General features: G+C 41.1%; 13 protein-coding genes across 16 annotated transcripts in view; 8 read left to right on the top strand and 5 right to left on the bottom strand.

The window, feature by feature from the left end:
• Positions 1-274, top strand: part of ube2v1 (ubiquitin-conjugating enzyme E2 variant 1) — a 3,960-nt gene extending 3,686 nt beyond the window's left edge. Inside the window, exon 4 of the mRNA XM_062454794.1 lies at positions 1-274. This exon is cut by the window's left edge and continues 1,332 nt beyond it. The gene's annotated coding sequence lies outside the window, so the exon portion shown is untranslated.
• Positions 275-9,666: 9,392 nt separating this feature from the next.
• LOC134022049 (transcriptional repressor scratch 2-like) lies at positions 9,667-13,287 on the top strand. The gene is made up of 2 exons (XM_062463270.1): positions 9,667-10,193; positions 11,972-13,287. Exons 1-2 carry the CDS (start codon positions 10,037-10,039, stop codon positions 12,811-12,813), a joined length of 999 nt encoding a protein of 332 aa, XP_062319254.1. The 5' UTR covers positions 9,667-10,036; the 3' UTR covers positions 12,814-13,287.
• Positions 13,288-24,131: 10,844 nt separating this feature from the next.
• Positions 24,132-25,786, top strand: LOC134021973 (transcription factor 15-like). Its single transcript, XM_062463145.1, has 2 exons — positions 24,132-24,811; positions 25,383-25,786. Exons 1-2 carry the CDS (start codon positions 24,320-24,322, stop codon positions 25,464-25,466), a joined length of 576 nt encoding a protein of 191 aa, XP_062319129.1. The 5' UTR covers positions 24,132-24,319; the 3' UTR covers positions 25,467-25,786.
• Positions 25,787-30,036: 4,250 nt separating this feature from the next.
• Positions 30,037-40,875, top strand: csnk2a4 (casein kinase 2, alpha 4 polypeptide). Its single transcript, XM_062454672.1, has 13 exons — positions 30,037-30,361; positions 31,854-32,154; positions 32,314-32,425; positions 32,557-32,658; positions 32,761-32,811; positions 33,123-33,182; positions 33,411-33,494; positions 33,808-33,918; positions 34,619-34,720; positions 34,898-34,998; positions 36,995-37,143; positions 37,308-37,397; positions 39,418-40,875. Exons 2-13 carry the CDS (start codon positions 32,054-32,056, stop codon positions 39,534-39,536), a joined length of 1,182 nt encoding a protein of 393 aa, XP_062310656.1. The 5' UTR covers positions 30,037-30,361; positions 31,854-32,053; the 3' UTR covers positions 39,537-40,875.
• On the bottom strand, positions 40,279-45,932 carry slc2a10 (solute carrier family 2 member 10). The gene is made up of 6 exons (XM_062454549.1): positions 45,690-45,932; positions 44,694-44,752; positions 42,656-43,909; positions 42,216-42,338; positions 41,416-41,551; positions 40,279-41,303 (listed from the first exon to the last, which is right to left on the bottom strand). The coding sequence occupies exons 2-6, from the start codon at positions 44,695-44,697 to the stop codon at positions 41,210-41,212; spliced, it is 1,611 nt and encodes a 536-aa protein (XP_062310533.1). The 5' UTR covers positions 44,698-44,752; positions 45,690-45,932; the 3' UTR covers positions 40,279-41,209.
• A 6,805-nt stretch (positions 45,933-52,737) lies between these two features.
• On the top strand, positions 52,738-53,766 carry tp53rk (TP53 regulating kinase). The gene is made up of 2 exons (XM_062454435.1): positions 52,738-53,002; positions 53,170-53,766. Exons 1-2 carry the CDS (start codon positions 52,789-52,791, stop codon positions 53,655-53,657), a joined length of 702 nt encoding a protein of 233 aa, XP_062310419.1. The 5' UTR covers positions 52,738-52,788; the 3' UTR covers positions 53,658-53,766.
• Positions 53,767-55,308: 1,542 nt separating this feature from the next.
• Positions 55,309-62,790, bottom strand: si:ch73-267c23.10 (serine incorporator 3). Its single transcript, XM_062454310.1, has 10 exons — positions 62,461-62,790; positions 60,866-61,027; positions 59,111-59,304; positions 58,547-58,626; positions 58,153-58,290; positions 57,781-57,950; positions 57,488-57,578; positions 57,087-57,288; positions 56,065-56,301; positions 55,309-55,844 (listed from the first exon to the last, which is right to left on the bottom strand). Exons 1-10 carry the CDS (start codon positions 62,497-62,499, stop codon positions 55,706-55,708), a joined length of 1,452 nt encoding a protein of 483 aa, XP_062310294.1. The 5' UTR covers positions 62,500-62,790; the 3' UTR covers positions 55,309-55,705.
• Positions 62,791-67,894: 5,104 nt separating this feature from the next.
• Positions 67,895-71,998, top strand: LOC134021699 (CCN family member 5-like). Its single transcript, XM_062462828.1, has 5 exons — positions 67,895-68,042; positions 69,234-69,450; positions 69,820-70,068; positions 70,552-70,838; positions 71,182-71,998. Exons 1-5 carry the CDS (start codon positions 67,986-67,988, stop codon positions 71,470-71,472), a joined length of 1,101 nt encoding a protein of 366 aa, XP_062318812.1. The 5' UTR covers positions 67,895-67,985; the 3' UTR covers positions 71,473-71,998.
• A 966-nt stretch (positions 71,999-72,964) lies between these two features.
• LOC134021635 (P2Y purinoceptor 1-like) lies at positions 72,965-74,445 on the top strand. Its single transcript, XM_062462704.1, has one exon. It carries the CDS (start codon positions 73,119-73,121, stop codon positions 74,157-74,159), a length of 1,041 nt encoding a protein of 346 aa, XP_062318688.1. The 5' UTR covers positions 72,965-73,118; the 3' UTR covers positions 74,160-74,445.
• Positions 74,446-76,442: 1,997 nt separating this feature from the next.
• LOC134021559 (fibronectin type III domain-containing protein 11-like) lies at positions 76,443-78,832 on the bottom strand. The gene is made up of 2 exons (XM_062462581.1): positions 78,261-78,832; positions 76,443-77,547 (listed from the first exon to the last, which is right to left on the bottom strand). The coding sequence occupies exons 1-2, from the start codon at positions 78,334-78,336 to the stop codon at positions 76,538-76,540; spliced, it is 1,086 nt and encodes a 361-aa protein (XP_062318565.1). The 5' UTR covers positions 78,337-78,832; the 3' UTR covers positions 76,443-76,537.
• A 17,349-nt stretch (positions 78,833-96,181) lies between these two features.
• On the bottom strand, positions 96,182-104,225 carry LOC134014941 (serine/threonine-protein kinase 35-like). Its single transcript, XM_062454183.1, has 3 exons — positions 103,543-104,225; positions 101,609-102,364; positions 96,182-98,327 (listed from the first exon to the last, which is right to left on the bottom strand). The coding sequence occupies exons 1-2, from the start codon at positions 104,054-104,056 to the stop codon at positions 101,640-101,642; spliced, it is 1,239 nt and encodes a 412-aa protein (XP_062310167.1). The 5' UTR covers positions 104,057-104,225; the 3' UTR covers positions 96,182-98,327; positions 101,609-101,639.
• A 2,816-nt stretch (positions 104,226-107,041) lies between these two features.
• LOC134014848 (proenkephalin-B-like) lies at positions 107,042-108,148 on the top strand. Its single transcript, XM_062454063.1, has 2 exons — positions 107,042-107,192; positions 107,401-108,148. The coding sequence occupies exons 1-2, from the start codon at positions 107,058-107,060 to the stop codon at positions 108,013-108,015; spliced, it is 750 nt and encodes a 249-aa protein (XP_062310047.1). The 5' UTR covers positions 107,042-107,057; the 3' UTR covers positions 108,016-108,148.
• A 185-nt stretch (positions 108,149-108,333) lies between these two features.
• On the bottom strand, positions 108,334-123,420 carry helz2a (helicase with zinc finger 2a). 4 transcript variants are annotated; one of them, XM_062454011.1, is made up of 20 exons: positions 122,156-123,420; positions 120,073-121,084; positions 119,588-119,771; positions 119,362-119,469; positions 118,531-119,048; positions 117,794-118,438; positions 116,686-117,478; positions 116,473-116,548; positions 112,814-116,306; positions 112,630-112,712; positions 112,285-112,428; positions 112,015-112,176; positions 111,667-111,811; positions 111,376-111,492; positions 111,072-111,261; positions 110,030-110,164; positions 109,595-109,807; positions 109,352-109,508; positions 108,888-109,055; positions 108,334-108,651 (listed from the first exon to the last, which is right to left on the bottom strand). In XM_062454011.1, the coding sequence occupies exons 2-20, from the start codon at positions 121,068-121,070 to the stop codon at positions 108,506-108,508; spliced, it is 8,475 nt and encodes a 2,824-aa protein (XP_062309995.1). In that variant the 5' UTR covers positions 121,071-121,084; positions 122,156-123,420; the 3' UTR covers positions 108,334-108,505. The 4 variants fall into 4 exon arrangements, with proteins under 4 accessions (XP_062309995.1, XP_062309987.1, XP_062309980.1 ...); XM_062454003.1 differs by having other exon boundaries at positions 122,160-123,420; XM_062453996.1 differs by lacking the exon at positions 122,156-123,420 and having other exon boundaries at positions 120,073-121,214.
• Positions 123,421-142,462: the final 19,042 nt, after the last annotated feature.

Raw genomic sequence — 142,462 nt, 5'->3', positions numbered from 1 at the left:
ATAAGTACATGGGATTTCAGATTCTGAGCTTCAGTGCTTGGCCTCTTATCGGATTCACCACAGTCATGTTTCCTGAGAGAGTGGTGTGAGGAGTATATGGGAGGATTCTCCATTTGAGATTGACTTGTGAACTCTGTTTCAGCCTCCTCAGTGAAAGCCCATGGAATGAAATGTATGGCTATAGATGTTTTATTTTATAACGGGTGGGAATCTAGTCTGGGTGACCTGTGCATGGTTTTATTTGAATTAAACATTACTTTTGCATGTGTTGGTGTCCTGATTGTTGAGACCTGTTTGTTCTCTACCAGAAAACTCCCATCAGTCTTGCCAGCATCCAGTTGGCCTACACGTGGACATCATAAGTGTACCATATGTACAATAAATATAACTTTTGTATCCTGTTTTGTTAGAAAAACAAATCCATTTCTGAGGTCAACAGACAGAATTCACCCATTCTACTATGAACCTGAGGCCACGACACATTTTGTACTAATATAGTGTTTGACAACCTTGAAGAAATCATGCAAGAGAAACCGGCCCCTTTCCAAGAGAATTAGACATACAACAGAGTTGACTTGTTTATTAACCACGCTATCAGGCAAGCAGGAAGTAAAGTCTACTCAGCATTCAGTATTTGTTCTTGTCCACCTTGCTGGATTGACAGCAACCTGCAGCCCATCTCTGGGATGCTTTGCAGTGCTCCCTGTTCGACAGCTGTTGCTTGTCTGGATGGTGTGACGGTCCACCACTGTGAGGATGGAGACTGGCGTCAAAGGGCAGGCTGGTGGAAGGGACAAAGAAAGGCACGTGACAAGGGACTGAGGAGAAAGCAAAACAAATTTATCACAATGAGAGACAGCTGGGTGTGCCAGACTGCTCTCAGCTCATCATACAGGAGTCCTCTGTGACCCCAAAGAAAGAGTGACAGAGATGAACCACAGAGCCTATATATGAACAGTCATTCAGTACGATAGATTAAATTTCTCCATGCACCTGGCACTATACTTTATCTGATTTTTTTTCCCTCTGAATATTGGAGTCACATTAAGTTACTAAGCAAATACTTATTTTCAGTTTTAGCAGAAATACACCCAAAATGTATTCGGATGGATTGCACTTCTCTTCCCTAACAGTTCTTTTTTGTTGTTTTACATATTTCTCTTGTCGCCTGAACAACCTCTTACCTACCACTGTTCTCAAATGTCAAATAAACTACTTTTAGGGAAGTACATCTATGCAACCACAATACTAACGTTTTATGTTAACTTCTTTGTGTTGCATTTATGTGTCGGTGTGTGTACCATGTGTGTTTTGCAAGGGCAAAACTAAATAGACAAAATTCAATCAGCCTAATTGTATTTGCTTGGATGGACAAGCACTCCATCATGCCTACTGTATCCCTGGTGAAAGGGATGGCAACATACAGACAATTCATCAGTCACCATAACTGCATGTGTATGAACAACATTCCGACCATCCCTAGACCTACCTGTCTAGCAGGGATGTGGGTGTGTTTGAGAGGGGGGTAGGGGGTAGAATATTTATAAAGCACAGGATCACACGTGTTTACCAGATAAGATAGCAGAAACGACAACAATCAGGAAGATTGCATTAACACAAACTTTAAAAGTTTTAGTCCACTCAAACTGGTGTTTTTTTTAATTTATGCTGATGCTATCCTTGATCTACTTTTAAAATAAAAACATGAATGCAAGAATTTACAAAATATACACATTTAAAAATGTGTATATCCATTTTTACAAGAAATGTCACAGAGGGCTTCACATACGCCATAGAACTGCCCCTCTGCCGACTTAAACCTTCAGTGATGGCACACATTGCAGTTTTATCTTGATTGCTACAGCGCTTATTTTCGTAAAGTTCTTAAACCCCTTATATCAAAAGTCATAGATTTGTTTAATTTCAGTTTTCCTTTTTCTTAAGTAAGTTGATGTACTGTATGGATTTTATAGTGAACTATCTTCCTTTATACACTTGATATGTTCGTTATTCACAGGGCTGCACAGACTGGCTGATTATCATATGAAATATCTCTAGTTGCACGGCATCTCGATAATTAACTCATTTCCACAACGTACTCCATTTGTTGTATTCAGATGTAAAACACAGGCGGAGTGTAGACCTGTTGTGGGAGGTGTCAGATGGTCGTTGACACACACTCCCCACACCATTCTACCAAGCGACCTTGTGTGTGTATGGAGGCTGCACAGAGCAGTCTGGAGAGCCCCATCTGCTCAGAGGGTCAATACCACTCACACACACTCCCACACACACTTTTTTTTTGTGTGTGAGAGTGTGAGGGACCCACAGTTAGAGTGCCAATTAGCTAAATGGACAGATTTGGGCTTTGTGAATGATTATCATTTTGTTCTAGTGAGAGCATACCCTTAAAATCTCTGATTCAAATACTTTTTTGAGAAGTTAAATAAGTCACACTTATTTAGCTATTTTTCAGTCTCTCATGGTTAATTATACAAGGCATTGTTACAGTATGGTATGTAAACTTGTGGAAAAGTGTGCTTCTTTACTCTACTCGAGCCATGAAAAAAAGTGTTTACAAGGTATTTGATATACCAGATATTTCATAGAGGTCATGCTAAGTTAGCCAAAGTAACTCGTTGAACAAGCCAAATAAACCAATTGGGAGATGGAAAGTCATTTCAGACACAGTCAACAGGGGCTTGTAACCCCCCCCAACCCCATGTCAGAGCTCTTCCAAACCTCTGGTTCCATGGCCTTGGTCCTGGTGTAGTGTAGCCCCAGTCTGGTCATGGTCCGGTCTAGCCCTTGTGCATGACTAGGAGGTGACGGAATGTAGCCCTCTCACTCATTCTCAGACCCCCTTCAACCCCCCCCCCCAACACACACCCATACTCGGCACACACAACCCTTTACGCTCCCCTCACACACATTATGAAAGCCCAGCAGATGGCCCAGAGACAAAGAGTGTAGGGTGTGAGAGACCCCCCCCCACCAACACACACACTCTCACTTATAAGCACGCAGTCTATGGTCTTAGTCGTGCAGCTGGCCCCTATCACACTCTCTCCCTCCAGCCTGCTTTTTTGTGAAGCCACGTGCCTCTCAATTAAGCTGAATTTACGATACTTTCCACCCCACCCCCTTCCTCATCCACTCTACACAGATACGGCCATCACTCTCTTACACTATTTCATTTGGTGAAATGAGCTGTTTTTATGCGAACATTAGACCAAACGATATGCAATGTCCTTTTCATAGAGACCTCCCCATCCTTTCCGCTTCCATTTGGGTCCTCTTGCAGGTCATTTCCCCTTTTGACAACGTAGTAGAACCAGACCAGCGTTGAAGGGCTATTTGGCGGAGAGCCATTTAGTGTAAGTGCTCTCAAGGCCACCGAATGACACTTGTAGAGACAATGTCACCCCTGGTGACACCATCAGTTGATTGTGTATTGAATGGGGGATAGAGAAGTGATATATGCACCTCAGGGCCAAAAATATGCAGCATTATCATCAGAGAAAGAAGTCGGAGCCAATCTTTCCCTGGGAAAGTTAATTTACTCACTGGTGCAGCATCAAAGGCCTTTTGTCAGAACCAGGTGCCAAGGACATCGAGGCAGTGGACTTTCAGCAGATAAACATGGTTATTTCAGTAATGGAAGAGTGACAATGGTACATAGTTCTTTTTTTTTTAATGGAGGCCCATGTCGTGACGTAATGTATGGTAATGTAATGGACACTTTCTTTTATCAAAAATGTTTAGAACACACACTCAGTATTCATCAGTCTGTATTGCGCAGTGTTGTTTGAAAGTATTTCCAAAATATGTAATTTCTTTGTGTGATTATTCAATTTATTCAATGGAGAATACTTCCAAAACCTTTCCATTTTAGAATGTTGCACCAAAATCCATTGCTCCTTGGCCCCTCATGAAAATCAATGTAGCTGTACCATGCATCTGTTTCTACTATTGTCACTTTTCCTGGCTCCATCTACCATACGGCATGTTTTTGCTAGCCCTCCTATCATCCTAATCATGCACCGGGTCTCCCCTCCTGCCCTTTCCTCAGAAAGCGCTTCCATTTCCAGCAGCATCTGCAGCTCGGGAGTGTTCCCCGGAGACCACGCCACGCACCGTCGAACCGGCAAGCTCGGAAGCCATGAGGCGAGTGTGACAGCGTTGATTGATGAGTCCCAAAATAGAACGGAGAGAGACAGAGTCCTTTTTATCAGGACTGAGGGCTGACTAGATTGAAATGTAGTTGTACATCCTCCTCCTGTGCATCAACGTGGCCCCACCCATCCACAACAGCAATCACCGCCCTGACTGGCTCCCTGTTACTCACCACCCCTGATGGGGTCTCAAAGATCCACGTCTCTTTGGTCAACCATTACTCTGATACTCCTGGATCTCCAGGACAAGATGGGAATACATGGTTGACCTTCCCCTGGAAGTGTAAACTGCCACTTCCCACTGAAGGTGAGATGAGGTTTTGCAATGTGTGTGTATGCTGCTGTGTGTCAAATCTCTGTAGATCTTCCATGATTTGGTCTCAAAGCTTGACTGCAAAATGTAGCCAAAAGCTGGGATAAGAAATCTGAGGAGGAAGGTGTGGCCAAAAATAAAAATCCTTTAAAGAATTTTGCAGGGGCAAAGAAACTTGCAGGGGCAAGTGCCCTCTCCAGCTATTCACACATGTCCTACAAGAGGGTGAACAGGAAATATGGGAATTTCTCCTTCTATATTGAATTCAATAGAGCCACTAACTGCTGATTAAAAGGAAAAGACAATCAGTGTCATTCATTGGCTTGCAGCTGCCTCATTGTCAGGTACCCAAAGAGAAAAGGAATTTAGTCAGGCGCTGAAAAGATGTCTTAGTGAAAAGGACCTACGTTTGTTTTTCCGAGGGCCCTCCACTGATGACTGGATGTGATTAGCACAAATTATCTCACTTATCGCTGTTAAAACAGACCTCAAAAGCCCCCTCTCCGAGCTCTATGCCCTTCTCACCATACAGTTGGTAGAATAGAGACTAAATTATGTTTTTGGCTGGAATCACAATCTCCACACTCTCACCGTAATTGTGAAATCTGAATTTGAATCACCTATGAAAACAAGTACTGACATGACAAGAATATATATAGGCGTATATACATTTTGTAAGTAAATCTATGACAAAGAAGTTAACACTCCTTAGTTTAATTGATTGAAAGAGAACCTAAGTGAACAAACGTTAAATATTGATGCTTTTTCCTTCATTTTTTGGTAAATTCTTTAAATAATAATCACCTAGTCAATACTAAACTCAACATGTTATGTTCTTGAACTTTCCTATGTGCTTATGTTAAGTAATCAGTAGATAAGCTGTTGCTTTATAATATTCTCATATTCTATCTTATTTTATCATTCATTCCTACATATTGTCACGGCGTGAGGTGGGGTTGGACCCAAATGCAGGGGAGTCAGCAGGCATGGCAGAAACAAGGGTTTTATTCACAAAAACGGGAACAGATAGGGTACTCACACAGACAGGTATGGTAAGGACAAGACAAAGACTGGACACAAAACAGAAACCTCAATACACAGAACCAAACGACACACAGGTGGACACAATAACGCTAACGAGAACAGATGAAGACAATGACAGGGAAACACTAGGGCAGGGCAAAAAAACGAAACCGGGGGGGGCACGGCTGTGGCCGTGACAGTAGCCCCCTCTCAAGGGACGTCACACAAGGCCGGAGCAGGTCCGGAGGTCGGCCCGGAGGCAAGGCAGAGGGCCAGGGCAGGTCCGGGGGTCGACCCGGAGGCAGGGCAGAGGGCCGGCGCAGGTCCGGGGGCCGACCCGGAGGCAGGGCAGAAGGCCTGTGGCCCGGAGGCCGGAGCAGGTCCAGGGAACCACCCGGGGGCAGGACAGGCACAGGGGACAGGGGGCGCCTGGGAGCGCGGACGAGGGGGCGCCTGGGAGCGCGGACGAGGGGGCGCCTGGGAGCGCGGACGAGGGGGCGCCTGGGAGCGCGGACGAGGGGGCGCCTGGGAGCGCGGACGAGGGGGCGCCTGGGAGCGCGGACGAGGGGGCGCCTGGGAGCGCGGACGAGGGGGCGCCTGGGAGCGCGGACGAGGGGGCGCGGACGAGGGGGCGCGGACGAGGGGGCGCGGACGAGGGGGCGCCTGGGAGCACGGACGAGGGGGCGCCTGGGAGCGCGGACGAGGGGGCGCCTGGGAGCGCGGACGAGGGGGCGCCTGGGAGCGCGGACGAGGGGGCGCCTGGGAGCGCGGGCACGGCGGCAGGCTGCGGCCAGGAGTCCTCGGGCGGAGGAGGTGGCCAGCAGTACTCGGGCGGAGGGGGTGGCGGCCAGGAGTCCTCGGGCAGAGGGGGCGGCGGCCAGGAGTCCTCGGGCAGAGGGGGCGGCGGCCAGCAGTCCTCGGGCGGAGGAGGAGGTGGCCAGCAGTCCTCGGGCGGAGGAGGAGGTGGCCGGGGCACAGGGCAGGACCGGGGCACAGGGCAGGACCGGGGCTGGGGTACAGGGCAGGACCGAGGCTGGGGTACAGGGCAAGAACGAGGCTGGGGCACAGGGCAAGAACGAGGCTGGGGCACAGGGCAAGAACGAGGCTGGGGTACAGGGCAAGAACGAGGCTGGGGTACAGGGCAAGAACGAGGCTGGTGTACAGGGCAAGAACGAGGCAGGGGCACAGGGCAGGAACGAGGCAGGGGCACAGGGCAGGACCGAGGCAGGGGCACAGGGCAGGAACGAGGCTGGGGCACAGGGCAGGAACGAGGCTGGGGTACAGGGCAGGACCGAGGCTGGGGTACAGGGCAGGAACGGGGCTGGGTACCGGCGGCAGGCGGCCAAGACTCCCCGGCAGGAACAGCCTCGGTGCTCTGGGTGCTGGGCGGCACAACCTTGTTCGTCCGGGCGCAGGGCGGCACAACCTCAGAATGAGGCAGGGGCACAAGGCAGGATCGAGGCAGGGGCCCAGGGCAGGACCGAGGCTGGAGTACAGGGCAGGAACGGGGCTGGGTACCGGCGGCAGGCGGCCAAGACTCCCCGGCAGGAACAACCTCGGTGGTCTGGGTGCTGGGCGGCACAACCTCGTTCGTCCGGGCGCAGGGCGGCACAACCTCAGGACGAGGCAGGGGCACAGGGCAGGATCGAGGCAGGGGCCCAGGGCAGGACCGAGGCTGGAGTCGGGGTTCAGGCTGGGGCTGGAGCCGGGGTAGGAACCCGGACTTTGGGTGGGCCCTCCGCTGCAGGCTTCGGGGTCCACCAAAGGCAAGTCGGGTCCCTAGGAAAGGGTTCAGGGAACTCTCTGCTGGGTCCATTTGTGGTCTTGTCCTTCTGTCACGGCGTGAGGTGGGGTTGGACCCAAATGCAGGGGAGTCGGCAGGCATGGCAGAAACAAGGGTTTTATTCACAAAAACGGGAACAGATAGGGTACTCACACAGACAGGTATGGTAAGGACAAGACAAAGACTGGACACAAAACAGAAACCTAAATACACAGAACCAAACGACACACAGGTGGACACAATAATGCTAACAAGGACAGGTGAAGACAATGACAGGGAAACACTATGGCAGGGCAAAAAACCGGAACCGGGGGGGGGGCACGGCTGTGGCCGTGACACATATACGTGTTCTTGCTGTGCCCTTTATTGTGTACTGATGAGTTATGCATAGACCAGTTAGACCAGGCCTAAAAATTCATCCTGTAGTTTGAAAGAAAGTGTTCTGTGGGCTGTTTGGAGACTGCCCCAGGGGTCTAGGGCACAAGCAGACCTCACTATAGCGTTCCAGGAAACGTAAGAGTCCTGATAAGGTCAGGACTAAGATACTGTGGTTGTTGTCTCTATGATTCAGGGCCGTAGACATAATATATATTGGGGGGGGGATGTGCCCCCCCCCCAATATTCAAATCTGGTCAAAATGTCCCCCCCAATATATTGATATAACAATATAAATAAAATATAAATGTGCTACGCTACGACAGGCAACCACGCACGCTGTCCCCTAATAAAAATAATAATCCCATGTGTAAATTAATAAAAAAAATACAGTTTTCAGGGGGTGACCCTCAGACTCCCTAGCAGATTTCGTCCCCCCCAATGTTGACTCCATGGCGACAGCCTTGCTATGATTATACAACAAACAATACTGCCTGATTGTATATTAAACACCTGTTGGCTGTATGTCATCTTTGTTTTTCTCTATTCACTCTCAATTCTGTCCTCTGATCTTTATGCCTCCAGGTGACGTTGCTACTACCACCGTAATACTAGGGGTTGGGTGGTGTTAATGGGTCACAGACTTCAGGGAGTTATGGCATGCAAAGGATGTGCAATAAATGAATGCATGTGAATATGCTCAAATTAAGCACTTTAACCGTCACTGTTTCATTCAAAATGTGTTGTACTGTAAAGCCAAAACAACAAAAATGTATGTCACTGTTCAAATACTTACTTGAAAGCTGGTGTGGTGTATGTGACATGTCAAATTCTAAGAAGTAATAAAATGGGGTTTGTGTGGATGTTTGGATTTGTTTGTTTTTTCTTCGTTTTTTTTGCCAATAATAAATACACGACACACAATATTAAGTAATCAAAGTAATATCTAAAGAGGATATTTAATGGGGCACATTCAATTGGTGAAGTTAGTTTTGCTTGTGACCAAAAGGTATTTCTCCATGAATACTGGATGGCAGTCAGTCTGTGATGCCATATTGTGAAGCTTCCAGGCAAACTGTACACACCTTGTGGAGCCATCTGGATGTGAGAACCGTCCAGGCTTTGTTAAAGCTGTGTGTGTGTATGTGGCCCCTGCAGAGATTGACCCTGTCTCCCCCATTGACTCTTAGGGGTCACCTCGCCACAGTGTACGGGCTAGAAGTCACACAGCTATTGTGATTTGAGGAGGCTGAGCTGGCATGACGGTGAACAGAAACTTAGAAGAGGTGTGTAAAAATTCCATAAAATTGGAAATGAAAGAAATATTACAGTAGACATAGTCCTATACTACAGTATACTACAGCAATATGTAATATTATAGGAATTTTCAGAATGGCCAGATGTCTACATAATTTAAATAGAAAGAAAGGCAAATCTTTATTAATTATATAAAATCAAAATTACTTTGGTTTCGTGTGAAATGGCTGTGTGTAAAAAGAACATTACCTAGATATTTGTCATACTTTCTTGGCTTTGCAGTGAAATCTATATCCCTATCTTACACAGTTCAAATTCAATTCTGTGAACATGAGGCATTGCCGATGCAATTTTCAGAGAACGTAGAAGAGAGGGAGAGAGAGAGGGAGAGTCAGAGCTTTTCAGGGCAGCATAAACTGTATTAGCGACTTCATTTCAAGACAATGGGGGGACAAGATGCTGTCTGTAGTGTCACCCACGTGCTCCCATCATGCTATTGTCTGCTCTCCTTTCTTTGCTAGGGAAAGGGATGAAGGGGTGAAAGCGAGGAGGGGGAAGGGGCAAGTTTGGCTGCAGTGGGAGTGTGTATGAGAAAGGGAGTGTGTGTGTATAAGCCTGTGTGCACCCTCACGCATGTGGTTGTGTGTGTGCGGGGATGCACAGACGGCTCGTGGTAATTTGATGTGTGTCCCTGGGGATGTTTGATGGATTAATGCTAAGAAGCTCCCTTTTCCAAAGCACCACCTGATCTTTGGGGGCTCGTGCCCCATATAAAAGGCTGCGTTAGTGCTGAGCTCAGCTAGTAGTCATCTCTCTCCTCTCTGTATCTCTCCCTCTGTACGTAATTTCTCTCTCCTCTCACCAGCCTTCTGTCCCTTTCCAACCTTTTCTATCTCTCTTCTCTGGGCAAAGAGGATATTCAGGCCAAAAAGAGTTGTCTGTTGTTTTTTTTTTTTTTTTTTTTTTAAGAGGAACATTTCCAGAGCATCAGTATTTGCGTCATCAGCCTCCATTTTGGTTTCTTAGACTTTACCTTTTTTCTTCAAGTGTTTTTGTATTTTTTTTCCGTAATATTTCCATGTGGCTCTAGCGCTTTTGACTGTTGTGACAATGCCACGTTCCTTTTTGGTTAAACAACTGAAAGTCCATGACTTCACTACCTCCGGTCATCATCATCCTCACCACCATCACTCGGCTGGATCTTATTCTGTGACACGTGCCATCACCGAGTCTGCAACCAACTTGGCGGTCCGTTTAAGTGAAAATGGTGAGTGAGTCTATGGAACAACAAAACATGTTTTCATCTGCTGGAATGTCATGTGCTCTTAGTTTTTTCTGTCAATTAGATGTATTTTCATTAGTCAAGTTGAGGTTATTTTATGTGTGAGATTTGTTGTTGGTGTTCATTTGTACCGCACTTAAAGAAAAGAAAATGCTGAAACAAAACAAAATAACAGATCAACATATTTATTCCTGTTGCACCCCCCGATGTGAGGGCTGTGATGTTGTTTGCTTCCTAATTCCCCACAACACCCTACTCCCTTAATGCACACACACACGCACACATACACACACACCGCCTCCAGACTTTTGTTGTCTCATTTCAGCAACGCTAAATAGTATTCAGGTCATGCCAGAACAATCAGCTTAATACTAGACCACATCACACAGTAGGCTTTGGGGGAGCTTTAAGACTATTGTGTACATGCATAATGAACGTACGTGGATGCAAGCATCGGCGCCTGGCCGTAGCCTTTATGAATTCTGCAACCTCAGTAGAAAGCAGATCCCCACATGGGACCCATTTGTCCTTCGTTGGTGTTGTTGCCCTTGAGTCTTTCTCTTATCATCCACCAACCCCCCTGTGCTTCATCCCTCCATCCCTTCATCCTTCCATCCCTCCAGCCCCCGCTCTATCTGATCTTACAGGACGTTACACATCCACAGGGGTTAGGATTGCGGCAACCCAATCTGTCTCTGGTATAGAGAGAAGTAGGCTCTGTGAAGGAAGTGCATCGATTGGACATATAGAATGTCAGACGTTTGAGAATAAGCTTCTTTTGTTCATTGTATGCAATTAGAGAGTACTGTAAACTTCACATATACATTACTTCTACAAGTGCATTTCAATGAAGGTCTATGGAAATGTTTTTTTTTTTTAGTGTGGAATGTCACTGAGCATCACCGAAGCTTGGGCTCACCAGATCATTTGTTCCCCCAGATTTAGGATGCCAGCTGTCTAGTTCCCTTTGTGTTGCAGGGGGGAGTGCAGTATACTGCGCACTGCTGTCAAGATCAGACTATGAACCCCCACCCACCACCCCACTCCTTCATCCCCCAACACACACACACATGCACACACCCTAAGTCCTTCCTTCCCCATTTTGCCCAAATAACACTCCACCTGTCACTCAATATCCCCATTACCGTCCTCCCAGCACTTTCAAAACACCCCAGATGGGGCAATGATCTGATTAAAATGATTTAGCGGTTTAGGGATTTCTCTACTCAGACATTCTGTGTGTCTGCTGCTACAATCACAGATTTAGATACGCTGGCGTGGGCCAATGACAGGTGGATCAGTGGCCTGTTGAGGCGAGCCAAGTGTTTTTTGCATTCTCAATGTGTGGCAAATTTTATTTTTTCATTGTGCATTGGACTTCTGTATCTGCCTGCACTTTCCATTCAGATATTTATGATAGCACTTGTTTGAGCCTGATGACTTATTGATCCGCTGTAAAATGTGAGCACTGAAGGGTCATTAATATTTCATTCACAGAGCTTGCTGAACCAAGCACTTGCAAACGGTTTCCTGTATGCAATTTCATATTGATCTGCAAAGCCTCGGGATACAGTCAATGGTCTTTCACTAGTTTAGCTGACAATCTGAATAAAGAACCAATGAGTCATACATAAATGTGTCTATACAAAATATTATAATTCTTCAAAATGATCATTTTTATTTCTTTACTTTTAGAGTTATGAAGTGTTTACCAAAATCTCTTCGTGAATATATTTTCACGCTAAGTCTGTCTCTTTATGCAGGATACATCCAGGATTACCTCATTCCCTCTGTGTGCCAGAACACAAAGGAGGCAGGGTTGCCGAGAGGGGTCCTCAACGTCCTCTCCTCAGGACCCCTGTACTCCCCGAGGAATGCAGGGGGGGGGAGCGGGGGGGAGGAGTTCTCCGACCACGACATGGAGCATCCCGACAGCCCCCGCTCCAGCGCTGCCGAGTCGGAAAGCAGCAGCTGTCTGGAGTCCGAGAGCTCCGAGGGCTTCTCCCCCGCCTTCCTCATCTCCGATGGCCGCTCCCGGAGAGCGACCAGTCAGAGGTGCCCCCGCAAGGGAAGCAACCCTGACAGCAGCGACGAGGTGACCTCTACAGAGTCAACACCAACCAAGGGCAAGTCAAAGGGGCCAGGACGTTACACGTGCGGCGAGTGCGGCAAAACCTATGCCACCTCCTCCAACCTGAGTCGCCACAAGCAGACGCACCGCAGTCTGGACAGCCAGCAGGCCAGGAAGTGCCCCACCTGCCATAAGGCGTACGTATCCATGCCTGCACTCGCCATGCACATGCTCACTCACGACTTGCGCCACGAGTGCAACGTATGCGGCAAGGCATTCAGCCGACCCTGGCTCCTTCAGGGTCACATGAGGTCACACACGGGGGAGAAGCCCTTTGCCTGCGCCCACTGTGGCAAAGCCTTCGCTGACCGATCCAACCTGCGCGCCCACATGCAGACACACTCGGCCTTCAAGCACTACACCTGCAAGCGGTGTGACAAGAGCTTCGCGCTGAAGTCTTACCTGAACAAGCACTATGAGTCAGCCTGTTTCAAAGGGTCTGGGGACGAGGATGACTGCAGCTCCGAAGACTGAGCAAGTCACATCCACAACAACAACAACAACAACATTTTGGAACTTTGTCCCATCCAAGTTAAGAGACATTCAGTTAGCACTTCAGAAAATAAATTTAATATCAAGAGGTGATTCAAATAACTGAAATCTCTCTTGCACGTCTTCCTGCTCCCGCCTTTAATGAAAGCAATAACGCCACTTACCTTTCCTCTTACAACTGGAAGATAATATTAATAACTGATAATAACTGATAAATGACTCAAAGCGCAAAGGTGGATGTTTGGACTCAATTTCTAAATGATGGACTGTTTATTTGGCTGCAATATTTCCAGTAATATTATGTTAACCAGAGAGCTCTTAATGACCATCAATTTCTTTATTATTATGTATTTGTGTATTTATTCATTTATTTATGTAGTATTGACTATTTATTGATCAGATGATATGATTGATTATTTATTGATCAGATGATATGATTATTTATTTCTTAATGAATTGTGCAATTGTGCACTGTGCATCTATTTATTTAATTTATTAATTGAACTTCTAATTAATAAAACTCTGTATTATATTTCAACAAAAAGTCCATGCTGTAAATGGTCTCAACCATGTTAGTTATTGATATATAAATCTATGCACTATAAAGGAGAAAGGTCTTTTAAACCTACGTTTGAACCTATGGACACAATATCCGCACACAAAATGTGGTTATACTTCCAATGTGAAAAGTATTATTATTGTGTAATATTATGTTTATGGGCTACTGTAACTGACTCTATGTAGCCATAAAACATTGAATGTTTAATTAACTTCAATTAATCTTTTAAAATTTACATTGCTACAAGGTCCTCACTAAATATAATATCAACATCAGCCAGCCATTTAATGGCTGGAAACGTTATCAGGATCGGGTCTTAATCAGGATATCATTATTCTAGAAATCCACATTCTTTCAGAATCTTCCAAACAGAAAACATCTGACAGTAAAACATCTGACATTTCAGTGTCTCAAATAAATTGAGCATATACTTCCCAAAACATTTTTGGGAGACTCCTTGAAGAATGTAGAATGTCATGATCTCTCTCATGTTTCAATATGTATGGAAGCAAATCGTTACCAAAATTCAAATGCATTTCCAGAAATGCATTTGCATTTTAAGAATGTGGCTGCATTATTTGACTCATAAATGAAATTAGTAATCAATCATCCTATTTGCATTTTAATTTTCTTCTTCAAGAGTGCTCAATCTTTCACTTAATTAAAATGAAAAAGAAATAGACATTTGAGATTTAATTTTCAAAACATGCCCCAGCAAATAGATACCAAAATTCAATTTGAAATGTAAAATGTGAAAATTAAAATGCATTTCCAGAAATGCATTTTCATTTTAAGAACGTGGCTGCAAAATCGTGACCACAATTCAAATTCAAATGCATTTCCAGAAATGCATTTTCATTTTAAGAACGTGGCTGCAAAATCGTGACCACAATTCAAATTCAAATGCATTTCCAGAAATGCATTTTCATTTTAAGAACGTGGCTGCAAAATCGTGACCACAATTCAAATTCAAATGCATTTCCAGAAATGCATTTTCATTTTAAGAACGTGGCTGTAAAATCGTGACCACAATTCGAATTCAAATGCATTTGCAGAAATGCAAAATGAACGAAAAAGCATTCTGAGCGGCGCAGCAGAGTGACGTCAGTAGCCGCTCTTCTTCAACTCCCTGCTGACCGAGCTATCCATCTTGTTCGGTAGGGGGCGGTGTGCACATCTGCATTGCATTACATTGCAACCGGTGCCCACCGGTACCGGTCCGTGGGTCATTTCGTACCGGGCCGCACAAAAAAGAATTAATAACATTATTTCCTTTTAATTGATTATCAGAGTCTGAAAGACGTTTTATTCTGAAAAATGACCTGATTCTCTCATTCTCCGCGGGCCTTTTCCCCTGAGCAAAAAAAGCTCTGCAAAGACGTGTGTTTACTCATTTTTTAGCAAGTTTGTGGGCTTTATTGAACGGTATCATGCGCGTCTCTTCCTCTTGACATGACAAGTGATAGTTACCACTCAATGAAGCCTGTTTGAGACAACAACTCTATCGGTGTTTTGGATGAAGGCTATCCTGAGATCGCCACTAAAGCACTGAAAACCCTGCTTCCATTTCCAACATCAAGCGGGATTTTCTGCCGTGACAGCAATCAAACAAAATTATGGAATAGGCCTGAACTGGATATAAGGAACGCACTTCGGGTGTCACTGTCGTAGCTTATAGTCACACACAACAGTGGGACTGACACATCGAAAGCTAGCTAGTAACAATATAACGATGGAAAACCAGGCTAAGAAACTTAAAGATGGGTCAATTGAAAAAACGGCTGTTTATTTTACATAACACTTGAAGGATTCAAAGTCTTTGTGTCTATTCCAATATGTAATGATGGTATCCAATGACACAAATCTGTGTTCTAGAAAGAGTGGTCTGGAGTCGCAGAGGTCCGATAATATCAGCTTTAATGCAGCAGTTGGAAATCAACAAGTACAGAGCTCTGGGGTTGTCTAAGTTTCCCTACCCGCAACAGAGTTTGGGCTGGTTCACGAAGTCCAACTGGCTATCTGTCCCTCCCCAGCATATATTTATACAGTGCAATTGAAACACACAAGTATTAAAAAAGGGTTGAGCTTGTTCTCTCGTGCATCAGGGAGTTGTTCTTGCCTACGCGTCCCACCTGCTCGGGTGCTGTCTCAACCCGGTTTCAAGGTTGTTTCTGAAAATGAAGAGATAGAGACACAAAGAACAGCCTGCTTCCCACACCCAGTGTGAGACCCAATGTTTAAGCCTGAGCACACTTTTAAGTTCATAACTTTAATAAGCACAATGCATAACTTTAATAAGCACAACATATTCTTTAATCCCTCTTTTGATCTCTGAAAACACCAGAGATCAATCAACATAGCCCGGACCAACCACCGCCTCCTCGTCCTGGTCAGCCAGCCCCAGCAACGGCATTTGGAACCCCTTCGTCGGGTTCTCCTCAGCCGAGACAATGATCCTGTTACACAGGGACCTGATACATGGGATACAGCAACAATCATGTTGATATAGCACACTCTTAAGTAAAATAGCGGAAACCTTCTTAGTCCAGTACAATTCTAGTGTGGTCAAGCAGTATCACTCTTGGCCTAGTCGTAACCCTCTTTTCTGGACTCTCACATTCGTAGCAATAGCAAAAGGTTCACTGGCCCTTCTCCACCAACTCCTGCAACGTACGACTGGATTCTGGAGCAGCACAACACATGCTCCAGTGGTACCACGTACTTCCTTTCCCCAGCACCCTTAGGGCGTGCGAGGTTCTCTCGATGACCTTGAATGGTCCTGTCCATAAATGTACAACAGGCTTCCCCGAACATCTGATGATGTATTGGGGCAGGTGGGACAGGGTCTTCAAGGGGAAGGGGGGGGCCAGACCACTCCTAGGTCTGATGGGGCATAGGGGCAGATGGGGCAGGGTCTCCAGGGGAATGGGGCCTTAGAACAGGGGTTAGGTAGTCAGACCCGCCGGTCTGACTCGTCCTGAAGCAGAAAAGAGTTACAGTCCCAGCATCACCTTATCTCCCATGATCAAGCAGTAACTGAGTCAAATGAGATGCGAACAGTCGAACACCAATGATTAAACACAGATATTGAAATCAAGAACCCATTTCAGTATTTAAAGTGGATATTTTTAAAGTTCAAATAAATCCCTCCTTTCACACCCTTATAGGGTGTGACAACAAACCCAAATTCAAAAAATATCCCATTACCGATTACACAATGTTGACATACAATAATGATGAGACTATGCAGCGTTATAGCCAAGTGGTGTGGACACACTGGACACAGTGGGAAAACCCTAATGATGTTATAGGGGAAAACCCACCGTCACTCCAGAGTGGACATTCGACATCCATGTATCCACGGCAGACCTGGACATGCTCACAGGCCCCCTTCACCACATACATACAACTTTAGCCAAGCTTTTAGAATTGTAATAAAATAAACTAAATTCGAAACAAATAGAAAAACCAGAAATTAGACAGGATATTTTAAAGTTCTCATAAGATCCCTCCTTTCATTGATAACTTTAATCAATACCCAATCTCCTCGTTTGACTCCTCCACTCTTTGGTTTACTGCTTCACCTGGAACAGAATTTAGCAGAAGACATCTCTTTTCTAGTTAGCATTTTTTTAATAAAATTGGTTAACCATTTGATTCGCCTCTTTATCATGCTATGTGAAAGGTTTAAGTTGTGGTATTACATATGATCTCCAATAAATCAATTCAAATGGTGTTATGCACCTGGTATAGGACTGGGAAAGACTTCAATTCACATAGTAAACATACTGTATCTATAATTACCAGGCAGTATTTTCCCTTCAGTTTTCTTATTGTTGAGCAAACACATGTAACAGCATCTAATAACGAGCCCCCATATTCAACTCCTATTAGTCATGCCTAGAAATGACAATCTGTTTCTTTGTTCCCTTCTTTAGAAAATCAACTGTTAGTCTAATTTCTTTCACTCCAAAAAACCTTTTCTGTCTTTTAAAACAGTTAAGTTTAAGACCAATATTGTTTTAGATTCTCTATTTTACCAAATCACACCTATTTTTATCAAAGATATGATAAAAGCAATTTTAATTATGCCAAACCAGAATCTGTATGCTTCTTAAATGAAATATAGACCAAATAATGTTCTTAATGCAGCTATTAACCAAACATTTTTCCCAAATATATTTTCTATAAAGGTCAGATAGGTAGAACTTCATAACTCGTTTTGCTGCAGTTCAAAACGAGCCAATTAGCTCAAACCATCATAACCACAATTTATCAGACTTGATGAGTGTTCCCAAATTATTTCAGAACTGAATGTTATAATAATCCTCTTCATGCACTAATACCATTTATTAATACAACATTATCACAGCCTGTTTATCCCAAACAGTATGCCAGGCTCTGATAAAACTCTCAAATAAAACTTAAAACCAAATTACAATTAAACTCCAAATAAAAGTACATTTAGTTATGTTCTCTTTCTCATTTTTAACCAAATTATATCTAATACCTTTATCAAAACTCTTAAAAACCCTAGATTTTACTATTTTGACTTAAAATGTTATCCCATATACCATCAAAGTATATTCATAGTTTCCTCTTCAAAACATAAGTGTTTAAACCAATCATCTCTTCACATCCACAAAACGTTCTTGTTTTATTTCATAACCTTCCATGATCCTCTCCAAACCAATCCTTTATGTAACTTTCCAATTGCTTCCTCATAATTTTTCACATACATTTCCTCAAACCATTCTTTGACCAACACAGCTGGTTTGCTCTAGTATAACTCTTCCAATTGTATTAGAACCAATTTATAAACCAGGGGTATATCCTCTGGGATAACCTTTGTAAGATCTCAACGTAACAGACTCTTTTAGCCCCCACCTTTCTCCATCTCTCCTCGGGATTTCTTTAACTTCTTGGTCAAAGGAAAAAACACACCACACTCCTCTCTATTTTTATTCAACTCAATCTGACTCAACACAAATAGACAGTGTTCAGGGACTCTAACCCTTGGAGAGGACTCTAACCTCCCTCTAGACAAAGACAACAAGTTCAGGGACTCTAACCCCTGGAGAGGACTCTAACCTCCCCTTGGACAAAGACAACGAGTTTAGGGACTCTAACCCCTGGAGAGGACTCTAACCTCCCCTTGGACAAAAAGACAACGAGTTTAGGGACTCTAACCCCTGGAGAGGACTCTAACCTCCCCTTGGACAAAGACAACGAGTTTAGGGACTCTAACCCCTGGAGAGGACTCTAACCTCCCCTTGGACAAGGACAATACACAAAAACGGTTGATTTCCCACCACTGTTGGTTTGACTAGGTACGATGAAACATAGTAATCGTCTAAATTTGGTTCTCAGTTCCGAATAGCAGTACTTTGAATTAACAGGTGTCTGCTTACCTTTTTTTTATGTTGAGGCGCCTCTGACGATTACGTCTGCCTCCTCGTACCGGTGTATGGGTCTCTCTCCCGATCTGTCGATCGGCCTCTGGACTCTCTTTTCAGCGTTGGGGTCACCATTTGAAGGATTCAAAGTCTTTGTGTCTATTCCAATATGTAATGATGGTATCCAATGACACAAATCTGTGTTCTAGAAAGAGTGGTCTGGAGTCGCAGAGGTCCGATAATATCAGCTTTAATGCAGCAGTTGGAAATCAACAAGTACAGAGCTCTGGGGTTGTCTAAGTTTCCCTACCCGCAACAGTTTGGGCTGGTTCACGAAGTCCAACTGGCTATCTGTCCCTCCCCAGCATATATTTATACAGTGCAATTGAAACACACAAGTATTAAAAAAGGGTTGAGCTTGTTCTCTCGTGCATCAGGGAGTTGTTCTTGCCTACGCGTCCCACCTGCTCGGGTGCCGTCTCCACCCGGTTTTAAGGTTGTTTCTGAAAATGAAGAGATAGAGACAAAAAGAACAGCCTGCTTCCCACACCCAGTGTGAGACCCAATGTTTAAGCCTGAGCACACTTTTAAGTTCATAACTTTAATAAGCACAATGCATAACTTTAATAAGCACAACATATTCTTTACACTCCAAAAACTATTTTTCGCTCAAATCAGCTAAACTATTTTTCTTGCACGCTCCGCGCGCTCGCATTAGGTGTGGAAGTCACTAACTAGGATCAAACCCAGAATGTACATGCATTAGCAGCGCAGCTGTCCAGGGCCTATCTTTCCTCCCAGTCCGTTCTGCCGTGAAAATATGTCTTACATGAAAGCGGTCCGTGGCGCAAAAAAGGTTGGGGACCGCTGCTTTAGAGGACGCATCACAACCATGGCGCTCCCTCAAATTGTGCAAACACTGTTAGAATTAGCTGAACAGGTAGAATCTAATAATATATCTGAGTCTGATGCCCGTGACCGAGTAGAACAAGTCATAGAGAGCTTGGCTGCATACTCTGCCGTCACAGATTTACACATTAATAGTAGCTCTGCCACTGTTTTAGTCATTGTTTGACATCAAGTTGCTGAGTCTGTGATGCGTCCTCTAAAGACCCGGCAATTCAATCAATTTCCCGGCACATTTGCAATGTAATGCGATGCAGATGTGCACACCGCTCCCTACCGAACAAGATGGGTAGCTCGGTCAGCAGGGAGCTGAAGAAGAGCGGCTACTGACGTCACTCTGCTGCGCCGCTCAGAATGCTTTTTCGTTCATTTTGCATTTCTGCAAATGCATTTGAATTTGAATTGTGGTCACGATTTTACAGCCACGTTCTTAAAATGAAAATGCATTTCTGGAAATGCATTTGAATTTGAATTGTGGTCACGATTTTGCAGCCACGTTCTTAAAATGAAAATGCATTTCTGGAAATGCATTTGAATTTGAATTGTGGTCACGATTTTGCAGCCACGTTCTTAAAATGAAAATGCATTTCTGGAAATGCATTTGAATTTGGATTGTGGTCACGATTTTGCAGCCACGTTCTTAAAATGAAAATGCATTTCTGGAAATGCATTTGAATTTGGATTGTGGTCACGATTTTGCAGCCACGTTCTTAAAATGAAAATGCATTTCTGGAAATGCATTTTAATTTTCAAATTTTACATTTCAAATTGAATTTTGGTATCTATTTGCTGGGGCATGTTTTGAAAATTAAATCTCAAATGTCTATTTCTTTTTCATTTTAATTAAGTGAAAGATTGAGCACTCTTGAAGAAGAAAATTAAAATGCAAATAGGATGATTGATTACTAATTTCATTTATGAGTCAAATAATGCAGCCACATTCTTAAAATGCAATACATTTCTGGAAATTCATTTGCATTTGAATTTTGGTAACGATTTGCTTCCATAAATATGGTCATCCTGTTCTGAACTGTAGTATCTCTGCTGCCCAGCAGAGGGTGAAATCACATTCACTGAACATAACGTATAGTAAGTACATCAAAACAAACTATCTACTGTGCATTGGCCAAATAACAAAACAAGTCACTCTACTTGAAATTATGTCTACTCTGGAAGAAGAACCCATCACTGGGTTACATGAATTGATTTTGTGTCAATGTACACAAATTAAGCATACATTTCTTGCATGTTACCAACCACAAATACTAACAAGAAAGGTGAGTGACATCTCACACACATGAAAGTGGAAACTCACTCACGTAGCATTCAGAGTGCATTGTACAGGTTTCCTCTTTGTGTGTTTAGACACCCCAGCTTAACCTGTGGTCCAGAGAACCGCCTGGCCTTCTTTTGGGTCAAAGACTTCTCCTGGCTCCGTTTTATCCCCCTCACAGCACCATGCTAGAGGGCTGGGGACAGGATATGTACTGGGTCAGTACATATCCCCCCCCCCCCCCGGCTCCTCTTAGAACCCTGGTCCCCAGAGAAGAATCAGCTATGCAGTCCAATGTGCTGTCAAGACTATTTGGAGACACAATACTGCTCATGAAAACACACACAATTGCATGTATACTCAATCATATGCATTTCTGTGTAAGAATGCACACAAACACTATCCCAATAACAGCTTTACCCTACTGTACGTGTAGCTACACGGTTAAGGTAGGGGCGCCAGCCTCTCTCTTGTCTTTGGTCTATAAAGGAGGAAGACAAACACAGACCTCCAGCCATCCCCCATATCCAGAGCAGGTAGGGTCACTGGAAGGCTAGAGTGGATGGCCTTTTTAATAGTCTCCTTTATCAAATATCTGTCTTTAGAAGTTGGAACAGGAGAAAGGAGCTTTTATGGCTGTCTTGTCGATATGTCTGGCCTGATAAACTCACTGACCGGAGAAAAGACAAGGGGCCCGCGGTCCCCAGCGACCCAGGAGGAAGTCGTCTAACATGGACCAGAAGAAAAGACGGCCCGCAGTTGACGTCGCGTGTGAGGAGACTTCCTGTTACAAGGAGGTTTGACAGTCGGGTTGTATGGTAAGGAGCGCAGACTCTAAGAAGTGGGGAGGGTGGGTTGGGGGGGTGGTCGCTGGAGTGACAACAAGTTAGTTTATCTGCCCTGGGGTCCAAAGGGACGTCACCTGCTTTTGGATATCCGTCCCAAAATATATATATTTTTTTTTTCCTGGACAATATTGTTTTTAGCGCAAAATAAATAATTCCACTATAAAACTACACTGTAAAATGTCATTCTCCTGGGTTCTGTACACAGTGAATCATGCTGATGTCATAACTTACCCATGGTAACATATGTTTTTTGTGAAAAAATACAAAGTAAATCTCAAATCCCTTACTGAAAACCCATTTTGTCTTGTGCGTGGGATATAGTTTTTGTCTGCTGGTCAGGATGGCCATTTGTTTGTTTTACTGGCAGGGAATCCCCACCTGTCCTGATTCTTCAAGATGGCAACTGCTGTGCAAGAAGATCTGTATCTTGAGGTGAGAGGGAAAGAGGGAAAGAGAAGGAGACAGACAGAGAGAGAGACTGAAGGCAGGAGCCAGGGAGGGGGGCAGGGAGGGGGGTTGAGGGGTAAAGGCAGAACATTATCTAAAGGGAACGTTTTGGGGTCACATGAAAGCCTATACTGTTGCTCCTGTCCTCTCAATTCTCTCAAGGAGGATGAATGAAACATAAAGATCCCTTTTGGATGTATCTAGTCACGCTGCCTTCACCCACCACTCTAAAAGAAAACAAATGTTCAAGGATCTAAATGATCAAAACCATGCCCATTTGAAGATGTGTCCGTCAAAATAAGGTCATAAGCCATCTTACACGTGTTAAGCATATTATGCAAATGAGATGTACAGTATATTCCCTTTTTCATATTTAATTTCATGTTTACCTCAAACGACTCGCTTTAGCTACTGTCAACATTAAATTGATTACAAATACAGTATAGTCTTTTAAAATGATACATCCTATTGTTGGAATACTTGTAAGTTAAGGTGAACTTCAAAAACAAACTTAACAGGACTTATGTCAGGCATGACATAAGCCGGTTTTAAACTACAAGCACTCTAAGTGATGAGATAACGACCAAGTCAGCCACAATATTGTGTTAGCTCTAGCAGACTAGTGCTGTGGAGACATGCTGAGCAAAGACTCTGTGGTCAGACATGTTGATTTACCTACTCCATCAAGAACAGCTGGACGTACGGACGGGGGAGTAAGTCAGTCAGTCAGTCCAGAGAAGCTGCTCTGAGCTCCAGATTGCTCCAGTTACCTCATGCATACTCTATGGAAATCCAAGGATTTAATAGGCTTCAAATTGTCTGTAATATTTTTCCGTCCTCTCAACACAATTTTTTGGTGTTGGTTTGATTAATTTTGATATCCCCCATCTCTTTATTTAGCTGTAACAATTAATTTCCAACATCGCACCTCACCCACCACACACACACACACTTCATTAACCCCTAATCACCTCAACAGGTTTTAAATGACATTCCTTAGAGGGGGTCAAAGAATGTACACTTCCAAACTGTGAGATGGAGAAGAGAAAGTGTGTGTATGTGTGTAGGGGTCGTGTTGCTGCTCGGGGCAAGAGCAGTAAAAATCTACAGTGTCCTGGTTTATGAGTGGAACTGGGTCTTCTGCAGGTCACTGTTGTTGGTGCAGCTGAGCCCAAACCAGAGGCCTGTCAAGAGGTTGTGTTTGTGAAAACAGGCCCCTTTGATGACACTCTCTACTGTTCAATCTGGAAGCCATTTGCTTTTCCACAGAGAAAGTCTAATGGGGTCTTGGTCAGCTCCAGCCAGCATCTGCTTAGTGTTTATTTACCCACACCGCACTTAACCCATTAGACAAACTTAGTGGGGCACACTGTTGAGCCACTGGTAGATCAGCCTCTGACGATGGACAGTGAGTGCTTATTGTGCTGTTTAATTGCACGTGTCATGAACTATTTCTAACTTTGTACCATCTTGCCAATGTCTACTGTGCAAAGTTTAATCACACACATTCTCTCTCACTTTCAACAAACACTGCAATACTTTCCAACTGGCTCCTTTTTCAAAGCTTTTTTGACTATGGGAAACATTGATCAAACATTATATTAAATAATGTGTATTTACGTAATAATGAGATATTCGTAAAGAATGTTATTTTGAAAGAATGTTATTTTTATAACATAAAACATATAAGAGACCACATGGAATGTCTGTAAACCAACACCTTGTCTAGTTGTATAGTGTTGTACAATCTACAGTTTTTTGGGATAGAGGTCCCAAACAACACTATTGGCTCACAGCATGACTTGTAGAACCCCTCCCCTTGTGTTGCGGAGCTACGGCAGTCTAAGCTATAAGAGCACACTGACCATCCGGCGGACCATCCTATGGGGACATGTCAATCTTTATTTTTTAAAAGTTGAATTCTTTCCCTTTTCAATTGCAAACGGCATAGTTGTCAGTCTACATAAATTAATTCTGGTGATAGGCAAACTATTTTGCTGTTAAAGCGGGAATATTTGAGATAGTATTACTGGCTTCGGTTTTAATAATTTTGTTTTTCATGGCTTTTACAATGTTGAGGCCAATATCAACTCACCCGTTTTCCTACCCACCTCCTGACCTCAACATGATGTCCGACGACGACGAAAACAGGAGCGAGAGTGACGGTAGCTCGGATCAGAGCTACGGATGCTGTGCCAGCTCAGGGAAATACCGAAAGATTTCTCGCGTCGTTGGGGTTGGTGGGGTGGTTGTTGTCAAACAACGAAACGCAGCAAACGCCAGGGAACGAGACCGTACACAGAGTGTCAACACCGCCTTCACTGCGCTCAGAACACTAATACCCACCGAGCCGATGGACAGAAAGCTTTCCAAAATTGAAACTCTCCGACTGGCCTCCAGCTATATCTCGCATCTGGCCAACGTTCTCGTGCTTGGAGATGGGCGCGAGGATGGGCAGCCTTGTCTGAGCGCAGTGTACCGCGCGCGTGATGGAGAGGCCAAGCAACCGAAAACGATATGCACATTTTGCTTGAGCAGTCAGCGAAAAGGGGTATGTAATGGTGTCAAATGTGAAATATGTGTACATTTGACACAGATGTGTAATTTATATATAATATATTTATATATACTTTACAAAGGCGCATGGTGACGACGTGTGTCGGTGCCTTTTGATTAAGTCTATACTTGCAAGGCTAGGCTATATATACCGCTAATACTCAAATTATAACTTTTCACATTTGTTTTAACATTTTCAAATTGAAATCCCAACTAATAAATTTACTTGAATCCCTGGCCAAGCTGTGTTCCGGGAATTAACTTAAGGATGTTGGATGTGATCCATCCATGTTGGGATTTCCCTGTTGGGACATTAGTTATAAATATCATTTTGCATGCAAAACTATCCTTTAAAGGCAGTAACAAGGTCTGACATGCAATTACTCATGTGCAAGTGCAGTAAACTATTTAAAGTCTCTTTACTGACCTTGAGGCAAATATCAGAGAATTCAAACTTGGGAATTCCGTTTTGATCCAAGAAGTTGTTTCAGACTATTGGTGGTTAAAGTAATGTGTTGAGCAATGGTAAATGCAAGTCCTTGTTTTAACATACATTTTGTTCATAGGTGAAAGATGGAAGAGACTGTGCCAAAATGAATGGCCCCCTGAAATTGCATGGAGCCAGTACACTGCGGATGAATCGGCGTTAAAACCCAAATCGTCTGCCTCTGAGGAATGTTGAACCCAAGCCCAGGCCAGACATCATGGGAGAAAAACGATTACTCACCAATGTAAAGGACAGAGTATCAATCTATGGAAAAAGGCTTTGCCACAAAGACCATTTTCAGGAATATCTGTGAGAGAAAAGACTGTTCCACCCAAACAACTGTCTCTACAATCATTCACAGGGGCATCTGGCAAAAATAGAAAGAAAATATGTTGATTGAACACTGTTCGAGAGACAGCTTTTTATGTTGTCTTTTTAACACATTTTGTATACTTTGAAATTAAATATATTTTTGATATAGTTGTATTTGTCGCTACTCTGACATTTATCCTACTTGTCTGGCCATTTTGTGTTGTGTGGTCATGTTTTCATAGAAACATCCATTTTAGCAATTTCATCAGCCAATCGCCTCTTAACACAGGTTTACTTTCTCTATGTGAGATAAGCCCAAAAAAACATTGGCCCCAAAGACCTGACGGACACCACCCTCCATTAAGTGGCTTGTGGGAAATTCCAATATACTTTTACCTTTTGCTTTTGACCCATGCCAAGCAATCTCAAAAGAGGAAGCAATCAGTCTTGTCTAGGGCCTTTCCCTGTACTTATACTTGACCCATGCGTAAATGGCTAACTGGAAGCCTGTATGTGTGGTGTAGGAATGGGCAAATACCAGCGTGTGAGGAAGACATGAATCACACTGAATCATCATAATATCTGTACAAAGGTCACGCAAAAACAGGAAAGGCAACACAGGAGTATATACATTTCTGAGAATGATCATTCTCCACATAAATAATGGGAAATGGGGAAGACTATCCAGATCGTATACGGTCTTAATTCAAAGGTGGGTTAAAAGTGTGTAATAAATGGAATATATGGCCATAAACCTCAAATTTACAGAAAATGTTGCCCACTGCACTTGACACATTATCTGAGTGTCTATGAAGTGTGTAGGGCTACTAGGGCGTACAAGACAAAGGGTCTGTAGTTCTTTGACACTGCTGAGTCCAAGTGAATCTCAAGGGTGTTTAATGCACATGTGTTGTTGGTTAGTCACAGCCAATATCACCTAGCAGCCTGTGTCGAGCTAAACACAGCTGCTGATAAATTAATGGTGTAAATCATAAGGAAGTCTCCGGTGGAGAGGTACGATACGAGGTCAAAGTTGGTGTGAGTAAGTGTGTTGATTCATGCCTGTGTCTTCCCTTGTTGGTTGTGAAGTGTGAATTTGTGTGTGGTTGTGTTTGGGAGTCGATTGGTTGCTTTTAAACTTGAAGAATAGATGACTTTCTGATGATCCCAAACTTACAGACAACTAACCTAAGCACTATGTCATTTTTGGTTTTTTTTAATACTGTGAGTCTGTTTGTTTATACCAATCCAAGCAGTAATATGATTTTTTGTTATATGAAGAATGAGGAATCTTCATGTAAGACACAACAAACATAAACGCGCTTATGACGTGTGGAACTGACAATTCGTAGAGAAAGTCTAGAAAAATCACGTATCTGCAACCTCCTTGGCCCGTCCAAATAACTACACTCTTGCATAAAACTCTCCTGACAACCCTCCCGCCTCTCCACCTGCTGTCAGAGCCAGGCTAATTAGAAGCTGCTGCGTGAGCTTATCCTGCTACCCCTGTCAAATGGCTCCCAGAGGCCCCCAGGGCAGGAAGATGTCACAGAAGGAAGGAAGAAGCTGAGCGGCCGGCCCCGTAGAGGCCCTCCCTGTGGGGCCCGGCTCCTGGGTCAGCGCCAGTCTTGACATCAGCTGCATGGGACCCAGATGTCCAGCTTCTAATTTTAATTCCTGGGTGGGAATGGGTGGTATTCCCCATTCTATGTTTTAGGTCTGTACGTCAAAAGGTAAAGGATACATGGCTGATAGAGTTACTGGTGAAAATGCTAAGAGTGTTGCTGTGCAATATAGTTGAAGTATGGGGGCATATACAACATTACTATTGTTATGTGTTTGTTTGACTTTAATTAAACAAGAGTATGGCAACACAAGGCATTTGCATGAAATGATATAATTCTCATCATTCGTGGTTCAGAACTAGTTTCTGCACACAATAAAATAAACATTAAGACTAAAATTACGTTGTCAAAGTCCTCACCAGAACTTTCTAAATCTCCCCATCTGGTAGTCATTTTCAGGAGATACCATGGGACAGATAGGAGGAAGGGGTACGATTGTGATACAGTTCTTGTCCACCAACACCATCATGCTCTGACCAAAACAAACCCTTATGCTACTGTATCTCAAACACTTGATAGAATTTTCTTCCTACTGCTCAACCTATACCTTCCTGTCCAACTTATGTGTCAGGGGCGATCAACGGCATCAGACACGCACGGAGGCCCCCCTCTCCCGCTTTCATGAGACAACAAGTTGGATACGCTGCTTCCGACTTTTTATGATTCTTTTCCACTCATGGGTGTGGAGTGGGAGTGTGGGGAGCAACCCAATCCTAGACAGCCAAGCAACCCTAACCAGAGCCAGACAGAGGGAGGGGGACAGTATTGTGTGTGTGTGTGCTTGCCAGGAGAAATACTGAATTTTGTATGTAAGTCAGGACCAGCTAACTCAGTTACCTTGCACTGCTGTGGCATGTCCATGCTTCAAAAGCATCACTAGCTTCACTAACTTCACTACTCGTCTACTTATAAAGCTCTCTATCAGGCCGATCCTGGCATCTGACTAGTTCTCTGATTCTTACATAACATAAAGAAAACACTAGGGGGTGGGGGGCACCTAGGTCAACTCATAGGCATACGCCCCTGTGTGTATGTGTGTGTGTGTACCAAACAACATCGCTGTTGATACACTTTCCACCCGATGGACACTTTGGGAGCTATTGTTTCCCTACAGTGTGCAGGAGGAAGTGTAGGAAATCCCTGAGACATTAACACAGACAATATCAGTCTACCGGGGCTGGGCCCTGATTACTGTGTGTCGCTGGCTCCTGCTCCTGCTTCTGGGCCTCAGACACAGGGAGGGTTACTTCACACTGCGGCCAAAAGGCGACTTATTCTGAGATTTCTTGTTGTTTTCTAAATTCTGAAACAATATGAGTGCACAAGTATCTTCTTGGAATGAAAGAGACTGCCTAATCTACATCATCACAGTAATTGCTGCTCTGTGTATTCACAATTACATGAGCACAGATTCATATGGGTTATGGGGAGCTGTCAAAGCTAGCAGTGACAGATCAGCCTGTGTAGTTGAGAATTTCTTTCAAATGTGCAAGCTGGTTATATCTCAATGTGTGCATTGTGTGCATGTCCTGACACTCCTCAAGTATTTAAGTATAAGTATTTTGTGCCAGTTTCCTTGTGTTCTAACTAAGGTCTTTGTTGAGTGAACTGTGTGTAAGAAAGACACAAGGAGCAATTATTGAAAGGATATCCTCAATCAAGGATCCTATGGAGCACAATACATAGCCTCACAGACAGAAAATGTAACCCTAACAACCTCTGGAACAATGTTTGACTGAGTGCTGTCCATGTTTAAAAAACATGATGTGATTACTGTGACAAAGTGTGGTTACGCTAGTTAAATTACAACCAATCATTTTTATAGCCTTTTAAGTCCGCTAATATTGTCAGCTTCATTGAAAAAATACCTAATATGCAGTTTATATTTATATTAAGTCGATCATAAATTTCTTCAGGGTGTATCATTGTGGGTGATCATGTTGATTATTAGGGGTGAGCGGATCGATCTAAAGTATCGATAGTATTGATACCAACATTGGTATCAGTATTGATCGATACTCGCGTGAAAAGATCGATACTTAAGTTTAAATTTCTCTTCTCTACATTCAGTAGGCTACACAACTCCCTTTACATCATAGTGATTGTGCAAACACCGCTCCTCTTACTTCGTTATCGGTATCGGCAATACTGGCCCTGTATTTACTTGGTATCGGATCGATACCAAATTTTGCAGTATCACCCACCCGTATTGATTATACGTTTACATTTTAATTTATTCATTTAGTATACGCTTTTATCCAAAGCGACTTCCAAGAGAGAGCTTTACAAAAGTGCATAGGTAACTGATCATAACAACGAGATAGCCCCAAAACATTGCGGGTAGCCAAACATAAAGCACACATTGTGAAAAGCAAATAAGTGCCAATGGGAAGAACCATAAGAGCATATAGGCCTAGTTAAACAATTTACAAATTAAACAACATGAACCTCAAAAGTGCAAGTGTACCTGCAGAAAAAAGCACGTTGTGCCAGTTTCACCATCTCTTAAGTAGATATGCCGTGTAAAATTTCACCCCCTTGTGGTATAAAAGTATGGGGCGAAATTAGTCCTCGTGCTTGAATCATTGTTATTTATTTAAATCGCATATCGTTCATTTTGGCTGTCGGCCGGTTGTTGAATACAGTACAGTATTAGTCAAATTTCATATACAGACAACAAGTCAAAATAAATGCCGAAATATTTCACTTCCTTTCTCTGGTAATATTTACTTCCTGTAATTACGATGATGGTAGATCCCATAGGCGGGCGGTACAGCTCACGACCAACTTGTCAAAGTTCGTTATTGTCGACCATATCAAGATATATATGAAATAGTCAAAATCCTACAATCGATTGGTTTAAAGCAAAAATAATTCAGTTAAAACTAGTTTAAGATATTTTTCTAACAAAATATAGTTAAAATTATTTTTCGGCTGATTAGAGGTACCTCGACCGTATACGGTCCAGTAAGTAGTTTATGTGGCGGTATTGTCAGCCATATTGTCTCTGAGACAGCAGAAATCACACTCAAGAGACGAGTACACAGCAGAGGGAAAGGAAGGAACTTTGTTAAAAGTCAGATTTGTTGATAAGATTTGGGATCACGACTTACTCCACAAGGTAGGTGTGGATTTGGGCATTGGGTCCGTTGTCAAATGTATGTATTCATAAAAATGTTGGAGTTGGTGTGAACAAGTGTAGCCTAGCTTTCTATATTTCAGATCGCTCGTTTAGCGAGGGTTGGCGTGCTAGCTAGCGTTAGTACCAAGCTAGCTAGCTGGTTTATGTGTTAGCTAGCTCAGACTGCTACAGTAGCCTACTAGTGAGACTCGTTCTTTAGCTACCCATTGCTACTATCTTAGCTTTAGCTAGCTCGTAGTGTGCCTCACGTTCATTAAACTAAGCATAGCCACTCGTAGTTTAGTGTAGCTAACAAACTATCATGCATTAGCATTACCATTAGCCTAAGATAGCGCTTGAAAATGTGTCTTGAGTAGCAGCAGATCTGTACAGTAAACCGCCTGTGAATTGGAACTTTATTAATCTATCTAGATAGCTATCCTAGGTAGCTAGTCTAATTTGTGGTGGGCTAGCTACAGTAGCGGACGTTAATGCGCATCGGTCCGGCCAGCTAGATTATTTCTGTAGCTACAGTACACTAATCACTTCTGTATATTTTCCAAATTAGTAAATGTACTGTCCTTCCTTGCTTGCTTGAAATCGTTTCATACATTACAGCAGATATGTAGGACCAGCTTCTGTTGTTAAATCGAGGAACATATGCCTATGATGGTTGACTCGACAATAGGCAATCAGAGTTTATTGTACAGGGGAAGCAAGCCTTTAACGATATTAGCTATATTATGACTAGCTAGAGAATATAAATCAGCCACAAAGCAAGCCTGTAAGGTAGCAGTTAAACCTACTATAAGATGGAGAACGGTGTCTAACGATTAGACTTCCATGTAAGGTTGAAATGCCAGGATTGAAAGAAGGACTTGTTAAAGTTAGCTTAGCTAATGTACGTTGACACAACTAGTCACCTAACTTGCTGTGTCTGCTGGATTTTCTACCACCTTTCAGTGCATTGTACATATGCAATGTCAACACCCAAGTTGTAGGTATGTAGCTCACGTAGCTCATGGTACGTTTTCACAACCATTACTGGTATGGCGTTGGCTACGAGGGCATGACGCTGTTGTGTTGGTTTCTTTAAAAATGTTTTGTACATTTTGTTATACGTTTCTATATTTAGCCTGATGGGTTACTATCTATGACATTGAGAGAATTGATTCAGCCCAATAATCACATTGCTGATCTCCATCCAGCTTCAGTAATTGTGTGTCAATACTTCATGGGTGGTGAAAGATACTATTTGTTGAATTTCAAATGTAGAGCTGTTGAACTTGTTTTAGCCTCGCAAGATTGTCAGTCTAAACTGCAAGCATAGGTGACAATATATTGCTGACTGCTGTGAAACCAGTCTTTGGAAATCTTTGAGTACTTTGAGTTAGCCTCACCATCTGGGGGAGAAATTGAATACTAATTAGATTATAGATGCTGGATGAGTGCCTCATATCTAACTCATGCCCGTTTTCCCTCCCTGTTTTAGCTGTCCCAAGGCACCTCCAGTGGCCCCTTGCCCACAGCCGAGGCCCCCCTTAAACCCCTTGCCCTGTCAGGAAGAGATCTTACCCCCCCTCCTTCCCCTCCCTCCCTACCTCCCTCCCTCCCTCCCTTCCTCCTTCCTCATCCATCCTTTTCTGGTGTGGTAACAGCCTCCCCTTCCTCACCTCTGCCAAGCTGTGGGACATGTCAGGACCCGTGCCTAGCCGGGCCCGCGTGTACACAGAGGTCAACACACACCGCCCCAGGGAGTACTGGGACTACGAGTCTCATGTGGTGGAATGGGGGTGCGTAGAACACACACATGGCTGACATGATAACCAGAGGCTTTCGTGATATATTCAAACCAAAAGTCTAACGTTTCTACCTTTTGACATCAAAGTTTTGTTGGAGGTTTTGTTTAGTCTTTAGTTGGGGGGGGCTAATGTTTTATTTCCTGTTTGCAGAAACCAAGACGACTTCCAGTTGGTGAGAAAACTGGGACGTGGGAAGTACAGTGAGGTCTTTGAAGCCATCAACATCACAAACAACGAGAAGGTGGTGGTGAAAATACTCAAGGTGGGGCCATGCAGGCGGCACTTCACACACACACACACACACCCACAGCCCGTACTGTGGGTGTGTGTGTGTTTATTAGACAAATACCCTAGAGTAAAATGTATCCTAATGGTGTTTATCCCCCGGTACAGCCTGTGAAGAAAAAGAAGATCAAGCGTGAAATCAAGATACTGGAGAACCTGAGAGGAGGGCCCAACATTATCTCCCTCATAGATATCGTTAAAGACCCAGTGGTGTGTAGAAACCAGGCTCCATACAATTGCTCCATAGTGAAAAATAAAAATGTCTATTCAGATGGCCTGAAATAACATGTACCCCCCCCGTCCTTTTTCCAGTCCCGTACACCTGCCTTGGTCTTTGAACATGTCAACAATACTGACTTTAAGGTAAGGTCACACATCTTTTTTGTAAGTTCCCCAAGGAGATCTTCCGACATGGTGTCGCTGTATTCATATGAGAAACCTCCTTTCTTGACATGCTTTTTGCCTCCCCTGTATGTGTGGAAGGAGATACACGTCCAGCATTGCGTCTCTTTCTTTCAGTTCATCACGGGCACATTGTGATGAGGCCACAAAGTGTTGATTATATTCTTTACTGACAGAAGATACTGTACCCAAAGAAAGTGTGCAGTTAGCTTAATTCCGCCACACAGACAACCATGTAATAAACGTATACACTTTTGTGTTTGCACTGCCAGCAATTGTACCAGACTCTAACGGACTACGACATTCGATTCTACATGTACGAAATCCTCAAGGTGGGTGCCATACCGTTCATCCCTGTGGACTTCTTGAAAGAATCCTTGTTGGATTTGGGCTGAAGGGTAGGGCCTGTGATTTCCCTACCAAAGTGTGAGTGTGCACGTGGACACACAGCTGGGTAGAAAACAACCTCTGTTTTTTGTTGCCTCTGGCCATTATTGGTTTACCATGGAGAAAACACAGCCTAATCGCTGACTGATAGTGTTTTGGCTCTTGCTCTGTAGGCCCTCGATTACTGCCACAGCATGGGGATTATGCACAGGGACGTGAAACCGCACAACGTGATGATTGATCACGAACACCGCAAGGTGAGTGTCGACACGCAATGGGGTGGATGCCTGCGTCTGTTTTCCCAAACACTTTCCCAGGACACCACCAATAAAGGGCCTTGTTTAATAAATGCATTTAACTTGACTGTAAGTGGAACATATTGTACTTCTTGTGGACAGAAGGATAATTGCTGTTTGATTACGGTAGTGTCGTTGGTCAGGTGGTTTTCAATTTCAAGATATGCTATACATTGTCTTTATCCTTCAGTGCATACCTTCACTTGAATAACACTATGGGCCATAACAATAATCATATTTTTAAATTATATACAGCAATATTCTCTGTTCTCAGCTGCGCCTTATTGACTGGGGTCTGGCTGAGTTTTACCATCCAGGACAGGAGTACAATGTCAGGGTGGCATCCCGCTACTTCAAAGGACCCGAGCTGCTAGTCGACTACCAGGTGCGTTGTCTGGTGGAACTCTTCTAGTACTCATCTAGTTTATGCAACTATCGTCTTGTCTTAAATATTGTTTTCCCTTGCCGGTGCCTGGTATTAAGTAACTCATTATTACTGCCAGAAGGTGGTGGTAATGGACCTCAAAGCTGGTTGCTGTCGCTGATATTGGGTGTTGCTGTAAACGGTAGAAACACACAAAGCCAAAGACTCCTACAGCTCTCAGATAGTTCTGTGAGGATCTCCTTCAAAATAATAATGAATATAAGGTGCAGTGCAAGCTCTCCAGGTAATGCAAGCATATTAGTCTGCCAACATGTGCAGTAATTTGTGAGCGATCACCCAGAAGAAGGACCATCCATAGATCAACAATCACTGACTAGCTTTGTCACCAGACGAAGGAAGAAGATTCTGTTTTGGATTCTGCCTAATTTAGATGAGCATTGCATCAAATCAACCAACAAGACAGTTGTGAAAAGCCTGAATCGGTCTCCAAAGAACCATGGAATAGTACCGAATACACAGTTCAAATATCGAATTGTGTTTGTTCTTGAAGGGCATATCCCTAGTGTATTTGTTGTTGAAAAGTTGGGTTGAGTTATTCCTGTACAGATATGATGCTTGACTCGCATCAATAATCATCGTACATTGTTCTCATAGCCAGCACATGAACCCCCTGTCTCTCTCTGTTTCTTCTGTCCTCCAGATGTATGACTACAGTCTGGATATGTGGAGTCTGGGCTGCATGCTGGCCAGCATGATTTTCAGGAAAGAGCCTTTTTTCCACGGCCATGATAACTATGACCAGGTAATCTCACACACACACACACTGTCTTTTTCACTGTCTCTTGCTCCTTGTTTCTGTCTGTCTCTCTCACCTTGTCTGTCTTTTCTTTCTCTGCTGTGGTGTTTCTGGTCCGAATGGTAACAATACCTACAGATGAAGTGACCCATTCGTTGACCCCCACCCGTTATCTTTCCCTAGTTGGTGAGGATAGCCAAGGTGCTGGGGACTGAAGACCTGTATGACTACATTGACAAGTACAACATTGAGCTGGAACCCCGCTTCAATGACATCCTGGGAAGGTATGCGCTTGCTGTTTTAATGTTTTCTTTCTACACATGCAGTCTCTGTTTTAAAATGGTGTTAACATCAAATGGAATTTAAAACAATGTTACAGGTGGTGTTAAACCTATTTTCATGGCTTTAAAGGGGTGATTGACTGGGTTTTTGGGGTATTTCACACTGTTCCTTAAGGTCTCCGAATAGGGTATGTGTAACATTGGTTGGGCTGAAAATGGCCCGGGTGCTGTTATATGCCCCCTGATACATTTTCCCTGGAAAAAACGCTAGGTTTTCTCATTTTATGGTATGCTCATGAATATATAGATGAGCTGCGCGCTGATTGGTTGGTTTACAACGAGTGAAGCTGTGGAGCAAAGATGCAACACGGCCAACAGCACTCACTGAAACAACGAAGGTGGAGACTTGAAACAAAAACGTACAAATAAATCTATTGTGTCTACACAACACTGTTTTCAACAGATTGACTAGATATCATTTGAAATGATTACGTTAGTTGTTTCCACTTCTGTTGTCGAAGCAAACTGGATTGACTTAGGTGGGTAGAACATTACAGCTTAGCAACCAAACTATATCGTGATTCAACTCAGCTTCAATTAGCTAGATAAAAAATAACCTGCCAAAGATCTGGACAAACATGCATCATGAATTGTAGATTTACATGTACGGGTTATTTATTCAAATGAAACACAGTCAGGAACATGAAATACCACATTAGCCCCATTGCCAATAAACTAAATCATCACACATTAGCTTGCTAACGCAAGAGCATAGGTAAACTAGTTTACATGCCTACTCTAGGCGTTTTCGCTATCTAGCTGTTCTTGCATTCCTTGCAAATCAGCGTTAATAAAAAGCAGATGAGCTAGAGTCTAGCTAACATTGACTCGATGGGCATGGTAGATGTTTGTCTATAATGTAGCTCTAGCGTAGAAGATCCCTGTGCAAGCAAACAGGATTGACTTAGATGGGTAACGTTAGCACTAGCTACAGCTTACCAAACAAACTATCGTGATTCAACTCAGTTTCGGTTAGCTCTAGCTATCTTGCTGAAAAATAGATCTGGACAAACATGCATCTTGAATTGTAGATTTACATGACAACACAGGTTATTTATTTGAATGAAACACAGTCAGGAACAAGAAATAACGTTAGCCCCATTGCCAATAAACTAAATCATCACACATTCTACCAATGCTAGATACAGGCAGGATACGTTAGCATTGCTAGTAACTGTTAGCGACAACATCATACAGCTTGCGGTTGTGATCAACCTAAGGTCGGAACAGCACCTCTTTTCAGCAACAGCTTCATAGCAAATCCTGCTTTACATTGTCCCAGGCTTTTGAAAGTGTCCTCGGTGACATGGTCCGAGCAAATTAATACTTTAGGGTCGTACTTAATAGGGATATTCCCATAGATAAACATCAGCCATGCCTGTCTAGTGTCTTGTACTTTGGGAAGATAGTGAAAAGTGTCAGGATTCCCGGTACAGCCTGGAACACTGCATTTACGGCGCTCCATTTTCATATCTTAAACTTATGAACTTTCTTATTTGTAATTCCTGTGGAAGTACCGAGCAGTGCGCAGTTAGCTAAAAAAGTGTCGGAGATCTACGCGAGCTCCGTTTGTTCCTGGACCAGAAAACCAGAGGGCAGGTAAATGTAAATTTTGGGGCGTGACAGTTGATGCTGCAAGTTGTGACGTCACAACTTGCACTGTTTCAAAAGCTAGCGTTTGCAAGTTGCAGTTTCAAAAAGTGAAATTTTGATAGGAAAGAGGTTTCAATGGACTTTGAGATTCACTGTATGTCTATTTTACACACCAAACTGTCATTTTTCAACTATGACAAGGTAAAATCGGTTTTGCAAACAATCGCCCCTTTAACATGACTTTTTTGGGCTGGAGGTTTCCTGGTATGAGGTAACCTCAACCCTAGTATAACCCTAGCCCCAACTGTTTTGGTTAGCCTGTCTCTGTGACTCATTCTCCCCGCAGGCACTCTCGTAAGCGGTGGGAGAGGTTTGTCCACAGCGAGAACCAGCACCTGGTGAGCCCCGAGGCGCTGGACTTCCTGGACAAACTGCTGCGCTACGACCACCAGGCCCGTCTGACAGCCCGCGAGGCCATGGAGCACACCTACTTCTGTGAGTAGGGAGCGCTCCCACTTATCCCTCTAGGACACGGATGGTTCAGTTTGTAGGACCAGGAACCGTGGAACCCTTTCCCGATACACTACAACACAAGGGATTTGCAGTTGTTTTAGGCTGTCATTTTTTTTAAATGACAGCCTTGTTTTTTGCCCACACAGATCCTATTGTGAAAGACCAGTCTCGAATGGCGGGTTCAACTAACCTGCCCAGTGGGAATACAGCTGTGAGCACAGCCGGCATGATCACTGGTGAGTACACACGCACAGGAAAGAATCACTGTGTTGTTAGGAATGGGATGAAATCAAATCTAGCAGCTGACGTGTGTGGATTGAATTAAACCCGTTTGCTCGACTGAGATCTCTGAATCAGTGAATATCCACGTCTCATAGTGAAAATAAGCATTTAAACTAGGGCTGTCGAAGTTAACGCGTTAACGTAATCTCACTTAAACGCAATTTAAAAAAATAGTGACGTTAACGCAGGTTTCTTTTTGACCCTGGGAATCGACGGCTTGGTTGACAAAACCAAGGCTGTGTGTACTGATTGTCAGGCTGAGTTTAGTTATCACCGGAGTACTGAAATATAGCAAAATATCACATGCAAACAAAGCACACAGCTAGCAGCAACAGCGTTCGCTTGGGTAATATACGGCAGACAACACTCGACAATTTGAGATTACATTTCCTAAATATATAACAATGTGTTAGGGGTGTAACGGTACATGTATTCGTACCGAACCGTACGGTACGGGCGTCACGGGTTCGGTGCATGAAATTACACGGAGAATACACGCTATAAAAATAAATAAAACTTGCGTGCAAATTAATTAATGTAATGCAGAACTACTGTTAGATACCCGTGTTCTTTAGGGACATCTAATCTGAAGCTCTGATTGGCGCCACCGTGAGATAGGCTAGCTAGCAGCACTAAAGACGAATATGTCGAGTGGTGGCGACCCACGAGAGATAGAGGTCCCACCGGCCTTTTTGAGATTGCAAGTTTGGGAAAACTTCGGTTTCCCATTCAGTTACAGTAGTACAGGCGAGATAGTGGTGGATAAGACAAGCACTGTTTGTCGGCGTTGTTCAGCAGTTGTGGACAGTGACGTGCAGTCTGGGTAGGCAAGGTAGGCACTGCCTACCCTGCCAAAATTCAAACGTAAACATTTTTATTAAATCATTTTATTTAATAAACTTGTATTTGTATTTTTACTGTTTATTCTTGTGATTTGTATATGCAATATGTGTGTTATTCCAATTATTTAGACGTTACGATGACGCATAATCAAATATATATATATGTTTTTTGAATAAGCAGTGCTTTTACTGTCTGTTCACTGCAGACGACAAGCGAAAAACTCACTTGCGCACTTCGATCCTGTATTCTTCAACATGTACAGTACCAGTCAAAAGTTTGGACACATTTTCCCATTCAAGTGTCTAGCCTCTTACTGATATCACTGCACGTCACTGGTTGTGGGGTATGTGAGTGGAAATACAACATGCTAACGCATATAACGCATCTGGCATGTGCTAAATGACAAATATCCAATGCCATCACCCAGGTGTGCCAATCACTGGAACGAGACAAAAAAAAAAGTTCAACTTCTCTTAACCAGCCATTAGATACACATACAAATAGGGCAAAAAAAATTACTGAAGCAATCGGAATTTACATGTCATCTTCAATGCGCCGTATTCACTCGTAGAGGAACCTGGTTCGTTTTGCTTTTCCCTCCGTTGTACCGAACTCGTACCGAACTGTGATGTCTGAACCGCGGTATGAACCGAACCGTGACTTCAGTGTACCGTTCCACCCCTACAATGTGTTGCATGTTCAATATTGTACAGCCTATGTGTAAGTGAATAAAACACACACAAAACAATTCCTCTTGTTAATTGAAGTTCAAGTACACCCTTTTAATGTTATTTCACAAAAATATTGTATTGGGGTCAAATTTGAACAGATTAAATCAATTGAATAAATTTGCGATTAACCATATGAAATAATGCGATTAATCGCAATTAAATGTTTTACTCGCTTAACAGCCCTAATTTAAACATATTAACCTTATATTAAACAATCATTTTTGGCCTTATTGAATTCTTCAACTGTTTCTAAACCCAGCTGTTTACCTCAGACTTTCTTCCTATTTGATAGGATCTAACATGTAATGTATGTAATGCGCATAGAACAAACAGCCACTGCCTTCATCCAAGTGCTACCAGAAAGAGGATGTATCACTCCATAGTGTTGTCTTCTACCCAGGAATCTCTGCCCTGCCGGCGTCTACTGCCCTGGGCGCCCTGACTGGCTCACCTGTCCTCTCTGCTGCCACCACTGCCATGAGCACCCCCATGCCCGCCGCTGCTAGTGTACCCCAGTAATGGATGGCTCCTCCTACTTCCTGGGGGGAGGGGGGAACCGACGGGTGCCATTCTGCCAGTCCAAGTCACCTGAACGTATTCACCGTCTGACTGTTCCTCTTCTCTGTACCCAGAATGAACGTGTTCAACCTGACATTTGAAATGAATGTTCTGTCTGTGTAGTGAAAACATACAGGTATTCCTTTCATTTTGACAACATGATAGTAGCAAGCTAACTAATGTGTGTGTGTGTGTGTGTGCATATGTTCACTGTCTAAAAATTAGTGATGGACATTTGTCTGTACAATATATTCCAAATACACTGGTTACACAGAACAGTTAGCAGAAAGCAAAAGGAAGGGGGTGAGTAGGACCAAACGGAGCACATTGTGTCATTTGCTAATTGACAAAAGCTAAATACTTGGCAAGAACACCTGTAAGCAATTCTCAAACTCAGTCTAAAACTGTAACCACCCCACCACCTCACAAAGCTTTCTTATGTGGTACACAGAAGGGTTTTGGTGCTGTTCCCTGCTCCAGGTGAGTACTCTGAAGCCTCCACACTGCATATTCTAAAGGACACTTTTTGCCTGAATAATTTTGACTTGCCTTTCTCTTAGACTAGATACCAGGCCTTCCCCTCATCGTTTTTTTTTTTGTACTGAAATGCTGTAGAGTGCTGAAAGAGGTTTAGTTTCGTGTTGAAATGGTCCTGATGATGCATTGTCCTTTTGATTACAAATGTATCCATTCAGGGTTATTATCTTTTTTCCTTCATACTTGCTGCTTTCCAGTTTCTTGAATTACTTCAAGTCATAACCAAAGCTTACTCAATCTTGTAAAGAGGAGACTTACCAAACATACAAAGTTCTGTGAGGGGAGAAAGAGTTACTCTTGAAAATGCATAATGTGAGCTGAATACTGATTTGTGGAGAAAAAAAATAGGTTGTGTAAAATATAAACAGATTATAATTGCACCGGAGTTGATTGAAATGTTTCTGTACTTGCGTTTGAGGAAAGTAAGATGTTTTTCCTTTTTTTGTGTTTAGTTTGTTTCAGGATGTAGGGCTTGTGCTTGATCGCCTATGCTTAGAGGTGGAAAAAAGTGTTAGAAGGGTTGAATTTTCCCAGTGTTTTAGTGCCAGAGATGGAAGGCTTGTGAGTGAAGACTGCTGTACATATGCATCTTTTTTCCATTGGAAATTTCTCAACATGCAATGAGTACAATACATGCAAAACCAACTTGATTATAAAGTATGAGTCCTTACATCACTGTATATATTTTTATGTCCCCATGTAGAAGACTAGTATTTGAAAAGTTGTGTAAATAAACATGTTTTATTTATCAAATGTCTCAAAACTGTGTTCCAGACTTCTTGTGTATTCTGAAATTGGGTGTTCCAATGTTAACCCTCAACTAATTATTAGGAATATAATATTATAGGATCCTACAAATTCTGATTGAAAGTAATTTGCAACATGACTTTAAAAAAAAGTTTCTTTATTAATGACAAACTAATTGTACTTTATTACAAACTGAAATATTGACTCACCAAATAAATATAGAACACCAGTGCAACAAATTCACAATGGTTAACTGGCAGAGTAACCTGACAAAATTGGCAATCATGCCTGGTTTCAGATAAAATAGTATTTCATGATGATCATGAGGTTTGTATAATCCACTTACTGAATTAGGTTGCTGAGCTAACTACCTGCACTCTTTGGTACTCTGGGGAAGTGACTCTCCAACTAATGATGCTGCAGCACTTGGCCCTCTTCTGCACCCTGCGAAAAACAAGTAGGAGATCCCGCTGAGCTCACAGTTTGAAAGATCAACTTTGATCAAAACCTATTTTAAGTTGGTTACCAACTTGTTACATTGGTTACCACCTGTTACCTTTTCAGACGGAGCTCCTTGTCTATCTCCTCCAAAGACTTCCCCTTGGTTTCTGGTAGCAGGAAGTAGAAGAACACCACAGCTGCCACTCCAATCAGTCCGTAGAGAAGGAACGTTCCAGACAGACCAATCACATCTGTGAACAAACACTTGACTTTACATCTTGATAACCTTCCGTTTGTTTTCCTCAAATTTTTCAATCGGTTTGAAGACCATAAAAATGGTTAACCCGATTAGAGCCTTGGAAAAAAAAATATCCCAAGATCACAGACATTGCTAATGATACAAATGTTAATAAATTTTAACTTTTCCCTAAAAATTATATTTTTCACAGTTTATTCAATAAACTGATGTACAGTTAATAACTTTTTGGCTTTTACTACTAAAAGCCAACTTCTACTTTAAACTTATGCTGTGCAAGATACAATGCACCCTATGTTACTAAAACATAAAATAGACTACAAAACGTTTAAATTAAAAACATGGTTGCAAATATGTGTACAGGACTGTGTATAGCACAAAACAAGACTGTCGTAATTTTTAAATCAATTATTTAAGCCGAAAATATTACATTTCTCGGACTCTGGATGATCTGGCCGCCATTGTTGCCGGTCGCGCAGGATTCACGTACCCCTAGGTTTCAAGTAAGCTCCCGTTTTCACTTGGTTTTAAGGGGTGTATACCCCTTTGTCTTAGCCCTACCCCTAGCTCAAAAAGAGTTTTGTGACACCACTTGCTCTCACGTGAACGCACAAAACTTAAGGGTAAGGGGTAGTATTGGGATTCGGCCTTAGACTTACCAATGACATTCAAGAAAGAGAAAGTAACCAGTAGGTTGGCAGCCCAGTTGAAACAGTTGGTGAATGCAAACGCCCTCCCTCTAACACCAGAAGGGAATATTTCACTCAGAATGAGCCACGTCACTGTTCAATGCAAGCAACATGTAGGATTATTATTATAGGAGGTATATTAAGGGCCAGAGAAAGTGAGTGAAGACAGATTTGTAAAATAATTTCAAGTTATACTATCAATTTCAGAAATCACATGATCACAGAGCATTCCAAATTTATTTTGATAAATGCACACCAAGGTGCATGTGCAAGAAATCATCAAAACTGTCAACATAGGCAGGAGTTAACATGCATTCTTATCTGTCTTTTTTGGGGAGTTTAAGATTTTTTAGAATTATTGGGAAAAATGTTTATAAAGATATGTTTTCCTGAACTAGAAAGATACTTACTTGGTCCAAATCCAACTGAATAGGCAATAACCACTGCCATTAGGCAGATTAAGACAATCCAGTTAACCCATCCATCATGAACATCTTGAGATGGTTCTGGAATCGAAGAGCTTGGGAAAATGTCACGCAAGTCATAGTTAACCTCCCTGGTATTTGTCGTATTCAGGTGTCTAAGAGAACTACCAATGGAGATGTCCAACACTGGCTGATTATCAGTGCTGTTGATGTCCCCAGTGCTACAGAGTCTCTTTGCGCTCAGCACAGAACGTCCGCTCAAAAGTCCGATGGTCATTAAGCACACCGCCATCACTGCACACCCGCCGATAAGGAGAGGCCTTCGGCCCACCCTGTCAGCAAACACCATGGACACTAACGTGGCGATGACCTTCACCACCCCCAGCCCCACAGATGCCAGAATGGCCGAGGAGTCACTCTGGAACCCTACCGAATGAAAGATAGTGGAGGCGTAGAGAAGGACGTTGGGCTGACCTGTGAACTGCTGGAAGAGGACCAAGCCCAGCCCAATAATAGTCCTGCTCCTCATATTGTCCTTACGCTGAAAAAGGCCTAGTGTACTGTATTTTGTGGCATGATCAAGTCTGTTGGACATGATGTCCATTTCCCTTTCTTCAGGATTTTCAATAGATTTAATAAGGCTTCTTTCACTGTGCCTTCCTGCTCTTCGGCTCACAGAGGCTCTTGCACTGCACGGAAGAAACCCAAGGGAGACTAACTGACCCAGAGTGGGTGGGATGGCTAAACCAAACATATATTTCCACCCTTCCTTGGTGTCAGCCAGGATATAATTCATTCCATAAGCTGCCAGGATGCCCACAGTGATGCCAGCTTCGTAAAGGGTCACCAGCAAGCCCCTGTGTTTGGGGGAGACCATCTCTGACACAAAGATACAGCAGGACATGGAGGAGATGCACATGGCGAAGCCAACTGTCATCCGGCCGACCACCAATGCTAAGAAGGAGCTGCAGAGCAGGACCAGGCTTCCACCCAGGATCAGGACGTTGCTGAAGAGAATCGAGTTCTTGCGTCCATGGCGGTCAATGAGACAACCACCCACCAGGGAGGCCAGCAAGGCACCCACCAGGAGGGCACTGACCACAGCCTCCTGTTGGAAGCAGGTGAGCCTGAACTCTGTCTGGAGCTGAAGCAGAGCCCCTGAGATAATACCCAGTTCATAGCCAAACACTAGGCCACCCAGTATGGATACTACACTGGAGAGGACCAGGATAGAACAACCTAGAGAGAAAATTTGTGTGTGAGTAGCAGTTTTGTTGTAAAGCCATTGCCAACTTTCAAGAAATAATGGTTCATAAAATTAAAGAACATAATGTTTTACATAGAGGGGCTTAATTGTTATTAATAATTTTACATTCAAAATTAAGATATGTGTGTGCTTTAATCAAATCAATTATACTGTTCAAAACCATCATCTATATCAGTAAAGGGAAGCATGTTTTCACTGAAATCTAACAGCAGAACAGTGTATCTCAGATCCAGGTGTGTGTGTCTTTCATGTGCAAAATATGTTAACAGATATGTAAATCAATCTGGAATAATTCCATGCCTGTCATTGACACAAGCTAAGGAAGCTCTGCCATTCTCTGGTCAAGGTTTTATGCGTCTAGGACTGGACTCGAACTAGAACTGAATTTTGCTCTTTGCGAGAAACGATTTGCAAAGTTGTAATACAATGGCCTAGCGAGCTAGGAATACAAAATTGCGAGCTTGTAACTTGACATTTGTCAATATTTTTGTGGTAACAATACATTTGAATATTTTCTCTTATTGACAAACTTGAATATTTCATTTTCACAGATTTTCCAGACAGACAACAACATGGTTGATGATGATAAGCAGAATGCAGTCGTTATCTTTCATTCTAAATATTGCATTAATTCACAGTTGAGTGCTGATCTTTATCAACATAGGGCCTAATAAAAATATTAACTTAATTAAAACAATTTAGTACTTACATAGAATTAGGCTACTTTTAAACAAAATCGTTATATAGGCTACTTACCCATTATTCATTTCCCTTTCCACACATCTGCACCTTGCGATTGGAATTTCACGTAGGCTCTGCAAAGGGTTTCCAAAATGTAATCAACCATAAAAAAGAAGAAAAAAAAGTAACATGAATCTAATTTGAGAGTTACAAAATAAGAATCGCTTGCGCCTTGCACAGGTGTCCTGTGGCTCGCAACAGAAGGGAGCACACAAGAGCCAATCCAGCTCTGTAGTCATGACAACCCCCTTGTTGTTGCACATAATTTTATTGAAGGGCACTTTGCCTCAACAACGTGTCCTGTTTATTTGATTCAATCATTTCTCAACTTGAATGTGATAAAGGGTTAAGACGTTCACATGGTTAAGAGCATGTCACATAGGCAGGTCATATGCTATCCAATGCATAGAAGAGAGGATAACATCGGGGAATTTAACGCGTAGGCCTACTGCATCAATTCTTACTAGGCTCCACTGTGGCCGGGGCCTACATATTGTGCGGAGTCAACTTGAATTAGCTTATATTGCCATAGGAGTATGCTAACCTACGTAGGCAGACTGAAAATGCTTGTGTCTGTAGGCCTACAATGCACTTTAACAAATAGGCTCTAAGCCCAAGCCTGCCTATTGTTAGCCTAACAATTGTAGCCTGTTGCACCCTGAATACCAGAAACATCCAGCAATATCCCTTACACATTAACGATGTGTCCAGCCTACATCGATAGATGACAACCATTTAAACAATTCCATTAAATTATCTTCATTTTAGAGTAGAAATTGTTACACAACCCAATAGGCTACAAACATAATTCAAAGTTGCATGCATGACACTTTTACAAACAGTCGATAAGCCTACAACTGATTTTTTTTATTTTGTACGAAAAATAAAAAGTACGGTATCAGCCGTTAACATTCTATTGCTTTGTAGCCTAGTTAGTATTCCGTTAAACGACTGATAGTATATAGTGCGACTAGCTATGCACGCTTGCACAACTGAGGTCAATTAACTTACCACAATGAACATTTTGCAATGTTAAAAAAATGTCGGGGCACAAGATGCATCTTCCCATCGAGAAGTTCAAGCTACGTGGCAAAACAGGAGTCTCAAATTGCAGCACACTTCTTAGACGCTGCTTTTCCAAGTTTGACGCCAGGGGCCGACAACTTTCCCAACAACATGCCAAACTTTCCAAATACGTGGACCATTTAAAAATAATTCCTCTGACTGTTTTCATTCACGTGGTCTGTCTACGGTTTTCAGGAGAATGAGAACATTGTAAACTTCTATATTATGTGGAGTCAGTCAATCGAGACAGATATGGAGCGAGAGTCCCTGCGAAATTCCATTAACAATACTAGAATGTGACACTGTCCAGTAGTATTTTGCTAAATGAGAGACAACATGCTTTTCTGCTGTGAAGTGCTCTCCACAATAACATTCACCAAAAGAAAGCTGACAACATAAATACACTTACCCATTCACAACAAAAAAGAGATATATTCCTACATGTACAATATAGGCCTACACACCACTGAGTGACCAAAGCATTAATCCACAACAGAACAACAATAACCCATAGTGCAGCATTAACAAAAATGTAGCATTTTAAGTCATTCACAATGGAAGAGCTCCCGACCACTAGGATCAGTGCCTAGCCCTAGTGGGTTTGGTTCTATCTAAGTAAAATTGGCTATACTAGTGCACAGTAGTGATGGGGAGTTCGGATCATTTTACTGACTCGGTTCTTTGAATCTCGTTCAGTAAAATTGGTTGGCTCAAGATTTTATAGCCAATTCCCTGGCCTGAATACGTCCACTGCAAACATTTATCATATTCTCATGTATGCATGTAAACCAGCAGATACTATTTCAAAAGAAAAATTCCTGCATTCAAATAATGCATCATGACAGTTTGTATGAATTGAAATGGACATTTATTATCACACTAACATTTAATTATCACGGCGAACAATTACACTGTTCGCCGACATGGACTGACTTCATGCAGCGATGCAGCCGGCTGCAGGCGGCTGACTTGAAACAGTGAATTCTGGTTAGACTTTTTGTCCGACTTGAGACGGCGCCGAGGCTAGGTCACTGTGACGTAGCCATCAAAGTACCGTGAGATCGATTCGAGAACTGCCGGCTGTGTAGCCGAGCGCATTTTCTCAAGAGCAACTGCAGGGGTTCTAATGACGACACAGCTATTTCATGATTGGCCAGACTCACACACGACAACTTTGACGCGTGTTTTGTAATTATTCTGACACCTCAGTTTCGCCAACGCTCAAATCCAGACCAAACTGTTTAATTGAATTAAAAATGTGTTGAAGAAAGGGTTTTAGTCCGCATCTTCACTAACGGAAAGACTAAGTTTAATTGCCGTTATGCCACGGTGAGCTGACGTACTTCCCGCTTAAAATCTCAGCCACCACGTTTACTTCCGCTGCAATGGCGTCCATCGTCCATATTGATTGTCCAAAGCTAGTCAAGAGAAGAGAATCGACGAAAAAGTTCAAATATCAGCGAACATCTGGTACAACTGCTGAACACTGTTGTGTGCCTTTATGCCAGAACTCAAGTAAGTACAACGGTGTGCTTAGTTTTTTTACCTTTCCTGTGGATGAGGAGCTCAGACGTAAATGGGTAGTCGCCATCCGCAGGGATCACTTCGTTATTACACCTCACGCCAGGGTGTGTAGTCGGCATTTTAAAGAGGACATACGAGAGCCTACATCCGAGAACGGGCGGCGATTACTTAAAAAGGGAGCTGTTCCAGCATTATTTGAGTGGAACAACTTCTCCCTTCCCCTTCCAAGACCGGGGTCTGGGAGAGAAGACCGAGACCGCCACCCAAGGAGAGCCTTCCAGAAAGCGCAGACGCATCAGGCCAAGATGACCATGACTACGCCGTGGGTCCTGATCCCGCATTTGTGGACCTGGTGCTTGAGGAAAATGCAGCTCTTCAAGAGGAAACCCGCCAGCTGAGACAGCAGGTCGAGAGCCTTACGTTGACGCAGAGGTTCGGCATCCACCGTTTTGCTTCCTCGGACAAAGACATCCGTTTCTTCACCAGGTAAGGCAACTTCAGCCAATTAACTCAGGCCTATTACTAGTAGCTCAGTGCCAAGGAAATGTCTCTAATGTTCCCTAGATTGTAGAGGACAGTGTATTGGGTACGTGGCTACGTGTAGCCTAAAATTAACAGTGTTGGGTAAGCTACTTGGAAGATGTAGTGAACTAAGCTACCAGTAAATGTAGCAAGCTAAGTCTCCATTTGATGTCGATTCAACCTGTAGCTTCTCATGTAGAGAGCTACTATTGTTGTGCTTGTTAGCTTAGAAGTAGCTCGCTACAGGTTGAATCGACGTCACATGGAGACAGTCGACATGCCAACACGCTTGTTTTATTTTTAAAACGTCATGCCAGGTGAATTCTTCTGTGGTTAATATCAGGATAATGTCTACCGGTACCTGCAATGTTAGTGAATTTCATGACAAAAGATAGTTGGGAATGCATCACATTTGTTTACAACTTAATAAAGGTGTATAACTTTAAAATGGGAATATCTACAAGCTGAGATGCACACATCTCTATTCTGTTTCCCTAGGTTTGCATCACATGACCTGCTCATGCGTTTCTGGGCCTTGATCGAACCTTCTCTGCCATCAATGACGAGTGTAAGGCAAGCTCAGAGAGGCACACTCACTGAGGCAAATGCTGCCATCCACTCCCTTCAGCCCATCGATGAGCTGTTCCTATTTCTCAATTACCTGGCCCTTGGCTCCAAGCAGCGGGATCTTGCTGACCGGTACGGAGTCCATCAGTCCACAGTCAGTCGGATTATCACATCATGGAGCAACTTCTTATATGCAGTGCTTGGCTCAGTGAGGATTTGGATACCCCAGGAGCAGATCCAGGAATATTTGCCAGCAGATTTCAAGGACTACCCTGACACTACTGTCATCCTTGACTGCACAGAGTTGAGGTGTCAGTGCCCATCATCCCCGCTCCTCCAGAGTGAGGTATTTTCCAGTTACAAGTCCCACTGCACTCTAAAAGGACTCATAGGGATTGCCCCACATGGGGAAATAACATTCATATCTGGACTGTACGCCGGGTCAATCAGCGACAAGCAGATCACACGTGAATGTGGTGTGCTTAAACTCCTGAAACCTGGGATGGCCGCCATGGTAGACAGAGGTTTTCTCATTGATGACATTGCACCGTGCAAAGTTTACAGGCCAGCATTCCTGTCCGGCAGGTCTCAGATGTCAGCTTGTGATGTTAGGGAGACCCAGGCCATTGCACGTCTCAGGGTCCATGTTGAGCGTTTAATTCGGTGGGTAAAGGAGCACAAATTCTTTGACTCAGTAATCCCCCTCCGGCTTTTTGGAAGCATTAATCAAATTTACACTGTGGCCTGTCTCCTCACAAATTGAGAACGGGCCTCTTGTAAAAGCATGGGCTAAGTAAGTGCTTATATTGGCTTTTATTGTAAATATCTTTGTATAGTGTGCTGATATGTACCAAGGAGTTAATTTAATTTCATGCATACATGCATGCATACATACATACACATTTCAAAACTAATCAGACAAATAAATACTGAGAAAGACATTAAAAAAGAAAGTCAACCTTCTCCTTAATGATGTTTGTTGTTTCATTATCACGGGTAATCCTTTGTATAAACATGTCCTCTTGTGTGTACACAACAGTCACACCAATGACATCCAGAAATTAACATTTGGCCCTGGACTTGCCAAAAGTAAGGATGTGTTTTCCTGAGTTTGTGTTTTCCCCCGCTGCTCATAATATATGGGCAGTCCACATAGCTAGCTACATTCGGGCATTTTACCTCAACAAGTCCAAACACAGGTTCTCCATTCGGATCGAAGACAATCCCATCAGGGGATGCACCCATCCATGGGGCATCAGGGTGGATAAGGAACCCACATGGGTAATGGTTGACTTCTCTTACCCTACAGTATTCCTCAATGGCTGTGGGTTCGCGGTCCAATCCCCTCCTCATGTCTGCTGGGTAGGTCTAAGTAATCTCCTGGCCAGATTTTCAGCAGAGCTATGTGCCCTGGTGTGGCAGACCTCACGGAACTTGGTTGAAGTGATGCGGGACCGCCTAAGCTGGTGCCACTCTGCACATGAACTCTGTTCTTTCGTAGCTTCTTCAATTTTGTGGGCTGTCTCCATAGATGTTTCAAGGGATGCCATGTGATGGTGTTGTTGTAGTGTGCATATGAAAGAACAGGTAGAGGGCCCAAGCCTGTAATCACAGAGTGGCAGCTGTGGGGGAGATGGGGCATCTGAGTGTGGGCAGGTTCTGGGCACTGCCTTGGTTGGCATTTGATAAGACAGTACGCTGCCCTCTTGAACAGGCCTTAACAGTCGACCAGTGGCACGTCATGGGAGATGGCCATAGTTGTGATCATGGGCGCCAGATAAGCAGGGAGGTCCTGGTATATAACGCCAACATTCAAACAAGAGGGTTCAGGCAGAGGTGATGTTACTCCTCTATACAGGTTACTCCTGTGAAAAAAGGGCAAAACAACACAAAGGTGAGTTATTATTGTTATTATTATTTAAATTCTTATAAAACCAAAGAGATATTGTGATTCAAGTTTGATACAGTAAGTAACAATACAAACCTTATGCCTTCCATCAGTCTTCTTTCCCTTGGTCGGGCTGACAGGATCACCATGTCGTTGACCGGACCTGGTTTAATACCCTGCAGAGAAAATATATATATATATTTTTTTTTATTATTAGGTAAACAAAGTATACACACCAGCACACAAATAAAACTGTATTGTGAAGTTTAACAAGTTACCGTGCTTCTTGGCTTGTGCCACCTCTGTTCTGTCTCTGTGCAGCTGTGCACTGGTGGGACAGAGGTGAGCTTTTGCTGCGAGTACTGAGCAGTCTGATATAGGACAGCTGCTACATGGTTGCATAGGACAGTACCGGCCACACAAGAACACTGGCAGCTGTGGAGCTCTACAGGGCGTGAATCCCTCAGCACAATCTGTTACAATACACATGTGTTAAGACAAAAAATAATACTGCATTTGCAACACATTACAGCATTATAGGTGCAGTGAGCATAAAGAGATGTGTAAGCAAATAAAGTGGAGCATTCAGCTGACAGACCCCTATAATTCTCAAACCCCTGGTTCTATAAATACCATAAACTGTTTAAAAAAAACATCTTGGATAAATCTGACTATCAACAAACATATACATGCTTATGTGTGTCTTTGTTGAGAGTACTCAGCCTTACACATCATCTAGCATTACTGACTGCACCATGTATACAATCTTTAAAACAGTTTGAGAACTTTAAAGTTTAAGAACAGAACTTATGTTGAGATGAGAAGTGAGATGTTAAGCATAAGTCAATTTAGCCTGTAATGGGTCATATCCTAACACTGTCCATATTTCAAGATTACCCTCACTTTACTCATTCAAGATAAGAGAAAGGTAAGTAAGACAGGGTACAGAACTCTGAACGCAATCTAGTTTCCCGTGGCAGCTGGTGGTTATCAGGGAGTAGTATAGGTGGTGGGCCGAAGCCTCGTATCTGTTCAACTTTGCAATTTAATTTGGGGATGACATGGATAGTGTAAAAGTTTGTTAAACTCGTAGGCAAACACAGTTGCCTACAATATCAATCGAAAAGCAACATTGTAAGAAGGTATGTGAATTTATTAGAAATCACAAAGAAATAAGGACATTGTTTGACAGATGAATTAAGACAATAATTATGACAGTGGATGTCACTTCCACCAGCTCCAGAGGTGGTCCTTGAGCTGGTTCACTGCCCCTGTAAAAACAGTTTGCCTGCGAGTTTAACCAACTTTGACACTATGGTTTTGACAAAATGGGCAAAAACTTGGTGGCAACAACTGGCTTATAGTTAGAAATACAATAATCATCCCAACTTTAGAAATCCAGGTCACTCCCAAATTTAATTGCAAAGTTGAACAGATACGAGGCTTCGACCCACCACCTAGTAAGTACGAACACGTCAATACTACTTAAATACAATACTTGAGTAACTTCCTCAGGAACCTGAACTGAACCTGTGTGATGACTTTCCCTTACACTCAGACTGTGAGGAGGTTGACTTTTCCTCATTGATCGGTAGCACTGACACCTAATTGTTAGCCCTGTCAGACCCTGGTTTGAAACTGTGATTAACATTGAATTAGGGTTAAATACATTATACCAATAAGACACTGGACAAAATACAACAGTAATAAGGATGATTAGTGCAACAGATGTCCATGATGATGTGAACGTTAACGTCGTTAGCTACTCGCTAGCGTGTACACTAGGCTAACATAAAACACTTAATTTTAACATTACCTTCATAATTATGGACATAATTCGAAACGTAGAGTTTAAATCCTTTGTCCTTTCTTGCGGTGGCTGTGGCTGAATTAGCCTGGATAATTCTGCTCACATCTGTCAGTGACATTGTTGGGAGATCCAGGAGTGAGCGGGTAAAAAAATGCAGCCATTGTTGTTGCGTTGACAGAGACCGGAAGTGAACCTGGTGGCTGAGACCGTGGAGCGGAAGTATGTGGCATATAGCCAATTATAAATAAAGTGAAGTAAGCAAACAGCGCTTGATCGGCCATGACTGACGTCAACGCAGCAAACCACTAGAAGCTGGAATGTCCGACTTCACAGAGTCGTTTTCAACTCCTCCCCGACTGCAAGCGGCTACTCTCGCCGGTCGTTTCATGCAGCCGCAGCCCATGTCGAACGCACCTAAAAGCTTGTTTCAAAGGGGGTTCTTAATGAATTATGCAATATGAGTAGGCTAAATGCTTGAAAATATCACTAGAAGGGAAAAGCTTAAGGGGACGGACCCATCTGCAACCGCAAGCAAGCACACCCTACAATTTCCCCAGAAATGGTACCTTCTCTAGTTATGTATTTATTGTTTAGATTTTGGGGGTTTGATGCTGAACATAGGTTTCCAGGCGCACACTCCCGAACAGTAGGTGGCGGTAATGCACCTCAATATCTGCCATTATAAAGGGAAAGAACAAGAATCCCAGAAAGTAGAAAAAATTAAAAACAGAAGCATGGCACTTCAAATGAGCATGGAATTGCCTCAGAAAGGAGAATTGGTGAAGCAAGGAGCCGAAGCTCGTATATACCGGAGAACGTTTTTGGGCAAACCGACTATTGTGAAAGAAAGGTTCCCGAAATTGTACAGGCATCCTATTTTAGACGAAAAGCTCACACACCGCAGAACTGTTCAAGAGGTACGCTCAATACTCCGTTGCAGAAAAGCAGGTATGTAGCTGACAAAATGTCCTTGTAATGAAGCAATACTTTATGCTCTGACATTGACTTTGCCAGAAACTAATATTTTCTTTTCATACCAGAAGTGAATTAGCCTTAAAATGTGTTAGGCGTGCGCTCAAATACTAGTTAAACCAGCCGATTTTGTCTCACTTCAGGCATATTGGCACCAGTGGTTTACTTCGTGGACTATGCCTCCCACTGCATCTTCCTTGAGGACATAGTGGGCTCCATCACCGTCGGAGACCACATTGCTGCCATCCACCTTGCCCGGGAAAACCGGGAAGCACATCTGGGCCAACTTGCCCAGAAGATGGGTCAGATCCTGGCAAGGATGCATGACGAGGACGTAGTCCACGGAGATCTTACTACATCCAATATGCTACTGAAGTCCAGTGCAGAGAGTGGGGAAATTGATCTGGTTCTTATCGACTTTGGATTGAGCTACATCTCTGCCTTACCTGAGGATAAAGGAGTAGACATGTATGTGCTGGAGAAAGCCTTTCTGAGCACCCACCCCAACACAGAAGCCATGTTTGAGAAGCTGCTGAAGAGCTATGCAGCCTCATCCAAGAAATCCTTAGCAGTCATTAAAAAGCTTGACGAAGTTAGGTTGAGAGGAAGGAAGAGGTCAATGGTTGGTTGAAATTAACTAAATTGATTAAAAAACACTCGCTTGACAGAGTAAGATGTGGTTGAAAAGTAACCACTGCTGTCTGCAAATACCTTTTTGTAATAAATTATTTGGTTCTGTTGATCAGAATCAGATTTAGCTGTGTGTTTCCAAATGGGTAACCTAATGACATAACATGGTAAGAAAAATAGTGCTGATTATTTCATTCAGCTTGTTGATTTAATTTATTCATTGACAAATTTACACAATTAAGTTCCAATGATTTTACGGTGATATAATCCACTTATGCCACTAAAAAGTGAACTTTGTGTGTGAAAACTGTCGAATGATCTCAAACCATTAGTTTTATTTGACATTTACAAAGTGTATTTAGTTTTTGTGTATGATACATTAGTTATGTATGTTTATAATTTGTAGCAAAGCCTTTATCAAGGTTAGTTTATTGTGGTTGGTGAAATCTAGGCTTTATGGGCACAGCTGAGCACTCTTTACATGGCTCTCGGGCAATAGGTGCAACAGGGCAGATCACGCATGGGTGATGGGAAGGTCATGTTTTTATTGCTTGCATGCTCTCATCATAGCCTACAGGGTGCTTTCTATTAAATTTCTTCCAGTAGATTCCAACTGCTACATGTAAAAACAATACCGTAATAAAAAACTCAAGATCTACAACGGAATCGATTCAAATTTGAGTATTAATACAGCATGTGGTGTAGGAACATCCTTTTTTCTTATTGTGTACACCTTTTTTGACATTTTTATGCTTGAGTTCCTTGGAGATAGACCTTTATAGCTTTGCTATAGGCCAGACACTATCACAGCTAGATTGTGGAATCATAATTTAGATGGCATTGAACTGTTGCAAAACTTGTTCTTTATTTCTTCACACATCCTGAACAGTTCAATGGATTGAAGCACTGTTGACACCCACATCACATCACAATTACAGTATTTAATGGCTTAATAGGTTGTTTTGGTCTCAAATTGATAAAAAAAAAAAAAAATGTAAACTGTAAGCCATGTCATATATTGTCATGCTTAAATTATGTCCTACAACATACCTGTTTTATCATAAATTTGACAATTAAGACATTTTATAATACTTCAAAGTGCTAATATCAAGTAATATTTTATTATTTATTTTATTGTGCATTTAAGTGTCAAGCTAACAAAATGTTTTTGACTTGACGACTGTTAATCGGTTTAGCAATTTTAGAAAGTCATAGCCCGCAGTTGTATTATAAGAAAGTAAAATATGATTCTGTTCCTTCAGTAAGCAGGACATTAGTCTTCCGATCCACTCATAAACATTAAATAACATTTAGGACAAGAGTACACAAATGTTTTGCAGAAGCACACACATTTTAAGTTAAGTGTATATCCATTCAAAAACTTTTGAAAACTCTAATTGCTGTAACCCTAACCCATATATAGCTTTGTTCAAAGATTCATAAATATATGTAAGGCAATGTAGGCTTAGCAGCACACTATGGTCATAACCACAATCCAAAGAAAAATCACTCAATTACAAAGCTAATAGCAACAATTAAGTAAGCGTAATACAAAAAAAACTTAAATAAGTGCTATTTCCAGAAAACAAACGCTATTAAATGAACACTTTCAGGCCTGCACAGTGTAAACTACATGGTCCAATACAACACCACATATCAAGCAGTGATTGTGACATGCAAGTTGGTTAAGTGCTATTTAGCATAGCATCCAATCCACTGTAATTGGTCCCCCTATGTATGGCAATTCAAATCAATCTCTCCTTGTTGGGTCTACATTTCCCATAATGCATCTAACAAACATTTGGTATCAAGTTCAGGCTTTATGGCACTTTTAATACACAGAACAAATGATTTAGTGGTGTTGTCCAAATCTAAGTGTGCATCAGTCTAATGGAATTAACCCTCCTAAAAGTGAAGGCTAACTTAATTGAAAACATATTTATAGATTATATGGTGTAGTGTACTGTATGTTTTGACAGAAATCACATAATACATTACAAAAGTTTGCCTGAAAAGGGAGAAAAAAGGAAGAGCGAAGCTGGAGCGTGTTCAACTGAAATCCCGATTTGTGAGAATCATGGGGACGACCAGGGTCCACACATAGAGGGACAAACACACCCAGCTGGAGGTGATCTTCACCCACACGGCTGGCCATTTGCTGGTCATGGCGTTGTAGTCTGCGTCAGGGCTAATAAAAACAATCAACAATTTGTAATCCTCCCTGTGTATAGTGACGTACAGACTTCCCCATGTAATAGAGTAGAGTAGCTTATTATACTTTTAGCAGTGCTGTCTACAATTTCTTGACATGAACTGAGGAAAGCATTTCCGTAAAAAGAATTGTTCTACTCTCATATGTAATCTCATATTATGAGCAATGTTTGTTGCAGTTGGAGGCGTCTACTGACCTGTACCAGTTGGTAAGAGTCATCATGATGTAGAGGGAGGCCAGAAAGAGCATGAAGTGGAAGAAAGAGTAGCTGTACTGGACCACGTCTCTCTCGTTGTCCTCCACACGCCTGGGCCCACTGACCACCCCACCCTCTGACTCGTCCGGAGTGCCGGCATTGCTCTCGGCCAGGATGATGGCATCTTTAGAGGCCATGGTCAGCTTATTCACCTGGCTGGTGTTGGAGGAGCGGATACTGCCCAGGAGGAGAAAAAGGACCTTACAGAAGTGCTTGTAAAAACCCCAGGCAATAGTGTTTTTATCTGATCTGACAGTTGTACTGCTTTATAGTTATACTTTAGTTAGGGTTAGTTTACATTTACATTTATGCATTTAGCAGACGCTTTTATCCAAAGCGACTTCCAAGAGAGAGTTTTACAAAAGTGCATAGGTCACTGATCATAACAACGAGATAGCCCCAAACATTGCGGGTAGCCAAACATGAAGCATACATTTTGAAACCAAATAAGTCCCAGAGGGAAGAACAATAAGAGCATGTAGTTATAGACAAGTTACAATTAAACAGCAAGAACCTCAAAAGTGCAAGAGTGTACCTGTGGAAAAAGTAAGCAACAATAATATATTTCACAGCGAATACAATAATTGTAAGACAGTTACAACAAACCAACAAGAGCAACAAGTCTCTCAATAAGAGTCATTGTGATCCTGGGGGAAACTAACATCAGGTCCAGCCAATCATTCCTAAGTGCCGTTGTACTCCCGGTTATGGTAGTTATGGTTGAAGTTAGTTTTCTAAGTCGGGCGTGCTGTATGCACATATGGTAAGCAGCAACCAATACAGTCCATTTACTAATATTCTCAAAATAGCATCACACGCGGCCTTTTAAGCAACATAATTTGCATCAACCTCAATACACAGCCTCTGCATGCTAGCGGTTACATTTCTCACACATAAGCAGGAGCTTGTGCATTTGTTCAAACCATCCCTCCATTTCTTATGTCACTCCCATGCTATAATACCTTGAGTAGAGGATACAGAGGATGAAGATGGCCAGGCCCACGATGCTCTGGGCATCCCACCACTGCAGGTAGGGCGAGGACGGAGTGGGCACCTCCATGCCGATGATCACCACTGCCGTCTGGTTCTCGATCTCCAGAGGGGCCAGCGTTGGGACGGCGATCTGCTGGAAGATGCTCAGCAGGCTGGGGTTGCATGCCCGGTCTGAGGGGGGTGGTTCGGACGAGGCCATCATCCATAAGGGAAAATAAAAGGGATAGGTGTGTGTGTGGGGGGGGACATATTCAGTATAATACGTTTAGTTTGTTACTACTACAAGTTCCCTGTTTCAAAAGTTGTATGGTTATTAGAGATGGCTTCATCTCAATAAAATGGGTGTTTTTATTTAAAACAAATCTCTCACCAGGCTCGTTGGTCATAGCAGACCAGGTCAGATACATGGTGTACAAGGTCATGATGGATGACTGAAGTAAACCAGACTTTGGCTGGGACTCCTACACACACAGTTATCATTTAGTTATCAGCAACAGTACTATAACTAAAGGCCTCCAGCTTTCAAGTGTATGAAATTCCATCAACATTGGGATTGTACAGTACATATAATTTTAAGTATATTGATTTAAATCGGTTCACTTATCACTTCAACAAATTGATAAGTAGAAAGGTAATGTAGCTGAATGGTTCAGTGTGCCTGACCTGTACTTTGGGCAGGACAGACACAACAGAAGCCACGATGCAGAGGAGCATGTTGAAGCTGATGAAGAACTTGTTGATGAGACATCCCTCTGGCTGGGTGTAGAAGACGAAGAAGAGGATGATGGCGATGAAGGACAGGATGTAGTTTAGGATTGTCACAGTCAGTAAGGCTAGAATATCCAAGACAGAATCAGATTGGATTAGGTTTCAAAACATGTCTGTGGAGCCAATCTCAACCAGCAGTAAATTGTCTGACTAAACAGTAGAAAATGCACACTAAACAATAAATATTGGGATATTGTAAAATAATTACGATAAGACAACAAAAAGATTGTAAGCTAATTCTAAATACATTTTATAATTTCTCCTTACCTGCATACCAGCCTTTGGCATTTCTTGTCTCCATTTTGTCCACCCAGGACTCATTCCAAGAATGGGCAAAGTCTACCAGAAGAACCAACTGGATCAGGATGAAACAAAAAGCCCCGCATGTTCCCACCACGAACCATGCTGCAACCACAGTCACAAGTAGAGCACAGGTTCAACATTCAGGTCAACAATGCATTTCATCACAAGGCAAACAATGCACAAAAATAGTTATAAGTTCAAATATGATTTCATATAATATGGCAACAATGACAAATATTTCTGTAAATGGTGAGACATAACCTTATAAATAATTGAAGCTGCATGCTCAATTACCACAAGTGCGATTGGTCAAATTCTAAACCATTACTGCTTGAAAAAAGGAAGACACAGTTCTTACTGCGGGTGAAAGGCCCCTCTGGGATGTAAAAGGCACCAGTGGTCACTGCCACCATGGCAGCAATCTTGAAGAACCAGAACCTTAGAGAAGGAGGAATTTCTCTGTCAGTGGGCAAAGTACTTTTTACCATAACATTTAACATTCATGTGTTCTGATTATGGATCTTTATAATCAGTAAATGATAAATTCAAATAAAGATTAATAAGTAATACAGATTTGCTGTTTGTATGTAAGTAAATTAGTGGGAATTAAATGAAAGATATTACAAAGGTATATTTTTCCAGGTATATAATGTGACATTGGAAAATAGGTTAAGGCCCTTTCAGAAAACTGAATGTGTCGTGATCCAAGTTGCAACCCAGCACACCTCTCTAACATCTGTAATTTCCTGAATTATGCCGGAATCTCATCTCTGCAAAATGGTTCCTTTTCATCCATAGTCCATCTTTTCCTGTTAACTTCCAGGTACTGAATTTAATTTAAGACTATTGTATTTAATCTTTATAGAACCTTCCCTTCCACCAGCCTTTATCCGCAGAGGATCTTTTTTACATTCATATTTACCCGTTGTGGATGGCAGCACGGGGGTCCTTGGTGTTCTTAACGTGGATCATGGTCAAAGCAAATGCCAGGAAGCACATGCTCATACCAAAGCACACTCGGTAGACAGCCTTGTAGCCAACAAAGATCTCACAGTTCACGTTGGCATGGACACCCGGGATGGAAGAGCCAGCTCCATCTTCACAGAACCCTGGGATCTGTCACACAAGGAGAAACAACGGAAACACAACAACATGTAGAGGTTGAACAAGTATTTCAGGGATGACAGAGAATTTTAATTGTGATCTGAGAAATATAGGTACTAAAACTGAGAAGAACTGTCATCACAAGCTGCACCATGGGTACTTCACTATATACCTATAATTCCAGGAATGTGTGTGTGTCACCGCCATCATCGCGGGCACTGTGCCCTATGATTTCAGGAATCTGTATGTGTGTGCCACCAATTTTAACACGAGCACTATGCATTATCTATAGGAATCTGTATTTGTGTGTTTCACTGACATCTTAATCACCGACTTCATCACTGGCACTGTGCACTAGTACATAAAATTGCAGATAAAAACATATCTTAACATAACGCACCCAGGGGCTTCATCACGGGGCCCTCTGCTACGAAGTCATTTTAAAATTAAAACCGTAAAAAAAACTGTCAAATATCTGATGAATGCATGTGTTATAATGTGTCACTTGTTGAGTCAAGTAAGCCTATATGTCAAATAAAATACAAAGAACATTTTTTGACAAGTTAGTATTGACGAACAAAGAAAACAGTTTGCCAGTCAAGTCAAAATGTTTCAACACCACAGACAGCGACAGCTGACCCTGCGTGTCCACTACAGCGGAACGGGAGGCGCGTTGGCTTCCAATTAATTTTCAATGAAACCGGGCGTTGACGCTCCCACAATGCCCTACGCGAGCGTCAACGCCCGGTTTCGTTGAAAATGAATTGGACACCGACGCGCCTCCCGTTCCGCTGTCGTGGACACGCAGACTGATTGACAGCGATGGTGCTGAACAGGCCAAGTGCGCTCAATCAGATGATGAGAAGTACGATGTGAGAGGAGCACACGATGCTACACTTCTCTTACTATCTCGTTCTTTTCTTTTTAATGCGCACGATTGATATATTTCAATTATTTTTACTATTCGCTTATAAGTGCTATATCTATGGCGCTGCCACTGTCTAAATGTACTCCCTGGATAAATATTGTCTAATTTTTGTAAAAAACTAAAAAGCTATTTCAGAAAGAAGCAGACAGAAGGGTTGCATATGCATTTGCCGTTTGTTCGAAATACAAATGCAGAAAAACTTCATGAATTTCGTTTTTTAATGTGTCTACTTAGAATGTAGCGTTTTGTTGCCAGGTAATTGTTATTATTGTGCTGGTTTACCATTGTAACCATGAGTTAAGTGACTGTTACGTTTAATAAGAAGAGCTGGATTCACAAAATGTGGTAGCGTGAGATCAGTAGCAGCAGTTACTTTCTTTCAGCTAATTATCTGCATTGTGTCGCTTAGAGAGGGCCCCTTTCTCTTAAAGTGACGCAAGATCGGTTGCATTTGGGGGCCCCCTGACTGGCAAAGGGCCCTGGGGCGGCCGCACCCATGCACCCACGCTATCTCCGCTACTGGTCCCACCACTCAATCTTGCTACCAAAGCAAATCTCACAGTACACACATCTCTCATTCAAAGGTGGTCCGTCTTTTTGAACAAACTTCTGTCACACAGAGGGAAGCCATTGATTGGTCCATACCCTTTTCAGCTGTTGATCAACCCCCGGTGACAGCATGATGCAGGCTATAATGGTCCCTAGCAACAGAATGAAGGCATAGATGACTCGCGTCACTGTGGAGTTCTTGCTGTTGGGACAGTATCTGCACATCAGGCATGTTGCACTGCTACAAAGACATGGCACCTAAGGAAAAGAGAGCAGAGAATAAAACAAGCAACGTTGTGAGTCACTCTTATAAAGAAGTCCAGTGAATTGAAGTGTATAGACATTGTACATTGCCACCAGCGGGAAACTATGTAACAATTCCTTCTTCTTTTTTTTTAAGTGTACAATATGAAAGGTTATGCGATTCTCAAACTGTCAGTCAGCTCCTCTGAAAACAGAAAAACATTTAATCAGATCCATTATAATTATCCTCTCTTTCTATAGCAGTGTAGCCCTGTCTCCTAGAACCATTTAGACTCAGATGTCATCTAACTTGTTTGATGAGACAACAATACTGTTACATTTATTCTGACACACTCCAAGCTTGCGTTTGCATTGTCCCTTTAAGGCACTCGACTGAGCTTGAAGATTGTAAACGTTAATACTCCATGTAGACAGGCAAGGTCGGCTTAGTGTAGGCCAGGCCATGGGCACGTGTCAAGACACCTATCCTAGTTAACGCATGATTAAGGAGGCAACCAGTGTGCCAGCCTCTGACCTCCATCCAATCATAGATTGGTCTGGGAGGCAAACAAATCTCAATCGGAGTATGATAACCATATAATGTAATACCTTAATGGTATTTGAGTAAAGTTAGTAGTTTCCATCTGAGTATCTCTATCTCTGTCGTCCCCATACATGAAGGCTTTGTGGGTTAGTGGACTTGACCGTAGTGGTCGCATGTTCTTACTACAGGGTTTGACATTCTTTTATCAACTGGGGCATACTCAAAATACCACTATCTTATCTGTGGGGCGCACCCACTGGCAACAAGAGGGCAGATTACACTTTGTCCTCTTTTTGTTGCTCTCATTGCATAAATTACTTACAGCATTTTTGTTTTACAAGAACAAGATTCAGCAATATTATGTGCCTTCATTGCTGTGAATTAACAGGCTTAAATATGGCCTTTTGTTTTCGTATTTGGCATGGAAGCAAAATTAATCCAGTTCATCACGTGTAGAGCAGATGACTAGTGTGCTTTGATTAACCCTTTCATATTTAGTGTAGTTATTTGTCTCCACTCTATCCACTGACAGTTATAAACACGTTATCCTATAATAATCATACAAGGCTATAGCTTTAGTTATAAAAACGTATCTTTCTCTATAAAAAGGTACCTACAAACACTGTCTACGTGACACCGTAGCCTACATTAATAACTTCAATTATTATTCAACTACCTCAAATATAGCCTTCACCGTTACGACATGTAGGTTTCCTGCTGTATTTCCTCTGGAAGTAGATGATTGACAATTCACACTAGTGTAGCCTACCATATCTGACCTGTTGCTTGGGGTACTCGCTGTGACATCAATCTAGTCATCATCAACCACGCAAATTAAATTCAAAATAAGCTTAAGAAGCAGAAAGACCGATAATAAATGGCCTGATGTCGGTATATAACTTACCCAGCTTGCAAAAGAAAAGGCCCCCAGTAAAGCTCCCATGGTCGTCCTGTTTCAGTGCCTGAGCACTATGTAAATCCGTTTTCTTTCTCGAAATGAAACCCGCTAATTTCCTGCCCCTCCAGGTTGGATTTCAAGCGCAAACACAACTGTAACCTATCGTCGATTTTCAAACAAATACATTCTTACATTTTATCATTATCAAGAAGTGGTTAATCTTTGCTATCGGCCACTTAATTTTTTAAACTGTCAGTGCGGTAACTTCAGTTCTTCTTCCTCTGTTTGAGACAGTAGACGCTACAGCAATCTACAGTAGTCTACTCTACTGTATTAATTAGGTCTGTTTTTTTCATGCGTCAATCGATGATGTCATTACGTTCAAGCTTGTTTCTAAAGCGCAACACAAAATGCAAAGATTATGAATGAAACGTTGTAGAAAGCAGTTGTTTAATGATGCAATTCGTATATAATCAGAAATCCCGTGTCCATTAATGATTTAAAAGCAAGATTAGATACTTGAAAAGAGCACTTTAAGGATTTTTCAGATCTACTGTGTTTGTATAACAGTCAAATGCAATATACTGTAGCCTACACATTTTTCAGTTCTATATTTGGATAGGGGATAGGAAATAAGAGACTGATTTGCTTGTTGCACGTCCAAGTAAAAAAACAGTTGACTTCATCTGAATCCACAAGTAATAGTATAGTAAACAGACACCCCCTTGTGGCCAGTATTATGAGGAACGCCACTGCAGAAAGATGTGGCAGCTTAGTCTTTCTATGCTTTGAGTGTCCTTATTTACAACATTGCTGACCAGTGAATGCCCCATACTCACATGATCCTACATCAAAGAAAAGGAGGAAATAATACTATAAACATATCTAGCATGCCATCCATAAGGCAGCTGGTGGGTAGGTCAGAAGATAGAGTGTCTATTTAGAATATTCTTAAGATATTTATTTATTTGATCCACCCCCTTCCTCTAAAGATCTGATATGACTGGATGTGTAAATTGTTATTCCAGAGACTGACTCACATAAGGAAGAATGCAATGATTAAGTCAGATCTGCAACCTTGCCCACTCACAGTTACATTTACATTTAGTCATTTAGCAGACGCTCTTATCCAGAGCGACTTACAGTAAGTAGAGGGACATTCCCCCGAGGCAAGTAGGGTGAAGTGCCTTGCCCAAGGACACAACGTCATTTGGCACGGCTGGGAATCAAACCGGCAACCTTCTGATTACTAGCCCGATTCCCTAACTGCTCAGCCACCTGAGTCCCGGTTGTGCTCTCCCTGTCTTGTCTCCCTGTTGTCCTCCCAATACTCATTCAGTCCTCTAGTTGAAAAGTTGGAGGATGTCTCAACCTTGAACTTGGTTTCTCTGCTGTTGGCACCCTTGACGCTGCCAAGGGTATCACTGCCCGTGGTGTGGGTGGCAAGGGCAGCAGGGGCGGACTGAGGCCCTCTCAGTGGGAGGGCAGAGAAGGCTGAGGTGGTGGTGGAGTAGGAAGGGGCAGTTTGAGGCCTGGCACCCCTCTGACCAAGTCTCTTGGTCATGATGAAGGCAAACGTTCTCTGTTCCTCGCTGAGTTGGCGCCTGCAGGTGAGCTGTTGCTGCTCCAGCCTCTGCAGGGTCTGGACAGACGGTAGATGAGCATGGATGAGAACAAAGGAAATGGCTGTCATAATGTTTTAATGGCTGTCCAGAACATAACAAGTAGTCCTCTTGAACTATCTCGATATAGTTAGTACTACTGAGATAGTTCAAGATTGAGATCACAATACTGAGATTATTGAGATAGTACAAGGACCTTTATCTTCTCGTCTTTCATAAGGCACCATACTGAATATAGCCCTTGAGATAAGAGAAATAAAATGAACATTTTGGTAGCCTACAATTGAGAGAAAGTCTACCATAGTATTACATTGTTTATGCAAGGGAGAGCAAGACATTACAAAGTTTGTTAGATAATTAAACATCTTAAGACATTACATGGTGTCTTTTCATCCTTTTTGGCACAGCCTGGCAAGGTCAATTGTAATCCTAGGGCCAATTTCTTTCTCTTTTAATCTGGAAGACGGGATGTTTCCGAAGATGTTTTAATTCTGTGAAGAATTGGACAAGGGTATCTACTGTTCTTTAGGCATAAGAACTCCCAAATAAATCAAAGGCGACCTGAGTGACACTATTGAGGCTGTAAATGCGTGACTACGTTTCCCAGTTGCCATGGTTGTCATTTGAGTCCCCACTGGGGGACATGACATTTTCACTGACATTATAGAAATCCCTTCATTCTCAGCCATTGTAATGCCAAGTGTGCATACTTATTCTTTGAGCTGAACAGCTGAAAAAACCCTGCTAGTAAAATTGGTGGGAAATTAGTTCAATTTATAAGAGTTTTCACAGAAATTTGAGTGCTTAAAGTAACCATGATAAATAAAACAATGCATGTGTTGTACAATAAGACAATTAGACAATACATACGATCTATACATGATTCAAATAGATATGTTGCCCCACATCAGATGATTCTCAGTTAGGCAATCAGAACATGCTAAGTCTGGTTTAACTCTGAAAGAATGTCACAGCCTAGGCAATTATTCACATAGTTGAATCACAACTTCCTTTACTGGCATGGTTAATTACCACGCAATACTTATTTTCAATTTAAAGAGAATAAGTTGACATAGGCCTACATTAAAACACATTTTGATCAATGATTTAAATGAGGATAACAATCAATAAAGGATCACAATGACTCTTGCTTAGAGACTTGTTGCTCTTGTGGTTAGTGGTAACTGATTTAAAAATGTTGTACTCGCTGTGATATGTTGTTTTTATTATTGTTGCTTGTTTTTTCCACAGGTACACTTGCACTTATAGCGGTTCATGTTGTTTAATTGTAACTTGTTTAACTATATGCTCTTATGGTTCTTCCCTTTGGCACTTACTTTGGTTGTTCACAATGTGTGCTTCATGTTTTGGCTACTCGCAATGTTTTTGTGGCTATTTTGTTGTTATGATCAGTGACCTATGCACTTGTAAAGCTCTCTCTTGGAAGTCGCTTTGGATAAAAGCGTCTGCTAAATGAATAAATGTAAATGAATTCTTCTTGAAGTAGCCTATTACAGTAGGCATAAACAGAACACACCAATCCAAACGGTAACGTGGTCAAATAGCCTAGTTTAAAATAATTTGTTATGTGGACTGATAATACATTTTTTGTAGCCTAGCATGTTCATGAAACATTAAAACATATAGGCTAATCCAAACATTTACCTTCAGAAGTTGCTTCTGTTCCTTTATGAAATGATTGTTAACTGTTTTAGAGGCAGTCATCAAATCCGAGGCACACAGTGAGTAAATAGGGTCACTTTGGTATAGAAATGACAGCGAGAACGAAGGACTGGAATCCATGCCGCACAAACAATGAATGCAACACAAGTTATCTGACTAACAGCCTACATCGAATGCAAGATGACAAGCGAAAGCTGTATCGAAAATGACCAAAAAAGGGAGAGAGGCGGGATACTTTCGTGGCCACATCAGTTATCTTCCCAACACCCCCGGCCACCTAGCCTGGTCCAAAACCCTGTACATTTAATTTGTACAGAGGGTCTGGGATCGCTCCATTGACAAGCGTTAACTTCCTTGAAGGCGGGTACTCTGATGAAGTTTAAAACTATTGGATCTGCCCAGAGCCACTCTGATCTGCCATAACCAATCGCTAGCGTTCGCCTTAGCCAAGTCCTTCACCACTACTGTAACGGAGCTATAGCTGCCGTAGCTGGAAAATCAAACTTTTCCCGAACCCCGTGGGGAGGAGGGCCACAACATCATGGCCACCAACAAAACTTAGCAAAGATTGTTCTTGCTCCGGCTTTAACTTTTGGATATTCGGCAGCGACTCCGCCGCCATTCTACAACTCAAACTAGCGAACAACATAAACGTCATCGTTCTCAGCCACTCCCTCTGTTCGCTGATTGGACCTACAAAAATGTTGTTTGCAAAAACCGACTAATACAGCGAAATCCCAGACCTAGTACAGAACAAAATCAAAATTGAGCGTAAGTACGTAGGCGGGCAGAGCCAGGCTACCGCCCCCCTTCTCTAAAATGCAAATTGAGCCTCTGCTTGATTGTTACGAACCTGCAACCCCTCCTATGTGTAGCCGTAATACACTGTGTGGGAATTAAGTGAATCACACAACAAAACACACGGAACGTAACAATGATGATCAAGGAAACCAAACAAAAAGAAACAAAAGCCTTTATTTCGGCCTCTCTTGCCGTGGACCGGCAAAATTTGGACAATTGTCTAATTGTATATTATGGAATTACAATAACATACTGTTTTAATACCTTTGTCAATATATTTAGCTTGATTATATATTAGGATTGGGTTTAAACCTGTGAGAGGTTTTCTTGATTTATTGCATTTTCACACCTAACTGAAGGTTGAGATCTGAGACAGGCGGACACCTGTTTGAGATCTGAGGCTATATTATCCTGCTTGGATCTTTATTGACAGTTAAAGGTGGGTTTTTACCACACCACAACGTCAAGTAAGTGAGATTTGTTGTCAAAACAATACCCCTAACTATATAGTCTAAAATCTAAATATCCACTGTACATAATGGTTTCTCTTTACTCCTCAGGTCTGAAAAATGGGTGGAGTCATGGGAGGATAGAGGTGGTCTGTTTTAGCAAACAGATGTGGCCAAGGTGTTGAGTAGTGATTTCTAAGTTGTAAACCAACATTAAAGAACTAAGACCCCTCTAGTAACATTCCCCTATGAATAAAATAACTTACATTCATGGATTGGTATCTCATTTTAACATACAGTAAGTGCTGTAGCTTACTGTGCTGAACATGTAGGTACTTGTCACAACCACACTTGCAAAATCTTGCAAGTTTGGTGGACTTTTTATTTAGATGTGTAGGGATAGGGATCTGGGATAAAGAACCGGCCTACTATTCTTTGATTACAACCGACTGCTATAAAAAGCCCAAAACATTTTGATGGTGTCAATAAAGTAATAATACCCCAAAACAGGTACAAATCTTAACATGGAATGCTAGTGAGTCATTCCAACAACATCCCAGACCTGCAGCACAACATATTTGACAGTGGTATACCTCTGTTCACTGCTAACAAACACTGTTTTCATGAAATATCCTTGTGGTTGAACAAACAAACACAAGAGACGGTCAACCACACTTCACAGTAATATGAACCTGTCTAAAAGTGCCAAAAAACTATAAAGACTTGAGAAAAGGCACTATTTGGAGTCCTGAGGGAGGTAGCTAGAGGAAACAGCTGGCAGGAATGTGGAATTAGAAACATTTTTGATTCCAGTCCAGTAACTATTTACATTGCAGTCCTTCGTCTGTGACATCAGGAGCTAGACTTTATAAGTGAACGGCCCAAGGCAGACGATTTGTGAACACCAGCATTAATGGCATCGCAGATTTCCTGAGGAGATAGACGTCTAGAGAGAGAAAGAGAACTACAGCTAGAGATGGACAGAAGAGAGATTATGCACATTGGTTCCTTGATGTTGTGCATCATTGCTCAGGTGAGGGCTGAAACCTCTCAATTCCCTAAAGAAAGAAATATATTTTCTCTCACAGTTACTATTTTGATCTAGTTAGATTGAGCTATCTGGGTGAGAAACGGTCTGGCATCTAATAGGGTTATGCTTAGCTGTCATGTTTTGTCAAGCAGGTATTGTTGAATAAGACCATAGAGCATGTACTTCATGTTCAAAGCACACAAAGCCTTATGCAAAAAGGTGGAGCTTTTGCTTTTCAGGCAGATACAGCGTGGAGGTCTGAGATCAGAGCCAAGGCCTCTTTCAGTGTTTGCACTTGCCACAGAGATGCTGGGGTTAGACTGTTCTAGTGCTGATCCTGTACAAGGGGTTCCGTATGGCATTGTTACATAACGTGATGATAAATTGTCTTTCATTTCTGGAGGTAAAGGCAACCTATAGACTGCAGGCCACCTGCAGACTCCGGTAGTATAGTAATGATGTCAAGGAAATAACTGAGACAACAAAAAGGAAGTGACACCTGCAGCCAACGGTTTTTAACGTGTAAATGATTTACCAAGAAGTCTGATGTTTGTATCCTGTACCCCAGAATACACAGGGTTTATAAAGGGTAAAAACTGAATACATTTAGTTTTCAACAAACAATACACAATATTGACAGAGAGAAAACATTCTTTGCAGATGGTTGGCACTGAAAATAAAATATCTAATTTGAATAAATATGTACATAATCAAGTACAGGAATTAAGTGTATTCAAGAAATGTTCTGAGCAACCTGATTTTTGACTGCTTAGTACATTAACTTAAAATATCTGTCTCAATGTCTCAAAGTATAGCCATTGTCAATTTTGTTTCTTTTGTATTTCCATTCTTTCCTTCAGATAGTGTTTGTATACGTGACTACACGCTTGTCTCTACAGTACCTTGTGTGTAGGGCTCTTGCATACCACATACTCCTTTCTGTTTATCTCATACCTCCACTTCCTGTCATTTCCTGCCTAAGATATTATTATAAAAAACTGTCGACTTGCTTCTGCACTTCTGTGACAAACTTCTGAGAAAGTCTACATAGGCCTCTTTTACTTATACCTCAGTAGATGTATACAGTATGCAGGAAAAAAACCTGTAGAAACAACAGTATAGATAGATAGAAAGAAAGAAAGGGACAGTACACAAAACCATTCTTCATTCTGCTGTGACTGCCCCCCTTCCTAGGTGTGGTGCCAGTTGTGTGGAGGCCCTTGCCTCTGTCCTCAGACTGTACCCCGTTGTCCTACGGGAGTTTCCCTTGTCCTGGATGGGTGCCGCTGCTGCCAGGTGTGTGCCAGACAGGAGGGTGAGGCCTGTACAGAGAGGAATGTGTGTGACAGCCAGAAAGGCCTGCAGTGCGACCACAGCGCCAGCCTCCCTGGAGGTCCAGGGGAGTGTGTCAGTGAGTATGCAAGCCAGCAGTACTCAACTTTACTATAGAAATATTTGAAAGATTTAAAAGTGTACACATGGTAGCCCAAATCCTGATTACACAAATGCAAGTATACTAATTTAGGTTGTGGCGAAGATATATTAGTTATCATATCATATAGAGAGTATAATACTATCAAAGACCAAAAGTCTTTGTTTGGGCCAATAACTGACCACAATATGGACTAAATGGTGTTAATTGTCAAATAAATACAGGGAGACGTGTGAGCTGGGCATTGGTGGAGAATAATATTTGACTGTCAAGACTGCACTACGCTTTTCATTTGTTTATCTCACCTGCTAACAGTTGGAAGCTCTTCCCTTCTTTCCCTGCGGTCAGGTCAGAATGCACTGGGCTGTGAGGTCAACGGTAGGCGCCTTGAGGAGGGTCAAACATTCCAGCCATCGTGTGCACAGCTGTGTCATTGCTTGGGTGGCGGTGTGACCTGTGTGCCACTGTGCTCCGACGACCTCCAGATGCCTGCAGCCAACTGCCCCACCCCCCAGCTGGTGCGTCTGCCCGGGAGGTGCTGCAAGGAGTGGGTCTGTAACATTCTGGATAACAGCATCTACCCAGAAACACTGGCAGGTATGGTGAGGGGGCGGGAGTTCTGTCTGTCTGTTCGTTTGTCTGCCTGTCTGTCTGTCCCAGTCATCCTAGGCAGACAGAAAGACAGACAGACAGACCGGTGTGCTTACAGTTTTAGGTATCTAGAAGTTTTACCTCAATCTATTTTCACAATTCTTAGTAGGCTCAAAAAGTGGTATGTACTGAATGTGATTGCCCTGAAAAAAACATCAAGTGCACAACACAGGGATTTGAGTAAATTTCTGCTATTTCCATAGTCAAGTTCAATCAAATTATTTTAGCAATATTTACACACCGGCGGCAACCTATGGTGATTTTTTTTTTAAACACTCAAACAACAACTGACAAGAATAGCCACACCCCTTTCATATTTTAGATTGAGTATGATGAGAATTTAGTTATGTGAGATGAAAATATTCTACTAATTTACTGTTTCCTCACAAACAGTAAATTCCTCACTGTCTGCATGTTCCCATGTTCCAGTGGAGAGACCAGTGGAGAGACCAGTAGAGAGGTCATGGCAGGACTTTGGTCCATCTGTGATGGGCCTGAACTCCAACTGCATTGAGCAGATGAGCGACTGGAGCCCGTGCTCCCGCAGCTGTGGCCCAGGTGTCTCTACCCGCACCTCAAACAAAAACTGGGCCTGCCTCCCACTGTCCCAGACCAGACTGTCCCAGACCAGACTGTCCCAGACCAGACTGTCCCAGACCAGACTGTGCCAGGTCAGGCTGTGCCAGGCCACCAACACGGCTCAGAGGCTGTCAGCGGTGAGTGACAGAGGCCCCTCCCTCAACTTTTCTTTACTTTCTCAATAACATCCTCGCTACTCAAACACAGACCTTTGCTCTTTGGTTTTGTTCTTCAGTTTGTTCTAGTTGAGAGAGGCTAGGGTGGTGCTACAGTACCAAGGTTGAGCTACAGCTACTTTTTTCTGTCGTTCCAGTACTGTGGCTATGTTTTGTTTTTTTATTAACAAGAATGATAGATAAAGATTTGATATAATCAGACATACATTGTTAAACAAATGTATTCTGGTGATATGCACAACCTAGCCCCTTAAACGTTAACATCTGATATTGCTCTCTCTAAGGCCAGTGTTGTGTATTCCAGGGGGCAGGTGCTTGTGAGAGCAGCTACAGGTCTCCAGTGCCTGTTCGTTTGGAGCACCTAGGCTGCCTGAGCACGCGAACCTACCGCCCCAGGTACTGTGGCCTCTCATGCCCAGACAAACGCTGCTGTATCCCCTACCGCACCAGAACAGCCCAGATGGCCTTCCGCTGCCCCCGGGGCAAGCTGACGAAGCAGCAGGTCATGATGATTGAGTCCTGCTCCTGCCACCATTACAACTGCCCCCAGCCAGTACTGCTCCCCACCCCCAGGAGAGGCCTGCCCTGGTTCTAGAAAATTAGGGCAGTGGTGGATACCGTTGCATGAGCGATGGGCAGGTCCTGTCAGGTGAGATGATGAACAGTCTTCGAAGGGTATCCTAATTTCATAACTTTTATAGTACAGGTTTGATTGAATTCCAGTCCATGTTTTCCTTGTTCATTAAGTTAAGACACCCATGTTCCAGGATATTATAGAATGTTTGTTGACATCTTATCCTGACATTTTTGTTTCAAATAATATATACAGTACCGGTCAAAAGTTTGAACACATTTTCCCATGGGAAATATATACACACATACAGTATATGGACTGCTAACTGACAATGACATGTTCCCAACCAAACATGTCTTGTTCTTGTGTGTACCTGTGTAGCCTATCTATGGCTGGAAAATAGGCATACAATTCAATGAATAAGTATAAGCACCATGTCTGAATGTATACATATGCAGATTAAATATAAATATTATTGCTTTTAGTTGTTGCTTGCATTCAAGCTGTATTTTATGCCCATTTTCATCATTTGGAAACCGCAAAATACACTGATTACCTTAACGCAAAATATGAGAATTGACTACCATTTAATGCAGGGGTCCCCAAACTACTAGCCTGGTCCTAACCAGACCCTCTTACATTTCATTTGTACAGAGGGTCTGGGATTGCTCCATTGACAAGCGTTAACTTCCTTGAAGGCGGGTATTCTGTTGAAGTTTAAAACTATTGGATCTGCTCAGAGCCACTCTGATCTGCCATAACCAATCGCTAGCATTTGCCTTAGCCAACTCCTTCACCACTACTGTAACGGAGCTAGCTGCCGTAGCTGGAAAATCAAACTTTTCCCGAACCCCGTGGGGAGGAGGGCCACAACATCATGGCCACCAACAAAACTCAGCAAGGATTGTTCTTGCTCCGGCTTTAACTTATGGATATTCGGCAGCGTTGTCACAACAGACCGAATAGCTTCGCTCGCATCTTTCTCCGCCGCTATTACTGAACTACAACTCAAACTAATGCACGACATCAACGTCATCGTTCTCAGCCACTCCCTCTGTTCGCTGATTGGACCTACAAAAAATGTGTTTCTGAAAAACGACTAATACACCGAAATCCCAGACCTAGTACAGAAGCAAAATCAAAATTGTAGCGGAAGTACGTAGGAGGGCAGAGCCAGGCTACCAAACTAGGCCCGCGGCCGAATACAGCCCACTCACGCATTTGATTTTTTTTATATTTTTTTAATAAATAAAACAAAATCAGTTCACACTGATTAATATGCATAAGTAATTAACAGTTTTGATTTCAATAGCAATTAATATGAAAAAAGCTAATTACGATAGTAATAATGCTCTTTTAATAGGCTATATATCACTTGATATGTACGGTTGTATGGTGCATAACAAAATAATAAACTAATCTAGCATAATAAATACATTAAAAATCATAATAAAATCTCCACAATAATAATGGTAGTCACTCCGGCCCATGTAATTTTCTGTCTTGTCACCCTAGTAGTAACTCGTAGTAACTTGTAATCCTACCATTCCATGGTATCTGCGTCAGTGTGCATAGTTTCGTTTCAGAATGCAAGCTACCGGGCGTCTTCAACTCAAGTTGAAATTAAATAGCTGCTTTGGTGTTTTGACTTGAGAGACAGTGAGAAAATGTCTGATAGCGTCAGTCGCGCTATAAACCGTACAGCATGTGAGAAAATAAACCTTGATTTTACGCACGTTTTTTTGCCTGCGATATTCGTGATCGTTTTTGTTGTCGGGACTGTTGCCAATTTCTGGGGGTTGAAGAGTGTGTTTAAAGGATGGGATAAAATCGGAAATATAAACATATTCATTCTGAACCTCGGGATTGCGGACTTACTCTACTTATTTACGTTACCTTTTTTGGTCGCATATTACGCACAGAACAGCAAATGGACCTTTGGACAAACATTTTGCAAAGTCACCAGGTTTTGCTTTAATCTAAACCTCTACGGCAGTATTGGATTTTTAACCTGCATAAGCATCTACAGATACCTGGGAATTGTGCATCCAATGGAAGTAATGGGAAAAATCAACACCGGCCATTCCATGGCAATAAGCTCGTTGGTATGGGTTTTGGTTGTCATTCAGATACTTCCAGATATGTTCTTTGACAAGACTTCGGCAAATTCCTCAGATGCATGCTACGATACAACGTCTGACCATCTTATCAATGATTATCTGCCATATAGCATTGGATGGACTATTACAGGATTTGTCATACCGTTGCTTATTATTCTGGTTTGCTACGGTCATATAATTATAGTCCTTGTTGTCAAAGCCAACGTCAATACTTTATTGAAACAACGCTGCCTAAAACTTGTAATCTTTATGACAGTTTTATTCTCAGTTTGCTTTATCCCATATCATGTACTCAGAAATCTGAACTTGAAGACACGAATCTTGAAAATGCAGGGCACATGCCACGAAAGCTTCGATGACATCTATGTTGCTCATCAAATCAGCCGTGGCCTGGTCTGCTTAAATAGTGCGATAAATCCTTTGATTTACTTGATCGGAAACGACGATTTCGTAATGCGCTTTCACAATGTTAGCAAACGTGCCCGAATGTTCCTTGTTCATTGGACTGGTGCAATCATCTATCGTAAGCCACCTGAAACCGAGGAAGAAAGCGAGACTGTGGCCGCAAGAGAGGAGGAAGTCATATGAACTATGCCAAGCCCTTTTACAATTATGAGAACTTTTTTTAATTGTTTGCTTCTTAAACTTCCTAGCATTGTATGGCCACTAGGCTACAGGCCTATTAAGCACGTTGAATGTATGCCTTTGTCTTTGTTGTATGACTGCTTGCCAGCATTCTGCAAACTGAAGTTGGAGTTACCTGTTTGTGTCCATGGGGATAAACATTCACGATTACAGTATAAACAGTCTGTGTTCAGATGATTTAATAAAAAATCTCGCCTAATCAACAGTGTTATGAAAGTGAATACAATACTAAAGGTTCTGTGGTTTCTTCTTCAGTGCCTCTTACCTTCAGGTATGTTGTTTAATAGCTTATCCATATAATTTGATCCGATGGAACCCAAAATGTCGACTGAGGGGACAACACTCACACAAATGTGTCAGGACATGACATTAATGTCATACAGTAGTGGTTAATTACAGTTATATGACTGCATGCTGGCTAGCCTCTAATCTTGGGGTATATTCGTTTATCTCTGTGCTCTCTCAAAACAGATGAAAAAGTGCAACTATACTATAGACAACAGTGCAACTATACTATAGACAACTATAATAAACTGTTCACTGTGTAGTCCTTGGCATACACAGACAAACATTCTGTGATTACTCAGTAAAAAGAGAGAGAGTGAGAGTGAATTGACAATAACAGTTTGTGTTTGCTAGCATAAATAAAGTTACCAACTGCCTTGCCATGCAGCCTCCTTTGCCCATATTAAGTAACCCTTCAAATAGAATGAACTTTGATATTACCATCATCAATATTTAAAACTGAAAAAGTATAGCGTTAAGACAAACATAAAACCTGGTAAATTCAAATATTTCATTTGATTTGTATGCTTCTAAAATACTCTATGGTATTTCAAGCACGCAATAATATTTCTCTCCTCTTTGCAAGCTTCACATGAGTTTGAGAGAATTTCTGAGGCAGCTGACAGACATTGGTGCCAAATGCTAACGCACCGTTGGAATGTCTGTTTGTCTGTGGGGAAGTAGAAGATAAGAAAGAAGATTATTAAAATACATAACTGACAGCATATTGATCAGTATTTGGGATTTCTCCTAATTGTCACTGTAACTGTAGCTTGAACAGTTACAGTGACATGACAAGCTGTGGCTGACACCCAACAAGATCCATATTTAAAGTAAGCTGTATTGTCCACGACTTTGAACTGAATGATGCTCTTTCTCTCTAAAGACACTCTCTAAAGCTTATCAAAAACATGTCCGGTTAGTTTAGTTTCTATCAAATACAGAACATTAGCTTATATTTTACAATGCTTCGTTTTGTCATGTTGTTTGGTCTTGCACATTCTCACAATCTTCAAACATCTTCCCATTCCCAAACATGTAAAAATGTAAGTAAAACCATTACTTAAACTGAGAGGATGTTTTTGTGTGTGATGCCTTTTTTATGACTAAATGGTTGCTTCGGGGAAACGTACCAATAGCACTTGCTACACTGTACATTGAACTATGTAGACGACTACAACAATCCTCTATCCTGGGCCTGCTGTAGCCATGTGGTGGCCAAGTCCCTCAGTACTCTGGACAACAGGATATTGAAGCCCATTGAGATGGAATTATAGCACAATAATCAGTGCTTGTTACAGCTACAAATAGGAACGACTGAGGAAATGGATATGGGTGGACATAGAGTTAGAAGCAGGTCCCTGGACATTTGTCATGAGGTGGAAATTAGATTGACACATTCAAACAAAGCAATGTCCTACAGCTGTCTTGGCCTTAAAGAAAGTTATAGCTTGAGGTACATCCTGTTAGTAGAAGTAGCACAAGTGTGACTCACCAAGTACAATGCACAAGGGATTCTTTGAAGCTTTTAAATATATCTCGCTAGCTGTGGTGTGAACTGAAAGTGTAGGGCTAGTTAGACAATTACGATACAAAAAAGCATAGCATTTGCATGCTCTGATTTGTCTGTGGCCAGAGATGTTGTCATGTCTCCAAATGATCTCCTCTCAACTCTAAAGGCTTTTTCAAAGGGTCCAGTCAGAGTGCAATTGTAAATATTAGTTTTCACAAACTCTTAATACACTCATCTACATTCGATCTGATAAAACCATGTTTTGAATATGTAAGACTATAAGAATGTTTTGTTGATCTGAATCTCAACAACTGCAACTTAAAGTTAGTCATAAATGCACTAAATAAATAAATATTCTTTAACAAACAGTTCAGATTCTGTTTTACAGATTTCTGATTTACAGTGTGAAATTACACTGAGAAATGAAATCACCAAGACAAAACCTTGTTTAGTTTATTAGAGAGATATAAAATGTAAAACGTTTTTCTTCTTCTATGAAGCTATGTATCCATGTTCATTCACACTACCAGAGACACAGCCTTCTCTTCTTCTCCCGGCTCCCCACCTGACCCCCGGGGGACATGGCGGCAGTGCGGAGGATGATGGTCTCATTCCAGAAGCCGTACACCAAATAACACGTGTCTGCCCTCTTGACCGTGAATTCGTAGCATCTTTCCGGCAGTAGGTTGTTAATCTGAATGTGATTGCCGGAGCAAGTGACCATCCCAGTCTGGTTGCCTTCATCTGTGTTGATGGGCTGGATGAGCTTGTGGTGGATCTCAAACTGCTCCCCAGGATCCTGCTGATCTGTCCCGGCAATGTACCAGTGTAGCCGGGTGAAGCTGGCTAGAGCTTCTGATCGCGACTTGTCAAACATCACAGGCATCTTGACGTTGAGTGTCAGCCAGAGCTGGGGAACCTTGGTGTTACCCGTTTCAGAGATGAGCCGGTGCTTGGCATGCAGCCGACCAGGCGACAGCGTGGAGTCAAAGTCCACCAACGCCATGGTAAGCTGCTCCACTCTCTTCCTCAAGGGGGCGTTGTCTTGGCAAAAGGTACTGGGACTGCATTGGTTGGCGATAGCTTCCAAGTCTGCCCTGCCCCGACAGATCTGCTCGTACAGCTCTTCGAGGAGACTCAGCTGGATCTTAACTTGGCTGTTGGCCAACTTCTTCATACGCTGGAACTTCCAGGGATCAATTAGGTGAAGGATGGTGGAATCGGACAGAGCATTCTGCTGTTGTTGGTCAGCCATAGACAGGTCCTGGTGGACATCCATGTAATAAGAGCATTTCCTCAGGACCTCAAGGCGGGCCTTGCAGTCCTCCAGTGTGCAAGGGGTGAGCTTGGTGGAAAGCAGCTGAAGGATGTGGTAGCGCAGGTCCATGAAAGCGCTCCAGGTGTCATCTGTGGCCATTTGGTTTTGGTTGTTCCCTGTCTGGTTGTCGGCATCACCACTGTGTTGTGTCTTCATTGGATGGCACTGCTCACTGTTATCAGTACTAAGAGTGGTCACCTTCATTCTTTTCATGTCTAGTGCAGAAAAATAAAAACATAGGACAAAAATGTTGTCAATTAGAATGATGGACTTCAGTTTGGGTGTGAATGCAGGCCTCTCAACCAGAATTGTTTATACACAAACTACCATATACACACACAGTAGACCCTCACAACAACAACATCCAGAAATACACTTACATACAGTTACACTTGTTTAATCTGTTTGGAGTCCATTCACCAAAATTAAACTAGGTAAGGGCAATTAATGCTTAGACATTATGCTAGCTAAGGGAGAAATAAATTAAATGGCCTCACAACTGCATTTTATCATGCCTCACATAACATTGACATTGCTGGAAGGAGTGTTTGACCAAAGTTCATTGACATCGACTAAATGTATGCTGAATTAGAAAACGCTATGATAATGAAGTTAATATCTAGCTAACATCAGTATCAAACAGTGGGTAGAACGTAATGTTCCGTGATCTAGCTTGCTATAAAACATTTTGCTATTTTTTATTTTGTATTAGGCCAGGCTATTGCTGCAGCAGCAGGAATATTGATTTTGGAAGTGCTCGTCTACACAGTAGGCCTACAGTAGTGCTACTGTACTGTACTGTATTCTTTTATCACCAATGAGTAGCTAATTCATAGCTAACGATTCTAGCCTATAGGCTATCTTCTTAGAATCGTGAAATATTTAGAGTAGACCTAGCCTACCCTGCATGTAAACGTTGACGTCATACCTGAAACTTCTACTGCATGTCTTTTTCCACCACGAAAAGTTTTAAAAGTAGGTAGACTATTAATAGCTATTACCATTTTTTACTAAACGTATTTTTTTCAGATGTTGTCTGAATTACCATGGTTACAAATTAAATACCACAGGTGCAGCGTCACAGACAAGATGCCACGGTCGCTCGATCGTCCTCAAAATTCCAAAGCAAATTCCTATCCAAAATTCCAATTATGTTTTAAATATTACCAAAGAACGTGCTTCTATACTCTTTGATATTACTATTACTGAAGTGCGTAAATTAGTAACTAGGCCTAAATGAGAACGTAGGTTAAATGGCTAAATTGGTCTCTTTCGCCTGATTGTCGTTGAGAAATCTCAGATTTGATTGTAGTTTGTGCATGTTCAACATGGATTATAGATCGAAAGTTGAATGAACGAGTATTTATGTCCTTTTGATTTCTTACAGGGTGAGTCGTTGTTGCCCACAACACGCTAGCATTCTGCTAATGAATGCTGATTGGTTAGTGAAGGACTGACTACGACCAGAGATCCCGCTTGATGGCATCCGAAGCGGAACCAGAATGTCAGAGCATTAGCAACATTAGCAAGCCAAAACTCTTTTTTGCATGTGTATTTATAGATATATATAAAGGCTAGATGTCTTACGGCGGAGTCTAGAACGTCCGCACATGGCGGCCATCTTGCTACAGTCAACTCGTTCACCCATAACATTGTGTTGGAGCTACATGTACTTTTTAAATAACCATAACTTGCTCAATCCAAAAAACATAAATATTCATAAGTATGCAGTGGCATAACGACATCTCTGACGTTGATAACTAAACCGTTTAAAAATCTGTTGAAAATTGAGCAAGTGTGTGTGTGTGTGTGTATGGTGTGTACATGTGCGGACGTTCGACTCCGTTGGCCGGCAACGCGGACGAGACATCTAGCCTTTATATATAGGCCTATCTATGTGTGTATTGACAGGGAGCCCAGAGCCATAGAAAAAGAGTGAAGGAAGTGACCAGAGCTTGCCGTAAAGCAGTATATCTGGTCGTACGATGTGTATGACGTCTTTTTAAGACAAAAAAGCGACTTCAAAAAAATCTAACACCTAGCAGTGTGTATTTTTTTTGCCTCCCCTTTTAATTAAACATTCAAATTACTAGAAAAAAAATTATATCCTGAGAAAAGTGGATTTTGAGGGTTAGGGTTGGACCTGCATTCATTCTGCACTCGACCGTTAGCGCCCTCATATGGAACTAGGGTGGAACTGCAACCAGTTCAGATCCCGGAAGTTTCCCGAGAGTGGCAGTTCTTTTTATTTATTTTTCGAGAGTGGGAGTTCTGGCTAGTATGTGATGCCGCAACTTTTCGCCATTGATTTTGCGTGGCTAAACCAGTAAGCGGCAGTAGAGGTCTACCTCAAAATCAAGGGTAGGGTTAGGGTTTCTTCAAGCACTGTTTGTAGAATCTAAAACCTTTCTATTTATTTTCAATAATATTCAAGCAGCAATTTCTCCATTATCAAAGTTTAAGAGCATTTTAATAGGCTAATTTAAAAAAGGTATCCCTGGTTATACCAATTCTAAATACCCTTGCACTTTCATGACCATGAGGAAAAATGAAAATTAATCCCAAGTAAATTCAAAACAGATTCATAACCAAGATGCAATTAACAGTATCTTACAGTCCAACACTTGCTTGCATTACAATGCTATGAAAGCAGTCTTGACTTCAGACCAGCCTCCTCAGGGAATTGAATTGTTACAATAATAACACTTAGTAAAGAAAAAAAAACAATGGTTAGCCTACATAGCCTAAAGCAGCTAAATTGAGAGCAATGTCTCGTCTGATCTATAATGCATGGCTTTTTAAAATCTCTCTGAGAACCCATGATGCACGTTACCTATTGGTTTGATATTTGCATTATATTCTAATACAGCCTGTGACATTTATGCAAGGCCGTAGCCATGGAGTCAACATTGGGGGGGGACTAATTAATTTTTGTATGATAATTTCGGACAGCATGCGTGGTTGCCTGTCGTAGCGTAGCACATTTATATTTGTATTTATATTTTTATATCAATATATTGGGGGGGACATTTTGACCAGATTTGAATATGGGAGGGGGGGGGGTGTCATATTATGATTACGGCCTTGCATTTATGGCCATCGAAGAGGTAGCCTATTTTGAACAATGTCATCCAATAATATTGATGCTATCAAAGAAGACAAGAGAGTTCATGAAAAAGGAGATAAGTGTATATATATTCAAAAACGTCCTTATTAATGATGCAAACTCCCTTGAGGTTTTTGACAGCATGACTGACTAAATGTCATAGGCTGTATAACACTTCAAAGGTGAAGTTCTGGACTTAAGAAATACCATCTTCTGTCTGTTTTTGTAGAGATTAACTCTGGGAATACATTTACATTTTTTTCAAAAGGCTGCCTTACTCATGAATGCATAACACTACTTCAGCCCAAACTAATACTGAATATGAAGCAATAATTACAAAGGCAAGATAAACTTTAACTGTCAGTCATAAGTCATGAATAATACAACTTTATGTATGCAGCAAAATGTAAATAACTTCAAAAGTGCTACAGTTGCCTTGGTAAATAACATGAAAAGCATACTATGTTGGATTTCTTTGTACGGCAAGTCTGTCTCGTCTCCACATTTTGATCACTAATGCAGTGGCCGTGCCGTGATGCAGCTGAGATGTTAGTTGATTTGGTGACACACAGACAAACACACACAGATTTCTGGAATTATAGATTGAAATATAGTGCCCATTGCGGTTCTCTATTGCCCATTGCGGTACTATTTTCACAACACATCAGTTTGTAATCTTGAAACAGTCCTTAGGAGCGTTGCAATATGTTGTTTATTGCCTACATTGACAGTAGTGTTTACAAGTTTACTCAATAGCTCTGATACAATGACCAAATGTGTAACCACATTCTCTAAACAGTACCTCAAAACTTCATATCATTAATGCAGTTGGCCACAACACTATCACTGTGTTGCTCGATCTTTTAGTGAGACAGAATTTGATTTCTCTTGTACATTTCCCTATTCCTCAACATTTCAATGAGCCACTAGGAACATTTACTAAAGCTGGAAACAATTATTCTACAGTTATTTTCTGGACTTGGCTGAAACTGCATTGTGCCACCACCACCCAGGCCACCTCCTAACCCTGCACCTCACATCTCCAATTTTTCCTGCGGTACAAGTTACTCTCTTCCCACTCACTCTTACATTATACATCCTAAAACATAAACTCCTGACACATTCACACATTTTTCCATCAGCAGGCAATGTTTAGCATGGTTTAAACCCATTTTCTGAAGACAGTCCTACAGGGTGCCGCTCTCAAGTTAACTCCACTGTCATGGGAAATGCACCAAAATGTTTTATAAAAGACAAAAAAATCGTAGACACTACCGGTAAAAGCGATTTTGTAGCTGATTTATATTTAATCAATTAGTCAACATTGTAACGTGAAAACAATACATTCTTTAAATGTTGCATGCATATAACATGGTAGCTATGCCAATGTTGCAACATTACTTTATTACTCTTATACTGTTTTGAATGTTCTTAATATAATAAACAATGTTTGATCTATACCCTGCTATATTAGCTCATGAGAACATGACCCTGGGTCATGTCCAGGAGAGAAATATGCCTATCTATGAAATATGTTGCTAAACTGTCATTATGCTGTTTGCTAAAGCTTGCTTATGCCTGCATAGCCATAAATTAGTTCTTTGTAAGATGCAACTACGAAATGTCGGTCTAGTGTAGGTCCGAGGTCACAATGTTACCAAACTGTGTATAATGCAACTTGGTGGGGTCAGATGGCTGAGCGGTTAGGGAATCGGGCTATTAATTCGAAGGTTACCGGTTTGATTCCAGGCTGTGTCAAGGCACTTCACCCTACTTGCCTCGGGGGGAATGTCCCTGTACTTACTGTAAGTTGCTCTGGATAAGAGCGTCTGCTAAATGACTAAATGTAAATTTTGATTGGAGCCCTATCTAAAAACTAAACACAAGCTATCTAGTACCATGAATGCGGCATCTTCTTTCTTTGCTTGCAAAGGCTATGTTGATTGTCACCTCCCTGACGTTTCTAGTGAGATTTAAACCTCCCATATTATGATAATATTTAACTTCCATTCATTCCTGTATTACATTTACATTTAGTAATTTAGCAGACACTCTTATCCAGAGCGACTTACAGTATGTACAGGGACATTCCCCCGAGGCAAGTAGGGTGAAGTGCCTTGCCCAAGGGCACAATGTAATTTTGCACAGCCAGGAATCAAACCTTCTGATTAATAGCCCGATTACATAACTGCTCAGCCATCTGACTCCCTTCAAATGGAAATAATAAATGGGAAGTGTGTGTTTCTGTATTCATTGTCCAGTGTTATGAGTTGCTCAGCAGAGTGTATCAGACACCTGCACCTTACATATGTGTAATAAATACTTGTATTTTGTCTTGTACTTGTATTTGGCAACTGACCATTGACTTTCACAGCAATAGGGTACAAAACAGACTTCTTCCCTGTATATCAATTCAATAATTCTACTAGTAACAGTATCTTATTCATACGAGCCATGTTAGCCCATTTATACCATTCATCTTCATAGTGTGTGGGCACGCCCCTTTGATTTGCTGCTAGCTAAATTATTTCAGCCCATAGGCCACTGACTTTTGACCAATGACAGCTGGGGGTGCTACTTTACAAGAGTGGGGACTTGTGAGTGACAGGTGTCTGGCACGCCCTCTTGATTTGTCGCCCATTTGGGTAAATTCATTCAGCCCAGACAGGCCATTGACCAATGACAGCGGACGTATGACAGTACAGTGGCTAGTGTGCTTTTCTGTTGTTGGTATCTCGGATGTAATGCACACTGCATTTGCTGCTACTTGAACTATTGATGCATATATAATAGCCTACACCCAATATCACCATGTAACGCCAGAGCCTCCTGCAGCTGGTAATTGGCTGCCACGCTCGGCATGCCCGGAATATTAGAACAATCGGCTACACCTGTGTCTTGTTTAGTATTAGTATGTAAGTGTCTGTTTGTGGGTTGTCCGGTGCAAAGTCTTGATCTTGTTTTCAAGTTCAGCCCGAGCCTTGTTAAGAATATGTCTACTGTTACTGACCTTAGCTAGTTGTCTTACTCCGTTTTGGATCTCCTGTATGTATTGCCCTGTCTACCGTGTACCGATCTTTGCCTGTCTGACTATTCTAATAAATCTGCACTCTGCGCTTGGATCCAACCCCGTCTGGTACATCCTTACACACCACCAGCCATCACTGAACACCACATTTATTATTAGAAAATAATCCTAATAATGAATAATAATTTATATGAGCCTCAACATCATGTTATGTTTAATATAATATAATGAAATACTTATCATGTTATATACAGTGTTGGGGTAGTTACTCAAAAAAAGTAATAGATGACACATTACTAGTTACTTAAAAAAAAAGTAATGCTTTACTTTACTAGATTACTCACTGCTGAAAGTAACTAGTTACACTACTAGTTAGTTAGTTACATTACTTTTGGATTACTCCGTGACATCACCTGAGATGCACTTGCCAAATATCAATATATATGCCCAAATCAACTCATACTTATTAGAATGAGGACAGATCTCTCTTTTATGCTTTTTAATACCACAAAGCTGACAAAAAAGTTGTGAATATCAACCTAAAAGTTGTCAAGCATAACAAGGCTACAGGCTACTGGCAGTAGGCAAAATGTTTCAAAATAAAATAATGCTTAAAACTTTAAATGGCAACATTTCCTCTACTATGTATGCTGCTACAAGCCTGTTTCGTAACCTGCTGATGTTGAAAGTAAAGTCGTGGCTGCTTGGCTGGTGTCGGCAACAATGGCAACGGCAACCTTTTATCGGCGTCAGTGTCACTCAGGGTCCGGGGATCTTTAGCTAGTCTTCAGTTAGCATGTTGCCGTTGAAGATGCTTTGATAGATTAGAGGTTGTGTTCGCGGCGGTGGAGAGGTGTTTTAGGCCTTCGCTCAATGACCGAGGTGAAGTTAGTTTCATATTCGACATTCGACATTCGTCTCACATTCAGAAGACGCTACTTTGCAGCGTCGAGTTAGGGACCGGGTGAAAATTACCCATACAATTTTGTATGGGTAATGATGACTTTTATTATGATTTTATTACTATAAAACCTCAAACAAACAGCAGAGTATTCCAACAATGTCTGGTATACTTCCACAGCCTTTAATTTTTCAATAATGTTTTTAAAAGAATGATAGAAAATCGCTAATCTCTGAAAATAGCATGAAATCCTTGCTAATCTCAATATCTTTTTCAAATTTGTTAACAAAAATCTCAAATATACACCAGATTATTCTAATAATGTCTGGCCTACTTCCACACCCTTTAATTTTTCAATAAAACTTTTAAAAAAATGATAGAAAATCGCTAATCTCTGAAAATAGCATGAAATCCTTGCTAATCTCAATATCTTTTTCAAATTTGTTTAAAAAAATCTCAAATATACACCAGATTATTCTAATAATGTCTGGGCTACTTTCACACCCTTTACTTTTTCAATAAAACTTTTTGAAAAATGATAGAAAATCGCTAATCTCTGAAAATAGCATGAAATCCTTGCTAATCTCAATATCTTTTTCAAATTTGTTTAAAAAAATCTCAAATATACACCAGATTATTCTAATAATGTCTGTCCTACTTCCACACCCTTTACTTTTTCAATAAAACTTTTTTTTAAAAGATAGAAAATCGCTAATCTATGAAAATAGCATGAAATCCTCGCTAATAGAAGACGAGTAATCATTTCATACAAAAAGACAGGATCACATCCACCACAACGGTTCCATTGACAGTCTCAGCTTTCAAGTCTTAGGTAAAACACTTTATATGTAAGGAATATTTTGAATCCAGTCAATACTGAGAGAGAGAGAGAGAGAGAGAGAGAGAGAGGTATGTGTAAGATTACTCTGATGTAACCCCTCAACACACCCCATCACATGGAGTGTCTGCCTGTCAGAAAAATTGAAGATGTAACTTTTTTATTCTGTATAAAATGATACTGTGTTCAGCATTCCTTGTGTGCAAAGAGAGGCCTACCCCCAAATCTGAACTCTGGGTACACACACAAGACCCTTATCTTGGGTCTGAGGACTAAGGGGGGGTTTGTTTGTTTTAAAGAGATACTGTTTGACAAGGGCTAGATGGAGACGCAAACTCTGGTGACCATTTGCTTGACACCTATATGGTTGAGTTTTTACGACACCAGAACCAGAGATTCAACTAGGGTTGATGACGCAAACACACACACGCGCGCACCAGGTCTATGCAAGGGAGCCAATTAAAGAAGAGTGTGGAAGAAATTGTCAAGGGAGTCAAGTGGCTGAGCGGTTAGGGAATCAGAGTAATAGAGTAATCAGAATTTTGCTGGTTCGATTCTGGCCGTGCCAAATGACGTTGTGTCCTTGGGCAAGGCACTTCACCCTACTGGCCTTGGGGAGAATGTCCCTGTACTTACTGTAAGTCACTCTGGATAAGAGCGTCTGCTAAATGACTAAATGTATGTCTCCACTGGAACTGCATGACTATCAGTTTAGTCTAGAAATGTGTAAAAACAAAGCAACCAGATGATTGGAGAGTCTCTACATACTTTAAAAACAATAAAGACCAGGCTAAACATACAGTGATAATGGCAACATATCTCCCTCTGGCATGAAGGTCAGACTACAGTATTACAAATTGCATAGCTTGTAATGAGAAAGTATAACTAGTCTTTTGAAATTGGATGATGTTAATCCCATAGTAATGAACAGTTTTGCTATATCTTAAACACAGTTTTTATTCAGTGAATAGTGTTTGGAATAATCCTTTGACATCTGAATGAACAACAATTGCTACTCTCATTAATACTCTTCTACTTGACATTATATAGATTGCATGCTCTGAATGCATGAGGTGGTATCATGCAGAGTGCTTGGACATGACCCACAGAGAGTTCAACGCCGCCAGAACAGAAACAGACTGGAAATGCCTGGCCTGCAACAGACGGAGTGCCTGAAAATGTCCTGCACTAAAAATAATGTCTTTGTTTTAATAAATGACTAATACCACAGTATTAAAGATTAGAGTTATGATGTTTAGCGTGGATTTCATGCTATTTTCAGAGATTAGCGATTTTCTATCATTTTTTAAAATGTTTTATTGAAAAAGTAAAGGGTGTGGAAGTAGGCCAGACATTATTAGAATAATCTGGTATATATTTGAGATTTTTTGACACAAGTTTGAAAAAGATATTGAGATTAGCAAGGATTTCATGCTATTTTCTGAAATTAGCGATTTTCTATCATTTAAAAAAAAGTTTTATTGAAAAAGTAAAGGGTGTGGAAGTAGGCCAGACATTATTAGAATAATCTGGTGTATATTTGAGATTTTTTGACACAAATTTGAAAAAGATATTGAGATTAGTGAAGATTTCATGCTATTTTCATAGATTAGCGATTAATTTGAATTTTATTCAAAACTTTATTGGAAAAGTAAAGGGTGTGGAAGTAAACCAGACATTATTAGAATAATCTGGTGTATATTTGAGATTTTTTGACACAAATTTGAAAAAGATATTGAGATTAGCGTGGATTTCATGCTATTTTCAGAGATTAGCGATTTTCTATCATTCTTTTAAAAACATTATTGGAAAAGTAAAGGGTGTGGAAGTAGGCCAGACATTATTAGAATAATCTGGTGTATATTTGAGATTTTTTTAAACAAATTTGAAAAGGATATTGAGATTAGTGAAGATTTCATGCTATTTTCATAGATTAGCGATTAATTTGAATTTTATTCAAAACTTTATTGGAAAAGTAAAGGGTATGGAAGTAAACCAGACATTATTAGAATAATCTGGTGTATATTTGAGATTTTTTGACACAAATTTGAAAAAGATATTGAGATTAGCAAGGATTTCATGCTATTTTCAGAGATTAGCGATTTTCTATCATTTTTTTAAAAGTTTTATTGAAAAAGTAAAGGGTGTGGAAGTAGGCCAGACATTATTAGAATAATGTGGTGTATATTTGAGATTTTTTTAAACAAATTTGAAAAAGATATTGAGATTAGCAAGGATTTCATGCTATTTTCAGAGATTAGCGATTTTCTATCATTTAAAAAAAAAGTTTTATTGAAAAAGTAAAGGCTGTGGAAGTAGGCCAGACATTATTAGAATAATCTGGTGTATATTTGAGATTTTTTTTAACAAATTTGAAAAAGATATTGAGATTAGCAAGGATTTCATGCTATTTTCAGAGATTAGCGATTTTCTATCATTCTTTTAAAAACATTATTGAAACATTAAAGGCTGTGGAAGTATACCAGACATTGTTGGAATACTCTGCTGTTTGTTTGAGGTTTTATAGTCATAAAATCATTATAAAAGTCATCATTTTTCAAAATTGTATGGGTAATTTTCACCCGGTCCCTAACTCGACGCTGCAAAGTAGCGTTTTTCGAATGTGAGACGAATGTCGAATATGAAACTAACTTCACCTCGCTGGCACAATGTACATTGTACAGTTACGTTTTTCTCCTTTCGCGCAACTAATTCGAAGTAATGTGCATACCTGCATCCCTAAAAAGACGTCCTAAGCGGCTCTGCCATTCTTGTTTCGCCTCCTGAACTCTGGGGCTAAGTCAACTGACGAGTGTTAAGCAAACACAGGTAGCCTACTGTAAAGGGAAGTTTGATTTGTTGTTTTTTTCTCCTCCCGATATGCAGATCGCAGTAATGCAAGTAACGCAAGTAGCGCAATACATTTGTATTAGTAAGTAAGTAAGTAAGTAAGTAAGTAAGACTTTATTTATATAGCACATTTCATACAAGAATTGTAGCTCAAGGTGCTTTACATAAAATCAATAAAAACAATAATACAAGTGATAAACAAATCAAACAAAAATAAAAATCCCAATAAGATCTCTGTTCAAGAGAGAAAACAACTTTAAACATGCATCTTAAAAGTAACATATACATTTGGTTCACCCCTGGTCTAAAACCATACACTCTGTTAACAGATCCTTTCCCCAGGTCAAGAGTATGGGCCGTATTCTCTGTTAACAGATTCTATTCTCTGTTAACAGATCCTGTAATGTAACTGTAATGCGATACTGAAGTTATCAGACAAATGCTCGTCAAGGGAGGAATAGTAGGATCATTCAACAGTGGGCTGAACCCCCCATCCATAGACATGCATGGTACTTACAGTTTTCACGATTGCTAAAACCAGTGTTGGGGGTAATGCGGTACAAAGTACCGCTTTACTGTAATCAGATTACATTTGTCTGTAACGCAGTAATGTAACGCATTACTGTTCATAACTTCAGTAATCGCATTACAATTACTAATACAAAAATTTCTTGAGTTAGGCCTACTTATATATATCTTACGGAGCTCCTAAAGGCACATAAAAAAAATTCGGTGCGCACGAGATACTTCCTGGTGCAGACGAGAAACTTTCTCGTTACCACGCTTAACCCTTGTTATCTTCGGGTCATTCTGACCCATCAGTCATTGTGACCCACCGTCGTATTGCGACAACTTTACCGCATACAAAAACAAAGTGAAGCACTTTCTTTTAACCGTTGGGATGTCTCAGACCCCCCACATTGCAAAGTTTAAAAGAAAATTATTTTTATTTGTTTTTGTATTGGGTAAAATTGGGTAAACACAACGATGGTTCGTTATGAACCTTTGGGTCATGTGACCCGAAGGCAGCACAAGTAGTGGATACCGCATGTACAGAAGCGTGCATTAGATCTGCTGTTTTCATGCGTGGAAATTACTTATAAGGACATTAAAAGTTCGCTTGCGAGTCGTCACCACTATATTATCTAGAAAGACATTAAAAACGAATTTTGAAGTTGTGTTGTCTGTTTTGGCGCAAGGGATACACCCGTCTTGACCAGGGGTCTCATTTATAAACGTGGCTGTCTCAACATCACATTGTCCACTATGGGTGCAGGAGATTAGCCTGGCTCTGCCCTCCTACGTACTTTCGCTCAAATTTATTTTTGCTTCTGTACATAGGTCTGGCCATGAGGTATGTAAGTCAGATTCTTCAGGTTGATTTTCTACCGGCGAATCAGCGAACAGAGGGAGTGGTTGAGAACGATGACGTTGATGTCGTGCGATAGTTTGTGTTGTAGTTCCGTAATGGCGGCGGAGAAAGATGCGAGCAAAGCCATTCGGTCCGTTGTGGCAACGCTGCCGAATATCCAACAGCTAAAGCCGGAGCAAGAACAAGTTTTGCTGAGTTTTGTTGGTGGCCATGATGTTGTGGCCCTCCTCCCCACGGGGTTCGGGAAAAGTTTGATTTTCCAGCTACGGCAGCTAGCTCTGTTACAGTAGTGGAGAAGGAATTGGCTAAGGCGAACGCTAGCGATTGGTTATGGCAGATCAGAGTGGCTCTGGGCAGATCCAATAGTTTTAAACTTCAACAGAGTACCCGCCTACAAGTAAGTCAACGCTTGTCAATGGAGCGAGGCCAGACTCTCTGTACAAATGCAATGTACGAGAGTCTGGTTAGGACCAGGCTAGCAGGTGATGCCCTGACTGCATGGAATACAGGATAACATATATATCCTACCTTTAGATAACTGCAGAACACAGTGTATATCTAAATATATTTCTTTAATAATGTGCTTTACATTTATGCATTTAGCAGACGCTTTTATCCAAAGCGACTTCCACGAGAGAGATTTACAAAAGTGCATAGGTCACTGATCATAACAACGAGATAGCCCCAACATTGCGAGCAGCCAAAACATGAAGCATACATTGTGAAAAACCAAATAAGTGCCAAAGGGAAGAACCATAAGAGCATGCAGTTAAACAAGTCACAATTAAACAACATGAAACTCAAAAAGTGCAAGACTTTACCTGTAGAAAAACAATCAACAGTAAAATATTTCACAGCGAGTACAAGAATTTAAATCCGTTACAACTAACCAACAAGAGCAACAAGTCTCTCAATAAGAGTCATTGTGATCCTGGAGGAAACTAACATCAGGAGGAAACTAACATCAGGTCCAGCCAAGCATTCCTAAGTGCCGTTGTACTCCCGGAACAAGTGCGTCTTGAGCCTTTTCTTGAAGGTGGGGAAACAGTCAGTGTCCCTGATGGAGGAGGGGAGTTGATTCCACCATTGGGGGGCCAGACAGGAGAAGAGCTTGTGTTGGGACCGGGCGCTCTTGAGCGGTGGGACCACCAGACGGTTGTCAGAAGAAGACCGTAGATGGCGGGTGGGGGTGTGAGGCTGGAGGAGAGACTTGATGTAGTCAGGTGCAGTCCCGTTCACCGCTCGGAAGGTCAGTACCAGAGTCTTGAATCTGATACGGGCCGTGATGGGAAGCCAGTGGAGGGAGATGAGGAGCGGGGTAACATGGGAGCGTCTGGGTAGATTGAAGACATCTAGTATTCTGGGAAGAAAACATCTACTACAGTAACTGTAGCACAGTGCACATGAGGGATATTTCTAAGGTCCACTGCCATACTGACAAAACATCTAAACATTTTGACCTGCAGTGTTTACACAATGCCAAAGGGACTTTTCATTTTGGGGGCACTGACTATTTGTATGAGAAAAGGTTTAAATTTGGACTGATGAGTTGTCTGTTTTGGGAGAGATATGACCTTTTGCAGGTGTGCCATGGTGTTTTGCTGAACCATCTAGGTTATTTTGGCAACTGTATTTAAAGCATGTCCTTTTTTGAGAGAGAGATGAGCCACAGCAATTGAGAAGGAACTTTACATTTTGGGGCCACTGAATATTTATATGAGAAAATGATTTGGTTTTGCATGAGTTAACTGTTTTGGGTGCGATATGACCTTTTGAAGGTGATCTATGTAGTTGTGCTGAACCATATAGGTTATTTTGCTAAATGCACTTAGAGCTTTGAGAATGTAATTTCTGTTTCAAGAATTGAGCCAAAGCAATGGAGAAAAACTGTAATAAAAACACTGGCCAATAGAAATGTTCCATTTTGTTAGAAGGAGATCCAGAAGCTCACATTAAAATTTGCTGAAGCAAGTAACCTTCCTTCCTTCTCAAAAACAACACATCAAGCTGGACAGTTTGGGTTTGAGAATTTCTTGTGCAGACACCCAGATGTCAGCCAGAGAAAGCCATAAGCCCTGTCAGTTGCAAGGGCAGCATGTGTCAACTCCACTAATGTGGAGAAGTGGTTCAAGGTAGATGAAGATCTTCTGCTGTAACTGGGTATTAAAGATGTTCCAACTGTATTCAAGACCACTTCCTGTCTTCATAGGTGGTTTCAGAGTTCAGAAAATCTTGTTTTGAGGTTACATCCGGAGAGAAACCACCAACCGCCTTAGTGTGCTTCAATCCCTCTGGTCAATATGGACCACTCCTCATCCTTTTTAAAGCAAAACTATAGGAAACTGAGTGACTGCACAATGCTCCCCAAAACACCATTGTTTTCAATTGGATACAAGTGGTTGTATCACAGGTGAACTGCTTTTGGATTGGGGGAAGCTTGGGGGAAGTAAGTCTGCTAAATAAATAGGGAGACTCCGCGGATGTAGCCAGCCATGTTTTCTGCGATAACACCATCCTGGGCTGTATTTGTTTGTCAGCTGTAACTAGCTACGCAAGCTATGCAAGTAGCAAAATGACTTAACTTCACTGAGTCAGTCTCCACTGACTCACAGCTTGTATTTATTGTACATTCGTTGTTATGAACGCACACGTCGTGTGACGTTGTGGAGTCGTGTGACGTCCTAACATTTCTGACTGTGTCTAACTAGTTAGCTACTGTTAGCTTCACTTTTCGCCACAAAAACCTAAATTATGTCTAAATCGTCAAACAGAACGTTCGCACAGATAGAAGCAACGCAATCATGACCAAGACGTTTTGACACTGACATTGTCTATGTGGTGCAAAACTTCTGGGACGAGTTAGGGTGGGAAAATAAATAAATATATATTAGAGTGAAATTAAACAATTTCTAGAAAGGCTATTACATTGCTAAATTACTGATTTTCTTGATGGACGTACCGGAAAACCACTTGTCTGGTGTCAGAGGACACAAATATATGTACACATACAAATATCTCTGCTTTCTGCTTCTTCAAATTGAACAAAATCAACTTATTTCTAATTGAGGGGAATAAAATAGTGGTGCATTGCAAACATCGACATAAAAACGTACACATGTAAATGTGTTCCCTTTCAGTTAACAAATCCAAGGGAGATAATGGAGACTAGTGCTTTGAGCTACACAGCTGTATTCCATCTGACAACACTAATTATGCAGGCTATAGACCCCCCCTGGGGATGAATGTCCAAGAACCCCCTCCCCATCATTAAAGCCCCAAAACATGTCGCTAATGGGTGGCTAACTTTGTCACATAGCCTCTTTCATGAAAACAAAGGCTGCTAAAATCTAGGAAACAATGCAGGCATGCCTGTGTACATACATAATTAGTCAATGAATGTGTACTTTCTTACAAAATTAGAACTTTTTGGCTTATGCTTATTAGCAATGAAAAACACTTCTGGATAAGTGGAGAAGCATATTGCATGTGTCAGTCAGCACAGCACCACTGACAGTGCATTACATAAATAAGTTTACCCTTCTCAGCTACAGTCCAGACAGGGGCCTAAGCTATGCTAGAGCACATTAAAACCAACTATTTATGAGTGGAAGAAAGTAATCTAAGAAGTGATTTAGAGGCACAGTCAGTAGAAACTATAAAAGGAATATGCCAAAAACTAAGGATTGCTATTAACCATGATAGATGAAACCAAAACCAACAGCCTAGAGTGAGGATAGAGAGCATGCAGTTGAGGTAGGGAGACTTAGCAACAGGAGATTGTATAGACATCATTGTTCTTTGAGTGAGGGGGAGGGGTGTGTCTGTGAAAATTAGAGGGTGAAAGGAGAATGGCTGTGTTGGAAAGGGCGAAGCTGTGGTGTGTGTTTTTGTGCCTGTGTGTCTGAGCAGATATGTGTGTGTGTGTCCGTGTGTGTGTGTGTAAACCCAATGACCAGGTGGCTGAGCGGAGCTACCCTGGGAATGAAAAAAGGGATTTGTAGTTGGGGTGCGGGCAAGTTTTTTTTTTTTTTTTACCCTTTGTAGTCTGATGAGAACCGTCAGTCATCTTTGGGATATTTGCTATGTTTGCTGAATATCTAAAAGGTGTGAGTCAGAGTGATGAGGAAAATGATATCTGAGCTTATCTCATTTTACTCTCTAAAATAATTTGAAAGCCACAGAAGCATATTTCTTGTATCTGTTCTCTCAGGTGTGTTAAAGGCTGATGGCGCAGTTTAAGATGTCATGACAAATCTCAATGGTTATCTCTCACATTGATGATCAGTAAACAATGCTGACTTTCCATGGTCACTGACTAAACTGTTTTATGTTGCATTGACGAAACAAATTATACCTAGTTTTGTACTGTATTTGACTAGTATATTATTTAATCTTCAACAGCTCATGTGTGTCCTGACACAAGTAATACTACGTATTAGGGCTGGGCGGTAGGCTGTGACCTAAAATGTACATCACGGTATCATTTTAAACATGGACGGTAACAGTATATATACCCTCAATATATTCTACAAATCTGTTTCACAGAGCTCTGTCCATCGGCCTGATCCGTACCTTTGGAAACATGCATGTTCAAGAGCATGCCAAATTGCAGCATTTGATAAAGATAGCAAGTGGGATCATTGGGGTTGATCAGGTCTCGGCAGTACAGCTGTACAAGAACCATCTTTAAAAAAAGGCTGATCATAGCCTCAATAATCCTACCCATCCTCTCCACCTGAAATTCCAAAGGAGCAGCAGGTCAAACAGCAGAATCCTGCAACAGAACATATTACCCACAAGGTACAGTAAAGCATTTGTGCCAACAGCAATTACAGTACATCACTAAATGATAGATAGATAGATGTGCAACTACATTACTAGGTTCTGGAATTTTGATTATGCACATTGTATATTTGGATTGTATATATAAGATGTGTATTTTATACTGCTACCATTGCACAGGATAGTTCGTCAATGTGTGTGTGCACATGATTGTTAGTGTACGTACAGTGTACCTCTATTCTAAACAAGACGTGTATGACCAAGTTTGGACCCCCTTGTGGCCCCATTACTGTAAATGTAGTCTGAATAATCATAATGAATAAAAAAATGATATTTTGCCTGTTAATGCCTGCAATGCAGTGAAGAAAACTATGACAACAATAATGTGTAATGTAACTGGCCCCTCCAACAGTACAACTGGCCCCAGCTTGCCACCTGCACTGATGTCAATTACACATCACCTTGTTGTCAAAACACTACACACAATGTTCAGTTGTTGCACACACTTCTCAAGTAAAATCTCAAAGCATCAACCTACAACACACAAATATTCAAATCTCTACACTATCAGGTCTGTTGAGCAATTTGCAATCAGGACTGCAGCATACAAGTGCCTTGAGCCTCTGTTTTGTTTGGTGAACAATGGAGAACTTTGAAGAGATTGACAACCAGAGAAGGAGAGGGGTGAGAGTGAGAGGCGGAAGAGGGGGAGGAGGAGTAGCAGGTAGAGGAGTAGGAGGACAGAGAGAAGGAAGAGGAAGAGGAGGAGGACAAGGATGAAAAGGAGGACAAGGATGAGGAGGAAGAAGAAAAGGACAAGGAGAAGAAGAAGGAGAAAGAAGGCGAACGGTCGTCTCTAATGAGATTCGGGCCACCATGGTTGACCATGTGCTCAACCATGGTTTGAGCATGAGGGAGGCTGGCCAGAGGGTCCAACCAAATCTCAGCCGCTTCACAGTTGCTGCCATCATTAGAATCTTCAGGATGGAGAACAAGTACGAAATCGATTTGCCTTGTGTACTGTAATACTGCATATCAATAGAATACAGTGTGCTCACAGTATTTGTATTTTGCAGGACTGAAAGAGAACCACACCGTGGAGGAAGAACACACACTTTCACAGTCGAACAGGAGACTGAAATTGTAAATATGGTTCGTGAGAACAACGCTATCACACTCCGACAAATACAAACTAGGATCCTGGCTGACCATGATACATTCAGGAACGTCCAGACCATCAGCCTGTTCTCTGTGTGTACCGAAATAAAACTTTTTTTGCTGCATATTTGTGTGCTATTTTATGTTTGACTATGAAAAAAGTAGGCCTACACTGAGACATTTTACAAAAGGAGAAATGGCTCATTCTCCAGAGTCATTGTCATTCATATGGTGTGTTCCATTTCTATAATTGTGTTTTCAATTTTCCACTACAGTGTGCTGTGAATGCTTGGTAGTGTGCAGCAAATGCTTAGTTGTGTGTACTGTTATGAATGGTATGTGTGTCATTTGAAAATATGGCTGTGTGTACCAAATGAGAACACAAGTTCCATTTTGTGAACAGGTAAGAGATTCGATGGCAAAGAGTCATCTTGCAAAGGGAGTGTCAGGTTTAGCATTTTGTGTGTGAGGTTTTCAGTTGTGTGTGCAGTTTTGAGAAAGCCGTTATTGTTTTGAGAAACGTGTGTTAACAATTGCGAAAAACTGTAAGCAATGTTTATAAATGAAGCTTCTGATGTGAGTAACCTTTTACCAGATGCGGGTATCAACGTTTGTTAATGTGCTGATGGGCTTTGCAAATGGTTGTGATACTTTGGAATTGTTTTTAAGTTATTGGGATTTTGGGTAGAAGTTCTGACCAAATATGGGCCATGGATGCAGCTATAGTAAACACAAGGGTTGGTTGATTGCACTTATACTATGACCTAGAATTACTGACGGCAAACGTCCTATAATTCACAACAAAAACACAGAATAACTTTTCGTTTTCAACTTTATTTAACTGAACTGGAGCTGAAGCATCTGTAGCTCTTAAACTCTAAAACCAAGCACAGTGAATTCTGCTGAAGTAGTCCCCCAGACAAACCAGTGGGTTTTGTACCCAAAGTCTCTCATTGGATGTGAAGGAAACAGCTAATGAAATGACTTGCTCATTACAGTGTTTCTAATGAAAGACAGTTGCATAGAAAGTGTTGTATAAACCCGATAATGACTTCAAGGATCTTATAGAGGGCTGTCCATTATAGTTTGATTTGATTGAAGAAGGGAACCAACACCAAATGTTGGTAACTGAACACCAGCAACGACAAACCAAACAGTCGGTTTAACTGTTTCAGAACATGGGCTGTCTGAGGGCTTCTACACAGGTACCCTGTCATAGACATTTGGACCTTGTGTTTGAACCATAAGGACCTTGTGTCCCTACAGTAGGAGTAGTGAACATTTCTAAAGGTCACACAGACATAATCAGAATCATTGGAAACACTGGAAAAAAAGTATAGAAAATCAAGGGTTATCAACACTGAACACTGAACACAAAACTAGTTTGCCCATAAAAGAAGCAAAAATGATGACTGAAAAACAATGGCTCAATAATATAAAATCATAGCTAATGTGCAGTAATGTACGAGGTAGTAGGACTCTAAGGTTGGTCAAAAGGTATGTTTGAAAACCAAAAGGGAGACAGAAAGACTGTAGTGCAGATCAAATAAATTATGTGATTGTAGACCTTCTGTGGTGGGGTTGAACTCCAATGATTAATAAATAGCTGATTAATGTTCAGTTCTGGACATGTTGTACCATAAAAATAGTTCCGATATCATACCAAGTTATACAAACCCTTTCATGGTGGCACATACCCACCCCAGACTGGGTCAAAGTAGCCAAACAGAATCCAAAACAATAGGGGGAAAAAACTACAAGAAGAATTATTTAACTCTGTACATCAGGGACACTGAACTACCCAACATTTTATGATAATCATTTGGAAAGGATGACAGCCTATTAGTGAAAAATATGATTTTCTAAACCAATTTGTACCTTTTTTTTTTTTTTTTACCAACTTTAAGCAGTAAGGCTATTCGGGTATTGTGAGAATTATCTTAAAAGATTGCCAATTATATATAAATATCTAATCAACATGCCATGTATACAAGATACTTGCTTTCACTTGTAGACATTCATGGTGTTTCTTATAAAGAAATTAACAATTTGATATATACTCAAGGGTACAAATAGGCAAATAAATTATAAGTTATCGGGTTTATAGTGGTTTTATTATATCGATGCATCCCTATACTATCGATGAAGTTTAAAATTTAAGTCTAAATTAAACAATCTTCTTTTGGTGGACATTACTGTAATAATGCAGCTCCAACATTGCAATGGGCATCCACTGGCTAATTGCACATACTTTCCAACATATCCCCCATCTGCAGTCAACAATTAAGGCCAATTCAAAAAATGAAGGTATAAAATTAGGATAAAATTGTTTGGATATTTAAATTCCACTGTAAACTAATTTTTAAGGCACTAGTCTTAACTGGATTTCTCTCTCAAAAGGTTTAGGCTTCTTGTTCCTAGTTAGTTCTGATGGGCTAACAAAGTGCAGCGAGTGCCCATTTCTAACTGTCCACACAAGCAGACAGGAATTCAAACCAGCCACTTAACCATCATTCTAGACTTTCCTTTCAAAGATATAATTGTGTTGGGGGAAACTGGACAGGAACCAGTCAAATATCTAGCAACGATGCGGTAAAGAATATAGTCCCTGTGTGCTACGTCTGTACACTGTGCCAGAGGCTTACCATGTTCTGGCACTGACAGGTGATGAGCCACAAGAAAAACACATTCAGTGTTCAATCCAACAAGGCCAAGCAGCAGATATAACAAAAATGTTACATCAATACAGGTAAAGTACATGTTGTCTTCATTATTATTTCTTGATAAAAAAAAAATCTCAGGCTAAGTAAAGCATTCCCTGTATTCAAATCTTTGAAGATTCACTGTAAACAGAAAAAGAAAAGTCTCCAAAATGCAGTCACGTTAAAAGCTGTCTTCACAGTTATTAAGATTGGCGTTTCACAGTTTTCAGGAGTTGCGAGTACCAGGAAATATGAAATCTGGGGAGAGAAAAGAAAATGCATTACACACTTGAGAACAAATCAGCAAAAAAACAAACAGAACAGCAGCAACACACATAATATGTGCTATCGTGTATCAAATAAAATAAGTTAATGTCGTAGCCTCTTTATCCATGCTATAAAACAGGCAATGCTATAACAAAAATAACAGCTCAAATTGGTCAGGCTCAGCCATCAAAACACAGAGGCTCTTGATTCAGCAAAAATAGCTGCTCACAATCAAACACTGGGCTCCTCTCCACACTGGTTCCACCAAGAGACTAGCTTAGCTGGTACCGCTACATTCTCCCCAAGGACAGCTCAACTCTGAACAAGAAGACAGTTTACATAAAACAGGCAGCAAAGCTGATACTGCATTGAGCTTTAGCAGTGTTGTTGTAAAAGCAAAATGCTGCAATAAAAGAGCCAGACAAACATGACTGGCTGAATCAGGTATAACTATCTGAAGTGTTGTTAAAGTGCTGAGTCAATGCAGTGATGCTACATTCTGCTGCAGCCCATTAAACGGCTGCCTTGCCTGTTCCAGTCATCTACGGTCAGCAAGCACTGCAGACGTCCATCTGGTTTGGAGCCAGCTGAGCCAACACACACATACACTGACTACCGCAGCACTGCTAACAACCAGCTGAACGAGCCTACAATGTGTTGGACTTAAAGTGTGGCAGTAATAAATCTTTTTTTGTAATTATTATTTTGTATACATTTTTTATTTATTATCATTAGCATATTACCTTTGCACACTAGTTAAACCATGAGAAAATAGTTGTTGGCTGTAATGCAAACTGGCTTTCCATGGTACTAGTACCATATAGGGGCAAGGGGTTGTGGGTAAACCAGTGCTAAACTTGGTTCTGCTGTGATATTAGGGTCTCTGTGGGGTACCTTGCTTAGCATCATGTGGTTTTGGCTGGGTAGGTCAACGTCTGGGCACCTAGAATGCCAAAAAGATATACTCAACAGCTGAGGCCAGACAGATATATGGGCCAAAGAGAGTGCCTGGGGGTCCTGGATGTCAATACACATTGGGCACAACCATGCTCCTGCTTTCGGGTCACATGGCTGTATACTGGGTAACGTTCTGGGCATTTGTTATTTTTAATGCCACCTCAGGTGGGTTTGCGTATCTTCAGCAAGTCTGCCACTAAGCGTCGAAGGTGTGTCAGGAGGAGGTGTGGCGTATGAGAGCAGTGTGTTCCCCAGCAATTGCTTATCCAATATAATTTTATATTGTCATATATTTCCTAAATAAAAATCACAAAGGTTTAAATTGCGTAAATGTTCAGGTGTTTGCAAAGGGAGACTTAACATCATGTCTACTAAATGCAATTGGCTCAGCTTTTTTGGGGGACAAAAGTCACTCATAGGAGACAGTAATTATCCATTAAAGACCTGGCTCATCACTCCATTCTGTCCCCATGCGACAATCTCGGCCTGAGTTGTCTATTCTACATTACTTGGTGTCTGGATAATGAATCTCTACATTATCTACTGTATGCCTTCATTGTGAAGACCATGTGAATGTCTCCACTGCACTGTCCAGATGGGCCTAGCCAGAAATGGTGTCCTGGATGTTCCGTCAACTTATGTAACCGGTTTAACAGGGTATTTGGAGGAAATAATAATCTCATCTCCCTAGTCTTAAGGGCTGACGCGTTGTTATAGCCATTGCTGACTCATCAGTTGCGCTGTTGCATGTGATGGGATCAATTTGTTCCTTGTCACACACAAATCTGTTGATGACACAGCTCATAGGTCACAAATAGTACACGACAATCGGTTATTTTCAGTACCTGCTGAGCTATTCAATCAGCTTCTCAAGACAAGAGTTCCTTGTGTACAAATGTTCTATTACATAACTTCTCTGGGTCTATTTAGAACGACTACCGCATTTCTTCGAATAAACGCTGCAGCGTTTATTAAATAACGTTCATTTTTGGAGCAGCGTTTATTCGAGAGTGGCGTTTATTCGAGGGCAACGTTTAATTAGTAAGAGAGATTTTGTGAATTGTAGCTGTAGACGACTTCGTTGCTGGCATTGTGATAAATTAATCATGGAGCTAAAAACGCAGGTTTCATTTACTACCGCTGACCTCCTTGTCTATTCTTTGTTTTTCTATGAGTGCGGCAACTCCCTTTCTCATTGGCTATCAATTAGGTGTGCGTTGGTAGTACAACTGTCTCAAATACAAGTGTTCTACATTGTGTAGAAATCTGAAGCAGCATGCCTAAACGTTCATACACGTTAGCTTACAAACAGAAAGCTGTGCAGAAAGTTATGTACATAAATATGTAATAAATACTGTGGTTGAATTTAACCAATTAAATAACCGTTTTTGGTGCAGCGTTTATTCGAAGAAATACAGTATTTTGAATTCCAGACACACGTACAGCTAGACCATCCACCATAATAGTAACCAAGCAGACTTGCCTATTTAACACATTGCACGTCTTTGAAACCATGAAAGCATACATTAGACTACAGACCACATCAGGGTGGAGTCAACATGGGTGTATACTGTGCGCGCACTTTTGACTCGTACACACACAGTGGCATTATTGGAAAGGTAGAACGATTAATCTCTATGCTAAGCCGATCTGTGCAATGTAGAAACAGCTAGAGCACTGTGTGGTAGACGTGCAGGCAGAGGAGCGAGGGATGGTGAGAGAGAGGGTGAATGGAAGGGTTGGGTGGACAGACAAGCAACAAGGGATGAGGGGACTACCCTCACAGAGATAAAAAAAAAAAACAACCTCTCTCTTTTGTCTTACACTTCACACAAAAAAACAGGACCAACCCATTTTCCTGTAAGTTTGGCATTGGTGAAACATACCCTTCCAACAATCAACTGACAGTGTGCCAAAATGCCGATGACATTCACCAACCACACGTGAATCACCCAAGTGTATAGACAAAGGGAGCCTGTGAACATGCAATCCACCTCTTCTAACTACAGGCATTTGACAGATGATGGTTTCCTCCCCCCGGGGCAGAGGGGTGCTGACAGTTGCATAACAGGTATCCCAGCATGCACGGGGAGGAGCACATAGGCATCCCTTCACTGGTCTGCACTGGCAGAAACTAACAATCCAGAAGTGTACAGTTTAGTGTACCATTATCTACCAACAAGGCTACTGACTTAAGGATTAACAACTAAGAAAATATTACAAAAGAACAGACAACCTGAGGGGGGGGGGGGGGGGGGAGGGAGTTCATAGATAACAGGGTTGAAAGGAGAAGACAGGAAAGTAAAGACAGTTACCTGTAAAAGGACTTGACGCCAACAGCAGGGGTTAGGCAGCACATGTGACCTTGTCCACTCTGGTCTGTAGCTCAAAGGCGTCTGGCCGGTCCTGAGGGTTGACGGCCAGCATGTCTTGCAACAGCTTTTTAACACCGTCTGACATGGAGGACCTGCGTTTCTGGGGGATGTTCAGTACCATCTTTGGATTCTCTAGTAGCGCCTCGCCCACCGGCACAATGTCCGTGCCCTGTTTGACGTAGGTACCCAGCAGCTCGCGCTTGGACTCAGCATCGATGAAGGTGATCCTTTCCAGCATGGCCCAGATGATGATGCCCAGGGCAAAGATATCTGCCTTGGCCGTGTAGTGACCCTCCCACACCTCGGGCGCCATATAGAAGTCTGAGCCACATGCAGAAGACAGCCAGAACTGATTGACATTTACAACATTTATGTTTTTGTCCTTCCCTCCTTCCTTGTTCTTGCCTGCTCTCCCAAGACCAGCACACACCTTGCTGAGCCCAAAGTCCGCCACTTTGAGCACTGGTGTTCCTGACTTCTCTGATATGAGGATGTTGTCGGGTTTGAGGTCGCGGTGGACAATGTTGTTTTCATGCAGGAACGCCACTGCGCTGGTGAGCTGTAGCATGAAGCTGTTGTTGGTCTGTGGGTCTGGCCGTCGCGATAGGATGAACTGGTTCAGGTCACCGCCTTCACAGAACTCCATGACAAACCAAAGGTAGCAGGGCTCCTCAGGGTGGCTCAACACCCGCTCGCCTGCAATGAATAAACACCAGTCATTGACAAATATGACATACAAACTACATACATCAACACAGTGTCAAATGATCTGAACAGATACTACAATACAATCTGTTACATACAAATTGTCACATATCCTGATCAACACAGATGATAAAGATATCTAAACAATGTTTGTCACACAGCGAATAAATGCTGCCCATATCTGTAAAGTACCACAAAAGAAACCTGAGTATAATCTCGGTTTATTTCAGCTGCCTCCATGACCATCACACTACCCAGCTGTTTCCAGGAAAAAGCTGACTAGAAAAAACAGTTTGGGAAGGCTGTAATCTCATATTAATGTCAATGCAATGTATGAATCGGAAATTAAGGTACAAGTAAACTACACAAAAAATACAAATCCCCTGCAAGTCAGGACAAAATCTTGTTTTCAATGACAACCCAAGAACACTGCACAGGACAGTGAATCCGAGGCCTATTCAACAACAGACCGATTGTTGTTCACCCAAGAACCCACTGCAGAACCTAGTCTAGCAAACCTTCAAAGTAGATGACATTGATAAGCAACTCTGGAATTTAAAATGGCTAATTAGTGGATGACTCTGGATCAGGCAGCCTGACTGATCCCATCAGGTATACATATTGTATGAAGGCCTATATAAATATGCATATTTTCCCTACATCAAAAAACGGAAACTACTCACAACATAGTTCAATCATCACAGATATTTCATTCTGCATGTTTGGGAGAATTGTGGTGTGGATTGAAGTAGGCCTACTTTAATTGTAATTGTATGCAGCTACTGTGATTGCGTTAGTAATTGTGAAAGCATGGCAGCCTACATTCTGGCCTTTTGGTAAAATGCTTAAAAATGACCAGCCGATCATTAAAACAGAAGAACCAAGGGCAATATCAAGGATCAACTGCAACAGACTTACTACTTTAAAACTTTCAGTTACACCAGGCCAATCATTTTCAGTCAACGTTATCTCAAGCCTGCCCTGTTGTGATTTGACTTGTTCATTACGTCATCAGAGAACAAAACTAGTGCACCATTCTTCCAATCTCACTGATAAATAATACTAAATGAACTCCGTAAGGAACGTGAACGCCACAAACATTTAAAACGTATTTGCAAGGGGGTTTTAATTGTGGAATTATAACTGAAATGCAGAAAAGGCTATGCTACCTTTCAGTGAGGTCTCAACCAAACGCAAGTACTGCTTGGACCGCTTATTTCCATGACTCATTTTCTGAGCCATGCCGTTTCTTTGTAACACGCATTCTTCCAACTGAACCACATTCTCGTGTCGTTTCTCCAGGCTAGCCAGAGCCCAGAATTCTTGCAGCGCCAGTTCCACATTTTCTGGGGCATCACATCGGAGTTTCTTTACTGCTACTTTGGTCCCAGACCTTCGAGCAACTGCTTCATAAACCACGCCATAACTGCCCCTTCCAATCTCACTTAGCAAGCTATAGCGGGGAGCCATGACCCTGTGCTCCAAGCTTCGACTTTTGAGAAAGCAACTGTCGTCCTCCATTACATATTTTTCTTCTGTATTTCCCACACTCAGAGATCTGAGCACGTCTGTAATTTCCCTTTTCTCCGACGTGTCTTGAGTTCCAGTTCTTTTGCAATCTCGCGCACTCCTTGTGCGTCTCTGCCTGTAATCACCTCTATCCATGACTGTATGCCTATTCATGTTAACGGAGGCACTTGTAAGCCACACATTTGTTCATTTAAGCAAGTATATTAAAGGGATTCTTCAACCAACCAATCGTAAACGGTGTTTACGGAAATTACTTCTTTCGATTTAAAACCGCCCTCCAATAGCCTACGATTAACGTTTTAGGGATACGAGATCTGCACAGACAAAAAATCTAGAAAGGGGACGATGCAAGACTGTACCATTATATATAACAGGGTGGAACGATCGGTGAATGGCCTGGTTTTATTATGGTAATGTAACTAGCTTACGGCAAAAATATATAAAAACCTCGTCATACCCCAGGATAAACCAAACAAGGCTGTTGAATGTAATGGTGTTGAAAAGATTTGTTAACGATAAGTTCACTGTGTATGATTGTAAGATTTGGCACCCTCAGTTGTGCCAGATGGTTTTTCCACTTCAGCATGCTTCTTCACGTGCTGGCGATTCTGTCCCGAATGCACGTGTGGGAACACACGTAGGAGATGTTACCACATCAGTGGTAATACAGTACTTTATCACACACTGACGTGGTGCTTACACACTAAATATGTGCCCTTTTTAAAAATTAAATATTTGTAATTGTAGTCACATAGCAGCGAATACATTTTTATAATACGATTTTGGATTTAACAGCAACATTAATAAGCTAACAGGTCATTTATTTAACCAAGACTGAGAAGCTATCTATAAATATGTTCAATAAACTTAAATACACAATTTCACAGAAAGGTTATTAATTGTCAAACACAAATAATATTGACTAAGTATAAGGCAAGTAGGCCTACAGTCCACTTGCAATCAGTTCAGTACAGGAAGACCAGGACATTCATTAACAAACTATTTTTGACACAGCAGTCCCAAGCCCTCCACTGTGACAAGTGTCTAGTAACAGAAAGTCTTTTAGTGAAAAGAGTCTTATTTTGATGTTTGATTTTAACAGCTTCTAGTCAACACTGTTTATCAGGCTTTAAAGAATAACTTTTTTGTTCAAGAAAATGTAAAGCAATAGGAAAGTTGAGTTTCAGGAAGAACCATGATTATGTTTTCAGATGGAATCAGAGAGTTAAAACTTTTTCTCACAGACAGCTGTGTCAGTCTATCTTCCTTTCACATATTGTGCTGGTATTGTATGCACTAATATACATTACTTTACATTACAATATAATGTTATTCATAAAGGTGATACTGTGGTGCCATTACCATCTCTCATTACCATCGCTTTCTTATGTATTAAAGGCAGGGTAGGCAATGTTGTTGAGAAGCACTTTTTGTCATATTTGCCGAAAGTAACTTCACGTCTTAATAGCAACCAATATATCTAAAGGTTTAACGGTAATATGAAATAATTCCGACATCTGTGGGCATCGCAATCATAGACGGAAATCCCGGGGGGGACAGGGGGACACGACCCCCCCCATCCTGGGAAAAATATGATTTGTCTCCCCCCAATAAATCACTGTAAACATAACTATGTAATTTCAATAATATTAATAATACGCAATGAAAGCGTTTTGCTGATTATGGACAAAATGGCGCTTTTTAAATGTGCTGCAGTAATTTTGGTGTCCCCCTCAGGAATCGCTCTTGAGAAAATGTCATATAATTGTCCCCCCCAAAGTTGATAGCAGATTTTTGCCACTGGTCGCAATACTGTAATATACACGACCAATCATTAAGTGGTACCCTGACTATTGATTGGACGGGCTACATTTCTGTCTACCTACCAACCTGCGCGCACTCTGCCTCTCTACACTGACTCTATAGTGTCAAAAAGAAGCTAAAATAGCTAGCTTTGTGCAACTTGCCTACCCTGCCTTTAAGTGTCACCAAGCTTCTTGTTGTGGTCCCAGTACCATCACCTACTTCTTATGTATTACAGTAATGTCTTAACCCAATCACAATTATTGAGGTTTTATGCAGTGTACATAAAAAAGAATTGTATCCAGAGTCCACTTAAGGGATATTTTAAAAATGAGTTTTAATATGTTAACAAACTAACAAGGAATGAGTGGCCTTTGCTGCTTCCATTGAATGGCATGGTAATGTCTTAGAAGACATAACATCACCCCTGAAGTGCGTACTGGATGGATCAGACTTCATTAGATGTCAGTCTAGATTTAAAAAAATCCCCATCGATTCATAGAATATCAATTGAAAATGCTGTGAAATCAAATGTGTGAGAAAATATGAGTTTTTTTTTTTTACCATGGGCAGCGTTTGGCAGTGGGAGTGTGTATCTGCTGGCTTTATCGCCAGTGTAATAGTGGTGCAAAAGTTAACTCCCATTTGTTTAGTCTGTAATGCTAAATGGCTATTTTAATAGAAAACTAGTGTTAAAAAATCCCCATAGCAAGCATGCAAACATACAGACACAGTTATTAGCTCAACATTGAATCGGGAACACAAGCTGGAACAAGTGTAGTTAACTAGTTTACCGTAGAAAACATTTGTAGAAATAGTAGAAGTAAAAACTGCACAAAAAGTAAGAACTGCAAATAGTGTGTATATGAAAGAGTGTGTGTGTAAGGGAGCAAAAGAGATTGAGGAGGAATCATGTGAGACCTAAAGAGAGTTCCTATTGGCTGAAAGGACAGACCTCATGCATACCTAATTGATAATGTAGGTTTATAAATTAACTGCAGCACTAACTGTCCCAGTCAAAATCCTTTTTGGGTCGAACAGTCGTTTTAAGAGGAAGGAAGGAAATTGCATAAACTTAAACATACTCACTAGAGAATACCTACAGCACTTAATACATCGGAGAAGGTAAATCGTTTTTAAATACTGTAGCTGTTAAGTGTAATAATTAATTTCTTACAAATACTGTACTGTATGTATATATGTAACATTATTTGTAAGAAATTAATTATTACACTTAACAGCTACAATTAAGTAGTTGACTGTAACTACTTAATTGAATAAAGACATTTATTATATTCAAAGGGTTTTTCTGTTTTCAGGTTTTCAAAGAAAAGAAGAGAGAACATTTACGATGCTGTTCTACCCTGTGCTAGTATTGCTACTGCTTTCCCTCAGTTTGCAACTCTCAACACAGTATGAAGATTGCTCCTCCCAGTGTTTTACTTGTCTTCAAGACGTGTCAGATTCAAATACCCTCAACCAACTGGTAGGATTATTGTGATAACTGTCCACATACTTAAAATTACCTCTCAAAGTAATGTGTAAGTTTAATAACCAGAACATCTTGGTCAAAGATAACACCTTTTTTATGTTTAAATAATCTATTGGGGGTTATTTTAGAGTTATTTTTTTGCATATATACAATCATAACAACTGTTAATTGTGGTTTGTTGTATTTTATTTGTTTTCATTAGGTATGTACCTTGGTGTGTGAGGGCAAACTTCGGACACTCTGTGAGCAAAAGAGAAATAAGTGTGCTGAAGCAGTTCAAGCCTATGAGTTGAAAGAATTAGCGAACAACAATGAGAAAGGACCAACACATGCTGAAGATACAGAATCCAAAGGAATATCGATTGGTACAATAGTCAAGCGGTATGGAGGATTCCTTAAGAAAATTTACAAAATTAATTCCGATATTAGGAAAAAAGTTAATGAAAAAGACACAGACATAACTGGAAAAACACCAAAGGTATTGGGAAAATGCACTGAGTCCAAGGCAGACACTCCACTGGACAGTGTTCAGTCTGCAGAGAAAAATGATGTCTACTTAAACAATTCAGTTTTGAATGACTGGTATCAGAGGATTTTGAGCCAATACGCTCCAATACACATTAATGATTCTTCAGCAGAAATACATCTAAGGAGTTTAGAAAAAAGATATGGAGGTTTTTTGCGGAGAACTCTACCAAGAATCAAGTGGCACAATCAGAAGAGGTATGGTGGGTTTCTAAGACGACATTTCAAGATATATGGTAGATCAAATGGACACCTAATACCTTGTCTCTTCAGTCAGCAAGTCACCACCTGAACTTACTTTACTTAATAATCATCACTGCAAGATATCTATTGGGTTTTGCACTTCATGATAAGAGCCCACACTGGTCAAGTATGTCACCATTAACATTTAAATACGTCAGTTTATGTATTTAGTTTCTTTATGTTCAGTACATAAATTACTGTGTGTAATATACTTTATTAGTAAGCCTATTTGTAAATGAAAATTGTCATAATGCAGCATAAAGAAATACATTGTTGTTTTTTTTATTATATTATTTGATCCCTTTCGTGAATAAAAATAGTAAACTAATGTAAAATAGTAAAAGAAAAAATCTTCAACAGTCAAAACATATATGTACAAACTTTAATAAACTTAAAAAGACAAAAAATTAATGTTGAAATGTTACATTTTTTCCCCTCTTTTAATAATCTGTAGGTTATATTATTTTATATATAATATTTATGGATTCATAGATTTGGCATACATTCAACATATTTGTCTATATACATTTGTGAAAACTTTACAAGACTGATGCGCAATACTTGGGTTTGGCTCCGGGATTTTGGACCTGAATGTCCTTGGCGTGATCGACAACACAGCCGTTCTCATGGTAGTGTCTCAGCAAATTCTTCCACAGCCAGCTGCACGACAGAAGGTCTTTATTACCTGTGGAGCGAAAATGTGTGTAATAGTGTAAGCTAGCAATGCATCTACTAAAATATTAATTCTATGTTTTATTTGTGCATTTAGGGTATGTTAGGTATGTTAATGTTGATACCCAGTATGCACTAAGCGCCAAGTATAGTAACAGATAGGGTATAGACAAGGCATTTAAAATGTAAAAACTATAACCATCAGAAGACAAACACTGAACAGCTGAACAGTGATTAATAAAAACATACCGATAATGCACAGTCCTTCTTTAGCTCGAGTGATGGCCACATTGACTTGGTTGGGATCCATGATGAAACCAAGCCTCTTGGTTAGCCACGCTTTAGTTGGGCTTTTGTCAATCTCAGACCCGGGACAAGAGCGTACAGTGGACAAAATCACATAACGCCATTCACTGCCTGAAGTCAAAAACAATGATTACACTTTTAATAGTGTAATTATTACACTTCATCAACATTTGAATTTATTGGCTTGTTGATTTGGGTAGCAGTGTCATCTCAGTTGACATTAAGGACTATTTATACAATTGAATAAAACCTGTAATAGCAACAGTATAGTAGCATAGTAATTGCTATGTACTTACATGGCATTGCATCATAGATTGTCATGGGTTTGGCCAAACATATTGTGACATCATAGGTTAGTACAAACATAATGTGAGCCCTAGATTACCATTATTTGCAATTAACCTTACCTTGACTTTTTGTAATGGTGCTCACATTAACATTCAAGAGACCATTCTCTGTCAGAGTTTCGTTGATTTTGGACACTTGGGCATTGTATGGTGTAAGAATGGCTATGTCTTTGACCTGCACCCGTGCCTTATTGATGAGTAGTGAAGCAATGTGAACCTGCCAACCAAATATTCACACCACACTATTAGTATTGCATGCATATTAGTTTGTGACACACAGATGCTCTGATAGTTTTGGTTTACCGCTTGCTTAGCTTCCTCTATGTTAGCCATGGAGTTTTCATTCCCCCATTCAGTGGAGACCACTAGGCTGATCTCTGTTCCAGCAACATGCCCAAAAAGGATAGGTGTAAAAATGGCCGACTGCTTGAGCAGGACGCTATCTCTCCGCTTGGCATTTGTCTTGAGACGTCCATTATAGAACTGCTTTGAGGGGAACTCACATATGCCCTCATGCTGGAAAGGTATACATTTGCAATGACATACACATAAGGATTCATATTTTCAACTGGAAATTTTGCTAATTAAAATCTACAGTATTTGTTAATAAAAAATCAACATACAATATACTGTATCATTGAAACACCACATTAACATTGGACAGACATTTTTCCTGATCCCATAGTATCAATAATAATCATACTAGTAAAAAATATGAGTATATCACTGCATTCTTACCATTCTGTACTGGGTATCAAGCATTAATGCCTTATCCATGTATCGTTCAAACAAAGATTTCCTCATGCCAAGTCTGGCCACCAAATCACAATGGACGGTGGGCTGTAGCTGCTTGTGGTCTCCAAGAAGAACAATCTGGAAGAGATATTGTTTATGATTAACAGAAAAATTACCAGTAAAAACTAAAAGGCTGTTGCAATGGTGTTTTAATTGTGCTGCCTTCGGGTCACATGACCCGAAGGTTCACAACGAACCATCGTTGTGTTTACCCAATTTTACCCAATACAAAACCAAATTTGTTTAATTTTCTTTTAACCTTCGCGATGTGGGGGGTCTGAGACAGCCCGATGGTTAAAAGAAAATGCTTCACTTTGTTTTTGTATGCAGTAAAGTTGTCGCAATACGACGGTGGGTCACAAGGACTGATGGGTCAGAATGACCCGAAGATAACACAAGGGTTAAGAAAACAGAACTCATATAAGTCATTGGAGATCATTTCGGACACATTTTTTGTTAATTGTGGTTGGTTCGTGAAACCTGATAAATGAAGGTTTAAGATGATTGCTTATCCAAATCAAAATGTTAAGAATGATCAGTATCTGAATGTTATTAGTGGGACTTTACATAAAGTTCACATTAACTACCATGGAACAACATTGCAACACTTACAGTAACAACATTGTAGGGCTGTAGCACCTGGTATGTAGTTACACTACATTACGGTTCATAATAGTTACTAATGTAATACAGAAGTTAGTAAACATATCAAACTTGGTATGGGAGAGGATGGGCTTTCCAGGAGTGAGTTGAAGTTAACATTGATCTTGTTTTGGCAACACAACCATCGACTGCCCCTCTACAACATTCACTTACCCGTCACACCATTCCTTCATACTGTGCCTACACTTTTGTGATAACATATCCCACTAACAATGAATACCATTCAATTACATACTATCTCCAATGTTTGACTATAGTTATTGCTTTGTAGTTACATGGTAGTTAATGTAACCTTAATGTAAAGTGTTCCCCTATAAGTTACCTTTTCCGGCTTGTGGGTGACAAGAGGGATAAAAGATTCAGGCTCAGTTGCCATGGCACACTCATCAATGATGATTTGCTCAATGTGCAGCTTAGCGAAGTTGGGATTTGATGCTGCAGTACAAGTGCAAAGGATAACATCATGTAACATCAACTCATGTTTCCGAGCTTTGCTCAAGAGTTTTTGGTAGCTGTAATAAGAATGAGAATATATCAAAGTGTCAGGGCAAGATATTTGACATAATTTCTATGATGCATCGTATATCAGGCAATTATGTTAGAGATGACTATTAAGATGTCAATACCTTTTAATCTCTTCATCTGAGAGGTTCTCTTCCTTAGAAATTCTTTCATCAAAAGACAGTATTTCACAAGAGAAAGGATTTTCTGGTTTTCGAATAAGATGATGCAATGTGATGGGACTGTAATAAAATACACAAAAGCATGATTAACCACATTGAAGTACATGAAAGTAAATATTTGAGGGTTAAATGACGGGAAAATTGTGTTTATATAGCATTAGTGCATTCATAACCTCCAGTTGTCAGAGTACGTAATTTATTATAAAAGAAAATTTTATAAAAGAAAATTGACACCTTAGTTCTTTGTTGGGTTTCCCCTCCCTTACAGATCTGCGAGACAGCTTCAGGTTGCTGCCTGGATACGGAAACTCTAACATTTCCATCTGATCGCTATAAACACGGAGTGGCTTCAGAACATCCTTCAGTTTTAGAAGTTGACCTGTCAGGCAAATTATTTGACAATTGTGAGCTCAGATATTGCAACACATTTGGGTAAATGTTTGTCCATATACAGAGAACTAAATTATATTATTTAATCACCAAACCACCCATGTATGTGGAATAATGCATGTGTATGTGCTATGTGTAAATCAATTTTCTCATTCTGAATCTGAAAAAGTAAGATTAAATAAAGTGACTTACCAGCCACAACATCCACAGATTTATTAGATGGCCCGCAATACAGAATGCATCTCCGTGGTGGAGAGCTGTCATCAGTAGTTGTTAATTCATGGGTTGGGGTATATTGGTTTAGCTTGAAAAACCAATAAGCGAGGTGAACTCCAACAATAGTTTTTCCGGTACCTTAAAAGAGAGTATATATTACTATCATTACTGTATATGCTATTACTTTCTTTACATTTAATGACCATAGATTTAGAAATGGTTATTCTACAGTTGACATTGAGTTACCTGGAGGTCCCTGAATAAGAGTAAACTGTTTTTTGAGGGCTTCTCGTATAGCCGTGACTTGACTGGGGTTCAGTTCTGGAAACTTAACAGCAAGCTGCTCTGTAATCTCAAAAGTGACTGGTATCCGGAATGCTGTAACAGATACTATTGGACCCCAAAAAATTGAAAGTAAACTTAAATGGATACAAACACATTACAAACATGCTTTGCTTGGAGTGTTTTTGGGGGTGAAATTATAAGCATGATTATTGAGCACAAATAATTATAGTTGCAAACACTGCTATATACTAGCAACAGTGGCTTTTGAGTTGTGTTCTGTAGAGTGCATTTACAAGGCATAACTACCAGAGTTGGTCTTCTTGCCAAGAGCGATGGCCTTCACAAGGTGATTAGCCTCAGTAAGGTGAGTGACTGCGTCCTCCTTGCGGCTACAGGTAACACACAAACCAAAAATGTATTCTACTTCTACTGCATACCTCCATCTACAGTATGTTGGAGAGAAAAACTCTGAACAAGTCAGATAACTCACACATCTGGTAGCAGTTTGGGGATCAATTCCACTGTGAATTTGGAATCCTTCCAGTATATACTATCAGGAATTCTGTCCATGGACATGTGGTTAATCCGGAAGTCGATCTGGATGTAGGTAAGATCTTTGGCTTTCTCCTCATCAGTAACCTTGGTGGTTACTCCATGAGCAACCCATATGATAGATGGGATATTCATGAGGTCAACATTCTGATGATTCTGAGTACCCTTGTTTCCCAAATTCTGGTCTCTCAAGCGAATACAGAGTAAACATTGTTTCAAATTACACTTGATGGTCCACAGTTCCACCTTGTCAAGTGGCATCTGGAAAGATCCGCAGAGCTTTTTGGCTCCTGGGATTTGCTTCCATGTTAACTGCACGTTGTCTATGACAATGCTGTCATTTTCGACAACAGCGTTGGAGGCTGATTCCATCTCACACAATGGTTTCCATATTTTCTGATAGTCCATGTATGTGTCATACGTTTGTGAAGATGAATGGAGTGCATATTTGGAAAAACACTGGGTTGGGTTTTTGGTGTGCTCCAAGCAGATCTCGAACTTGTCACAAACAATCAGCATTTGAACAACTGGCACCAACAGTCCCCTCTCAGTGTCTGTTCCCAATTGCACCTCCACAGTCTCACCAGGCTTCAATCTCAACGATAGTTCAACAAAGTGATCTGGATTGAGACTGGTCCTATCTTTAGTCAGACTGTGGTGGGGTATTTCTTGTAAGTCATCGTTGTCAGTTGATCTGATCATTTTGATGCCTTGAAGCATAGCGTCCCAATTTTCATCCTTGAGCGCTAACGTGATACGTTTCCACAGCTTGGTTGGAACTGCCATGACTGATTGACTAACCCGCTGATGTTGCAGTTCTGTGCGGATGTTTTCATTTGTGAAGGAATAAACTCGTCTCACCCATTTTAATAACACAGAGTTGTCTTCCTTGATGTACTCTGGTTGGTCTGCCAATTGCATATCCCTGTACAGTATTGGGACCAAATTTGGCAAAGACTGTCGGTTCAATGGAAATGATAGCTTTAAACTTTTTCCTGCTGGGGAGACATCAATGACAAAGGCAATCATCCTTGCACTTTTTACATTAAGCTGCGATGCAAGACTTAAAGGGTGTGCTTTCCTCTCATACTTTTTCTGTTGGTCAGACAGGTCAGAGAAGCTTAGACATGACTGATCAATTTCATGAGGAGTGTATTCAACAGCTTTCCTGTCCACAACTGAGTGAAGAAGTCTTTGTACAACAATGTCCACATATCGACGAATAGGTGAGGAGGCCCATGTGTAGCTGTCCAGCTGAAGGTCATAATGCCCAATTCGAGACAGGTGAGATGTGTTTGACCGTAGAACATGTGCCTTATGAATGGACTTCCTGAACTCATACACCAAAGGCTGTAGCTGGGGATAAATGTCATCGGTTGCAAGTAGGTCCACAATTCTATGGATATCCATGTCTTCGCAGGCCAAATCCAGACACTTAATGACAGAGGTTAGTACAGAAAAGGTATTTGAGAGGTCTGTGTTTTGTGGCAAGTCTTGAAGAGTTTCATTAATCACAGCCCGATCCATCTTGTGGTTTTGGTCAATGTTGGCAACCCCCACCATACAATGAGTAAAATGAATGGACAATGGGATAATTGAATCAAATTTCACCTTTAAATTGCGAAGCTGCTCAGTGTTGGGTTTTTCTTGGCATCTGACTGGGGTGCAGCTTGCTGTTTCTGCATTACTGAGCAAATAAACTGTGACAGCATGGTTGTACATGACCATGAGTTCTTCCACCATCTTGTGAGACTGCCTCCTTCCAATGACTACATCTTCATCTGGTGTCTTATAGTACCAGTCATCCTGTTTCCTAGCCTTTCTGTGAACTTCAGAAAATGTATATGCAATGTTGAGGCAGCCCTCCAAAGTATTTAATCCTTGGGTCGAGTTTTGGAGAATGTTTTCAGCTTCTTCATATGACAACTTCTTGTCCGAGCGTATCACTGAGAGGGCAAACCTACTATCTTTGATGGAATTAGTGCTCTTGTCAATTTTAACCATCAATGATATGACATTTCGTTCAAAGTCAGGTAGTAGACTGAAATTGTTGGTGCTCAAACCTTTTGGGAACATGTAGAAAGGCTCTTTCGTAGGGGGATAAAACGTTGTTCCGTTCTGTCTTGCATATTTGTCTATTGAGCAGTCCTTTGCCACAAAGCTTGCAACATCAGCTATGTGAACTCCGATTTCGTAGTGTTTGCCTAAATCTCTCACACTTATGGCATCATCTAGATCCTCAGAGTGTGCAGGGTCAATTGTAAAGGTGATAAATTCACGACAATCCATTCGATTTTCTACATCGGCTTTCAAATCCTTGAATATTTGGGCATCCTTTTCAATAGATGATGGAAGCACTCGTTGTAATTTATACTCTATATCCAGAACTTCGAGTCCTGCATCTAAGGATGTTACTCTTGGGAGGACTTTCACAACTACTCCTAAGGGGTATCGAAATTGATCTCGCCACTTTAAGACTTGGACAACAAATAGCTTGTTTCTTTTCAATTCTTCATTTATCTTCTCAAACCTCTCCACTTTCAAATGCTGACCTTCAAATGTACGCACTGCAATGTGGTTTGGCTTGTCCTTCCAAAATGGTGTGTAAATCTTAGAGATGCAGTTGTTGATAGGTGTCATCACCTGGGGATCATAGTTATCAACTGTACAGACAAAAGTCTTTGAACCATAGTCTGCATTCACTACACTTAAAACTCTTCCTTCAGGAGGATGGCTTCCATTGTTAAAAATCTCCACATGGACCTGATCTCCGGGGAAAGAATGTGCCACATTTTTTCTTCCTTTAATATAAATCCGAGAGGAAGGCTCATCTAGAGGTATGGCGTATCCAGAGTCAAACTGTTCCATAATCAAAGTGCAGTGTTTGTAGTTACTTGGATCCCTCTGTAATGACACAGGTTCCAGAGGATAGTTTTCCTGTTTTGTTTCCCCTTCATGTCTGTTAACTTTTTCTACATTGTCCTTTCCCCAAAGGACATCTAACAGACCCTCAGCTGTTACATCTACCCTGACATCTTTATCTTCATCAAGAAGCTCTTTCAGTATTGGGTCTTCAATGTCAGGTATCTCAGATGTGGATGATTCACTGTCACTGTTGTCCTCTTTATCCTGTTTGCTGAATCGAGAAATCTCTCTGACCTCTTGCTTTAAGAAGTCTTTTGTAAGAAATTGAGGGTGTGCACTTTGTTTGTTGATGCAGTAATGTATGTAGCTTTCCCAAAACCTTGAGCTTTTTCCAAAGTAGCAGAGAGCAGCAGCATCCCCAACGACAACAACCTGGGATTGAGCCCTGGTGATGGTTGTGTTCAATACCCGGGCATCATTCAATACATCTAGACCAGCTGTGTCAAGGGTACGAAGACTGTCTCCGGTCTGAATGGCTGACATTATTATGACCCTGAACTGTTTGCCTGTCAAGAAGTTTGAATAACATATCAATTTCTTCAACAATAAGGTTCCTTCATAAAAGTATATCACAGTATATCAAAATTATATCAAAATGTATTGCATGTTTTGGGATCAATTCAAATTCTGTTTTGTGAAAATTGTACACCCAAAGCAAAGTTTTTTCAGTACCTTGAACATTTGCTATATTCTCCACAGTCACTGCATGAAGATGTCTTTTCCGAAGCTGGTTTCTTATCAGCAAAACCTAAGTACATTGTGAACACATTGAACAATAACATCACATGCACATATAAGGCAATATCCTTTTACTTATAACAATCTTTCATAAGATCTGTAGGTCAAATACAACATTTTGGGATGTGAGAAAAACTAAAAATGTACCTGGTGTCCTTCTGATAGAACACAAATAGAGCTTGGATCCGAAGGTTCCCAGGTGGATGGCCAGTCTCTGAGAAGATCTTCCACTATTTCAACCACCTTTTCCACTTCTTCCACATTAAACCAGGACATTGATGTGGTGTCCAACTCGCATTCTCCTCTGACATGATGGAACTTCAGGGAATGGCCACTTGGATGCGATGGAACATTTCCGACAGCTTTGATGACATCACTCTTGCCAACATAGAAGTGAGTGGACACAAATTCCACAATTTCCTTTGTTGAGCGATAGTTTTCATTGAAAATGATTCTGCTTTTAGAAGCTGCGTCACTATAATGACCTTGATAGTAGTGGAACAGTCGGTTCAGTAGAGTGTGATTGGAGCGTTGGTGAACATCTACCGAGAACAGTTTTGGTCCCATTTGCATGTGATCTCCAGCTAAAACCACACGGGTGTTCGGCCCCGCCAGACCAAGGGGCATCAGGGCCTCGCATTCCAACATCTGAGAAGCTTCGTCAATAAGGATGTGAGTGAAGTAGCCAATCGGGAGCTTCAGATCATGGAGGTGTCTTGCCATTGCCGTGGTTGTTATGACCACTCTATGGGAGGCTAATAATTCTTCATCAGGGAAAGAGAAGGATTGCTTGTCTTCAGAGAGATGGCAATACTGCAAAGTTACTTTGTCAGTGGATTTCACAGATGCTTCTTCAGCCTTTATTCTAAGAGGTTTAACTTCAAAACGGCCAGAGTTGACAGAGCTATGGAAATGATTTTTCACGTACAAATCTGCAGAACTGGGGAAATAACAGAGTATCAGTTTTTTTTTACTTGCACCCTACATTCTCCTATCTCCAGTCGTGTTGATGTTGAGGTTTAAATACATTTAAGAAATAACATACTAAATATTTTTGTAAGAAATACATTCCTAATAATTGTTTACATTTCATCCAGAAAGTATGCAATCAACTGTCTAAGTGTATCATAATAAACCTTAAATATCACACAGGTTAAATCTGAAATGAGAGTGCTCAGTTTATCTGAAACACATTTCTATGCTTTCAATTGATAAATATCTATCTAATCGGCATCTGTCTAGAAATCTGAATTACCTGTTTGTGTGGGTGCAGATCAATACCCTGTTGGTAGGTTTCTTAACCAGCTCCTTGGTTGCTGTAGCAAGAGTGAATGTTTTTCCTGTTCCAAACGGTCCATATATAAGAAATGGAACTTCAGTTCCTCTTTCACATGCTTCTCCAACAATAATGTTCATTGCCACTTGCTGCTTTGAATTGAGTCCTAGTCCTTCATATTCTTTTGTGCCCAGTAAGACACTGGTGTTGTTGAGGTCTGGTAACACTCTATCCATGTCTGGAAGAAGATCTACTGCTTTGTGCATTTCACAAAATTTGAGACGGTTAAGCCTAAACTGTATCTCCATTTCACATACATTATTGCTTTGAAGAGAAAGCTCAGAGCAGCATGTATTGGAAAGTTTAAAGTGCATTTGGTTCCCAATGGTGGTGTCTCTGAGGATGATGGCCTCATACACCTTGGTACTTTGTTTGTTGGATTGTATTGGTGCAATGAGTGCTGACTGTACATCATGTTTAAGGACTGCACCCTCTGGTGTATCAGGGGTAAGGGTATAAGGCACTGAAATGGCACCAAATAGTTCACCCTGTGGGGCAATCTTCATCCCAAAAAGAGAATCATCCAAGGTGGTTGACAAAGTAATTTTACCTTGAACACTCAGCCTAGAATACAGGACAAAGCAAAGACTTAGTTGTTGCTTTAAAAATGAATTCGGAACTAATAAAATATATTTTGAAAGACATAGTTTCATCACCTTGCCACTATGGAATCCTCTGCATGCTCTTCATTGTACAAGAAATTGTGCATTCTGTCTTTGTAATTGAGGTGATTCATAGGGGTGCTGATATCTTCAGGTGAATTAAACTGTAAGCTCATCTGTGGTGGTTTGAACTCTTTTAGCAGCTCTTCCTGTGCATCTGTTTTGTATAGACATGGAATGATCTCCCTATTTCCTCCATGCCAGCGTTCACACTCTTGACAAGGATGGCCGTGGCTCTCTGGTAGCTCCATTAGCTGAGGGTCAGACATTTTTCCCACTCTTACCTTGAGCTTCTGCAGGAGCACTGGTCTCATGTCAAGGTCACACACCAACCATTGTTCATAAGGACCTGGGTTGCTTGACTTGAAGGTCACAGTGATGTCATAGGTCATGGTGTCTGTGTTGTAGAACTGTTGGCCTGAGGCGTATGTGCACAATTCAGGATTTTTATTATCTAAAGAGAAAAGGGCTTCAGGCAATTGCTTCAACAAGGCAACCTCCATAATGGGTCTCTGTAAAAAAACAAAACTTTGGTAAATTGGTAAAGTCTCTGTAAAAACAAATTGGAAAATCAAACCAAACAAATATATGTAACTATTTAAAGAAGCTTAACCTGCAACTTCTATGAAAGTATTGTACTGAACAGGTAAACTGAGAATGATTATTGTCCCATCTCAAATAATTGTGACAGAAATCCCAATCGACAGATCCCATATTTACTAACCATCTGTTAGTAACATCTTGTTAAAATGTTCCAAAGCATGCTCACACATCTAAAGTACATTTGAAGATCTGTATAAAAGCTTAATGGTTTAACTTACTTACCTTGGATTGTATTTTGAACTTCCATTCCAGAGTCTTGTTTTCTGCATGACCAAAGATCACCAAGTCTTTGTCACATTCAACAGTAGTTCCAGGCAATGTTTCTGACATCTACAGAGTAGGTAAAAGTAAAATGAAATGGACCAAATGTTACAAATACAAATATAATATACTTCTATATTAAAATGGTATATATGTATATACTGTATTTAAATCAATCTAAACATACAATAAGATCTAAGGCCATGCTGTCCCGGTATTCTCTCAGCAGACTGTCCTGGTATGAAAGTACACCCTGATCTTCGGCAGCAGAAACCGTCTTTCGCTTCATCTTGTCTCGCACATGCCATTCTCTGAGTTCCTCCTGTGAGTGTGCGTCCACACAATTGCTTCCAAGCTCACATGTAGAGGCCCTTTAGAAAATCAGTCCAAATAGCCAAAGGGTTTCACATACCAAAACATAAACTTTGAAAACGTGCAATGCTTTACCCAACTGAAGTATTAAAACAACAAAAAGGAGCTCTGTTTGTCTGGGATAATGTAATAACAAGCTACTAAATTCCATTAGTGCCTGTGACAGCTGCACATGCGTATCCTGAAATGAGGTGCATATCTCCCTGTCCTTCTACATCTCTAATGGGTAAGGCCACCCTTTTCTACGTCTGAGGAGACAGTATATACCGGTACCCAAAATATACTTTGTCTTTCACATACCTTTCACATAATCTGTAGGTTTTATTTGTTTGTGGTGGATCTCTATGTTTCCATTTCCCCATTCCAACAGAATTCAGCTCTTCCATTCGTGTGCTGTGACTTAAATCGTTACAATGATTCATTAAGTCTCCTCTTGAGTAGAACTGTTTTTCACAAGCATTGCAATTGTACTGCCTTTTCTGGGATGAAGAGACAGGTGCCTTGGGCCCCTGTTGCCTGACAGCAGTAAGCAGCTCTGAGCGGTCAAACCCCTGGCTCTCAGCACTCCACACAATAATCTCCAGCTTGCTATGTGCAAACCAGCAGCATTGTGCTCCATGTACGCATTGCTCTCCCTTCTCAGCATACTTACAGGGCCACCATTTGCTGACACTCTTATTGGGTTTAGGCCTAAGCTCTGTAAATATGTTACCATTATGAAGAACCATTGTTGGCTCCCAACGATGTTTGAGGGGCTGGGTGTAAGAGCATGTTATGGTGCTGCCCTTCAACACAGCCCTCTGCCGTTTGCTGTGGAAACAGGTTTCACAAACTTGTATAAATTTACCAGGGAACTGACTTTGGATTTGTTCTTTGAGTCTCTGGTGGTTGGCATGGATTGTCGGTTCAAGTGGGAATCCTTTTTCTTTTCTTATCAAGCTGATGAGGTCAGAATAACTGAACCCGTTCTGCTTTAGAAAGTTCCACACTACTGCTTCCACTGAGCTTTTGGCAAAAGTGCAGCGCTGACCGTGCAAGTCACACCCACTTCCTTCCTTGTAACCTTTGCACACAAAGTACTTCTCTGGGTTGGGAAATGAAGGGAGATCAGATACACGCCTCCATACATGATATCCCTCCCTCTCCTTGGCAAAGAGCATATCTCTGTGACAGTGATGCTGGTCAAAACTGACGGTTATTTCCTGTTTGCAGCACAAGCCACAGCCGATGTAAAAGTCATGCTTCTGAAGTAAAGTACTGATGAGTGTGGTGTGGACATTGGGTTGGTGTGCAGCCATTGCAATGGATGTTTCTGAAGTAAAGAACAAACAAAAAAATATATTCATCAGTGTTTTAGAGTTCAACCTCCCATCCACAAAGATTACCACTGTGATTTCTGAACAGAATGTGAGCTTTTACACAAATATCAAAGTCAGGAACATTACGGGTGTTTTCACACTTGGTCCCTTTCAGCCTTCCAAATTAACTAAAAGATCAATTAGCCAGCATTTTTTGTGCATATGTGAACACTCAAAAATGACTCAGACCCCACTGAAACTAACTGTACTCAGACCTCCACTGGAGGTGGTCTGAGTACAGTTCGCTTCAAGTCTGCATTGTGGTTCACTTAACCTGAGAATTGTGAGCACAAAGCATTTCAGGTTTGCTTCGCCCTTTGCCATTGTATTTTATCCCTCTACGCTTGCCGTAGACAGATCACACTATAAACTGGGACGTTTGAAGAAACAAACACGGAGCCATGGAAACTGGTAACGCTAGTAATACTAGTGGACGAGGAGTAGTTTGGTCTGAGGAGGAACCTACTGCACTTCTCCAGATATGCAAGTAAAGGTAGAACACATAAAACGGCAACTGTCTACCATGCACAAAAACGTATAACATGAGAAACGTGATGAAATTAGAAAGTTCAAGTGAAAACGACCCTTAATCCAAAGCAGTAAAGGTCTGAACTCCAGATAATGTGAACAGAAGAAGGACTGAGGCCCCATCAGAGCTGAAGTGTACCATTCAAATGAACTGACAATGTGAATGCAAAAAGAACTGAGTCCCTTCTCTGTTGGTCCACTTTAAGCGGACTGAGTTTGGTTTGTTTAAAGAGATATGTGAAAACACCCCAACTTCCACTTTATCTTGAAAGTGTGGGTAGTCAATCGTCATATTTTTTTTTATATTGTTACAGTCAAGGGCAAGAGTGATCATAGTTACAATATTCATGAAAGTATCACACAATATATTCTTTGTCAAGGATTTTACAAGTCTTGTGCTTATCCAATAAATATGGATATAACTTATAGTATTACTTAATCAATTAAACACAACAGTTATAAACAGCAGGATAAAGTCAAATAATAATGAATTATACTTGCTTTGCTTTTGGAATTGGAGCCACTGTTGAGGTGTTGTGATCTCCTTGGATCAAAGCCCCTGAAACCAGAAGCTTTCTATAACCACAAGTATAAGCAAGTGTTCCGGCTGTAGGCTATTTATTGAACACAGATCTATCTGCCCCTCCCTGGCACTGCACTTGCTTTGACTCAATTTTGGCTTCTGAAGAAATGAAACTTTGAAACTTAGTTTCAATTTTCATGAGCATGGGCCTGAAATCTGAGAACGTAACCATTCAGGAAGCCTCACTAGGCAACATGGTGATGTCATAACAATTCGCTCACATGCAACTGCGTAGGCAAGCACGGAAGTAAAATTGGGAAAACGATCATACAACCTAAATGTTCAATAAAATAATCAACATACCCATATAATTATTTCTCTGTGAGTGTTATTTAAAGAAACATGATTGTGTTTTAGTAAGGTTTTGGCCAACATTGTAGCTTGTTGGTCACTTGAATTGTTCATATAATGTAGGCCTAATACCTAGCCTATACACTTTTATCCAAGACTGGTTTGTTAATCTGGTTGCTGGTTCCCAACTTGTTAATAATGACTGTGCTAGGTATTTCAAATACCTAGTTTTATGTATAGGCTACATTAAGAAATGTATGTATGCATAGTTTCTGGTGAGCAAGCAGTGCCATTCAAACGGGTCCGTGTACCTTGTGGTCATTGGTTTTTCTATTTTGCAACCCGTGTTGACAAACGCAAAATAGGACCGTATCGTTTTGTCACTTTAGTAACTCAAACACACATTTAAGTATAACGGCTTGTTTTTGGTTGTTTCGTTTTTTGGGGAATAATGAAATAACCATATAACACAAATGGTATAACGAGCCATTAATCGTTGTTTTGATTATTCCATATCCTTTATGCTGATATCTGCAAAAGATAAAAAATAGGCTCGTAATATCGATTTGTCCATTTCGGAAGTCAGAACCAGATGATGGGGAAATGCGTGGTATCCGTTGTTTTGTTTTATTTTGGAATAACGGAATAACCATATAACACAAATGTTATTACGAGCCATTTACTCGTTTGTTTGATTATTCCATATCCTTTATGCTGGTATCTGCAAAAAATGAAAAATAGCCTCGTAATATCGTTTTGTCCATTTTGGATGTCAGAGCCAGATTATGGGGAAAGGCTTGGTTTCCGTTGTTTTGTTTCATTTTGGAATTACGGAATATCCATATAACACAAACGGTATAACGAGCCATTTACTCATTTGTTTGATCGGCCGTATTATGCATACTGGCACAAGTGAAAAAGAGAGAGAGGGGGGGAAATGTGAAACTATTGGGGGTGTTATAACTTGCGAACACCAGAGGGCAGCAACGACTAGCTTTTAAAAAAATGTTCCTGTGATCTGCAGGCCTACAATCTTGACGACATGGCAGCAGGTTCTTTAGTAGAAGACACACACACCAAACTGAAGGCACATGTTGACCGCGTTTGCTAGTTGCTACTTAGTTAATAAATCTTTGATGAACCCAAGTTTCTTTAATATATATTAAGTTTCTTTAGAAAAAGTGTCTTTTAAAAATGATTCATAAAAGTCAATCATAAAAGTGTTTAATATAAAAAAGTGTTCTCCATATTCATAGAATACAAAATATGTTTTACAATTTAGATTTATTATTTTGTGTTAACGATTTTGTGTCATTTTAATTAAATTGTTGCAACAGGAAATGTACGCTAACCATAATCTACAACCCGAAACTCAAAACGAGTCAGACTGTTTTATAATGCATGTTTGTCATCAATCACGTGCTTCTTCGAAAACTATACAAGACTCGGTGCAGGACTTCAGGGAAAACGTGGAGCCTCCGTGTTGAAGTATGGAATCAGAGCCATATAAAAATCTTTTTATGGCTCTGGGTGTGCCCCGACTGCGTGATATGACGAGATGCTACTGACGCGGAGTGATGTCTCGGAGTCTCCTCGGAGGACTCAGTAGTAGTGATTACTTGATATTTTATTACACACAATACATGTTTTGGCATGATGGTTCTGCTCGCAGCGACTCTCTGCCGCACCCAACGGAGACACCGTCTCGACATTCGAGCAGAGAGCAGCCAACGCATTCCCCGACACAAAACCACATACCAGACGAGATAAATGTATGAGACTGCTGCGTGTACGTATGTGGAGCCCCTTGATGTTGCTATGAAATGTGAATTGAGCGTGCGTGTCGCCGTGCCACCGCACAGAGGTGCAGTACCTATTTGTGAATGAGCGTCGTGTTAGCCATGCTAATCTAAGCAAGTGTAGCTCGGAGCAACCAGTGCCCCTAAAATAATCTATTGTGATTGAGTGACCGTGAAATTCCCAACTGAGGCCCTGCCTCAACGACCCAACTGAGGCACTGCCTCGACATCCCACGTTGACGGTGACTGTGTCACCTGATGCTCCACGTGCTACCGCGCCTGGCCAGCCACCTGACGAAACATTAATTTGTGAATATTAAGCATGCAATACATGAAACATGAAAGAGTGAACGCTAGGTTGTTAGGAGGGTAGACGCCATCCTCCTCTGGCCTTCCAGAACATCATTGGCATTCGGTCTAATGTAACATTGAACCGTTGCAGATGACCAACGACCCAACGCTTGAGCGGTGAGCCGAGACCACTTGAGACGCCAACGTTCACTACCTGTTAATCAAATGCCACAGAGGATCTACCCTTGTTCATTATATTCACTGTGACCATTATCACAAGACAAGGCTAGCTTTTCGTTGGCGTAGTTGTTGCGCTTGGAAGTCGAGAGGTGGCAGGTTTGACTCCCGGTGGGAGCGAACATTGGCTGGTATGCCTCTGACGGAGCTTGCAAGACCACGTCTGTTACATAAGCTAAAATATAATATAATAAACCTAATATCCAAAATAATATACAATACAGTATACTAAACCTCTAATACACATAGTAACCTATACTAACCTAATACCTATACTAACCTAAGACAAGTGGGGTACAATTAGCGGGATACAGTTCGAACAGTGCTGTGAATTTGCAATCGCCCGCCGAAACTCGAGCCCAACGAGCCACGACTCACTACCCCCTCATTTGCGTCACACTGCCCCTTCATTCACGTTGAAACCCCCAACACAATGTACAAAGCCAGGGAGCTACAGTTTGCACCTCGCCATTGTAGAAAACACCCGCAGAGCACGGCCTAGAACGCATATCTGATTGCAACCCTCATCTACGAACGAGATTGTGCAGGGCCAAACACCGGAACCAATTTAGCCACGTCCACAGACGGGAACGACGACCGACCGTGAGGAATAATGCGAAATTGAGATGCCCAAGCAACGACAGATGAAATGCACCGAGCCGGTGCGAGGACGGAAAATCGATCACAAAAATTGTCGGGCACAAATGGCAACCTGCACCTGTCCAGCTGACCCAACACAGGATTCGGACAGAAAGTCAAAATGCGCCTGCTACGACAGCCGAAGCATAGAAGACCTCCACGATCGCCATTTATCCCGAACAGGTGCCACTGCGACTGTTGAAAGGGCATCACTTGACGCGTCGGCGAGAACAGCCTTCCTGAGCCATGCAGGCGCCCACGCCTGCCCGTCAATTCACTGAATAGCGTGATCGATATTGCATAAACAGAGAACAGTTTCGGGCGGATCAGGCTAAATGCCAGGAACCCAAGTATCGGGGCGAACAGGTCCACGGTCAATTGTTCTCCCCAGAATATTTACGGTTAGCCATGCCAACGAGACTACGGGGAACAGCGACTAATCCACGGCCCCACAGATACCCCTTGGCTAGTACTATGCGACACGTCGGGCTCCTGAGAGCAGATTGCAGTTAGCACACACAAGTTACACTGAGCAGACAATTCAACCCAGCCATAAATCCCTCACGCATCCATTGAGGAGATAGATTACAAAACATTGTTTGGGTTTTCCGCTCGGGGGTTCAGAGAGACGACCAATGTCAACAGGGGTGAAAGGATGTTTATGGCCTGCCCGCCGGTCGAAACGACGCGGGCAGGCCGAGCAGCGGATGATGGCCGAGCAGCACTGACTGCAAACGTGAATTAATCTACAATTAGGAAATGTGCATTTCTGCATACCCCCTCATTGAAATACGTACACATCAGTGGCGAAAATCTGCTATCAACTTTGGGGGGGACAATTATGACATTTTCTCAAGAGCAATTTCTGAGGGGGATACCAAAATGACTGCTGTAACACAGCCTACATTGTAATATGTTAAATGTATATTGAGGAACCATAAGTAATACTCCTGGATAATTTATAGTTAGTAACTGAAGGGTTGTCTCAACTTGTTCAAATGTAGTTATAGTAGTGTTTCTTATCAGTCAAGTATGAATGCAGGTGTACAGTATTTACCAAGAAAGGCCAGTATGTACTGTACACTGTATGGGTGCAGTTTATGTAATTACAATGGGCATGGTGCAGTCATCTAAAACTAGAGAGGGTACAATTTCTGGGGAAATTGTAGGGTGTGCTTGCTTGCGTCGGTTGCACAGGGGTCCGTTTTTGAATGACATTTTTACAACTGATATTTCTGTATATTTTATATAAAAATGCATACTTATTATTTACATTTACATTTATTCATTTAGCAGACACTTTTATCCAAAGCGACTTCCAAGAGAGAGCTTTACAAAGTGCATAGGTCTCTGATCATAACAACAAGATAGCCACAAAACATCGCGAGTAGCCAAAACATGAAGCACACATTGTGAACAACCAAAGTAAGTGCCAAAGGGAAGAACCAAAAGAGCATGTAGTTAAACAAGTTACAATTAAACAACATGAACCGCTATAAGTGCAAGTGTACCTGTGGAAAAAGCAAGCAACAATAATAAAAACAATATATCACAGCGAGTACAAAAATTTAAATCAGTTACCACTAACCACAAGAGCAACAAGTCTCTAAGCAAGAGTCATTGTGATCCTTGAGGAAACTAACATCGGGTCAAGCGAACCATTCCTAAGTACCGTTGTACTCCCGGAACAAGTGCGTCTTGAGCCTTTTGTTGAAGGTGGAGAGACAGTCAGTGTCTCTGATGGAGGTGGGGAGTTGATTCCACCACTGGGGGGCCAGACAGGAGAAGAGCTTGTGTTGGGACCGGGCGGTCTTGAGCGGTGGGACCACCAGGCGGTTGTCTGAAGAAGACCGTAGGTGACGGGTGGGGGTGTAAGGCTGCAGGAGAGACTTGATGTAGACGGGTGCAGTCCCGTTCACTGCTCGGAAGGTCAATACCAGGGTCTTGAATCTGATACGGGCCATGATAGGTAGCCAGTGGAGAGAGATGAGGAGCGGGGTAACATGGGAGCGTCTGGGTAGATTGTAGACCAGGCGGGCCGCTGCGTTCTGAATCCTCTGAAGAGGGCGGGTTGCACATGCTGGGAGACCAGCGAGTTGCAATAGTCCAACTTGGAGAGGACAAGTGCTTGGACTAGCAGCTGGGTGGAGTGCTATTTATAAAGATTACATAGATTTAAAAGCATTTTTTTGTGCTGCTCGTTTACAACTGAAAATACGAGTGAAGTGTAGAATTAAATATGATGTCTTCTCATTTCCCCTGCAAGAGGCAGCCTCATAGCTGAATCAAAACGAATAAATTTGGCAGACCGGTGTAAAAATTGACCTAATCTCTATGATTTAAACGTCCTTTTAAGTTTTCCCTTCTCGTGATATTTTCAGGCATTTAGCCTACTCATATTGCATTCATTCATTAATAAAGAACCCCCTTTGAAGATTATTGTACGACGTTACCGGCAGTAGAAGATGGAATCGTGATTCAAACAGTACCATCTGCTAACTGAAAATATGCCCCCAAAAACGTAAATAAGCTTGACATTTATTTTGTGGAAAATCGCTCATTCATAAAAAGCTCACTGGTAGCGATCAGTCAGTAACAACACAAAATGCGATATAGCCCTGTGTGGATTGTACTACTTAAGTAAGGAGAGTGCCGAACATGTTCTGTCGCCGTTTGACTTCCTAAACAGCTGTGTACTGTAGATGTTTTTGTAGTGTGTCTCGCGTAGGCTACAGCGTTGCAGTGAGCAACACTGGTTTGAAACCACAGGTAATGGTAATTTCACCAACAAATCGTTTACTAATGTCAGAATAAATCCTACAACGAAAATATATATGTGAGGAATGTTTATTTTAACGATTGAAAACAGATAACGCTACATCATAGACTACTGTAGTATGTGTTGCCCGGGCAACACAGGCTAATGTCATGATGCTAATACGTCAGTGAAATAGTAGACTACTGTTTCCGAAAGTAGATGTACTTCCTTAATAATATAAGCTTATACTGTACATTACACATCACAATTGTGTGTCATATCACAAAGTAATAAATAGTTATCACCCTGGCCTCTTTGCTTGTGGCGTTTCTGCAGCTGCCTTGCAGTAAAGCTATAGTTAGCCTAGCTATCTCCCAAGTTAACAGATGCAAAACGAATGTTCTGCCAAAGGTAGTCACGCGTGTTTTCGTGACGTTAGTGACGTAGTGACGTTAGTAACGTCAGTGACTGTGGCTAGAAAATTAGCCACCGTTAGCTTCACTTTTCGCCACAAAAACTTAATTTCCACTTAAACCATACAACGGAACGTAAATTCCAATAGAAGCAACTCAATCGCTACCAAGACGAAACTTTTGACACCTACGTTGTCTATGTAGGCCAAATATTGAGTTTTAGGGGGGGAAAAAAGAAATAAAAAAAATAATAATAACTAGAAAAGGCTGTTCCTGCGAAACAGCAGTGAGAATGCTGAAAACCTGAATGGGGATAGCTGACCATGCTAAAAAAGCTGAAAATAGTGAAAATTTAGTAGAAAGTTATAAGCTGAAGCTTCAAAGCAACCGAAAGGTATTTTTGAAAGGGGCTGGAGCAGCATTCCAACAATGATTTGAAATGATTTACCATTACTTTTAAAGGGAGAATAATTTGCACAAAAACCTTAATATTTTAAAAAGTATAAAAGTGAGAAATGAGAAAATACCCGCAAGCTGAAATGAATTTCAAAAATGTGTGAGTCACACAAAAGAGGCAGTGTGGAAGCTGAACTGCATCATCTGCATCATCTTAACAAAGCTAAGAGCTAAAATAGCCTACAATGCGGGAGAAGCTGAAAGCTGAACTGTTAAACAGAAGAAGTAGGCTAGCTAGTCGGAACAAGAATATTATCGTTTTAACAGCTGAAATTATAGTTGGGATAGTAATAGCAGTAGCAGATGTAGCCTACCATTGAGTGCGTTTACTCGGCTTTCTTAGTAGGATTCAATGTGTTGATGGAATGAAACATACAGCAGTAGAGCCGATACAGGAAGACACGGCGACACTTTGTTGCAGAAGGATGATGGTGCAAGTTTTGTCCGTGGAGCATACAACGATTAATAAAAAATAATCATGTAGACGTGTTTATTGAGTAATCGCATAACTAATTACACATGTAAACGGAGTAATCGTATTATTGGCATAAACCGACAATTGCTAGTAATCGTGTTTCTCATGATCAAGTAAACGTACCAATCACCTGTGTGAGAGACTGAGTGGTGCGTGTCTGTCGTTACGGTGATGGTGCAGCTATGATTGCTAACGCGCTGAGGGCAGAGAATAAGAGAAATGTAGCTCGAATCCACACCTCAAACAAGATAACCTAGACGCAAAACTGTACGTCCAATCCAAAATATAAGGATATTTTCCGAGACCCAAGACTCTGCCGAAACCAGAGATATTCTTTATATGTCTGTGCAGTCAGAAATACGACTCTACCTGCAGTTTCAAAAACGTGTTCCTTTTGCTTTCCTGGTGCTTGTTTGTTTGGTTGCCACGGTGATGGCGCAGCTGTGATAGCTAACGAGCTAGGCAGAGAGAAAAACGAACATTTACCTAGCATCCACACCTCAAACAAGTTGACCTAGACGCAAAACTATACGTCCAATCCAAAATATAAGGATATTTTCCGAGACCCAAGACTCTGCCGAAACCAGAGATGTCCTTTATATGTCTGTGCGGTCAGAAATACGACTCTATCGGCAGTTTCAAAATCTTGTTCCTTCTTGCTTTCTCTGACTGATTTTACTCACCTCTCCATTGAAGTTAGTGAGAGAATTTGAAAGGCTGCTCTCGCTTCAAGGCTCATAGCTGAAAATCTGTAAATGTGAGCTCTTTAGTAGTTACATTGGCTGAAAGAGGACAATTTTTCCTACATTTTAAGGTATAACTTGTTTCTGTAAGTTAAACTATATGAACGTTAGAGGAATTTGTTTGACAAACTAGAAACGGCTGTTCCTGCGAAACAGCAGTGAGAATGCTGAAAACCTGAATGGGGATAGCTGACCATGCTAAAAAAGCTGAAAATAGTGAAAATTTAGTAGAAAGTTATAAGCTGAAGCTTCAAAGCAACCGAAAGGTATTTTTGAAAGGGGCTGGAGCAGCATTCCAACAATGATTTGAAAGGATTTACCATTACTTTTAAAGGGAGAATAATTTGCACAAAAACCTTAATATTTTAAAAAGTATAAAAGTGAGAAATGAGAAAATACCCGCAAGCTGAAATGAATTTCAAAAATGTGTGAGTCACACAAAAGAGGCAGTGTGGAAGCTGAACTGCATCATCTTAACAAAGCTAAGAGCTAAAATAGCCTACAATGCGGGAGAAGCTGAAAGCTGAACTGTTAAACAGAAGAAGTAGGCTAGCTAGTCGGAACAAGAATATTATCGTTTTAACAGCTGAAATTATAGTTGGGATAGTAATAGCAGTAGCAGATGTAGCCTACCATTGAGTGCGTTTACTCGGCTTTCTTAGTAGGATTCAATGTGTTGATGGAATGAAACATACAGCAGTAGAGCCGATACAGGAAGACACGGCGACACTTTGTTGCAGAAGGATGATGGTGCAAGTTTTGTCCGTGGAGCATACAACGATTAATAAAAAAGAATCATGTAGACGCGTTTATTGAGTAATCGCATAACTAATTACACATGTAAACGGAGTAATCGTATTATTGGTATAAACCGACAATTGCTAGTAATCGTGTTTCTCATGGTCAAGTAAATGTACCAATCACCTGTGTGAGAGACTGAGTGGTGCGTGTCTGTCGTTACGGTGATGGTGCAGCTATGATTGCTAACGCGGTGAGGGCACAGAATGAGAGAAATGTAGCTAGAATCCACACCTCAAACAAGATAACCTAGACGCAAAACTGTACGTCCAATCCAAAATCTAATGATATTTTCCGAGACCCAAGACTCTGCCGAAACCAGAGATATTCTTTATATGTATGTGTAGTCAGAAATACGACTCTACCTGCAGTTTCAAAAACGTGTTCCTTCTGCTTTCCTGATGCGTGTTTGTTTGGTTGCCACGGCGATGGAGCAGCTATGATTGCTAACGCGCTGAGGGCAGAGAATAAGAGAAATGTAGCTAGAATCCACACCTCAAACAAGATAACCTAGACGCAAAACTGTACGTCCAATCCAAAATATAAGGATATTTTCCGAGACCCAAGACTCTGCCGAAACCAGAGATATTCTTTATATGTCTGTGCAGTCAGAAATAGACTCTACCTGCAGTTTCAAAAACGTGTTCCTTTTGCTTTCCTGGTGCTTGTTTGTTTGGTTGCCACGGTGATGGCGCAGCTGTGATAGCTAACGAGCTAGGCAGAGAGAAAAACGAACATTTACCTAGCATCCACACCTCAAACAAGTTGACCTAGACGCAAAACTATACGTCCAATCCAAAATATAAGGATATTTTCCGAGACCCAAGACTCTGCCGAAACCAGAGATGTCCTTTATATGTCTGTGCGGTCAGAAATACGACTCTATCGGCAGTTTCAAAATCTTGTTCCTTCTTGCTTTCTCTGACTGATTTTACTCACCTCTCCATTGAAGTTAGTGAGAGAATTTGAAAGGCTGCTCTCGCTTCAAGGCTCATAGCTGAAAATCTGTAAATGTGAGCTCTTTAGTAGTTACATTGGCTGAAAGAGGACAATTTTTCCTACATTTTAAGGTATAACTTGTTTCTGTAAGTTAAACTATATGAACGTTAGAGGAATTTGTTTGACAAATTAGTTGAATATCAGAAAAAGAGCAGCCAGCAGAGTGTGCAACTCTGCTTGCTGCTCATTCATAAAAATCAAGAAGGAGCAAACATTTTAATGTATTTCAATCTGTCATAATTCAAAATTGGCTGAACATTTGAAAAAGCTGAATCATTTGGGAATAGCTGAATGTCTTGTGAACATTTTAAAGGTTGAATGGTGTCTCTAGCTGAAAGTATGCTGAAGTAGTTACGTTTGAAAGAGGAGGAAGCTTTTTAATGATTTGAAAGGATTTACCATTACTTTCAATGGGAGAATAATTTGCACAAAAACCTTAATGTCTTAAAAAGTATAAAAGTGAGAAATACCAAAAGTCATAGCCATCATCTCCTGAAGGAGCTGAACGTTTTGATACAAAAGTTGTAGGAATCGGTTAAAGTATGCAGAACGAGTTAAAGGCCAAAAAACGGCGGAAGAACTGAGAAGTTGAAAAGCAATAGTGAGAATGCTTAACAGCATTCTCACAATAACTAGAAACGGCTGTTCCTGCGAAACAGCAGTGAGAATGCTGAAAACCTGAATGGGGATAGCTGACCATGCTAAAAAAGCTGAAAATAGTGAAAATTTAGTAGAAAGTTATAAGCTGAAGCTTCAAAGCAACCGAAAGGTATTTTTGAAAGGGGCTGGAGCAGCATTCCAACAATGATTTGAAAGGATTTACCATTACTTTTAAAGGGAGAATAATTTGCACAAAAACCTTAATATTTTAAAAAGTATAAAAGTGAGAAATGAGAAAATACCCGCAAGCTGAAATGAATTTCAAAAATGTGTGAGTCACACAAAAGAGGCAGTGTGGAAGCTGAACTGCATCATCTGCATCATCTTAACAAAGCTAAGAGCTAAAATAGCCTACAATGCGGGAGAAGCTGAAAGCTGAACTGTTAAACAGAAGAAGTAGGCTAGCTAGTCGGAACAAGAATATTATCGTTTTAACAGATGAAATTATAGTTGGGATAGTAATAGCAGTAGCAGATGTAGCCTACCATTGAGTGTGTTTACTCGGCTTTCTTAGTAGGATTCAATGTGTTGATGGAATGGAACATACAGCAGTAGAGCCGATACAGGAAGAGACGGCGACACTTTGTTCCAGAAGGATGATGGTGCAAGTTTTGGCCGTGGAGCATACAACGATTAATAAAAAAGAATCATGTAGACGCGTTTATTGAGTAATCGCATAACTAACTAGAAAAGGCTGTTCCTGCGAAACAGCAGTGAGAATGCTGAAAACCTGAATGGGGATAGCTGACCATGCTAAAAAAAGCCGAAAATAGTGAAAATTTAGTAGAAAGTTATAAGCTGAAGCTTCAAAGCAACCGAAAGGTATTTTTGAAAGGGGCTGGAGAAGCATTCCAACAATGATTTGAAAGGATTTACCATTACTTTTAAAGGGAGAATAATTTGCACAAAAACCTTTATATTTTAAAAAGTATAAAAGTGAGAAATGAGAAAATACCCGCAAGCTGAAATGAATTTCAAAAATGTGTGAGTGACACAAAAGAGGCAGTGTGGAAGCTGAACTGCATCATCTTAACAAAGCTAAGAGCTAAAATAGCCTACAATGTGGGAGAAGCTGAAAGCTGAACTGTTAAACAGAAGAAGAAGTAGGCTAGCTAGTCGTAACAAGAATATTATCGTTTTAACAGATTAAATTATAGTTGGGATAGTAATAGCAGTAGCAGATGTAGCCTATGCGTTTACTCGGATTTCTTAGTTGGATTCAATGTGTTGATGGAATGAAACATACAGCAGTAGAGCCGATACAGGAAGACACGGAGACACTTTGTTGCAGAAGGATGATGGTGCAAGTTTTGTCCGTGGAGCATACAACGATTAATAAAAAAGAATCATGTAGACGTGTTTATTGAGTAATGGCATAACTAATTACACATGTAAACGGAGTAATCGTATTATTGGCATAAACCGACAATTGCTAGTAATCGTGTTTCTCATGGTCAAGTAAACGTACCAATCACCTGTGTGAGAGACTGAGTGGTGCGTGTCTGTCGTTACGGTGATGGTGCAGCTATGATTGCTAACGCGCTGAGGGCAGAGAATAAGAGAAATGTAGCTAGAATCCACACCTCAAACAAGATAACCTAGACGCAAAACTGTACGTCCAATCCAAAATATAAGGATATTTTCCGAGACCCAGGACTCTGCCGAAACCAGAGATATTCTTTATATGTCTGTGCAGTCAGAAATACGACTCTACCTGCAGTTTCAAAAACGTGTTCCTTTTGCTTTCCTGGTGCTTGTTTGTTTGGTTGCCACGGTGATGGCGCAGCTGTGATAGCTAACGAGCTAGGCAGAGAGAAAAACGAACATTTACCTAGCATCCACACCTCAAACAAGTTGACCTAGACGCAAAACTATACGTCCAATCCAAAATATAAGGATATTTTCCGAGACCCAAGACTCTGCCGAAACCAGAGATGTCCTTTATATGTCTGTGCGGTCAGAAATACGACTCTATCGGCAGTTTCAAAATCTTGTTCCTTCTTGCTTTCTCTGACTGATTTTACTCACCTCTCCATTGAAGTTAGTGAGAGAATTTGAAAGGCTGCTCTCGCTTCAAGGCTCATAGCTGAAAATCTGTAAATGTGAGCTCTTTAGTAGTTACATTGGCTGAAAGAGGACAACTTTTCCTACATTTTAAGGTATAACTTGTTTCTGTAAGTTAAACTATATGAACGTTAGAGGAATTTGTTTGACAAATTAGTTGAATATCAGAAAAAGAGCAGCAAGCAGACTCTGCTTGCTGCTCATTCATAAAAATCAAGAAGGAGCAAACATTTTAATGTATTTCAAACTGTCATAATTCAAAATTGGCTGAACATTTGAAAAAGCTGAATCATTTGGGAATAGCTGAATGTCTTGTGAACATTTTAAAGGTTGAATGGTGTCTCTAGCTGAAAGTAAGCTGAAGTAGTTACGTTTGAAAGAGGAGGAAGCTTTTTAATGATTTGAAAGGATTTACCATTACTTTTAATGGGAGAATAATTTGCACAAAAACCTTAATGTCTTAAAAAGTATAAAAGTGAGAAATACCAAAAGTCATAGCCATCATCTCCTGAAGGAGCTGAACGTTTTGATACAAAAGTTGTAGGAATCGGTTAAAGTATGCAGAACGAGTTAAAGGCCAAAAAACGGCGGAAGAACTGAGAAGTTGAAAAGCAATAGTGAGAATGCTTAACAGCATTCTCACAATAACTAGAAACGGCTGTTCCTGCGAAACAGCAGTGAGAATGCTGAAAACCTGAATGGGGATAGCTGACCATGCTAAAAAAGCTGAAAATAGTGAAAATTTAGTAGAAAGTTATAAGCTGAAGCTTCAAAGCAACCGAAAGGTATTTTTGAAAGGGGCTGGAGCAGCATTCCAACAATGATTTGAAAGGATTTACCATTACTTTTAAAGGGAGAATAATTTGCACAAAAACCTTAATATTTTAAAAAGTATAAAAGTGAGAAATGAGAAAATACCCGCAAGCTGAAATGAATTTCAAAAATGTGTGAGTCACACAAAAGAGGCAGTGTGGAAGCTGAACTGCATCATCTGCATCATCTTAACAAAGCTAAGAGCTAAAATAGCCTACAATGCGGGAGAAGCTGAAAGCTGAACTGTTAAACAGAAGAAGTAGGCTAGCTAGTCGGAACAAGAATATTATCGTTTTAACAGATGAAATTATAGTTGGGATAGTAATAGCAGTAGCAGATGTAGCCTACCATTGAGTGTGTTTACTCGGCTTTCTTAGTAGGATTCAATGTGTTGATGGAATGGAACATACAGCAGTAGAGCCGATACAGGAAGAGACGGCGACACTTTGTTCCAGAAGGATGATGGTGCAAGTTTTGGCCGTGGAGCATACAACGATTAATAAAAAAGAATCATGTAGACGCGTTTATTGAGTAATCGCATAACTAACTAGAAAAGGCTGTTCCTGCGAAACAGCAGTGAGAATGCTGAAAACCTGAATGGGGATAGCTGACCATGCTAAAAAAAGCCGAAAATAGTGAAAATTTAGTAGAAAGTTATAAGCTGAAGCTTCAAAGCAACCGAAAGGTATTTTTGAAAGGGGCTGGAGAAGCATTCCAACAATGATTTGAAAGGATTTACCATTACTTTTAAAGGGAGAATAATTTGCACAAAAACCTTTATATTTTAAAAAGTATAAAAGTGAGAAATGAGAAAATACCCGCAAGCTGAAATGAATTTCAAAAATGTGTGAGTGACACAAAAGAGGCAGTGTGGAAGCTGAACTGCATCATCTTAACAAAGCTAAGAGCTAAAATAGCCTACAATGTGGGAGAAGCTGAAAGCTGAACTGTTAAACAGAAGAAGAAGTAGGCTAGCTAGTCGTAACAAGAATATTATCGTTTTAACAGATTAAATTATAGTTGGGATAGTAATAGCAGTAGCAGATGTAGCCTATGCGTTTACTCGGATTTCTTAGTTGGATTCAATGTGTTGATGGAATGAAACATACAGCAGTAGAGCCGATACAGGAAGACACGGAGACACTTTGTTGCAGAAGGATGATGGTGCAAGTTTTGTCCGTGGAGCATACAACGATTAATAAAAAAGAATCATGTAGACGTGTTTATTGAGTAATGGCATAACTAATTACACATGTAAACGGAGTAATCGTATTATTGGCATAAACCGACAATTGCTAGTAATCGTGTTTCTCATGGTCAAGTAAACGTACCAATCACCTGTGTGAGAGACTGAGTGGTGCGTGTCTGTCGTTACGGTGATGGTGCAGCTATGATTGCTAACGCGCTGAGGGCAGAGAATAAGAGAAATGTAGCTAGAATCCACACCTCAAACAAGATAACCTAGACGCAAAACTGTACGTCCAATCCAAAATATAAGGATATTTTCCGAGACCCAGGACTCTGCCGAAACCAGAGATATTCTTTATATGTCTGTGCAGTCAGAAATACGACTCTACCTGCAGTTTCAAAAACGTGTTCCTTTTGCTTTCCTGGTGCTTGTTTGTTTGGTTGCCACGGTGATGGCGCAGCTGTGATAGCTAACGAGCTAGGCAGAGAGAAAAACGAACATTTACCTAGCATCCACACCTCAAACAAGTTGACCTAGACGCAAAACTATACGTCCAATCCAAAATATAAGGATATTTTCCGAGACCCAAGACTCTGCCGAAACCAGAGATGTCCTTTATATGTCTGTGCGGTCAGAAATACGACTCTATCGGCAGTTTCAAAATCTTGTTCCTTCTTGCTTTCTCTGACTGATTTTACTCACCTCTCCATTGAAGTTAGTGAGAGAATTTGAAAGGCTGCTCTCGCTTCAAGGCTCATAGCTGAAAATCTGTAAATGTGAGCTCTTTAGTAGTTACATTGGCTGAAAGAGGACAACTTTTCCTACATTTTAAGGTATAACTTGTTTCTGTAAGTTAAACTATATGAACGTTAGAGGAATTTGTTTGACAAATTAGTTGAATATCAGAAAAAGAGCAGCAAGCAGACTCTGCTTGCTGCTCTTTCAAGAAGAAAAATCAAGAAGGAGCAAACATTTTAATGTATTTCAAACTGTCATAATTCAAAATTGGCTGAACATTTGAAAAAGCTGAATCATTTGGGAATAGCTGAATGTCTTGTGAACATTTTAAAGGTTGAATGGTGTCTCTAGCTGAAAGTAAGCTGAAGTAGTTACGTTTGAAAGAGGAGGAAGCTTTTTAATGATTTGAAAGGATTTACCATTACTTTTAATGGGAGAATAATTTGCACAAAAACCTTAATGTCTTAAAAAGTATAAAAGTGAGAAATACCAAAAGTCATAGCCATCATCTCCTGAAGGAGCTGAACGTTTTGATACAAAAGTTGTAGGAATCGGTTAAAGTATGCAGAACGAGTTAAAGGCCAAAAAACGGCGGAAGAACTGAGAAGTTGAAAAGCAATAGTGAGAATGCTTAACAGCATTCTCACAATAACTAGAAAAGGCTGTTCCTGCGAAACAGCAGTGAGAATGCTGAAAACCTGAATGGGGATAGCTGACCATGCTAAAAAAGCTGAAAATAGTGAAAATTTAGTAGAAAGTTATAAGCTGAAGCTTCAAAGCAACCGAAAGGTATTTTTGAAAGGGGCTGGAGCAGCATTCCAACAATGATTTGAAAGGATTTACCATTACTTTTAAAGGGAGAATAATTTGCACAAAAACCTTAATATTTTAAAAAGTATAAAAGTGAGAAATGAGAAAATACCCGCAAGCTGAAATGAATTTCAAAAATGTGTGAGTGACACAAAAGAGGCAGTGTGGAAGCTGAACTGCATCATCTGCATCATCTTAACAAAGCTAAGAGCTAAAATAGCCTACAATGTGGGAGAAGCTGAAAGCTGAACTGTTAAACAGAAGAAGAAGTAGGCTAGCTAGTCGTAACAAGAATATTATCGTTTTAACAGATGAAATTATAGTTGGGATAGTAATAGCAGTAGCAGATGTAGCCTACCATTGAGTGTGTTTACTCGGCTTTCTTAGTAGGATTCAATGTGTTGATGGAATGGAACATACAGCAGTAGAGCCGATACAGGAAGACACGGCGACACTGTTGCAGAAGGATGATGGTGCAAGTTTTGGCCGTGGAGCATACAACGATTAATAAAAAAGAAGACGCGTTTATTGAGTAATCGCATAACTAATTACACATGTAAACGGAGTAATCGTATTATTGGCATAAACCGACAATTGCTAGTAATCGTGTTTCTCATGGTCAAGTAAACGTACCAATCACCTGTGTGAGAGACTGAGTGGTGCGTGTCTGTCGTTACGGTGATGGTGCAGCTATGATTGCTAACGCGCTGAGGGCAGAGAATAAGAGAAATGTAGCTAGAATCCACACCTCAAACAAGTTAACCTAGGCGCAAAACTGTACGTCCAATCCAAAATATAAGGATATTTTCCGAGACCCAAGACTCTGCCGAAACCAGAGATATTCTTTATATGTCTGTGCAGTCAGAAATACGACTCTACCTGCAGTTTCAAAAACGTGTTCCTTTTGCTTTCCTGGTGCTTGTTTGTTTGGTTGCCACGGTGATGGCGCAGCTGTGATAGCTAACGAGCTAGGCAGAGAGAAAAACGAACATTTACCTAGCATCCACACCTCAAACAAGTTGACCTAGACGCAAAACTATACGTCCAATCCAAAATATAAGGATATTTTCCGACACCCAAGACTCTGCCGAAACCAGAGATGTCCTTTATATGTCTGTGCGGTCAGAAATACGACTCTATCGGCAGTTTCAAAATCTTGTTCCTTCTTGCTTTCTCTGACTGATTTTACTCACCTCTCCATTGAAGTTAGTGAGAGAATTTGAAAGGCTGCTCTCGCTTCAAGGCTCATAGCTGAAAATCTGTAAATGTGAGCTCTTTAGTAGTTACATTGGCTGAAAGAGGACAATTTTTCCTACATTTTAAGGTATAACTTGTTTCTGTAAGTTAAACTATATGAACGTTAGAGGAATTTGTTTGACAAATTAGTTGAATATCAGAAAAAGAGCAGCAAGCAGAGTGTGCCACTCTGCTTGCTGCTCATTCATAAAAATCAAGAAGGAGCAAACATTTTAATGTATTTCAAACTGTCATAATTCAAAATTGGCTGAACATTTGAAAAAGCTGAATCATTTGGGAATAGCTGAATGTCTTGTGAACATTTTAAAGGTTGAATGGTGTCTCTAGCTGAAAGTAAGCTGAAGTAGTTACGTTTGAAAGAGGAGGAAGCTTTTTAATGATTTGAAAGGATTTACCATTACTTTTAATGGGAGAATAATTTGCACAAAAACCTTAATGTCTTAAAAAGTATAAAAGTGAGAAATACCAAAAGTCATAGCCATCATCTCCTGAAGGAGCTGAACGTTTTGATACCTAAATTGTAGGAATCGGTGAAAGTATGCAGAACGAGTTAAAGGCCAAAAAACGGCGGAAGAACTAAGAAGTTGATATAATAATAATAAAGAGAAACAGGAAAACAATAGTGAGAATGCTTAACAGCATTCTCACAATAATAAAGAGAAACAGGAAAACAATAGTGAGAATGCTTAACAGCATTCTCACAATAAAGAGAAACAGGAAAACAATAGTGAGAATGCTTAACAGCATTCTCACAATAATAAAGAGAAACAGGAAAACAATAGTGAGAATGCTTAACAGCATTCTCACAATAAAGAGAAACAGGAAAACAATAGTGAGAATGCTTAACAGCATTCTCACAATAAAGAGAAACAGGAAAACAATAGTGAGAATGCTTAACAGCATTCTCACAATAAAGAGAAACAGGAAAACAATAGTGAGAATGCTTAACAGCATTCTCACAATAACTAGAGAGGGTACAATTTCTGGGGAAATTGTAGGGTGTGCTTGCTTGCGTCGGTTGCACAGGGGTCCGTTTTTGAATGACATTCTTACAACTGATATTTCTGTATATGTTATATAAAAATGCATACTTATTATTTATAAAGATTACATAGATTTAAAAGCATATTTTTTTGCTGCTCATTTACAACTGAAAATACGAGTGAAGTGTAGAATGAAATAGATGTCTTCTCATTTCCCCTGCAAGAGGCAGCCTCATCGTTGAATCAAAACTAATAAATTTGGCAGACCGGTGTAAAAATTGACCTAATCTCTATGATTTAAACGTCATTTTAAGTTTTTCCCTTCTCATGATATTTTCAGGCATTTAGCCTACTCATTGCATTCATTCATTAATAAAGAACCCCCTTTGAAGATTATTCTACGACGTTACCCGGCAGTAGAAGATGGAATCGCGATTCAAACAGTACCATCTGCTAACTGAAAATATGCCCCCCAAAACGTAAATAAGTTTGACATTTATTTAGTGGAATATCGCTCATTTATAAAAAGCTCACTGGTAGCGATCATTGTCAGTAACAACGCAAAATGCGATATAGCCCTGTGTGGAGAAGCTGCCCCGGTAAATTGTACTACTACGGTACAGTACTAGACTACTGCTGTGTTCGTCTTGGTAGCGATTGCGTTGGTTGAATTGGATTTAACGTTCCGTTGTACGGTTTAAGCTGAAATTAATTGTTTTCATGAACAGATTGACAACGTTTAGGCTGTGGCAATGAAGTTCAGGTTAGTAGTTAGATAGACTTTTGATTTAAGTAAGGGGAGTGCCGAACATGTTCTGTCGCCGTTTGACTTCCTAAACAGCTGTGTAGATGTTTTTGTAGTGTGTCTCACATAAGCTACAGCGTTGCAGTGAGCTACACTGGTTTGAAACCACAGGTAATGGTAATTTCACCAACAAATCGTTTACTAATGTCAGAATAAATCCTACAACGAAAATGTATATGTGAGGAATGTTTATTTTAACGATTGAAAACAGATAACGCTACATCATAGACCACTGTAGTATGTGTTGCCCGGGCAACACAGGCTAATGTCATGATGCTAATACTTCAGTGAAATAGTAGACTACCGTTTCCGAAAGTAGATGTACTTCCTTAATAATATCAGCTAATATTGTACATTACATTTCATATTTGTGTTTCACATCACAAAGTAAAATGAGTAAATAGTTATCACCCTGGCCTCTTTGCTTGTGGCGTTCCTGCAGCTGCCTTGCAGTAAAGCTATAGTTAGCCTAGCTATCCCCCAAGTTAACAGATGTGAAACGAATGTTCTGCTACAGGTAATCACGCGTGTTTTCGTGACGTAGTGACGTTAGTAACGTCAGTGACTGTGGCTAGCAAATTAGCCACCGTTAGCTTCACCTTTCACCACAAAAACGCAATTTCTACTTAAACCATGCAACGGAACGTAAATAAAAATACAACCAACGCAATCGCTACCAAGACGAACCTTTTGACACCGCCTTTGTGTATGTAGTCCAAATATTGACTGATCCTTAGGGGGGCGAAAATAATAAATAAATAAATATATATGTGAGAGAACAAAGGTTGTGCTCTCGCCGAAGGCTTGAGCACACCCAATAATATATATGTGAGAGAACAAAGGTTGTGCTCTCGCCGAAGGCTTGAGCACACCCAATGAGTAAATAGTTATCACCCTGGCCTCTTTGCTTGTGGCGTTTCTGCAGCTGCCTTGCAGTAAAGTAGTTAGCTTAGCTATCTCCCAGAAGTTAACGAGCTGCTAAACTAATGTTCTGCTAGAGGTA

The sequence above is a fragment of the Osmerus eperlanus genome, chromosome 1 (assembly GCF_963692335.1).
Source record: "Osmerus eperlanus chromosome 1, fOsmEpe2.1, whole genome shotgun sequence".
Lineage (NCBI taxonomy): Eukaryota > Metazoa > Chordata > Actinopteri > Osmeriformes > Osmeridae > Osmerus > Osmerus eperlanus.
This window is presented reverse-complemented; position numbering and strand designations above follow the sequence as displayed.

Excerpts from the sequence above, each read along its gene's own strand:
- LOC134022049 (XM_062463270.1), top strand. The coding sequence starts at position 10,037 with ATGCCACGTTCCTTTTTGGTTAAACAACTGAAAGTCCATGACTTCACT. Across the intron at positions 10,194-11,971 it reads GGTCCGTTTAAGTGAAAATG|GATACATCCAGGATTACCTC; the intron begins GTGAGTGAGTCT and ends CTCTTTATGCAG.
- LOC134021973 (XM_062463145.1), top strand. The coding sequence starts at position 24,320 with ATGGCTTTTACAATGTTGAGGCCAATATCAACTCACCCGTTTTCCTAC. Across the intron at positions 24,812-25,382 it reads TGAGCAGTCAGCGAAAAGGG|GTGAAAGATGGAAGAGACTG; the intron begins GTATGTAATGGT and ends TTTTGTTCATAG.
- csnk2a4 (XM_062454672.1), top strand. The coding sequence starts at position 32,054 with ATGTCAGGACCCGTGCCTAGCCGGGCCCGCGTGTACACAGAGGTCAAC. Across the intron at positions 33,919-34,618 it reads AGCTGCTAGTCGACTACCAG|ATGTATGACTACAGTCTGGA; the intron begins GTGCGTTGTCTG and ends TCTGTCCTCCAG. Across the intron at positions 34,721-34,897 it reads GCCATGATAACTATGACCAG|TTGGTGAGGATAGCCAAGGT; the intron begins GTAATCTCACAC and ends ATCTTTCCCTAG.
- slc2a10 (XM_062454549.1), bottom strand. Across the intron at positions 42,339-42,655 it reads TTCAGTTGGATTTGGACCAA|TGACGTGGCTCATTCTGAGT; the intron begins GTAAGTATCTTT and ends TGCATTGAACAG. Across the intron at positions 41,304-41,415 it reads AAGGAGCTCCGTCTGAAAAG|GGTGCAGAAGAGGGCCAAGT; the intron begins GTAACAGGTGGT and ends TGTTTTTCGCAG.
- tp53rk (XM_062454435.1), top strand. The coding sequence starts at position 52,789 with ATGGCACTTCAAATGAGCATGGAATTGCCTCAGAAAGGAGAATTGGTG. Across the intron at positions 53,003-53,169 it reads ACTCCGTTGCAGAAAAGCAG|GCATATTGGCACCAGTGGTT; the intron begins GTATGTAGCTGA and ends GTCTCACTTCAG.
- si:ch73-267c23.10 (XM_062454310.1), bottom strand. The coding sequence starts at position 62,499 with ATGGGAGCTTTACTGGGGGCCTTTTCTTTTGCAAGCTGG. Across the intron at positions 58,627-59,110 it reads CGTGCTGCCATCCACAACGG|GTTCTGGTTCTTCAAGATTG; the intron begins GTAAATATGAAT and ends TCCTTCTCTAAG. Across the intron at positions 57,951-58,152 it reads TGCCAAAGGCTGGTATGCAG|CCTTACTGACTGTGACAATC; the intron begins GTAAGGAGAAAT and ends TGGATATTCTAG.
- LOC134021699 (XM_062462828.1), top strand. The coding sequence starts at position 67,986 with ATGGACAGAAGAGAGATTATGCACATTGGTTCCTTGATGTTGTGCATC. Across the intron at positions 69,451-69,819 it reads AGGTCCAGGGGAGTGTGTCA|GTCAGAATGCACTGGGCTGT; the intron begins GTGAGTATGCAA and ends CCCTGCGGTCAG. Across the intron at positions 70,069-70,551 it reads CTACCCAGAAACACTGGCAG|TGGAGAGACCAGTGGAGAGA; the intron begins GTATGGTGAGGG and ends CCCATGTTCCAG.
- LOC134021635 (XM_062462704.1), top strand. The coding sequence starts at position 73,119 with ATGTCTGATAGCGTCAGTCGCGCTATAAACCGTACAGCATGTGAGAAA.
- LOC134021559 (XM_062462581.1), bottom strand. The coding sequence starts at position 78,336 with ATGGTAATAGCTATTAATAGTCTACCTACTTTTAAAACTTTTCGTGGT. Across the intron at positions 77,548-78,260 it reads ACATGCAGTAGAAGTTTCAG|ACATGAAAAGAATGAAGGTG; the intron begins GTATGACGTCAA and ends TTTCTGCACTAG.
- LOC134014941 (XM_062454183.1), bottom strand. The coding sequence starts at position 104,056 with ATGAATAGGCATACAGTCATGGATAGAGGTGATTACAGGCAGAGACGC. Across the intron at positions 102,365-103,542 it reads GGTTGAGACCTCACTGAAAG|GCGAGCGGGTGTTGAGCCAC; the intron begins GTAGCATAGCCT and ends TATTCATTGCAG.
- LOC134014848 (XM_062454063.1), top strand. The coding sequence starts at position 107,058 with ATGCTGTTCTACCCTGTGCTAGTATTGCTACTGCTTTCCCTCAGTTTG. Across the intron at positions 107,193-107,400 it reads CAAATACCCTCAACCAACTG|GTATGTACCTTGGTGTGTGA; the intron begins GTAGGATTATTG and ends TGTTTTCATTAG.
- helz2a (XM_062453996.1), bottom strand. The coding sequence starts at position 121,118 with ATGAATATATTTTTTTGTTTGTTCTTTACTTCAGAAACATCCATTGCA. Across the intron at positions 109,509-109,594 it reads TAGAGGAAGCTAAGCAAGCG|GTTCACATTGCTTCACTACT; the intron begins GTAAACCAAAAC and ends TTTGGTTGGCAG. Across the intron at positions 109,056-109,351 it reads CACCATTACAAAAAGTCAAG|GCAGTGAATGGCGTTATGTG; the intron begins GTAAGGTTAATT and ends TTTTGACTTCAG.